The sequence below is a fragment of the Cupressus sempervirens genome, chromosome 5 (assembly GCF_028749045.1).
Source record: "Cupressus sempervirens isolate cs-2001-9-10 chromosome 5, ASM2874904v1, whole genome shotgun sequence".
NCBI classification, from domain to species: Eukaryota; Viridiplantae; Streptophyta; class Pinopsida; order Cupressales; family Cupressaceae; genus Cupressus; species Cupressus sempervirens.
The window spans coordinates 797292681-797413376 of NC_143122.1; the positions used below are offsets into that span (position 1 = coordinate 797292681).

Genomic DNA, 120696 nt, shown 5'->3' on the forward strand with positions numbered 1-120696 from the left:
TATGAGACCTTGAAGGCCTTAGCCATCCCCCACACGCAACATCCCAAACTTCCAACTAGATAGTTGCAGTTGTCTTATGAGAATGTTACTACTAAAGCATAATAAGATCATGAGTAAGGAAATATAACGTGCTAACAAGTAAAGGAATAGATATTCCAAATAATCAAATCACATCATCTAGTCATATGCTAAACATCATAATAAGGGAATGCGGAAAATAAACTAACATTGAATCTAAACATGATATCCTATTAGTGTAAATAATTAATTACTATTTACACTTTACCTAAGTTTACTTAGGTTAATGCACTATTATAGTAGTTGTCATACAAACACCTAAGAGTATGCGTAGTCATATGAGTCGTCTTGTTGACAACACAAAAGTTAGCAATTTATTTAAGCACATGGTGTCTACAACATCTCTTCATGAGATACACCTTGTTATGTTTATCCTCTCATTGTTGTATATACATTCATGCACAATGGAGGATAATCCACTTCTAGTGGATGTGTGCTTAGTTGTTAAGATTATCTCTTTGCTAACTCCTAGTCATTCTAGATGCCTTTATATGCAGGCACTTCTAGTGTGTATTGATCATATTTTAGATATTCATTCTCATATTGTTATTATGGTCATACATTATATGGTCCATATTGTGCTAAGTTCTTGAACTTCTTGATCTTGGTGTCATTTTTCCCTAAAGAAATTTTTTACATGGTATCAGGGCTATAGAAAATTCCTACATATCCAAGAATTCCAATGAAAGCCTAAATCACAAGAAAGCATACTCCAAAACCTAAAGTATCAAATGAATACATCAAGTAATGATCACACTAGAAAAAAAGACTGCCTCTGTATTGGTCCTTAGTAGTGGTAAAGGTAGCTATGCTTCCCATCCATGTGGAACCCATAGGTCCACTCCTACTATGTTGATGGAGATAAAGATCCAACCACAAACACACATAAAATAAACATATATGGCTATCACTCACACTAGATAGTAATGATGACCAAGATAATGCAGGTACTATAGGTCCTAGTCAAACACTCAATGGGTTACTATGTAGGGTCTAACAACATGGAGAGTCGCTTGGAATTGAAAATCCCAAGCTTGGTATCATGTGGCTCAACTCCCCAACAGAAGGCTCTTGCATTGTATCCTTTTTATTATATTAAGTTTTATTACCACCCAATGTTTTATTTAGTTATCAATTACTTGAAATTTCCTTTGCCAACACACTAGGAAATGGTCACCAAGCTACAAGTTAGAAGCCCCCTCTATGGATGCTACCCTACCCTACCCATGATCATCGAATGATGAGTGCCCGCAGGCATGCATATTCTTAACCCAACTCCAAATGATCATAACTCCTGGAAATACCACAAAAGATTGGCCCTCGTAAGTTTCATAATGAATTCATGTGCACATGCTCATGTGTGACACACCACCATCACGAAGATCATATCAAAAGGACTAGATGAGAACACAAGTAGAAAAAATAAGCTCAGGAGGATGGATGTAGCACACAACCCAATGCAACATAAAAGTGTAACAATGGTCTGAATGACATCCTACAGATGATCAAAGTCCATGATCAACATCATGCCAAGAAAAATCAAGAAAACCCAAGAAAACTATGTGGCATGCAAATCGAGATAAAAAATCCAAAACTTGAAAATTTTGAAATTAAAATCCATTTGGTCTTTGGGTGAAAAATTCACAAAAATCCAATCAAATTTAGGTTCGAACACCATATGCAAAAATAACTAGCATAACGGTGCGAAATCCCAAATATTGGGAAAATTTTCATACCCGACTAATCGGGCAAAACTAGCAAACAAAAATAGAGGGGAGCACTAGTTCTTAGCCTCCTAACAAACAACTACTAGAAACATAAGCAAAAATAGAGACAAAAAAAAAAATAGGATAGCCCTAGCTGACAACAAAAGGGGTAGAAACAAAAATCAACCAGATAAAATAAATATCCCACGGAAGTTGCTGAAAAATGTGGCAAAAAAAGGTCTCCTCGAGCTAGATCCAACGAGAGCAATCTCGTCAAGATCACACGCCTATAGCTCTCACAATGAACAAAAATGCAATCCTCTAGAAGAGGATTTTGGAGAAAGCTCTCAAATTTGCAATTTGCAAAAGTGAGAAGTGAAGAATTAATTTCCTTTTTCAATACTTATTCACTTTTCAACTAAATAATCAATTAGGCTAAATAACCAGTTAAACTAGTTAGAACCGGAATCAACCCAAACTAAAATAGGATATTCCAAGTAATTGGAATTCATCCATGGTAAAGTTACCAAAAATTAAAATCAATTAAATAAAGCCTAAAAACACTGAAACCAAAATCATAAAAAACCTTAACAACTTCATGACAATGTGAAACTCTAAATGCACAAATACGTTTATTGGTCTAATCACATAATGCAAATGAGTTAAAATTTATCAAATCACCGAAAGGTTTAATTAATGATTTAAATAAGATACATCAACCATACAAGGATGACATTGGTAAATATGAATAGTTGAATCACTAACTCAATGTGCTACTACCAGGGATATAAATCTTGCACAATAATACACATGATCAAGTGCAATTGCATATAATAACATAGCCAAAGCAATAAATACATTAAATACCTAATTTAATAATTTATTCAAATATACTATAATAATCCATTTACATCACTCACATTTGCATAACGCATATAAAAGAAAGAATGAAGTAAATTACCATAGCATTAAATCCAACACATAAACATAATTAGAAATATGTCCAAATAACGAATAACCATGTATCATCATAAAACATACTATCATCTCAAAATTTCATCAACATGCAAATATGATCAACTACACAGCATAGTAGTATAGCATCTATGATACTAAAATCAAGGTATAACATCTGACTCTCAAGTCATCTCAAATGCAGAAATAATAACATGAGTATTGTCTGTATCTCTCGAATCAAAACATAAAAAGGTACAAATTGTAGACACAAGAGGCACTACACAGTAGTAGATCAAAAATACTGTATTTCCTTAGTATCAGTACTTGATCTAACTAAAAGGTATATTTGAATTCTATGAGGCTATCTTTTGTGTGATTCAACATGATACAGATTTATTGTTCAAAGGATATATAGGAAAGACAAATTCTTTTGTCTAGTAGTATGAAGGTGTTTAATATTTTAAGAGAAGAAGATATATGTCCATTTTGGAAACAAAAGGCGAATATGGAACAAAATATGTAATCAAGCTACAAGGAAGTATAAAGAAAAAAGAAGAGACTCATCCATCATAGTTAGGTAATCAGATTATTTAAAGGATCTTATTCAACAAATCAAGTTGCATTGCAGAGATCATCTTGTTGATTCATCCTAATAGATGCATCAGTCAAATCTTCTAACTAGGTGGACCTAACAGTCTTATGCTAAGTCTCTCATAAAAGCAGATACTTCATTGTATTGTAAAATACTTTTGCAAGGTGGACCTAAAATTCTTGCATACTACTGACAAAGTAGATCAATGGAAGTGATCAATTGTAAGCCTTAACAAGCCAACTTTATTACTCTAGTAGTGGAGCTTGTGGGTGTCATCCTCACCCTACTTTTACTTTCTACTTGGAGGGTTTCTGGGATATACCATATCTTGTGTCAAAGTGTTATGGTGAACTAATTTCTTTATTGCTTTATGTTCGTGTATGGTAGTAGATTAGATAATCTAAAGCAATAATCAAAGTGAGAAAATTTCTATTGGTTCTTGATTCGCCCCCCCCCCCGCCCCCCATCTGAGTCACTTGAGTGTCATTACATTTCCAAGAAAACATATGTATATTTAAAGGTGGAATTTGAAACGGATAAGACACATGACTTAATGGTTATTGGTTTAAGGTCAAGATAACACTAGACACTTTTCCTAGCTAGGTGATGGAAACAAAGGAATAAGGAAATATATCAGAAGCAGATACTTGTTCCAGCTAGGTGTTGGAAGAGGAGAAAAAATATATATCATTGTTAGTTGCTTCATTTTGTGAATTCATATCCACAAAATTTCTCGGGTGTCTAATGCAAGAGAATCTTGCATCATGAAAAAAAGGGGGGTGTGATCAAAATTATTATTTAAAATTATTTTATTTTATTTTTAAAATTGTGGCGGAGAGAGAAAGTGACAAGAAATAGAAGAAAATAAATAAAAATTAAAAAAATAGAAAAAAAAAAGGAGAAAACGAGGAATTTTTATTTTCAAGATGCATAGTGGGCGTAAATAGAAAAATAAGAAAATGGTTGTCATTTCATTTATCGAGGTGTATAGGTGGCATCTTAGAAGTTTGTGGAAAGTTCTTTAAATCTTGCATTTAATATTGGTTGTGATCCACAAAAGAAATGTAATTTTATAATTGGGTCACATGGTGGTGTTTAGTTGTATTTGGGTGGGAATTTAATATTTGTTTTAAGGTAGATGTATTTACCCTTTATCCCATATTGGTTGTGTTTGTAATATCTTGGGTGGTAAGTGCCTCTAGAAGAAGGGCTTCTGAGCATTTGTTGTCAAGCTCTTCAAGTGCAAGCTCTTCAAGTATGGCCTCTTCAAGTGTAAGCTCTTGTAGTGAAGCTCTCATGGTGTGATATCTTGTAAGCAAGCTTGGAGGTGAAAGATCTTAGTGTGTAAGATCTTCAGAGGAAGTTTTTCCTTCGGGAAGCTCTTCTTTGTGGAAGTTCTCCTTGTGGAAGCTCTTGGTGTGAAGAATCTTCTTGTGAAAGCTCTTATTTGGGAGTTCTTTTATGTTGAAGCATTTGTAAACTTCTTTTGGAATCTAAGTCATATCTATGATGTCATATTGTTGATGTTGTAAGAATTTTCAAGTATAATAAAAGCATGCTTTCTGAAGCATTTTTTCATCTCTTTGTCTCCATATTGTTGTGTTTTTGGTTGTGAGTTGGTAAGGGTGTGGTGGCCCTTCGCCATTGTCTTCCACAACTCCTAACAAGGTTGGCACAACTCTTAATAGGATTGGAATCTCCTAACAGGGATTCAAAGTCTCCTAACAGGGACTAATATGTACTGAATGTATTCATAGATTCATAAAAGAATCCACCCTCTAAGAATGAACACTTATATTAGTACATCATCTTGTGGGTACCATCTCCACCAGTGTTTTCCATCTGATCAAGGGTTTTCCTAGTTAACATATCTAGTGTTATTGTGTATGAGTATCTTGTTGTTGTTTCAATTTATATTACTCATATGGTTAAGTTTGTTTAAGGTTAATAATGGTGATAATAGTTGGATAATTGATATGACCTTTGGTTGTTCAATTATTCTTTTCTTTAGATCTGCAATCGTGTGCCTTATGACCATATTTATGATATGCATGATAATAGCCTTCAAATCTCAATGTATCTTGTGTCTTATCAGTCTTATATCTAGATTCATGTGGTTGGTGTCCATGCTTGTTACAATTGAAATGATTACCATTAAACGTAGGCTTAGGATTTGACTTACCAATTTCATTATTGCAAGTGTTTGTTGTATAACCTAGTTTTCCATAGTAATAGCATTTAGGCTTCTTGTTCTTAGCATTCTTTTGTTTTCCATGCTTTGATGAATCTCCTTGCTTAGTAGATGACAAGAACTCAGTATAACCTAGTCCAGTAGTCTCATGAGGTCTGCTTTGTGTTTTTAGTTGTTCATCAAGTTGTCTTGTATCCTCTCTAGATCTATTCATTATTTCCATGATTTCTTTCTTAGCTCTCAATTAAGTTTTCAGTTGATTGATCTCAAGTATTAGATTTGCAATCTTTTCTACTTTCCTAGTTATCTCATGATTAACATTCAATAACTGATTGATTGTATCAAATTAATTGTGAGTCAACATTTGTACCTCATTGATTCTCTCATCAAGACTTGTAGCCATCTGCCTTTTGTCTTCCTCATCCATTATATTATCTTTTTTAGCCTTTTTCTTTTGTTTAGTCACTTCACATAACCTTATGAATTTTATTTTATGTTAGCTTTTCAATATTCTTACTTATTCATTTAGAATGTTGTTCCTTTCTATCCTATCTTCTCGCATAAGTTTCACTGGATCTGCCTTCATCACATAAGTCCTCAATGCTTTCTTCCTTCTATTGGGAAAGTGATTTTGATGAATTTCCATCTCCTTCCTTCTCTTTAGGGATTTATGTAGTTCCTCCTTTTCAACCTTCACTTGCACAAATGCAAGCTACAAATCAATCTTTTGATTCTAAATAACCTTGCCCAACTTATAGGCTTTCATCTCCAAGATCTTTAACTCTCAAGTTGTTAGACTTCTTTCCATAAGAACATCGTTCTAAAACCAATGATTAGAAATCTGATTTAGGGAAAGTAAGATGTTGAGAGGTGGGGGGTGAACCAGGATTTATAAAGTTTTTACTGCTTCAAACATAAACCATGTTCATATAATTCACCACACACATGTCTAGCTTACCCTTGAAATTTTGCATGCACTATCATATGCCAAAATGTTATATCAGTTCTAGAATCTAATAACTTGAATAAAATATATAAATAGTAAATCAACACATAACATAAAGATTGGTAATCTAAAAAATCTCCAAGATGAAGGTAAAACTATGATGGGGACGACACCCACAAAATCTTCACTACTACAACAATAAAGTGTACATGTTAGGGCTACACAAATTTGATCACTTTTGATGATCTACCCTATGATGGGTCTGCCTTGTTAAGAGCTTATAAGACATATTCAGTCTACCTTGATTAGATGATTTTATCTACATAATTAAGTGAGCACTCTTTTAGGAGATTTATAAATGCCTGTTAGGAGTATTCTGTTAAGAGATTTACCCTGAAACACATGTTAAAATGTATCAGTACATTCATCTTTCAGTATGCACTCTAAATGTTGAATACATATCTTCTCTTTACAATATGATATCACTCTCTATGATAGATATACTTTATCTACTCTTTGCACTACTCAGTCACCTCATTACTTCTCAACACTCCACTTCACTGAATTCATCTTCAGTTTCACATCCAAACTTCTAACTTGCAACCAACTATAATTAGGTCTAAAAAGTCACCTTAAATAGTTGTTTGATGAAGATTCTAGATCATGATCAACAATCTCGATTCATCCTTTTTTCTATTTAGTCCTAATTTTTTGATTGGTTATTCACCTCTTATAGGGATCTATGATCCTTAATTATATACATGATTAATTCCTTGATTAACTCTTTGATCTCTAGAACATGTTTACAACTCAATAAAAAGGGTTTAAATCAATGTTTGTTTCATTCCAAACATTTATACAATAAAATGTTAAATGTTACTTAACACTAATAGCTTATTGGTGCTCAGTGCATATTGACTCCTCCTGATGTCCCTTGGCCTTATTTATTTTGCTTGGCCTCCGTATCACTCAACTTATATGTTGCATCCTAAACAACTTGGAAACCTATGGATTACTCGAAGATGCTTGAATTTCTCGACAGTAACTACTGCTCAACAACAATTGATTATGTACTTTTAATAACATCACTCAGCCCATATAGAATCACTCAGTCATAGTATTGACCAAATAACCCTTCCTAGTGAATTACTATGTGTTTTGCACTAATTGACAATACTAGATTGCCTTTAGGGTCAACAGAAAATACATCACCTTCATTGACTGTGAAACCCTTGTGTATTTTACTTGAAAGTACTCCACTAGTTTATAAAGTTGCATGCAATCTTTCAAAAATGTCAATTAGGTGTGGCTCCAAACATTTTCCAAAATGTTCATTTGTAAACCTTCTCTTAAGATATTAAAAATTATTAATATTTAAACCCATTTTCATTATATGCTTCATGAGTAATGGTTCACACATACCCATCTCTTATTAGAATAAATAGAACACTTATCATTCATTGGATCTAGGTGATGCTCATACAAGGAAGCATTGGGACTTTCCAAGAGATCACTCATCCAAGTACAAGTCGAGCTTAAGCGACCTTAACCATAAAGTTTACTCCATGGTTAAAATCAAATCACTCTTCTTATAAATCACATTTGGTGAATTACCTTCAACAAGTGTTTGTTGTACGAACCATTCATTAGAAAGCCCCTTAAGTTCATCAATTAATGATGAGAAGATATTTTTCATAGAAAGCCAAATAATGATATTTCTATTAGGATTTAACTATGTATTTTTTGAGTCAAACTCATTGAGCCATGTTTCATGAGTAGAGATTTACATAAACCCATCTTTCATAAGATAAATGGAATACTTAGCACTAGTCATTGCATCTAGGTGGTGGTCATAGAGGTAAAACACTGATCTTTTTTAACTAATCAATTGAAATACTGTACAAATAATTTGTAAATATTACATATCTAAGTGATTTTTATTTGTTGATTTATTAGTTTACATATTGTCAAATATATATTTCTATTAGCACACCCTTTGCACTATTTTGATGCAAATATTAGTTAATATTTTTAACTATGATTTGCAACCAATTTGATTTCCCTTTTGTGTCACTACTAATACTAAATTAAAAACTATTTAATAATAATTATTTTTTAAATAATACTTTATTTTCTTAAATATTATATTATTTTTTAATTATGATAAAAAATAGAGTTGAAGTAGAAATGGCCTACAAACAAAAAACTATGAAAAATAAATTTCAAACCCATACTATGAAAACATAATTTTTTCTCCAAATAGTGGTTTGCATTCCAATATTTATACTATAATGATTTAAAACATTTCCATTGCATCTAAAAACTATAGATGAGACAACCAACACAATGGTTTTCTAGATCCCATTATTGGGTTTGAATTTAGATACAACTATTGGAAATATAAGAGGAGTAACTGAGAGGAGAGGGGTGAATCAATTACCACAAAAAAAATCTAAGATCTCTTAAGGTGTGAGTACAATTGAAAACCAAACTCTGCTAAAACTAAAATACTATTGTAACTCAGTTAACACAGCAACACTTAGTTAACACTAAGAATTATTATCACTTGGCAAATACTGAAATAATTGCTTATTAAGATGTTTAGTGTGATTAACCTTAATTAACTTGGTTGTCGAATCATAAAGAAAATAACATGAACACAAGAGACACAAATATTTAACATGGAAATCCAATTTGGGAAAGACCACCAATTGCAACTAGTTACTATTTTTAGCTCTTTTGAAATGAGCTCTATTAGGAGCCAACCCTATTAAAGGTTACAAAACACACTATTAGGTGTGACCTTGTTAAAGGATTTAGTTTACCTTGTTAGGAGTGGCCTTGTTATAGGTATTTAAACACTTCAATCTAGAAATGCCACCTTGTTAGAGGATTTGGCAAATAGTTGTTATGCTAACTCTGTTAGGAGATTTGATTCACTACTACAATTATTATAGAGTGACAATGATATGACCTGATTGTTGATGCAACTGTATTTTCTGATTTTAGATCTTTGTTCTTGCTTGAAATCTTGACCCTCCTTGATCAGAATGTTCTTTGTAGCTCGATCAAATCAGATACTCTAATATCCTTCCAATTCGCTTCCTTGATTTATATTTTCAATCACATGCTTCTTCTTCAATTCAATCCTCAACTTGACCTTATATGTTTTACCTTGTCAAGTTGGCTTGAATACAATTTCAAACAAATGAAATTCATCCCATGAGTCAGCTAGAGCTAACCAATGAAACTGATATGGGAAAAATCTTTCATTAGCCAACCTAACCTGGTCAACACTAACTCAGAAATGACTTTCCTTGGTGACCCAGTGATCTTGATTAACACTTGTTCCATGCCAACGTTTCTTTAGTAATCGAGTGAGTTCAGTTAACACTAGCTCAATGAAGACTTTCCTTAAATGACCAAGTGAGCTTGGTAGACACTAACTCTAAACTTGGTTAACGTTGAAACACTTGTCATACACTAGAACTTCCTTTGACTCCCAAGTAAGCTCGACATACACTAATTTCTCGGTATATAATTGATGTGTAACATCAAAGACAACATACAATTGAATGATTTTATCCAACAACAACATGGCCCCTTTGTTTGTTTACTATTTATTCTTCACATTATGAAACTAGCTTTTAGAAATTACATAAACTTTTAGGAGACAAATTTTTGTATGCTCTTTTTTACTTGTGTTGAATTCAATGATATTCTATTAGATACTAATGCATTTTGTATATATTTTTTGGGAATTTTATGACATTGAATCTCTCAAAAAAATCCATGGACAAGATTTTGCAATTGACATAATCAAGATTTTTTTTTGTGATTAAACTTGGTGGATTATATAGCATATTTCAGCAAGTACAAGATACACATCTAAGTGTTTAACAAAATGGGCTACCGAAATGATTTTCTATAGAATGTGATAATCAAAGGTTATGCTTGCAATGGATTGTTTGAGGAAGCAATTGTGTTATATAATCAAATACAAGGGTGGGTAAGTAGAGTAATCCTTTCTCTTTCCCCTACGTGCTCAAGGCCTATGCAAGGTTATCTGCTTGGGATGTGGGTAGGACATTCATAATCAGGTTATCAAGTGCAGACTAAAACCAAATATTAATATTGATAATTCTATAATATACATGTACGTAAAATGCCATAAAATGGATGTTGCATAACAAGTATTTGATAGAATGGCTCAGAGAAAAGTTGTCTCTTGGACTAGAATGATTTTAGGGTATGTTAAAAATGGACACCCAAAAAGGCTTTGAAATATTTTCATCAAATAAAATTGGATGGAATGCCTCCTATTCGAGCAACGATGTTTATTGTTATAACAACATAAATCCTATCATAGTTAGAAGGTACCAAGACTCTAGACCTTAGATCGGATGTGATAAGAGGTGAGCACAACTAAATTTATATGTTAATAAGTGTAGCTAGAGAGATAGCCTAATATTAAATAGTTAATAGAAAGTTATTTAGTAATAATGTTATTTATATTATAATAAGGTATAATATCAATTAAACTTGTAATAAATAAATAAATCATAATCTTATAAAGTGAATTTTCTATCATAAACACATATGAATCTCATAAATGAAAATATGAAAATAAAATGTCTTTCAATTTTTTCCAATCCTTCACAAATACTTCACTTTATAAAAGTATTATAAATTTGTAGATAAATAAACAACAGCTTTGGTATTCTTACATTCTCTCATCTTAATGATGGATCACGGAGTGTGATCCAAAATGTTGATGCTAAATAAACATACATAATCAAATCTAGAAATAGTTCATACAAACCTTTGTCAATGTATCAAAAATAGGGGTGAAAGTTCAAAGTTTTGTCACCTTTCAGGCTGACTTATTAGAATGACTGAATTTGAATATTTATATCTAAAAGTCAATTTTATTCAAACATGTATGATCTAGATAAATTCATTATAGCTAAGTTATATATGGTCTCACACTTTTCCAATTGAAAATATCTATTAGATACGTTTTTTATACTAGTTACTAAAGAAATAAAATTGTTTCAAAAAATTGACGTTTCAATAACTCTTACTATTTTTATGATATTATTTTACTAACATATAAACACCATTTTATAGAACTCGAAGTCAAGAATATTCTCATATAGAGTTTATAGTTTTTAATTAAATATCGTATATTATAAGTAAAAATATCTACAAGTATGTATTTTAACACTCGAAAAGATGTCAATTTTGAGAAACAAAAAAAAATCAAACCATATCAAAAAAAATTAAAAATTATATGACAATCTAGAGGAAAGAGTCCTCTTCTAGAATGTATAATTTTTCTTTTGGGAAGGAAATATTTGTTTTGAAAAATGTGATGGGAGATGAAAACTATTGATTTCAGTTGTGTTGAAATTTGAATCATTATAAAAGAGAAAATATAGGTGTAAAGCCCATTTTTATTTTTGTTTGTTCTAGCTATATATGTTATCTATAACATAGTCTAAGTTCAAATGGAAATAATTTTATTTCCATATAGTTTTGTGGTGGCAACTAAACCCCTAATTTTTAGTATTTTTTAGCATCTAAAAATTATCTATAAAGATTCAGAAAATATATCAATTCTTATTCCAAAAAATTATTAAAATTTATAATCCTAAACTTCATCCATTTGTACACATTTCATTAGTTTACTTCATTTTCAATTTCTAAATAATAATATTAGTTTTATGTCATTGAAGGTGAATAGTTATACTTTGTTAGCCTTTTCCTTCATAAAAGGGTGACATAGGTTTTTGCTTCTACCCATAGACAATGTAAGTTATTTAGTTGAATGAAAAATAATAGCGAGGGACCCAAAATATGTAATTATTTGTCATCGATTTTTTATGGTAAAGAAAACTTCAAGAAGGTAGCTTGCACCACCATGAAGTACAAGGTTTCTTGTTGGATTTGCGAAGATTTCAGGAAGTTTTAGATCTTGTTAGATGCTAAAATCATCATCTATGAATCTATATTAAGTTCTTTTGTAGGACATCGATCTACTCTCAAGTATTTTAAACCCTTGTCTCTAATTTCATAAATCAATACATTATCTCTTCTTTTGTTGGTGTACATATTTATTCTCCATTATGAAAGGTTGTGTATTAATTTATCTCTATTTATTTAATTCAATGTATCATTTTGGATGTGGGTTCCATAGCTTAGTGGTTTCTATGACTTTAATGCTCTGTGCTTATTCATATTTTTAGTATTGTATGTTCTCAAGGGTATCACTATGAAGAAGGTGTGGCTCCAGTTTTCAAATCCATCCCAACCAATCTATGTTATTTTATGTTCAATTATAAAATGCCTTTTAATTTTTGAAGTCATATATATTAATGAGATATATATAAAATAATTAAATACAAATATAACAAAGGTTTTGCATATAGAGTTGCATGTTGAGTGAGTTCAATCACACACTAAAGATGTAGACAAACTTGGATGGGTGATCTTTGAAGAAGTCCCAATGCTTTACCTTCATCAATATAACTAAGTGCTTAGTATTCTAGTCATTTTAATAAGAGATAGGTTCAAAATGAAGTACTACTCATGAAATATGAGTCAATAAATTTGAATAAAATAATTCTGCAACTTAATTCTAAAGCAATATCACAAACAAAATATTAAATATAAGAATATAAATAACATAATTCATATCAATAATAAATATAATTTTACTTTTGAAAAAACAAAATAAATAAAATAATGATTGAATGATAAAATTGAAACTAACCTTAGTGGTAAATAAAATAATGAAACTGAATGATTAAATTTAAACTAACGCAGTACAAGGCAGGACAATCCCCAAAGGAGATGTCCTAGCCCCCAACAAATAACCACTCAGTGGAAACACAACAACAAGGAAATGTAAATGTGAGATCTGATACCAAATCACCACTCTTTATTCATTGATATAACTGATTACATACAATATGCCTAGTTGTAAGGCCTTCCAAGTTAGGGCCAATTACAAATAGCAATTACAATATCAGTTATGTAAGATCCAACAAGATCCAACTTACAATACTGACCCCAATCTCAACTAGTCTAGATTCACAACTAGATAAGAACACAAAGAAGAATCCACACTTGTACCCTCAGGTCCACCAATCTCTCCTCTAATTCTCAAGCCTCAGCTACTAGCTCTTCAAAGTTCGCATCCTCTTCTCCAATACGGATCCTCATAATCCCCTAATCATGCCTAAAGACCCTATAAGACCCCTTACTTATACCCAACTAAGCCACAAGTCGTCCTAGTTCATTAAAAACTAAATTAAATCCCAATCATTAAATATATGTTTAACTACAAGTTAGATACAACAAAAATTAAATACCCATACACAAATTAAATGATAAAAGTTGGCACATAGAGAATTTGGCACCAACAGGAACCAAGACCAAGTTGAGTGTTGGCATTCAAAAAGACATAACCGAGTTCTTACAGTGGATGAGCTAACTCAGGCAGCACTACAAGATCCAGACCAAGTCAAGCACTAGTAATTTCACAAGCATTATTGAGGTCCCAGTGCATGCCGAGCATCATAGACATTGATGAGCTCCTAGATCTTGTCGAGCTCCCAAGAATTGTTGAGCTTCACAATGTATGTCAAGCTCCATTGTATATCTCAAGCTCCCAAAGTATGTCGAGCTCCCAGAGTAAGTCAAGCTCCTTGGCATAAACTATGTCCAATAGTGACTGAGCACCACTCCTTTGATGACTGAGTTCACAACTACAAACCAAAATCCCCCCAATGTGTAGGATTGCAAATAGCCCTAGGATGCTCCTGCATCAAACACCCCAAGTTCGAAAGATGTTCGTAGTAGCTAGAAAAACATATTCTAGGATTCAATACATAAATCCCAAACTGGTTCTTCACATACATATCCTCTAAGTATTCAACTTGTATATTCTTTCCCGTGTTCTTCTTCTACTTCTTCATATCCATCCTCGGTGTGCTACATGTTTTCTTTTCATACTAATATCCAACCTTCTCAGAATCTGTCAACTCAACTTGGCTACCAATAGTTACGTTCCTCCTACTGAGCTCTTCATTCTGCAAAGGACTCAGGGAAAACTTCATGCCACCTTTCTCAACAGCAAACACATTCTTGACACAATCATGCACAACCCTGCAATCATACTACCAAGGTCTACCAAGAAGCACATGACAACTGTTCATGTCCATAATATCACACAATATTTGATCCTTATATAGCCAAATTTGGAAATTAACAAGTTATTTCTCCCTCACTTCCAAAGTATGCTCACCTTGCAACTAGCCAATCCTATAAGGATAAGGATGTCTTACTCTCTCCAAATCAAGTTTCTAAACCATCTCCTCAGCAACAAGGCTATTTGTAGTACCAACATCCACAATCACCTTGCAAACTTTACCACTAGACTTAATTACAACAATTCCTGAACAAACTAGTCGTCTGACAAGAATCTAGTGTCCTTTGACCAACCAATACTTGTCGAGCTAGGAAAATCTCTCCTTGCTCAGGTTGACTGTCTTGGACTGTAACTTCATTCACAACAACACCTATCCTACCATGCAGACATTCAAAATATCTATGCGCTTCTTTCCCACATCTGAAACAATTACCTTTGAGCTCACCTATACCTATCCTCCTTTTCTAATCAACAGGATTTGGTTCACCTACTACACTTGGTTTAGCTTGTGCCGAGCTATCCTACTTCTCCTTCACTCTAGCATTACCTTGACTTTTCCTCTTCAACTTATCTTCTACCTTCAAAGCATACTGATAAGCATCCTCAACTGAAGAAATATTCAGCATACCAACCTCATCCTGAATATTGAATTTCAAACCATTAATGTACTGAGCTACCTTTTCCATTGACAATTCTCTATAACCAGACCTAATAGTCAAATTGTAGAACTCCTCCGTATAATCCTTCAGAATCATATCTTTTTGTTTCAGATTCTGCAACCTTTTAAATAACTCAAGTTCATAATCATCAAGAATGAACTTAGCCTTCAACTTAGTCATCATTAATCTCCATCTAGTGATCTTCATTTTACCTTCTTCTTCTATGTCTCTTTGTAATTCTTTCCACCAAAGAGCAGCATGTCCTTTCAACTTAGTTTGTGCCAACCTCACTTTGAGAAGATCCTCAATATCCTCAAGCTCAAAGTAGTCTTCCAATTCACTAATCCAATCAATCAAGTCTCGAGAGTCAAAGTACCTGAGAAACTAGAAACCTCCATCTTATGTTTCAACTTCAACTGAGATCCAAGTCTAGCAAACTGACCAACCCTAGTTCCAATAGGTCTCCCCACATGATTAGTTCTATCCTCATCACTAGATCTAGTAACTTCAAAGTCTTTAGCAACTTTCTCGTAACTACCTTCAGTACCCACATGCATATGTACACCACCTAAAGCACTCACAATTTCAACAATCATGTCACTCTTCATCAATGCAATCTTAGTTCTGAATTCTGCTCTAATCTTCTTTGAGATCCTTTCCTCCACAACATCACTAAGATCATCAATTTCCCTTGGGTCCAATCTTCTTGGAGGCATCTTCCAAAATTTTGTAAACCCTAAGAAATAGACCCACCAATCTAGAAGATCAATCAGCTCCACAAGATCAACTTTCTTCAACCCAAGATCTTGGTGCAAATTGGCTCAACTTTGGCAATCTCTCAACACACTCAGGAACAACCTTATCTTTGATACCACCTTATGCAGTACAAGGTAGGAGAATCCCCAAAGGAGATGTCCTAGCCCCTGGCAAATAACCACTCAGCGGAAACACAACAAGAAGAAAACACAAATGCAAGACCTAATATCAAATCACAACTCTTTATTCATAGATATAATTGATTACATGCAATACGCCTAGCTATAAGGGCTTCTGGGTTAGGGACAATTACAAATAGAAATTACAATATCAGTTTTGTGAGATCCAACAAGATCCAACTTACAATACAAACCCTAATCTCAGCTAGTCTAGATCCACAACTAGATAAGAATACCAAGAATAATCCACACTTGTACCCTCAAGTCCACCAAGCTATCCTCTAGTTCTCAAGCTACAACTACTAGCTCTTTGAAGTTTGCATCCTCTTCTCCAAGACGGATCCTCATAATTCCCTAATCATGCCTAAAGACTCTACAAGACCTCTTACTTATATCCAACTAAGCCACAATTTGGCCTAGTTCATTACAAACAAAATTAAATCCCAAACATTAAATATATGTTGAGCCACAAGTTGGCTACAACACAAATTAAATACCACTACACAAATTAAATGCTAAAAATTGGCTCATAAACAACTTGGCACCAACAGGAACCGAGACCAAGCCAATTGTTAGCACTCAACCAGACATACCTGAGTTCTTACACTAGTTGAGCTAACTTAGGCATCATTGCAACATGTAGATGAAGCCGAGCACCAGTAATTTCACAAGCACTAGTGAGCTCCTAGTGCATGCCAAGCACCATAGACATTATCGAGCTCCTAGACCTTGTCGAGCTCCTAGACCTTGTTGAGCTACCAAGTATTTCTAAGCTTCACAGAGCATGCCAAGCTCCATAGTATATGTTGAGCTGCCCAAGTATGTGGTGAAGAGACACCTAAAGTAAAATAAAAGTGGAGGTTAAAAATCTTAATGTGAGAGATCTAAATTTATTTGAATCATAATTTTGGTTTACGTTTGGTTTATTCAAAAGTTGTAATGTGAAAATGCATAAAGTGCATAAATGTTGTCAAAGTTGTATAATAATTAAAAGAATGTAAGGAGATGGTTTAAAAGGTGGTTTGGAAGTTATAACCAACCACAAAAACTATAAAATGTATGTATGGTCGAACCAAAGCATTAATTTCAGGAAAGAGATACGTTTTCATCATAAATAAATTTGGTGAAATTGTGAGTTGTTATTTTGATTGGTTTTTCATTTTTAGTGTTAGTTATAGGTCTTGTACAACCATGTACAACTTAGAAACCATATATATATATGGATAATGTAGTGAATAAAATTTCTTCTAGCTTTGGTTTGGATTTATTTCAAGTAGAAATGAAGAAGTTATGAAAGTTTTGGCAAAAGTTGTTATTTTCAGGTTTGATGATGCCTAAATACAATCAGATTGAAACATTTGGTAATGTCACATTTGAATGAATCAAGAACTATACTTATATTAATTGAGAATATATGTGAACTAGGTTTTATTTCCAATTGGTTTGAGTTGTTTTCATTCATATTTGTGTAGGTTATGTTCATTTTTAATGAAGACTGATTTTTATGGATCTCCATTGAAGTTATAGGACACAATTGGTGCTTGTAGAATGATTTATTCTTTCTAATAATTAATGGCTTACGGATTCAAAAACTAGACTATATAAGGTTGAGTGGAAATTGGTTTGGTGTTATTTAAAATTATATTGAGAAAGTTATTTGATGCCCTAGATAGGGTTACTGTTTTGCTCCTGATTTATGATAGAAAATATGGGTCTTGGTTCAGAGCACATAATTTATAATTTTTTCAATAGATTGGCCTTAGCTTTGGATATGTTTTATAAGGGACAATTTGGAACAACTTCTCCAAAGGGTCTTGCAAGAAAATGTCAAGATTGAAATTTATAAGTAATTTACTCATCTATAGAAATCAAATTGTGTGAATGAAGATGTTGCTTTTATTGGTGTATAATGTCAGGGTTCTTTGTTGAAGCCTCTGAGTTGATCATAATTCCTTGAAGGTAAATACAGGGGCTTTGCATCATTATGTCGAGATCCCAAGCATAAACTATGCCCAATAGCAATTGAGCACCACTCCTTTGGTGATCGAGTCTACAACTACAAACCAAAATCACACTAACATGCAAGATTGCAAACAACCCTAGGATGCTCCTGTGTCATAAACTAACCTCGGTGGTCAGGAATTATGAAGGGTCCCTATAGAAAGATATGACTGGTGCCATGTTAATTGGGCTTTCCTATCTATTGTAGCAATTCATGCAAAGGAAGAATTTACCGAGTAATGAGATGAAAATTCAATATGGAAGATGGTAATCTATTTCTGGAACAAGATCCATGTTTGTGCACCCAAAGCTGAAGTATCATGGGCAATACAAGGCTGTGCAATCAACACTATATTGGTGTTGTAATAAATTGGCCAGCTGCAATCATTCTTTAAGACCTCTAACATATTTTGAAACACAATTATTGCAGATATTGATTAGGTTTTGATAGATCACATTGTTCCTTTGGGAACATAGAATACTCAATTGATATGTTAATGAATTTTCTCTTCACCAATAAGTTTTCTGATAAGAATTTTGATATTTTCTTGTTAATCTGATGCAATATTGCAAGTGTCCAATATTATCATTGTATTCTCACCTTTATGGAATGCTTGCAATAGGTGAATGTATGAAACTATAGACTATTGAGACCACGATCAATACTCCGTCTGTAACATCAATTGCCTAAATTCAAAAATTAGAAGAGTCAGTTTCTTGTTGTCGAGTAAGTGTTTGATAAATGCTAATGTGGCATGAGTAAGCATTTCTGAACGTAATAAGCATAGAAGTGTTTGACATATCATCTTTAAGAAATAAATAATAAATTTGGAAATATTTCTATTTTTCCAAATGCCTATAGCAAAGCACTTGGTTAGCAGTTAATATTTGTGGTGCCCTTTTCCAAACTATGCATCTTTGGAACCAGTACAACCAAACTGTATTCTTCTTGGAGAATCCTTTCCATGGTGTACATGTAATTCCACCGATATGCTTTTCATAGAATTAAAAAAATTAAAAATTAGCAATCATGGAAATTAGTTCTGATTTCCTTTGTAAATTAGATCAGAAAATAGAATGTTCACAATCTCAGCTGCAAATTGTATAGTTTTTCTGATGTCCAAAGCAACAATCTTTAGTTTAATACATCTTGCTACTAGAATAGGAAAATAAGGATACAAAGGGTTACCCCAAGAATTAAGATAGAAGAATCAATTCCTTGAAGGCTAATATCTTTGTTGTTGTTAGCCTTTGCAATATTTAGCACTTTAGGATTCCCTCAATCTTTAGTTTGATACATCCTGCTACTAGAATAGGAAAATAAGGATACAAAGGGTTCCCCCAAGAATTAAAATAGAAGAATCAATTCCTTAAAGGCTAATATCTTTGTTGTCCTTGGCCTTTGCAATATTTAGCACTTTAGAATTCCCTTTTAATAGCTTCCATTATTGCTAATTCCCCTGAAGGCATAACTAGAACCTGCAAAAATCAAACAAAAGAAAATGATCTTCAAGAAAAGCTTGTGAAATTTTTAGGTAATTAAATTTATGTACTATGTTATGCAAAGACTCAAATGTCCAAAGAAGCACCTTGATGTTGATTCTAATAACTGCATCATCCAAATTTCCACTGACAACAACTTGACCTAGTGTAGGTGATTATATAACCTCTGATATTGGAAGTTGGGGAGGCTAGTAAGTTTCTCTTGCTGAAAGTGTGAGGTGATCTATAACCTCTAACAAATGTGTGTTAGAATGATTATAATAACTAAGAAGGGGGGTGAATCAGTTATCCTAAGGTCCAGATTTCCTAATTCAACTTTTAACAACTTTAGACCACATATTTAAACTCTCAAATGCATTTGGCCAATATAACAACTCAACTATAAATCAACTTATTCATTTCAGCACTTAGTTTTCTATTTAGTATACGCCAACTAACAAAAATATAAAACAGTAAATAGAATGAAACATGAAACCAACATTCACACATGTATGACATAAAAATTTAACGTGGAAATCCAATTTTAGAAAAATCACCAAATAACATGTTACCACTTTTCACTCCTCTTAAGTGAGCTCCATTAAGAGTCAAACTTGTTAAAGGTTACAAAACACACTATTAGGTGGTGACCCTGTTATAGGATTTAAATAACCCTGTTAGGAATGGCCTTGTTAGAGAACTTTAGATCATTCCATTAGAATTTCACCTTGATTAAAGGATTTTATTTTCCATAATGGTTAGAAAGTAACAACTAGGTTTTAATCTGGTAAAATACAACTCACTTCGCAAATTCAAATCTCCATTCAGCTCATTCTAGCTCATTGACTAGATTTCATATATTCTTCATCTCTAATTTGCTTGACAACTATTCAAGCAATCATACTTTACCACTCTTCTCACTTTTTCTCTGCTACTTTGTTCTTCACAAGTTCTTCACAAATTCACCACAATACAACCAGCCAACAACCATAAAATATCTCATATGCCTCCTTAAATAGGTAGCTTTGATATTTTGCTGCTTAAACATCATCTTAGATCTTAAGGCTTGATTAGATTCAATGAATCTGTCCATTGTTTTGTCCTTCTACTCCTTTTTTGAAACTTTTGGAAACTTCTTGAATTCTTGCCTTTGATCGCTTAACAAACTCAATTTGTGCATTAAATACGTCATCTCATCAATCCTTATCATTTACATGTTTTGACCAATTCGTAAGTTCAACTATGTCGGCATTAAAACTCGATTCTTCCAGAAACTATTATTTTGCTGACACTCAGTAATCACTGTGCTCTTCCGCTCAGTCATCACTAGGTAGCTCAGTGTCTATTATTTTGTCTCGCTCGGTCTTCACTATGCTTGGTTGCTTCTGTTTTTTCCTTCTTCTTCTTGCTCGGTTATAACTAACACTCGACTAATACTGTTATGCTCGGCTTTTACTAAGTTCTGTAATCTTCGGCTTCAACTTCTTCATTAACCTTGTGATTGATACTCGATCAAGCTTTGTGTTTTACTCATTCCTTCCTTATTTCATACAATAATTAAACAACACATTATCTTGTCAAAGACTAATAGATCAAGTGAACATCAATGTATCATCATTTTTGTATTGTTTTATATATTTGAGCTTCAATAGTTCACTTCTTTTGCCTGCCACAAAACACCTCACCTATTTGTTGAAGTTAGAGGACAAATGAAATGTACGTATGTTTACTAAGCAGAATTGCAATATTCTGAATCACAAAATACGCCACCATATGAATTATGCAATGAACCTTCTTACAAGGCTGTCTAATATATCTTATAAATTGTGCAATGATGATATAATGATGTGCTTGATATGTCTATATGCTTGGACAGTCAGAAGGTGCTGCTATGTCTGATAGGACAGTCTATGTATGCAACCAAAGATGGTGATATCATTTAGAGCAATGAGATTGTTGTTTCTGATCTGAATATGTATTCTTGCAACAATAATGGTTCCGTCTCTATTGGATACTTATGTGCCTCCAACCAGATTTGCCAATAAGGAGAGCATACCCGAATAGGATGAAATAAGAATAGTCTGATTGATTATGGAAAGGAGTGTCTTCAATCAATTTACATATCCTCATTATTGAATGGTTGTGTCCTTTTAGACCTCAAATGACACATGCCTTTTCTTTCAAGAGATTGCAGCTCTCCATAATAATAACCAATCTTATTCAGTTCTCCTAATCACTGGTCAACCTGACTCTTCATCTCTAATCTACTTATTATCATCAAGATTTAATTGCATTTCTTAGCCGATCCCATTATTTAATTAATGGATCTCTATAAGATCAATATCTCAAAAATTGACTAATAAATTGCCACTATTCATATTTTAATTTCTTGGACCTATATTGAGACCATAATAATAGCAACATCAAGAAGCCTTGAAATGTGACTTTAGAGCAACCTGATATTGTTTATGCATTCAGTCACAATTCATTGAATGAACAATAGCTTCTTTCTATACAGCTTTGAGACAACTTTGATGCATATTAGTGCATGAATAGGTCAAGCTCAAAATAAAATAAAAGATGTGAAATTCATACCACACATTATAAACAACCATCCTATCAACATTGAGAAACTACTTAGAGCAATCTTCCGTAAAATGTAAGAAATATTTACTCTTTTGCACTAGAAGCCTTGCTAAAATTGCACCTGCAGATGTCTTTATTGCTGTTGCCATGGGATCATAATCATTTCCTCCGCTTATAAAGAATACCAGAAGCTTGTACCAAAGATGTCAAACATAAATACAAATACCATTTAGATACTTGTCAGGTAAATAACATATTAAGCCACATCACAACTAAAATTATAGAAAACAATATTAATATATTCAGTTGGAAATTAATATATTTGCAGCACTCCACCAAGAAAAGAAGGTGCATCTCTAGGAAACAACTGTTCAAAAAAAATCCCATCATGTTAGATACTCAAAGCATATGCATATTTTTACGAGTGAATTTGAATCCTAGAAGAACACAAAGCTGTCGACTAGTATACAATTAGACAAGATAAAATAGATAAATTTCAATGTTTTTTTGATCCAGGAGGACCTGGAACTCTGATCATCTCAAATATAAAAGGGGTATGCTATGAAAAACATTTTGTTTTTCTATTCTGCTTGTAGACTAGGTCTGTTCTCCATTCCATGGAGTTTATTTTTGTAAGAATATGAATACTAATTTCGGGTAAAAGAAGCAAAAGCATAACGAGCAAAAAATAGTCTATTTGTCTCTAAAATCATTTACTTATGCTAGGTTAATAATTTATGGTTCTTTCGGTAGTTTCCTCAAAAGATCATGTGATCCACAAAAGAATGGATGATTGCTTTGAATTGTTGTTTATGCAAACTGGAGATTTTCTGCAATACAGGGCATGGGGTGGGACTGGTTGGTGTTGCATGCGTTTACAACATAATCTTCATAATCTTCTACTTCCCACTTCATCTTAGCAATTTTGCAATTAGATATGCCATCAGTGGAAAGGCTTACAATTTTCCTATTGAGTAAAGAGTGTGTGAACTAAAACAATCCAACTCGTATGCTATTTCTTTTTTTGCAATCAAGTCAGTCGACTGCCTGCGAGAACTAATTTATTCATGGTGTTGTATGTTTCAGGTTTCCTTCACCAGACAACATGATTTTGGAAAAGAGGTCAGACAAATAAAATGGGCCCGTGCTCAAAGGACTTTGCATGGATTGTAGCCTCCAGATACAAAGATATTTGGTGACAAGAACAACTTGAAAGACCTTAATCAGATGGCTGAAGAGGCAAAAAGACATGCTGAGATTGCAAGGTAAGATCTTAAAAGTTAAGAACATGGTCTTTTTGTTCTTTCCATTGATCATTGTTCTTTGCTAAGGCTCATGCTTTTTCCCCATATGCAGCTAAAAGTGCTTCTAGCATTGTTGTCATGGAGCCAGGATTAAGTCTTACTGTTAGTGTTGTATTAATAAGTTGTTCAATCTTAGAATTAGAATGTTTGTAAATAAGGGTATGGTGAAAGCTGAAAAGTAAGTAGACCATGCATTGTTTGTTATTTTGGACTTTGGAAGTTTAACATGTAGATTCAACTATAATGAATCTTTGAATAGACCTTTTCTCATGCTGAGCGATTAAAATGCCCTTCCTAATCTAGGACGATCCCAAGTTAATCGTATAATGTACTAGTGCAAATAAAATTAACAAAACTTTGGACTCATTAATGTATATTTTTTGAATAGCTAGTAAAGTTCAATGACAAAAGTTAACTGTCACTGATGTATACATTTTAAAACAAGGTTGAACATGGACAATATTCATCTACTCAATGGAAGAATTCAAATTTACAAACATACATGGCACTTAGAAAGGGTCAATCCTACGGGTTTCTATGCTATTTAAGTTATAATTATTTGTGATTGTTTATGAATTATCAGTACATACTACAATCTCTAAATACTTATATTCATATTCCCACTGCCAATTAATCAAATATGTTCAATTTTTTTTAATTTCTTAGGATTTGTAATCTATTCTAATTATTAAAATTACAATTAGTATTATTAAATATGAGTGTTTCTGTATTGTACTGTGTAATAATTAGAATTATGATATAATACAATTTAAAACTCTCACTATCACACTCATCATAGATCCATTCACTACTAACATATTGAGCAGCCCCTGGATTTTTTTATTTACTAAAAGTATAGTTATGTGTAATTAAATGTGAGTATTCTTTGAGTGTATTATGTCATAATTAAAATCATCACATATCATATTTCAAAAATGCTTATTTTCATATTTCTATCATTCACTAACATATTTCATGACAATCTTCAATGGAAATCAAAAGAGAAAATTTTCTAGGAGACCTATGGTTTTCAACAAAGCCATGATTTACACCCCGATCAATGAAATCATAACACCCAAGAAAAAATCTCAATGAAAGATTAGTAAAGCACACTCCAGAAAAGGAAAGGAGCGCAATATGATAAACTCCCAAATTGTTGTAGCGAATCCTTTCACCTGGCTACACCCAATGGAAGGCATAGACAGAGGTGCTGGAAGAGATAAAATGGTAAAATTACCTTAAAATCCAGCCAATAAGGCTTATTCTGTCATGAACACAAGGGGGTTAAGGTTTCCTAGACAACCAATGCCCTTTGCAAAGAAAAAATGATAAGATTGTCTTACAAGAAACAACCAGATCTAAAGACTTTAGAAAGACTGGCTTAACAAGACTATTGGGTACAAATAGATACATTATTGTACAAGATGTAAGCTTGCCATTTTCTAGAATCTGCGAAGATATGATTCTTGTTACCATACTTCTTATTAGTTGTTGTCTAAGTATTTCATTTGCTGATTGCTCATATGAATATTAATAAAGACTATTCAGGGTAAATCCTAGAAGTTATATTGTATGACCTCATGGTCATACAAAGCAGGTAGTAACCAAAGTCCTTCACCCTTGCTGTCTAGACCTTTTTGGAGCTCATTCAAAAATGTTGTCCAGTTATTTTCATGGGAAAGGTTATGTTACTACTTGCATAGATAAGAAACATTTGACAACAATTTCAATACAGAAAATTCATCTTCTGGTAACAGATGTCTCTCATCTCAAGACTTGTTCATAAGTTTTAGCTTCTAAATGATATGATTGGTTTGCAACATACTTGCATTTCCAAGGGATAATAATAAATTTCTAAAAAATATTGTGCTTCTATGTTTAATTTTTCAGCAAGTATTATTTAAGTATTTACATTTTCACTGTGCAAAATTTGAATATAATCATGTGTATTTAATATCAAATTTGAGAATAGTAATTATTTTTATGAATTCTAAGCAGTTTGGAGGTGGAGGTTGTGGTGGCACAATGACTCTGAGACCCAGCTATGTTGCTCATGGTATAGAGTCATTCACAATTTGAATTTCTGTGTTGTTTGGTAGAACAATGTAACATGTTGATTTCCTTAGCTGGGTCATGTTGATGTTTGGTAGTTTCAGTCGGATGAGATAAGATAATAATATTAATGTCCAATAATAGACCACAAAAGGGTCTATGGGACTGAGAGCTTACAACACGATAGAAGACAATAACAAGATCACCAAACGGTGTCCAAGAAAAGTAAGAAAGAAATAAGAAACAAGAAGAGAAGAGATGTGCTAAGGCAAGAACTAGGAGTCCTTTGTTGGCCAAAAGAAATCAGCCACAAAAGTATATGACTGCGAGTGAACATGAGCCATTATATGTCCATGAGAGCTAGTAGAGGAATATCGCTGTCATGAAAAACTGTTGTAGGGTCTCACAGACCTGGAGTGACCGATGTTACTGGATGGCCTTTTCACACCCCGTAATGGAGACAAGGGTGAGAAAAATGTAGTAATGAGCTGATCAAAGGTATGTCGATGAGGAAGTAGTGACTGTAAAGTACTATCATGGAGCAGGGTGGCCTTCTGAAGGTAAAGTGTGAAACACCTTTGCTCAATGTAACTGAAGAATGCTGAAAGAGAAAAAACAATCCCTAAAAAGGAAATGAAATTTCCCTATGATTTCATAAAAGATAGGGCAAGGGAAAATAAAGTGAGTCTCTGTCTTGACCTCCGCTAAAGTAAACAACTGATAGATCCAATCTCTGCTATCCATATGATGGTCAATCTGGGCCTAAAAATGGTGAGAACCAACTCTAAAGGAGCCTGGAGAGATACGCAAGGCATGACACCAACGTTGAGATAGGTAGCTAGGATGAACAACAATCCCATCACAGATCTCTAGAAAGTGCTTAGCATAGAAGGCCATCCTCTGACGTAAATCTCCAGGAGGGTTACTCCAAGTAGTGGTAATGTATTGTCTATAAATATCGAGTTTGACATGCTCATTCAACTCCTAACACGAGGGGAGGAGATGAACCAACACATCCAGCAAGAACTAATATGGAGGGAGGCGGTTGATATCAATCCCAATCGAACTCAGCAGAGATGTTTCCTAAGCATACCAACAACAAGATCGAGTGCTAGTATCAGAACTTGTAGTCATAACAGAAGAGCAGTGGGCCAGATAGGAGTATCTATATTGATATCCAGTCAAATCCACAAAACCACAAAGGTGATGAGGGAACCAAATCAAGTTAAAAATGGCCACAAGTCTGAAGGGATAAGCACCAAACTTAGCTATAATAATACTATGAGGGGTAAACTTGTGACATCTAATTATACACCATATAAGTAGAGTTTGTATGCACTTGATCGAGGCCCAATCCGAGACCAGGAGAGAAGGCCTTCAAACCACAAAGCCATAAAGAATAGTCGATTGCACAGGGAGTCCAAGAGGGACAGCTTGGATGAGGTATCCTGAAAATGATGTTTGAAGCACTGCCTCTCAAGCATAGCATGAGATCCCATAACCTTACTAACTCTGGACTGAATCACCAGTCTCATACTAAATCGGGGTCTAGAGAACTTCACTCCGAGGTACATGTTACTTAATTTTAACACATGTTAAAATTCAGTTCTGAGAATTCAAATTTTATTTGCTGGAAACGCTTTCATTTTTTATTTGAAAGAATATAAATGTCCTTGTATCATTCATTTCATGAATATACATTTGATATTTTACACATAATGATGAAATACTGAAGGCAAAGTATCTCACACAAATCGAGAATACAATTTTTATCTTTCATATGTACTAAGAACAAGAAAAATAAAATATATGAGAGAAAGTCAGAGATAACCAGTCATTGCCTTTCAGACTTTGACTGGTTAGATGTTCTTTGTCATTGCATTGTCGCCCGTGGTTCTGTTTTGATCCAGTAAGCTTCTGGTTCTGATTATGCAAAGAGAGAGGCTCTTGTGACAATTTTTGTCCTTGGCAGTTTTCATGCAAAATTTTGTACCTCTTTTGGAGACTAGTAAATACTGGCAATATTTTGGAGCAGTTTTCTATCAGATTCAAGCCTTCTTTCTTCCTGTGTTTGTGTGTCAAGTGCATGATTGATGAGAGATATAAGTGAGTTAATAATTCCTTATTTTCTTTTGTCTCATCTATTACCTTGTTGCAGGAGTGTATGTTGTATGCAGGTTATAATTTGTGTCTAAGTTAAATTTGGTTTTCATGTGAAGAACTCCTCCTCCTTGCTAATCTGTTTAAGGACCTTATTATGAATATTAATGCATATCTATACATAATAGAAGTGTTTCATCTTTAGTTATAAAATTCATATAGTCTTCTTAAGAAAGCCATTATTTTCTCGATATTCCTGTCACATTTGGTGTATCACCTGGTTCTTTAGTTTAAGTTACAAATTATAAGTTCATTTCCAGCATTTCTAACTCTTTTCCCCATAAGTTTAAAGTAGTTTCATATAATAACCAGAGATTATCCAATAGGAACCGGCCTAGAATCCGAAGGTTTCATTTCTAGGTACGCATGTCCCACATACAGAAATGACTCCCATGTTAGGCAAGATTGTTAAACTAGTATAGTTTAATAGGGTGCAAATTCTCAGCCTTAACAGTACATATATGAAGAAGTAATCTCAATCTCTTGTCCTTGAAAGAAGAAGTGAAAACAAGAGGTTTGTAAGCAATTAAAAACCATAACCTGAGTCTTACCCAGGTTAACCACAAGTTGTTTCTAGTCACAAAAGGAAGCTAAACCATCAAGAAGCCTCTGTAAATCCTCTGAAGAAGAAGCTAGAAGAACCACATTGTCTGCAAAAAGAAAAATGGATATCAAGACCTGATGCAAGTAACATCCATCACCGAGGAGCGAGGAGTTCATAAGGAAGTCCTTAAGCTCATTAATGTACAAACCAAACAAAGTGGAGGAGAGAGGGCAGCCCTGCTTAACCCCAATGGTGCTATGAATCAGAACTGAAAATCCTTCAGGAGTCCTGAATCTACCCACCATAGTTTCATACAATCTCATAATAGCAGTTAGCAGCATCTCAAAAATCTCAATCTCACGAAGCTTCTGAAATAGAGCCATCCTAGGGATGGAATCAAAAGCCTTGTGAAAATCAACAAAGCAATAGTCAACTTTCACCGATCTATATCTAGCCTCCTCAACAATAGCCCGTAATGTCAAAATGTGATCCATGGTCTAGTAGTTAGCACAAAAACAGGCATGTCCTTTAGCTCTACACCCTCGCCTGTCAAGCTCTCTAGACATCATAGCATTCAGGGTTGTGGCATAAAGTTTGGCAAACGTGTGCCTGATCATAATAGCCCTGTAGTTTCCAGGGTTAGAGACAGGTCCGGTCTTATGAATTGGATAAACCAGATGCCTATGCCAAGAATCAGGGAAACCAGTATAGACTACCCTATTAAAGAGTATAGTGAGATAGGACTAAGGATCGGGGCACCAAACTTGAAGATTTTGGCCTAGAACCCCTCCTCATCAGTAGCTCTATTGCATCTCATGGATCTAATGGCCTCATAGATGTTGGAGGGGGTGAACAAGTGACAATGAGGAGGCAGAATGAGGTGGGTAGATGGCTGCCCAGGAATGTCATAAAGAGCAATGGTGTGAGAGGTTAGGGAGTGAAACTCAAGGGTGGAGGTGGTGGGCGGAGGGGGGAGGGGAGCAGTAGGGGAAGAAATTGTGCCAGAAGAGCTGGGGATTATGGATAAGCGTGGAGCATAGAGATTTACACTGAGATGCGATAAAGGACTATTTCTTATAGCGAAGAAAATAGAGGTAAGAAGAACATGGGTGAGAAAAGGCGGGGGAGTGGGCCTCAAAAGCGGAACACATAGAGCATGGCTTCGTAGTGATTATTATTAACATTCATGTTAGAGGTGCGAATGAGTGAAACAACAAAAGCGCATGATCGCAAGTCATTTCTTGCTTAAGGGAATTCATGTTGTGATCCTGCAATGAAGGAAAAAGGGTTAGTTTTAAACAGTCATCGTGAGGTCACAAGCCAGAAAGCATTGAATATATTTTAAGTTGTGACCATGCGAACAAAAGGAAACAACTACCAGGGATATCAGTGCAAAATCAAAAAAGGTCAAATAAACTATGAAGACAGGGTTGTGAGGATGTGAAAAGGATGTAGTAGTTAAGAGTTAAGACTAGTGCATCTTCACAAGTGGTTAAAGGAAATCTAAAGTTAACATAACGAGGTTGTGAAATCTTGTAACTGCACCTTCATAGGGTTACTTGTTGACTTAAGAGCTTAAGTTGTGAAATAGTGATAGAAGAAAATAGTCAAGTTAAAACCTTATTGTATGATCGCACGTTTAATCCATGAAGGAGGATTATAAGTTGAAAAACTACAAAAGATATCTAATAGTTAGAAGAAATGCTTGTCACTCTTTTGCAAGGGTTTAAAGCAAAGTGACAAGTTAAGCCGCGATGGTGCAAAATGTAATCATGCAGTTAAGGATTTCGACCATCACAATATTGCTAAGGTTTATGAATGACTTAGAGTCAAAGTTGCAAAGTGGCAAATGTTTTTGATCGAACTGTCATAGGGTTTAGTTGTGTTTACATCTTTGAAGTTGTGGGCTTGCAAAATGAACTCAGAATAGTTAAAGTTGAAAGTCAGTGCAAGATTGTAAAGGGTTTCGAAAACAGTTAAGATCTTTGCTGCGAAGTTACGAAAAGAGGTGGCAGTTAGACAAACTAGAGATCACATCTTTGCACGGCTTCAATTGTTGTTAACATCTTAAGTTGCGAAGTGGCAAAGAGCTATTGGTCACACTTTTGCAAGTTTTCAAAGATAGTTAGATTGTTAAGTTGCAATGTTGTGATGGATGAATTAGCAGTCAAAGAAAATTCTTAGCGCAACATCGCATAGTTAAAGTATAAATCATGACCGGTGGTTGTGATGAAGCGATAAGGTAAAAATGTGAAGCATTGCATCATCGTTGGAAAGAAAGATTTCAAGCCCTAAACTGTGGCAAAGATGTGAAATGGTAAATAAAGAGCTCATCACCAAATCACAATGGTTAGAGATTGAAGTGAAATGAAGTTGCGAAGGGGCGAACAAAGGGAATTGCATCCTCACAAGCCAAACCTAGCAATTAAAGAAAATGGATCCAAGGTTGTGAAACAGTAAGAAAAGCCCTATTTGCATGGTTGTAGCTGGAAACAAAGAAAGAGAAGAAACCATGGCGAAGCAGTGAAAAGATGGTGATCGCATCATTGCAACTCTAAAATTACGAAAGCATAAAATATTTTTCAATGACCATGTCTGAGTTGGATAAAAATGGATGAGTTGGATGTACGGAGTATGAAAAAGTGAAGATCTTGCTAGCTTTTTGAGAAATGATAGGTTTTGAAGTGTGCTGATTTAATTTCCATTAATGCCACGCTCTTGTTGTAGAAAATAGATAAATTCTGAAGGGCACAGAGATTTTTGTTACCAGTTTCATATTTGTTTGAGTTTTTCCAAGCGAATTTTGAGTTGAAGAGAAGATTTTCAATAACTATTCAGCATATATAATACAAAATTGATTGAATTGTTTGAATAAATGGCTCAGAAAGGACAGTTGATTGCACAAGCAGTAATTGAAGAATCAACTTCGCAGACAAATAACCTAGCTCGTTTGTTGAAGAGTGGATACATATTTTTCCTGGTTCTAAAAATACACAAGCTGCAAATGTTCATACTTTTAGAGATCCATATGTGTTTTGTAGAGATGCAAAGGTTCTAGACAGAAATGGATATGAATTGTTCTAGTTCTTCTATAAAAACAGAGTAGAGAAAGTTCCAATCTACAACCCTTGGGTCAGAAACTTGGGCAAGTTGATAATGCATGAAGTGTTTGTGGATGTTGACTTGGTGAAGGCTCTAGTCAATTACTACAATCTAGTGAGCAAGTCATTCCATAGGAGTGATAGAAGCATTTTCTTGGCCCTAGATAAAGAGACATTTATAGAGGCATTTGACCTAGGAGGCCCAATGGCATTGCCTATTGATGTTGATGACCAAACTGAAAATTTCAAGAAACATAAGAACTTTTATATGGGTAGGATAATGACAAGGCATAACCCTTCATTCCATAAAGAGAAGGAAGATATTCCAAAGAAGAAGGAAATAGAAAAGATAATGCCTCTTGAGTTCTTCCAAAGATACTTCAAAATACTGTCTTTGGTCTGAAGAAGATCCTGGGTTCAGATGGAACCATGAATGCCCTTGGAGGACATTATGCTATGGCTTTGAACATCCAAGACCCAAACACCAATGTTAGATATGATTACGTAGCATACATAATTGACAAGATACATGAGGAGATCATTGTTGCTCAACAAGGACAATTGGAGAATTTCAGATTCCCTCATTATTCAATGATTATGCATATGATCCTATTCAAAAATGATGATGCATTTGATCAAAGCTTCTTCGAATCCACACAAGAATGGGAAGAAAGATTACCAGTACAAAGATGGACGAGGGTATGGCAAAGATTCTACCACTATTAAAATGAAATTTCTTTCTATAATGATTTTGTGCATTCTGTTCTTAAAATGATGGGAATAGTGAATGAAAGAATTCCTAGATGTGTTAGAAAGGTTGTTAAACCCAAAATGTGTTTTGATGTTGGTAAAAAATTAACTCATGACTAGGGGAGTGTCTTTTTGTTTGAGTATACCACATTTTGCCCAAATATGTCCCTGAGAGGCTAGGGTTTGTAGAAGTGTTATGGGAATTGATTTCAATGAATAGGGAATAGCTAGGTAAACTTGTCAAGAAGGGAACATTCCTGTGTAGATGCACCAAGGTAGGAGACTTTAAGATAGGCAAGAATGTCATTAAGGAAACTAATGCCTATTTGAGAGGCTATAAATTGCCAATTGGGCCAGCTAGGACCTATGACCCCTATAATGTAATTAGAAATGCCTTAAAGAGTATGAAAGGATATAACCTACCCCTTACAAAACCTATGTGGGAGAAGGATGTTAGTACTGACAAGTTAAATAAAGATGTTTGTAGGGAGAGGATGATTAAATGTAGGGATGTTAGTTTTGAACAGGGGATGAAAAAAATAGATCTATCCTTCAAGGTATTCTATCTCGAAGAAGACTAATGGTCAAAATTGGACAAGTGTATAGAAAATTATGATGAAATAGTAGCACAAGTCCCTGAAGAAATAAGGAAAAAGGTTGATCCTGAATATTCTGATGATGACATAGCCATTGAAGTCATTGATGATGAAGAAGATCAGCTTAAGAGCTCAGAGTTGGTAGAGTAAATAAAAAAAACAAAAGATGGTGGAAGTGCCACAGAAAGCTCAGCAAAAGGCCCTACAGATATTGCCTAGGGGTAGTCAATACTTTGATGATATCAGAAGGAGATATTTGGTATCTCAAGCATCTGAGGATGAACAAAGGGCCAAGAAATTGTAGTTGCAAGCCCAAATGATTGATGAAAGAATCATAGAAGAGACTGAGTTCACGAGTGATGAAAATTTCATCAAGACAGATGAGTTTAAAAGTTTCCTCTTCAAATTGAAGCAAAAGGAGTTGTCTCTGTAGAAGAAGCCAGGTGATTCTAACAAGGCAGCTATTGAACTTGTTCAAAAATTGCAAGAATATGACCCTACCACTTAAATTCTCATTGTGGAAGAAGCAAGAGAATTGGTGGGAAGAAGTGGAATGATTGTCTTCCCAGGATGAAACATAAGCTCTTCTTTCCTACTGGACCAAATAAGAAGACAACACAAGTCTATCTCATTTGAGGATGAAAGTCAACTCGGAGAGCTAAGAGGTTATGGATATAATATTGATGCCCAGACAATGGCAATATGGAGTTAAGCTCCAGAGGACCAGAAGCCAACTCTGATGGAAATCAAGGAATCCCCAAGAGGGAATGTTATCTTTTGGAATGCACACTCCACTTCTAGTAGCCAAATTTATGGGATGCACACCTCAACAGTCAATACTAAATAGTCAGTGTTCGATGTTCAAAATTTTAATATTAATGTTGTAGTGGTAAAGATTTTTGTTGTTAAAATTTTATCTATTAGAATTTAGGATGTTGAATGAAACTTCAATTGAAAAGCTATATAGATATTTTATCATTCCCCTACTATCCTACTGATGTCTATAAAATTTGGAAAATATTTTGACATTTGGAAATTTTGTTCCTATAAGGCGACAAATGTTTGGATGGAGTAGCTAGAATATGAGTGCCTTTATTATCTCTAGTACAATCACCGCATTGGTTTAAAGAAAATTTTGTAATTGCTTTAAAGAATAGAAAATTCGATCAACATTTGATTAGCAATGCATCCATGTGCTAATAATGAGATTTTTTATTGCTGGACATCAGAATTAGGTACCTAATAATTTTCAATTGTATTGATTAGAACATTTGAGTCATTCAGTTGTAAATACAACGATGTCACTTTTATGAGCTTGCCTTGAATCTTATATCAAGGACCATAAGCTTCAAGATTTTATTCATTTTAATGTTAATCTCTTCGGTACGGCCGACAAAATTTTCCCCTTGCAAATCTGTGATAGCACCTCCATATTTTTTTAAGAATGTACAATACAATAATTGCTAGTTTTAAACTGTTAGGAAAACTTTCCCTTCCATAAACATGTGAGTGAATGAACTTTTCTATGATGACTTTTATGTCAACTGTCAAAGCAACCTGATATTGTCTTGTACTTTGGAGTGATCTAGGTATTACTTGTCATGACCTGGACAGCAATGACAATTGTAACATGGCTCTTTACATCAAAACATTCTGAGCATTCACTATCTTTCATTTATAATGTGCCTTAGTTAAAGTATACCTGATTTTTACCCAAAGTAACAATTCAAAAACAAATTTGTTCACATATAGTATTCTAAACTTAAATATATGATAGCTATTGTAAACATAAACTAAATAAACAGTTAAGTTAAAAAAACATTTCAGTATTTTATTGTATTATTTCCAATAATGAACCATCCTAGGGGTTGAAGTGGAGAGCACGTTAGAGTTCCCTGGAATAGTAGCCCCAACTAAGCTCAAGGGCATGATACAACACCTCTTGGCCCACCAAGTAGGAGGGACACGTCCATCAAACATGGGGTAGTCTACTGTAAGGGAAACTCTTTCTACCCTCCCAACTCGCATCTCCTTATTAAGCATATATGCTTCCATGATTTTGGTTCACTTCTACAACCAACCATTGTAGAGATTGGTGAGGAAAGCAAAATAGAGTGTCTCCACAACATTCACCTCAACTAAGCCCAAGGATGTGATACAACATCCCTTTTCCCAAAAGTGGCATGGACACATCCATCCAACATGGGGTGGTCTACATAGAAAGAGAGCCCGTATCTTCCCTCCCTATTTTTATTTCCTTACTAACCTCTACATGATTTTTGTAGGAGAAAAGTAAAATTTAATAAACAAATGAAGAATCTAAATTTTGAAATGGTTGCTATAACGTAAGATGGTTAGTATTTTGAAATACAGATTGCTGGTATACCAACATGATCCAATTCCTGGATAGCCTTTTACCAGAAGAGTTTATGGTTCTTTATAGTCTTAAATTGGTAGTGGACAGTTATGTTCCTTCAATCATAGCCTTTCCAAGTGCGGTGTCTCCTCTTACTCTCCTTTGCCCCTTAAAAACTCATTGATAACACAATCAAATTGCTGACTTAATTATTAATGAGATTCCTGCCTTGATTGCCATCACTCCTTGACAGTAATTACAAGTGCCTTTGTACAGTTTTTTCTGTGTATAAAACAGCCTAAGCATTAGCAGTAGGTCAAATTGCTAACATCCGATGGGATAGAATTATTACCTTCCCTTTTCTTTTTGTCTTGGTCTGATCTGGATTACACAATGTTGTGCAGTATTACAGATAAAACAATTTTCTTGAGCATTGGTGTTCGCTTATTTACCTAAGGATGGTGCAAATATTTGGTACTATGACGGGGGCATGACAGTTTATACGATGCTCTTCATAGTAAGGTTCTTGCACATGCTAAAGCATGCACCACATCAATCTTTGAAGGAAATTGTGAATCTACAATCCCTTTAGCTCATTTGGTCGAATTGCTTTTCATAAAAGGCAACCTGTCTTTGTTTTTAACATTGGAGAATGAGTTTGATACTTTTGGGAAGGGAATTTTAGTTGAGAATCAAAGTTACAATTTCTCAGAATTGTGACTGGCCAATAATAATGGTATTTACTTATTATTGTAGGTTAAACCTAGTCTTTTTTTAAAATATTCAACTATTCGATAGATAATACAAGATTTAAATACATGACAAGACATTGATCTTGTGTGCAAACAGAATTTATACAGACATCAGTAAGACAAATACAAGAAATCCCACCACTTCAAGGCAATGGTATTTATGGTATATCAAAACAATAGTGCTACTACAGGGCTAGCAATGTCGAAACAATCACAACAGGCCCATTTTCTTTTTGGAGCACAAAATGGTTCAGAGATGATCTCTACAGTACTAATGAATTTGCAACTTGGGGTTGGGGCTTTGGTCATCCTCGGGAACTATTATTTCTATCAATGGCTTCTATTAAAGATGAAATCTTAATGGCTTCTATTATCTTTAGAAGTATGAATGGTATTTTTAATGCATTTCATTGCACATTTTAATCTTCTTGGTCGTGATATATATTTAGACAGAAAAGATGGAAATTGTCTTGCACAAACAGGAGTAGCATTCCATGTTGAAGGTGAATTTGACAAAACCAAACTGTTAGAAGCTACAAAATTTGACAAACTTTTGGTGGCAGGAGAAGCATTGCATTTAAAAACATTACAGAAATTATCAAGATTGGGGTTGGGGGGGGGGGTGGTTGTGCGGTGTGAAACTTTCAGCTCCTTTGATTCAATAATTCAAGGTTCATCTTCCATAGTGAACAGTACACCTATCCATCTTGCTGGAACAACTATGTTATAGAGCTCTGTTATTTTCTAAGAAGGTTATGAATTGAATATTTTCTGTAACAAAAACAGGAAGATATGTTTCTTTAAAAAAGTTGTTGGAAGTGATACTTCCTTGATGCAATCCCTGAAATCTGTTGGAAAGGATTTCATGTAAACTATGGTTTATTATTGTGTAAATATGAGTTATTTTGCACTCTAAGATGTTCATTTTTACCTAATTAGTATACTAAACACTGGCCATGTTTTGTATGATTATATGTTCCAACTCACGCTTTTAATTATTTAGCACTTATAAGTCAATTTGCTTGTCTAGGTATGAGTTCTCGTCATTCCCTGCAAAAGAGTATTTAGGGTGACATGAATTCACAAGGCCACAAAAAATTACATTCTTGGTAAGTTGCATGTTCTTCATAAGCTGTTTTAATATACCTTTTCCATACACAAGCTGGGAACAAAGAAATTCATCTCATTACAACGTTGATTTAACAACTTGAGGCAACAGAACAATCAGGGAGACAAAGTTAACAAAAAAGTATTTTTTATGCAAGAATGAATCACGGCTTGTGAACATCTCCGCAGCATTGATTTAACAACTTGAGGCAACAGAACAATTAGGGAGACAGAGTTAACAAAAAAGTATTTTTTATGCAAGAATGAATCATGGCTTGTAAACATGTCCTGCAACTATCATTGGAATCGTTGGTCTCTGTTATTGTGATGCTGCTGAAAGTTCAGAATTGGAGATGAACCTCTTGTATATAAATTATTGTACAAGTAATTTTCTTGGTAAGTCTGTCTCACTGACCACACTAGAACAAATAAAGTTAGGAGATTGTAAAGACAAGTCTACCATGCCTTTGGTCTCCTTCCTAAATTCAAAATTCATATACAAAGTGATCTAAAATCTTTCTTCCTACAGCAGAATAGGTGCCATCTTGTTGGGGCGGTAACTTAGATAAGTAATATGTCCTATTGGAACATCAAGAACTTCTGTTGCTTAAGATACAACTGCTAATAATTGGGCACCCAGAATATTGTCAAAGCTGATTTGCATATCTCTCTTAAAATGTACAAGAGAAACTGTTAAATTACCCCATATAGGTCCTTCATCTGTTAGAGCTTCCTTTAATAAGCTCTAGGGGATTATAAGGGGGTAAAATCTTAGTTACCGAGATATGAATCTGATTCGGGCACGTGAATTGGATTTGTGGATTCATGATTTTTTATTTCTCCCATTAGGATTCTTGAGAATTAATTTGATATATATATATATACATGATATATATTTATTCCAAGTTTGGCCTATGGGTGCTTGGGGATTCATGACGAATTCATGCTGGATTTGTGAGGATCTGCTTTAATTTGTGACGGATTTGTGCAGGATCCTTATTTTGAACTGTGGATTCATATCGATTCGCAGTCCACGGATCCAGATCAGATCCAAATCTGAATTTGTTCTCCTGGGCACGAATCCAATAACTAAGGGTAAAATCATTTGCACCAAGTCTTTTATCTCCTACAAAGGCCCAAGCCTTCTTTGCGAAAATTCTAGGGTCTCAAAAGAAAAGAACGGGAAAAAAGTAAAGCTCTCCAAAGGTTCATTCATTTTTTAAAGGAGATTTCTTTTCATGTATCACTTATTTCAAAATGGTTCTAGTTTAGTTTTGGAGGGAAGGGAGATACATACCCTCATGGCAACCAAGCCCAATCTTGAGAGAGTTAACTCAATGGTTGGCTTAGGAGCCTGGTTACATAGGGCAAAGTAAAAAGCCCAACATGCCCATAAGAATTAAAGAACAACAAATCTCAAACTAGATGCTATGACTTGTTCAGCCAACAATAGCAGTAGTAATAGAAACATCGTCAATCTTGTGCAGAAGCAGCTTTTTGAAAGTGCATTATTCTTTGAATGAAATGAAGATATCCAAGTGTTGAAGTAGACTCTTGATTGATAAAGGTGGCCTTAAGAAAATAAGCAAAGATTGTGCAAGAGTTTGCACTCAACATGAACAAAATTGTAATCAGAGAAGCTGGTTTTTTATTGAGTTACCAACAGATTCACAAGCAGGGGAAACCAAATTTGGGAAGGAAGGTAAGATCTTGATCAATATCCTTTCATACCCTAGCCCATGAGAAGAATTCCTTGAATGCTCCTTGCTTGATTTGATGAGTTTTTAGAAGGGGTTTAGTGCCATGACTTTGTAATGTCCTCGTTCTTGGCAAATCTATGCAGTTGATGGAGTTAACTCATCATAGCGACCTCCATGAGGTGACACGGTGTTTTGGGGGTCCCAGTTATGGACTTACTATTTTTAGTAAGTCTATTTTTGGCAGTTGCTAATTTTGGCAGTGCAGTGGGTGGCTTTGGCAATTGGTTGTCACTTGCAGTAAATAAGGTTAATAATTGCATGCGCTCTTATTTATTTATTAATTATTGTTGGTGTAAATAAGGTTAATCACAGTGAAACCTTCACCAGCGGCAACAAATACCCCCGGCCCGGGCACAAATCCAATCACCGGCATTAACAATATTCGGAACACTTGTTATTTTAAAATTTGCGGGCTTCACTATATTAACAGCGGCAGATCCATACACCCACGCATGTGGGACAAATCGTGTGAATCCGGCAAAGACATTGTCACTCCGGCGATCGCTGCTCACGGCCACGGAAAAACCCGGCAGTAAAAGTTGTTTCCGGCAACCAGTCTGCGTCAGGACACGTGTCGCTCGAGGAACAATAACCTCAGCGCAGGTTCCACGCGAGCGAACACCAACGGACACGTGTCACCCCGCCCAGTCACCACTACCAACGCAGACAGCCACGTCAATAAGCCCTGCATAGTCAGCTGCCGATTCCCTTGCCCAGTCAACAAGACACGTAAGATCCACGTCATCTGAAACGCAGGCCTATTTTCATATAGTCCGTAAAATTTCGTACGGTACAGAATCCCAGTCAGCTGCCACGTCATCCAAGTGGGCGAATTTTCTGTTGACGTCATCATTTCATGAGCCTAAAATTGACGCTCGTCTGGAGGTCATAACAGGCCAAATTTGAACTGCTAAGACGGCCGTATGACCGTCAAATTTAATCCCATCCTATGCTGGTGCAACCCCTCACCAAATTGATTTTGGTTTTCGCAGTCCGACTTCAAGAGGCCATATCTCGCACATCCGGACTCCAAATCAGGTGCAATTTTTTTTGAAATTGGGTGAAATTTTCTAAATTTTTCAGTGGTGCAGCTATTTTCTTGTTTTGGTGTATGTATTGTTCAGAATTTGCATTTTTTGACGACTGTACCTGGATAATCCTGCATTTTGCAACTTCAAACGCTCCGTACGGGCACATCTAGAGTCGAAAATAGGTTCTGTTTTTTTTGAAAGTGCGTGTTTTTTCGTCTACTTTCCAGATCTGGCATCAGATTATAGTGTTGTGTGGACAAAATTGTCACTTTCAGCAATAGGGCCTTTCTTTTCTTTGTAATGCTTCAATATTGTAGCACATTGTAAAGTTTCAGATTTGTACTCCATTGAAAAGTTGTAACAAGCAAAATCAGAAGTCCACGAAGGCCAGAATTGGCCAGTGGCCCATTGTAATCGCACTACTGATAAAGTGCCCAAAGCATCTTTTTTGGGGGGGTTTCTTGATTTAGTGAAAAAGGGGGGTGTTCTTGGTGTTGTGTTCTCTCTTTTCTGCAATTTTCTTTCATTTTCTGCATTATGGGCAACTTTAAGTTTGCTAAATTAACTCCTCGTAACTATGCTACGTGGTCTATCAAAATGTTGTATCACTTAATGCATAATGAAGTTTCACAATATGTAGATGGTACTCTTCCTAAACCAGCAGGTGATCATGTATCAATAAGTGAAATTTCTAATTGGGTAGCCATGGATAGGAAAGCCCTAGGTGATATATGTTTGGGGGTAGATGATAAGATCATGTATCAAATCATAAAATGTACTACATCCAAGGAAGCTTGGGATACCCTCGAAAACCTTTATGGTAAAGTGTCTGAAGAAGATGTGTTCAAAATAGAAGATGAGCTAGTTTCTTTAGATCCTAAGTCGTATGACTCAATACAGGACTTCATCATTAAGGTGAATGAATTAAGGACAAAGCTTACTGATTGTGGGAATTCTCTCAAAGATGACAGACTGATCTATCTCATCCATAACAAGCTGCCATCTGAATATTCCACCTTTGTATCTTCTTTTAACACCTCAAAGACTACCTTAGGGTCTGCCTACAAGAAAGTAACTTTTGATGAATATGCAAAACTATTGGATGATGAAGAAAAGAAGTTGAAAACAATGGGGATTCTCAAATCACCTCAGTCCAAAGCATTGGTGGCAAATGAGGGTTCTCAACATTCAGCTGGGCAATCTTCGAACAAAAGAAACGGTAAGAAGAAGTGGAAGAAAGATAAATCTGAGGATGCAGAAAAGACAACACCACAATCCAATCAACAAGGCAAGTCCTCGAATTCCAACAAGAAAGGGGACAATAATAAGGAGAAGAAGAAGTGTGCTTATTGCAAGAAAACGGGTCATGAAGAGCATGAGTGTTATATCAAAAAGATTGATGAATTAACCAACATCATGAAGAAACATAATGTTCCATTGCCTAATGCTTACAAGGAGAAGGGATCTTCTTCAGATTCAAAGGGCAAAGGGCAAGCACTGATGGCTAATTCAAACTCTTCAAGGGAATGGATATTTGACTCAAGTACCTCATATCATATGGGTTCTTCAAAGGGGAATTTTTCTTCATTGAATCGCTCAAGGGTACCACACATCTTCATGGAGAATGATAGCAAAATGGAAGTTGAAGGAAAAGGAAACGTAGAGATGGACAATGGAGAGTTTCAAGAGGTTCTCTATGTTCCAAACCTAAGTTCAAATCTCCTTTCAATCTACCAAGTCACTCACTTTGGAGATGGACATAGAGTTGAGTTCCTTCCTGACTCAGTAAAAGTGCACAGTCTTAAAGATGATTCCTTGGTTGCAGTAGGGAAAGTGAATGATCACAAGAGGTTGTACTCTTTCTCGCATTTTGTACCCAAGTCTCCTTCAAAGGCCTTGTTATCACAATCCAATTCAAACATGCAATTATGGCATGAGCGGTAGGTCAAATCAACTTTTCTAAAGGTAAATTTTCATCAGATTCAGTGGATATGCACCCAGAGGGGAAGTTACAAAGAGGGAAGTCTTCTAGAGCAACAAGTGTTCTTCAAATGGTTCACATGGTATTAGCAGGTCCTTTTGCATTCAGCCAGGGTCGCTACATACTTACCTTAGTTGATGACTTTTCAAGGTTCGCTTGGGTCTACTTTCTTCATAGTAAGGATGAAGTTTTGGATGCATTTCTAGACATCAAGGCTCATGTAGAACGGAAATCCAGAAAGGCCGTCAAAGTACTCCGCATGGACAATGGAAACATGGATGTGAACAGAAGACTTAAGGACTTTTGCAGACATGAGGGCATTGATCTTCAGACTCCTTCAGCATTCAGTCCACATAAGACAGATGTTGCAGCATTGAGGATTAGAACTCTTAAGTCTATGGCAAGTTGCATGATTCATGCCAAGTCTCTAGATCCATCATTAGAAGTCGAAGCAATCTCCAGTGCCACTCACATTCTTAATCTTTCTCCTCATCCAGCCTTAGATGGCAAAACACCTTTTGAGGCATGGTGTGGCAGAAAACCTATTGTGACACTTCAGAGTCTTCGGTTGTCCTGCATGGGCAAACAGATCTTCTAGGGGATGCAAGGCACAGACATCTCGGCCTTGTACCTTCATTGGTTATGAAGACAGTGTGAAGCCATATAGACTTCTAGATCCTGAGACACATCAGATATTTGTGGAGAAGGATGTACATTTTGAGGAAAGTTCTCCAAGCTTGTCCTCTACTCCTCTTCATAGATCATACAGTGTGGATACTGATAGTGACATCGGCGATAGTGCTTCAACAGATTCAGATACGTGGAGTTCTGTCGACAGATACAGTGAGAGGTCACTTCATCAGTTTAGTCCACATGCATACATCGCCACAGTGATAGGTCCAGAACAGAAGGGTACATCTAGTCTTCCAGATACAAGTTCAGTGACAGATTTGGGGGATAGTATTGATGATCTGCCTCTTCTTCTTGATGCAGAATTACCTTCTTCAGTTGTCACAAGGGTTTCAGACTCTCTTGTTCATTCTCTACATGATCGATCCTTACAGGTTGAAGTGATTGTGGATACTTATGATCAGCAGTTGCAGCAGGGTTCTTCATCAGTTCCAGAGTCAGACAATTCTTTGGGACAGGTTCTTCAGCTAGTTGAGCAAGTTTCAGAGACATCACTTATTCATGGGATTCTTTCCACGCATAGTGGAAGCGTCTCATTTGTACCTTTGGCATTGTTTCTTCCTAAGGGGAGGAACACCATTCTGCAGTCTTGGATCAGCTTCTTCATCGGAGCAGTCACTGTTCGGCATTCTTCTTTGGGGAGAGGAGCCCATCCTGTCTCTCTACCTCTTCTCATCATTCTCTTATGTATATATTGGATGTATGTCATAATGGGGGGGTCTTGATTACTCCATCCATCAATGCATCTTATCTATCTCTCTTTTTGGGGGAGGGTTTTTCCCATGAGGTTTTCTCTCTTTCCCCGCTTTATGGGAGATTGCATATCATTATGTACATGGGTACCTAACATGGCCTAGTAGTCGGGACCCGTATTGCATTTCATCCTAGGCGTAAGCTTAAGGGCATTCCCCTAACTTGCACTTAAGGGGGGGTGTTGGTGTAAATAAGTATTTACTTATTACACTTACTTAAGTTTTACTTAGGTTAATGCATTATTTAATTATTTTGCATTATTTTATTATTATTTTAGGTGAGACACTTAGGAGTTTGTGAACTCTCATTGAGTTACACAACTCTAATTAGGCACATGGTGTCTACAACACAGGAGTATGCATCATTCACTGAGTTGTCATGATGACAACACAATTTTTCGCACTCCTCATTTAGCACATGTTGTCTACTCCATTGATTTGCGTGCTACACCATTGTAGTCTTATCCTCACATCATCGCACTTAATCCCGTGCTTAATGGAGGATAATCCATATCTGGTGGACATGTGCCTGGTTGTATGACATGTCATGGTGCTAACTTCAAGGCATTCTAGAAGCTCTCCTGAGGCCTTTATATTCAGGCACTCCTAGTGTACTCTGATGTTGGCTGTATCCATTATTGAATAAATATCATCATTTTGGTCATACTCTGCCTATTTTGGTCTACTGTGTGCTATTGTTGAGTTCTTTTGTTCTTGGGTGAATTCTGGCCTAAGCCAAATTCTTACAATTATTAAGTTACATTATTATAATAATATTTATATTATTATAATAATGACATTAAGAGATATTTATAAAAAATGTGTTGGAAAGTTTCAAGTGTTGAGTTCTTTTGGGAACTTTCACAATTTCTGAAATGGAGTTTTTTTGGAAACTTTGGCCAACAAAGAATTATAAATAGGTGCTCATTTCATTGGGAAAAGCATGCTTGGATATTTAATTTTCTTTTGATGCCTTTGCGGCTTTCTTGAGTTTTGATATTTTGTGGCCCTCGCTGAAGTATAGGGGTTGAATCTGAGATTCTAAGAAGTTCTTGGCAATTGTGCTAAAGTATACAATTAGCCAACATCTCCTAGTGTATTTTATGTGGCTAAGGAGAATAATCTTGATTAGTATATTTTTCTCATTGATTGTCTCGCCGAAGGTTTTGGTAAAGTTTCGAGGATCACTCTAAGTATTGTTGCTATTTATTGCTAAGGTATAACAAATTGCAAAGTCTCCTAGTGTTCTTATTGTATCTATGGAGAAAGTTGATGCTGGGGGTTTATGTTAGTGAATAAGAAGGGTGAAATAATTCTGAGTTGCATCCAATGTCTAGGAGTTTGTTGGTGGCTTTCTATAGAAATCGATTAGAAGGAATTAGCCTGCACATTACATACCAAATCTTGCATTTGGATGTCCAGTGGCTTCTGCAACTCATACGTGGTACAGACGTCAACAATTGGATGCTGGTGAGTGCATTTTAGGGTGTACGACTCTTATTTAGGGAGCTGTGACTTATTACAGGCCTGCAATTTACTCTACTGCCTTGCGTTTGAGTGTTGGGGGTCTGTAGTGCACTATCAAGCCTTGTTCCTTGCATCATAGGGATCAACGTGGACTATAGGAGGCTCGCAAACACAAACAAGAGCATTGCAGCTGGAGTTTAAGGTGCTCACAGTCTGAATATTTCATCCTGGAGCTGAACAATATGCATATTAATTCTGGAACAGGTTCTTGTATGCAATCTAAATTTGGAATAAATTCATCATAGAATTGTATTTTCTCTATATCAACTAAGTTGGCAGAAATGAAATTGATTAGATTTCCACTATCATTGTTAATTTTCAAAATTCCAAAGATAAATTAATATACAAGCAGAACATTCATTTGCCTTTATCAAAGAAACATTAAATTCTTTTTGCATTATACTGCTGGGGGAGTTTGTTTGCCAAATGTTCGATTAAATGCCAAATTTTTTATTAGTAAAGGAAGATTTGAAGCTATAACCAGGCGAGGTTTTTACCACTGTAATAACCCTGGTCAGTTATAGCTCAGATACATACAATTTTCCTATGAAGAGCAGTTGTTTGACATTTTGTCAAACATTTGGTAAGCAATCCTTACTCGACTGAAATGTTGAATGGTAGTTTTTTTTGGTATGTCAGCTTATTTATATAACCAAATGCTATGCCCTCTCTCGAACTTATTCAAATTTTAATTTCACATACACAACTCACTAAAACAGTTTTGTAAATTTGTTTTTCTGTCCTTTGTATCATTAACTCTTATTTCTTTTGATATAGCTAAGAGTGAGCAGCCAGGCGACAATAGTAAATCCAAAATACCAAAATGAATAAAGCAATGCACTTACTAAACTTTAGCTTGCAATATACTATTCAAAGCTCCTGAATTTGCATATATTCTCTTACAGAGATAAAATGGAATTTTCATTCAGTTGGCTTTAGGCTGGAAAGAACAATAATAATTATAATGAATGAACTTGGCACTCCAACATTCCTAACAACTCCTTCCAATGTCCACGTGAAGCTGCTGTGAGCAGATCGTGGCCTCCAACAGATCAATCATAGGCTCCCAATTCTGATCACAGGCCTGTAATGTCCATTCACAAGTCCCGATTCCACAATAACAAAACCTCCAATATTCTAATGCAGGTCTGCCCAAATCCTAGTGTTGCAGGTTGATTGGTATGGACTGTAAACACCACCCAGATTACTTCAAAATGCAGCTCCAAAAGAAGGAAAAAAGAGGTATGGATTCACAAGGGTAGGTGCACCCAAATTATAGAAGAAATTGCCCAGCTGCAAGTGCAAACAAGACACAATCTGTGTAACATACGGATTTTTACTAACTAATTTCAGTCTTAAACTAACTGATTTCCAATCATTATTCACATGATTAAGATTTTCCACCAGCTATATAATCTGAAATAATTCTATATTAGAATGCTGTATTATCAAGAATACAATTTGAAAACATTTACAACTAATTCAGCTGAAAGTAGATATTTAACTACCTCTAGTTTTAACCGAAATAAATGGCAGATGATCTTGAAAAGAAATTCAGAATGAAATGAACATTTAACTGTCTCAATGTGATAACTATTTTTAAAATAAACAACTTTCGAATAGAAATACTGAACTTACAGGATTAAGAGATCATACAGATTAATTTGTTAAGCTTCCTCAATAGGTTGTCCAAGCTCTGGCTTTGATGAGAGGAGAAGCATTGGCATAGGCTTAACCTCCCAACCGCGGGCCATTACTTATTGTCAACCGACTAGATGGTCCCGGTGGTGTTTTTGTAGCCGACGGAATGATTGTCGTCGATGTTTTTTATTTTGTAGCTGATAGGTAAATAGTTTGTAGCGGACATAATGTTTGTGGCCAACAGACTCCTTCGGGAAGGTTCGGCGGATAGCATTTATATCCCGTGTGGGATCATTGTAAATCATCTTCTATCATTGATCTTATGAAGCATAATGTAATGTTCTGGGATATGCGAATAATTAAAGAATTCTGCTGTTCGTGTTTCCATTATCTGTATGCATTGATTTATTTTACCAGTACGGTAAACATTTGGCACTGTTGCCTTATGAACCTGGAAGGTGGGAGGAATGAAGATTAATGCCAAATCAGCTTAACAAGGATCGGAATAAGGTCAAGGGAAAAGATGGAATCCGTACTGCACAAGAGAATTTAATTCTGGCACAGTAAGCCGAACGCCGATGGATATTTCAGAAGATTGCCGAAAGAAACCGGAGCGCCAAAGAATTGTTGGAAGAGACTCAGTAGTGGGTGGAATTGGTGGAAGAAGCACGGGAGGAGTTTTTGAGTTTGTGTTCGCCGAGGGAAGGGAATCTAAACGGAAGAGCATCGACTCGCACGGCTCGGAGTGCCGACAAAGCAAGAGCGTGGAGTGAACTCTTCATCTGGGATATACTTCCGCAGGGGACAACTTCAGAACACCCTTCTTCACCAAGGTTCGCAGTTGTTGAGTCTGACAGTGTGGGAGAGCAGTCTGCCGGTGTGGGAGTGCAAACTGTCAGTGTGGAAGTGCAGTTCGCCAGTGTGGGAGAGCAGTCCGTCGGTGTGGGAGTGCAGTTCGCCAGTGTGGGAGAGAAATCCGCCGGTGTAGGAGTGTAGTCCGCCAGTGTGGGAGAGCAGTCCGCCAGTGTGGAAGTACAGACCGCCGGCGTGGGAGACTAGTCCGCCGGTGTGGGAGTGCAGACCGCCGGTGTGGGAGACCAGTCCACCGGTGTGGGAGTACAGACTGTCGGTGTGGGAGTGCAGACCGCCAGTGTGGGAGTGAAGAGCGCCAGTGTTGCAGAACTGAACAACGCTTGTTTACAGAAACCAATTGTGATGGCGGGACCAAAAGAGAAACTGTCGAAGTTCAATGGCGATGGTACGGCCGATCTCATTCGACATTGCAAAACATGTGAAACAATCTAGAAGGCAAATGGGATAACTGATGAAGACGACCGGATGAGACAATTTTCGGCCACCTTACGAGGCGTAGCAATTGATTGGTTCACTGATACAGATCCACAAAAGCTAAACAGTTGAGATAACATTAAAAAGGAGTTTCTGGAAGAATTTAAACTGTTGCGAGATGATAATGAAATTGTAGCAGAGATCTTCAATACTAAGTAGGGGAAGAACGAAACTGTCCGCGTTTACGCCAGGAAGTTAAAAGACTTGATAAACAAAATGGAAAGTAAGCCGGTAGACGAACTTCAGAAAAGATGGTTCGTGGAAGGCCTACGCTCGAAGTTGCGGAGGAAAATGAAAATTGTACCACCGTCGTCATACACGGAAGCTTATAACAGAGCATTGGACCTCGAAAGTGAGCAGAAAACAAAGAAGAAGAACACTAGCTCATCTGATTCTGATGACGACGAGGTTGCCGGAGAAGATAGCAGCGATGATGAAGGCAATAGCAAGAAGGTCCGCGCTTTACAGAAGGACATGATCCGCATGATGAAGGAGTTTAAAAACATGCAGAAGGAGCCAAAAGGCAGTGAGCTGTGGTGCACAGAGTGTAAGACCAACAGTCATACTAAAGGATTGTGTCCAAAGAACCAATTCTGTGACATTTGTCAAATCATGGGCCATTCGACAAAAGAGTGCCCCTTTAACATGAAGACAAGAGGATCTCCGCAGGTGCTTCTCACACAGGAGGCTTCCCTATTGGGCAGTAGCAAAAATACGAATAGCGCAAGTACCACATCCGGAGGGTATAGGAATAATAACAGAGGGAAAAATAACAACAATGCGAACAATAACAATAATAATGGGAGCCGAAGTCGAACCCAGTATGATGCAAACGGACGGCCGATCGTTCAATGCCGAGCATGTAATTTGTGGAGTCATTTTGCGCGAGATTGTACAACGGCAAACACACCAAAATTATTATGCAAATGGTGCGGACCCAACGATCACAAAGATTCCAAGTGTCCAAAGTCTGGAGTAAACTTGATCACTGTCGGCACGGATGTAGAGGAGGTTCTGGCAAATACATAGAGGCAAGCGGAGGAAAAGAGAAAATTGGGGGAAGCGCAGGCAAAAATTGCAAAGGCATCGTCGGTGGGGACATCTCAGTTGAAGGACATCAGCGGCACCTTGGCAAGGAACTTCACAGAACAAAACATTGTACGACAGATCTTACAAACGGAGATACCGGTCAAGATAAGTGACCTCCTTCTCACAATGCCCCAGTTACGGACGGCCATTCTGAATCATACACCATTTCCGAAAGCAACGGAGGACATAGGAAGGGACAGTAGGGAAGAGACGACAACAGACCCAATGCTCCTGGCACTCACATCCAGACGGCATCCGGCAGTTGTTGAGATGGGGATTTTGAGAAATGTTCTGACAGACAAAATTGTCGATGGAGGGTCTGGCGTGAATGTGTTGCCGAAGGATACTTGGAAGAAGTTGGGAAAGCCAACGCTGTGGCCACCTACATTCCAGTTGCTCACAGCAGACCAGCATGAGATCAAACCGTTGGGAACATTGAGGGCGCAACCGTTAACTATTGGAACACAACCATTTTTATTGGACTTCATAGTCATTCCATTGAAAAGAAAAGGATATGATGTTATTCTCGGACAGACTTGGTTGGTGCAAGCAAAAGTAAAACATGATTGGAAACGAAATACCCTATCAATGGAGCGCAGAGGCAAAAGATTCATAATTGACCTACACACACAAATGGTAGGTGAGGAGGCAGCATCGTCAAACTCAGAAGGTGAAGGTGACAGTGACAACGAAGGAAATAACGATGAAGGAAAGAAGAGAATGGAACTGGACGAAGGAGGAGTATTGACACTAGAAGGAGGATTGAATGACGACGACCTAGACTCGGTGAATGGCCTTTACCACTGGCAAATAGAAGACTACGAACTCTTTTCGAGTTGTAATATGCTAAGAGTCGATGAAGGTGAGAAGAAAGAGAAAAATGAGTGTTTGAAGGAATACAAAGTAGCAGAAGAAGGAAAGGCAGTTATGCCTGAAGCTGAGGGGAAGAACATACAGTCCAAACCTAGAAAAATGAAAGATCCCACCATTCGATACACGGTGAACGGACCGCACAAGAAAAAAAGAATGCATCACACCTCAAAATTATTTGGAGGGTACCGACAGCAAAGAAATAAGCTAGATGCGCGACGACCGCAGGCACAGTGGGCGACGGAGGTGACACTGAATAGGCATAAGGTGTGGCATGACAAACTCAACAGGTTTCAGCCAGGGCAGTTGGTACTCAAGTACGACGATCGGAATGAAAGCAAATAGGAAAGGTTTAAGGCAAGATGGGTTGGACCATATCAGATCCAGGAGGTCGGCGATAATCGAGTGGTAAAGTTGGGGACGTTGGATGGGCAAGAGGTACCTCACGTAGTCAACGGATCTTACCGTGCCAGGAAGATGCCGTCGCCGTCACCATCACAGAATGATCAGATGATTCCCTTGTCATCGTCATTGCAGAATGGTGACTCCTGGAGGCAAAATTGACGTGCTGTTTTTTATTTATTTTATTTTTGTTCAAAAAAAAATTAAAAAATTGAAAAAAAATAAATAAATAAAATAAAAATTTGAAAAAAAAATAAAAAAATCAACATCTACGGGAGGTGCTCTGCGGGCACCTGTTCGCGGGAGGTGTTCCGCGAGCATCTATCTGTGGGCACCTGTCCGTGGGAGGTGCTCCGCGAGCACCTATCCGCGGGAAGTGTTCTGCGGGGTTGTCAAGCCGCGAATTCTACATCTCCCACGGGTTTCTCTTCGTTGCATTTGGTGGAGGACCTGTTCCCGCAGTGTTATCTGGATGCCGCAGATTTCAATCTAATTGCCACGGGTGAAAAACAATATACCGTCGTTGTTATTATTCCATGCCATCTTCGTTGCAAGAAAACTTCACATGGGGCAACATTTGCAGATTGTTGGATGAAAGTTTTTGTTCCAGTTCAGGAAGGGTTTGTTTGTATGTCAGGAGATCTGAAGCTCAGGTTTCAGCAAAAGATTATTGGAGTTCTGTTTCTCATTTGCGAAGGAGAGATTATTCGAGTTTGTGTGGAAGCTGGGTGTGGGGTTATAAAAAAAAAATTGTCGACAAATCAAGCATGCTCAGAATGAGTAACGGAGGATACCAAAGGGAAGGGGAAGCATCAGCGATTGCCAGAAAGAGTGTAGAATCGGCAGAAAATGACAGAAATGGTGTGTTCCGTATAGTTTTGTGTGGGTTTCGGAGTGTTAATTTCCCCAGGACCCCGCAGGGGCGCTGACCCTCGACCCCGCCGACCCCCAGTCATTGCGGATATCATTCATGGGACGTATGACCAGTTGATGAAGACTTGGAGCTGCTACAGGCATGGAGTGCCTATATACCAGAGGCATTGGAAGTAGGTGTTGGCCAAGAGGCTGTCTTGGTGGATGCATAGAGAGCTCGAGAGGAGTGGGTCATCCAGAAGGCAGTACAGCGACACTTAGCTCAGTGGACCCAATGTTGGAAGCAGAGAAAGCAGTACGGGTGGCTATCAAGGTCAGCTTGAGGAGACAATATTGTGTTAGCAGAGGCTACAGATGTAACTAGATGAATGTGGAAGTGATGTGACAGAAGTAGGTTTTTTGTTGTAGTCACTCTGTTAATGTATTTTGTTTGTTAATTTGTCTCAGATATTTTGTTAGTCGTCAGGAGACGACTTTTCTTTTTGGGGGGGATGGTGTCAGCCGACTGGATGGTCTCGGCAGTGTTTCTGTAGCCGACAGAATGATTGTCGTCGGTGTTTTGTATTTTGTAGCCAACGGGTAAATAGTTAGTAGCGGACATAATGTTTTTGGCCGACAGACTCCTTTGGGAAGGTTCGGCGGATAGTATTTATATCCCGTCTGGGATCATTGTAAATCATCTTCTATCATTCATCTTATGAAGCATAATGTAATGTTCTGGCATATGCGAATAATCAAAGAATTTTGCTGTTCGTGTTTCCATTATTTGTATGCATTGATTTATTTTACCAGTACGGTAAACACTTATCCCCACAGGTTCTAATTAAATAGAACGACTCTCCCTACCCAGAGGTCGGGCTTGGTATGTTCATTGATCCATCCATCAGAGTATCCAGGTGGGTTGAGGTTCCAACAGTTATTCGACGAAATAACCGAAGCGTCTGGACAATAACAAGATCAATTGTTCTGGCAAGTCTGCCTATTTTCACCCTGGCCAAGGATTTCATAATGTGGGTTTACAACCCGATCTCCACCACTCAACTTAACAACTTATTTTAGATGTGGAACTCACATGAGCTAATGCATTAATATTATATATATATATATTGTTGCTGATATCATTCTTGTATTTTTTGTTTACAGGTTCATCTACACCTCCTCACCATAATCAGGCCAACTAGCCAGTGATTCCTTGGTGCCTTCAGATTAACTTTATTTGTATAATTCGCACCTTCTTCACCACCTTTTGGTATTTAGCCGGGTGATCTCAGAACAAAACTTAGAACATCAGAAAAGGCCATAAAGGAAACAAAAGAAAATAAATATCCAAGTGTGCTTTTCCCAATGAAATGAGCTCATATTTATAATATCTTTGTTGACAAAAGTTTCCCAAAGAACTCAACTTTTGAAATTGTGACAGTTTCCCAAAAGAACTCAACTCTTAAAACTTTTCAACTTAACTCTTTTGGCAACATTTAATACTTGGCTTAGGCATAATATTAATGAAATAAATGGCGTCTTCCAATTATGACTCAACCCTCAACTTAAGTGATATTATAAGGTTAAATTGCAACTTTATAATAAGTCATTTAATGATCAAATAATAATTTGGCCACTAAAAATATTATAACTCCCAAAATACTCATCATTTAAATATGTCGTATGAAATAGGCATCACACCTATTATTTCTCCATGTGACCAAATGCACTTTCCAAAAATGGAATGGGTCCATCTCAATCAACACCGAATTTACCACAAATAGCAAGTACACAAAACTAAGCCCAAATGAAGTTCGATCTGAGCCAAACAAAGACCAACCGATAACTTACTAAACTATGGAGAAGATAAGATTCTCTCAAGCCAAGCCACTACCTTAGAAGACCCTCTATCCACAATAATTAGCCTATAAGGATCACAATAATAGGCTAATCGCTCAAACTTGATACTGGCAAAAATGGGGACATTACACCCTCCCTCCCTAAGATTGTTTTTCCCCAAGCAATCCCGGAGCAAAATTAACATCACAAACCACCTGGATCCCAAGGGTAGAACTGCATATTATCCCTATCGTGTACAAGCAACTCCTGTAGCCCTAGTACCCAAATAACTGACATCACCATCATAATCATCTGAAAACTGACCCTAGGCATTGATGAAGGCAATAACTCATCGGAACTCAACCCAACTGAAATACCAACTCTATCCATACCTGAGTAACCATCAAGCTGACACTCACACCTAACTGCACTATGGAGACGGTAAAACCATAGGCACCTGAATCACTATCATCAACTCCAACCACTAATAAAGTGTCATGGGTGTCTGGATTCTGCAAGTGGTCTAACTTGCAACTGTTGATCCCATCAGCAAAAGATGGTACTAACCCATCCCATAATGGATGGTATGAAACTGGAGCCAACCCACACTGATGTGAAACCAAGTCCTCTTCCTGTGGGTCAAAACCCTAGCTCATGAGAAGAATTCATTGAATGCTCCTTGTTTGATTTGATGAGTTTTCCAAAGGAGTTTAGTGCCATGACTTCATGTTGACTGACATTGCATGGTCTTAAAGTCTATTGCTTGTTCCATCAATGATCATGCATTCACTATGTTGAAACATATATTCATTGTTCTTTAGAGGGATCTATGAAATTTGTAAGGTTCTGTGATTGTTTTACCCCACAAGATTGTTGTTTGTTATACACTTCTGGCATCCTTTGCTAGCCTAAAAGAATTATGTTCTTCATGAAATCACCTTATTTCTACAAGGGTGTCACTGTTCTTCAAAAGGTTTTGGTGTTCATTAGGGCTACAAATGAAGTCACTATCATTCAGAGAAGGAATCAATATTGCATTCATCAAAGGAAGAGGATGCATGGTCAATGATAATATCAAATGGTCACAATGATTGTTGTAATCTCAGTTATATGTGGAGGGCAATAAACAAGCCATAAAAGGTTATGTTGTTGCAATAGAACTTTTGAGGTTATTGACAAGTCTTTGTAGAAAAAGATAAATGCACATAAAATGAAGAAAACAGTGTTCACCAACTTGTATGGAAAAACTATAAACCTGGGCCTATCTCTTCTTGCATTGGAAGTAAGATGATCCATTATGCTCAAGGAGGCTCATGAACCGAGTAAATACAATGATCCTTTGCTAAAAGGACTATGAATATGCAATTGAAATGGGAAAACACCAAATGAAAATGGAAATGTAGGGTCGAGGGCTAGGTAGAGAGAGAAAGAAGCCCTTTGTGTACAAAGATACTTATCAATCTGTGCACACAATTCTAATACCAAATTTGAAAATATGAAATAGAAACTGACTTGTGATTCAAATATTAGTCCAAAATGGAAAGAATGGGGCGACTTGAAGGGTACCGAACTTGACTCAGACCAAGGAACGTTCCTTAGTTCCAACAAGTTGTGATGAAACTTATGCCACTTGTAACTCTATCAAATATGCATTTGGCTTTTTTTGTATTTGCACCACCTATCACCTATACACAAATAGGGGGAAATGGTTTGAAAATGGGTTTGCCTAAGACAAACCCTTGATTTGGAATCAACTAGGAAGTCAACATGTAAATGCTTGCAAGTAAATTCTTATTGTAGAATGAAAAGGCTAGATCTAAAAAATTATGATAATAGCTTGATGATCTAAATTATTTTGATATGGAGTCACGAGTGTTGATAGGATAGCATGACTCCACAAAAACCTAATGGGAAATTATAAAAACATGCTAGCATAATGCTTTTTGAAACTTACTACAATGAGATATGGCTGAATGCTTGAATTGCTTGGATTCTTGAGAGAGACCATGACCTAAATGTGACGCAGGCAAAATGATGAATAACTAGGGCCAAAGGCTCACCCAGCTATCCAAACCACCCTGCAAGAGTTAACACAACAGAAGCAAACACAGAGAACAACAACCAAAGGAGGAAGAAGAGTGAAATACTTTTATTGATTCATCAAAATATCTTCATACATGCCTAGCTATAAGGCCTTCTAGGTTATGGCCAATTACAAATACATTCACATTCAAAGATCCAACTGTAAATTCGCACTTTTAGTTCTGCTCTCTAATCTTCTTCCCAAAAAACTACCTAACTCTAAGCCTAAACACTCTATATATACTTGCCAAAATGGCTTACAAATTATTCTAGAACATTACATAAGAGGAAGGCCGACCCAACAACGGTCAGGATGCATCCCAAGAAAATATCTTAACATAAATGTCGCGAACAAATTAAATCACGAAAGTTGGCTCGCAGAAATCACGTCCAAATGCTGACACACGACATACACTGGTTAACTCGACGAATGAAGAGTCACTTGGCGTACACTGGGTAACTCGGCCAATGAAGAGTCACTTGGCGTACACTGGGTAACTCGGTGAATGAAAGGTCACTTGGCGTACACTGGGTAACTCGGCGAATGAAAAGTCACTTGGCGTACACTGGGTAACTCGGCCAATGAAGAGTCACTTGGCGTACACTGGGTAACTCGGCCAATGAAGAGTCACTTGGCGTACACTGGGTAACTCGGCCAATGAAGAGTCACTTGGCATAAACTGGGTAACTTGGCGAATGAAGAATCACGTGGCGTACACTGGGTAACTTGGCGAACAAAGAGTCACTTGGCATACACTGGGGCTACAGTAACTCGGCATCCACATGCAGAATGAACAAAAATGAGCAAGATAACAAGGCAACCCAAGATGCTCCTGCATCAAAATGTTGGCTTGTTCTCCAATTGAATGTTTACCAAAATAAAACGGACAGCCTTGCTTTTATACCCCACTAAGCCATTTTGGAGTTCTAAAGTCAAATTAGGTGACATGGGTTTGTACACCATGCTAAAATCAACATTGTTGCACCGTTGAGATTTCAAACCCATTTTGTTTGCAGGAAATAGGTTGCATCCTAAGGTACTACGTGACCTATCTCAACTCATGCCCTACATGACACCTTGTTCGAGCCAATCAGGGGTCAAATTTCAATCAAGTGTCCAATAGGATATGGGGATGCCCAAAATAGACATAAAATTGAGAACTAATAAATAGAAATGAATAAATTAGGCCATGCGTGATAATAGGGCCTATTTATGCAAATGATCATAAATGATATAAATTATTAAATAGGGTACACCTAAACTTATGGGCCCTTATATAAATTGAATTAAGAGAGCACTTATATTTGAATAGTTATTAATTAAGTGCATAAATAATTTCTATGATGCACACAGAAATAAAGAACACACTAAAATGGGTGCTAATTATGCATCTTATGAAGGTGTTTACAGTTTACAATGGTACAATAAAATACAAAGGTGAGCAAATTCATATTAGATCAGAAGACAAACATAAAGCTGCACCTAGTCATGTGTTGCCCCAAGGTTCATAGAAGACAATGGAAGATAGATCATTCTTAGGGTATAGTGAGAGAGGATATATGCCATGGTCATGGCCTTGACAAGCAAATGATAACCCTACGCAATTAAACTTGTCTAAATTATTATAGGATAGTTTGAGTGATCGACGAGGGCTGATATTCATAGACCTTTTGTGATAGTTTCCCCAATAAATATGGAAAATACAAGAGGACATAATACACAGACCAGCATTAATGAAGCGCTCATGGAGATTAGACTGCATATAAAGGGAGTGCATAGTCCAAGAGTATGGATCATTCTTAGGGTATAGTGAGAGAGGAAATATGTCATGGTCATGGCCTTGACAAGAAAATGACAACCCTATGCAATTAAACTTGTCTAAATTATTATAGGATAGTTTGAGTGATCGACAAGTGCTGATATTCATAGACCTTTTGTGATAGTTTCCCCAATAAGTATGGAAAATACAAGAGGACATAATACACAGACCAGCATTAATGAAGCCCTCATGGAGATTAGACTGCATATAAAGGAAGTGCATAGTCCAAGAGGAAGACAGTCATCATGAATGTAAAGACAGCCTCCATAAAAGTTGTCCAAGTTGTTTATTGCTCACCAAAACTAACATTTTGAGCTGCAATAATCTGTATTTATTGAAAATGGATGGAGGTATTGGGTTGTAGAAGCCGATTTTGGTGTTGGTGAAGCACAAAATTGATGTTTTAGAGAATCGATTATTACATGAATTTATTTTCCTGCATGCATTCTATACAAATACATGAAATGGAATGTGTCTTGAATCAAATTAGAGCAGATTGTTTTGAGATGTCTGAATTTTTTTTAATATTTTTCGGTGACAAGTTTATGTCATGCATTTAGGGTTGTTAAAATGGGAAAATTGACTCGTATTCGATTCTTTTAAGTTTCCATATTAAAGACATAAGTGCAGATTTTATGCCATATATTCTTTACCTTTATGTTTTAAAGTGAGGGAATCAAATCTAAGTTTGAAATAGGATTTAGAAGCTCTATTTTATGAGCATGAAATTGATTCAGAGTTTTCCTTAAAAGCATGGATAAAGGAATGATTTTTGATCTGATTCAACCCAAGATAGAGTATATCCAAGTTATGAAATTATTTCCTTCAATCATATTTATGCTATTGTTTTGGAAGCAATAAAATTTTGGTGTGGATTCCTTTGATTCATGGTTGAAGCCAAAGTTCTGTGATTTCTAATTATGCAGATCCATATGAGATATTCAACACTTAATGTGTTGTGAGAAGTTGACTACCTATTGTTTGACAAAAAAATAGGTTGAATGAAATAGTTTACAATACATTACTCTTCTACAAGTTTTTTAATTAAAAAATGATTATTATTTGTGTCGGCTATTATTAGTATTATATACATTTTTTCAATGGTACAAAACATATCACCTCTATCGGTTTATTGCTGCACATACACAAACGAGCAACTGCTAGTATTAGGAAGTTTGAAAAATCTGCTAACTAGAGGAATGTTTACAAGCTCAAGTCAGTTATCAATAATATCAAGTCAATAGTCATCTACATTAATCAATCTCTCCATTTCCTTAAAATTTCTCAAGCCAAGAGTATTAATACCATAGACATTGACAAAATTAAAGAATTGTGTTCAAATTTTGAAGTCTACTGCAATGAAAATATAGAAATTTATCCTAAGTTCTAAAGGATCTTAGAATGGACATTACAATTATAGTCCTTAAAATCGAAGGACCCCTAACAATACAAAGTAAAGAGAATATTCATAGAAACTGTTCATTAACATATAAGGTGAAGAAATTCACATAATGAAGGATAGATACAATAGCCTTGGACATCATAAATATGACAAGAAAATTGTCATGCTTGTCCAACAACGGGACAACAGAGAAAATATTACACTAAAGCAATCTGCTAGCGTATCATGCAAACAAGCAAAGGTTAAGCAAGGACACAGTTGTGAATTCTAAGAACCAAGTTCTCAACATGACCAATGGATATGCATGCATATGAAGAGCAGTTTCAACCCCTAAAGAGCCTAATTTTGACCAGTTTAAGGACTTTATTTCCATTATTCCTATTTCTTCTGATCCCTAATCAGTTCGATGCTGAAAAAGAGATGTTTTGGAGGTAAATACATGAGTTTTGTCTCAGTTCAAGACCATACATGAGTAGTACATTAGTTAAGAAAGAGTTTGGGAACACCAACAACTAATTTGGAGCCATCACAAAGCCCTTTTTGCATGCACGACCAAGGAAGCAGGCAGCATACAAATTCGGTTCAAAAACAAGAACAAAGACCACAAGTTGTGGTAGAGTTCAGTCCTCCATTCAGCTAAAGGAATTCATACCAAATCCATCTTTTAGTCCGGGAAAGGGATGTACCTCCTAAAAAACACTCATTGTAGTCTTATTTTCTCCAGTTAATTATTTTCGTTTGCAGAACACACAAACAAGAACCAAGACACCTTAACTCAATTATTTTTTCTTTTTGACGATTCTATTCAAGAAACTCCTTCATTTCAATAAAAGTGGTATCTCCTCAAATATCTTTTATTTTCATACTGCAGAGAGCAAAAAAGTCCATAATTAGATTCTAGAGAGAGGTTGTGCTGTCTGATTTCAGTTTTGTAAAAATGTGAAAACATTGGTTTCCTTTAGATGAATGCTCAATCTAAACCTTGCTAATGTTGATGTTTTGGGTAGCAGCAGGAGATGTCAGCTACCTGCGATGGTTGATCTTCTCATCATTGTTGTGGCTGTGTTATTGTTGCCAATTCATTTCATTGTGTCAGTCATTGCAATTTCAGGCATCAAGTGTTTGTGCAAATGAATCCTGACCTTCAGTACCATTACTGTCCCTTCTATTGCCATGGGAGAGCAAGAGTTGGCAGTTTTATATTCAATTGTCATTCCTGTGCTTACGGGAAAAAGGCTTGAGTTGACCAGTCTTCACCTCTTGACGGAATTCACTGTCTTACCAAAGCTTTGAGGATATAGTGATTGCATGGAGATAGATTATCATTGAAAGATATGAAACGACACATTTATGGTAACTTCCTTCAATACATGTGTTGCATTACTTCATTGTGGAGTTGTGCGTAGGCTGTCACCATTCATTGGGTATTGTTTGACTATGAACAATTATTGTTACATGATGATCCTTGTGTATTCATTCTTTGTGACAGGAGCCATATGTTCTGGCAGTCAAGTTGTCTACATCTCACTTTGTGACACACATTTTAGTCAATCGACATTTTTGTGCATAAGTGTGATGCATGTGCTAGGTTTTTGTAGAATTTAAAACTAGAATAGGACAAAAACAGAATAGCAATAAATACTTATATCCAATAACAAACGATATACATAAAATAGAAAACTAACTCTGTTCTAAAACAGGGGAAGCTCTGTTTTTTAGCATAAACACTTGATTTTATTAGAGCAGTTCAATAATAATAACAAAGACTCGTTACATATATAATCACCAAACAAAATGTCAAAGGAAGAAAACTAGAATTTGTTGTACATAACAGTAGTTTGAACACCCATTATTCTATGCAATTACATAAGGGACTTACAGTGGAACAAAGACTACCTAATCTAAACTAAGACTTCTCAAATACATGCAAATCTAAAAATAGCCTATTGCATCCATCAATCATGTTTATTAGAACTAGAGCAAACTAGAAAAAATCAACGGTGGAGTGCTGGAATGGTGGAGTTGAAGTTTTAACTGTATGTAAACAACATCAATACTCAACACTCACCCTTGATGCTGAGACTTGTAGTCTTATCTAATAGAACTCAAATTAATCCAACCACCTCATAGTGTAACTCTTCATTAGAGCTGGAGTTATCAATGACTCAACAACAACATCAATCTTCATACCCTCCCTTGATGCCAAGACTTACCTTTGATCGAAACTCACAGTTTGATCTCCATCTACTCAAACTGATCCATGCAACTCACAATGCAACTTTTTATCATTAAAGTCTTATAGACTCGCATTACACTTCTGATACAAGTCAACCATCTCTTTATTAATTTCTCTCTTTCATGAGAGATCACAAGGTTCAGTCTTCCCCTACTTTCTCTAACATACAACAGACTTCTAACACATCCATGTGCCATTTAGAACAAACAATCATCACCTACTTCATGAATCACATCTCTAAACCTTGATCAACCACTGTTACTTTTAACATGCAAACTTGGAGGTTTGTACAACCTTCTCAACATTTTTGTCACTTTCTGGAAATAGGATCCATCGATCCATCCATAATCAATTTGTATACAACATTTCGAAGATTGTCCACTGTAATCTCTATTCCAACATGACTCTTCACTATGACTCTTCAACCCACAGATGCTACAAGGGCGAAGATCCCAACATTTATCCTCTGTATGTCCATCTTTGCTACAATGTGGACATGAAATACATCCCTTACTCGAACATGATTTGTTCGAACTTGCAGTACTACCAACATTAGATCTATCACTAGCAACATCAGATCTCTCTCTTTTACCAAATCCAAGGCCTTCAAATTTTGACCTCCAAATGGGTTTGATGGGCTCCTTCATGCCTTGCCCATTCTTTCCTAATCCACTTCCTTGAAAATCCATTTTCTCCATAATCTTCAGGCCAACATTATCCTTAAAATAACATTTGTCACTATCCAAACAAATTTCATCCATACTTGTAGACGGTTGCTTACCTTCATCTTCAACTAACAAAACAGGAGAACAAACCAAATCTTGTGTGCTAAAAGTAACATCACAAACATGTGGCTTTGGTTTCAACATTTCTTTTTCTTCTTTCAAAACTTTTAACTTCTTACTCAAATCTTCATTCTCTTTCTTGATTTCGTCAACTAACATTAAATTGTTTTTCAATTCAACATTTTCCATTTTAACATTTTCTAATTCTTTTTCAAGCTTCTCAATTTGACACAGATATTCATCTCTACTTCCCAAATTTTTTAAAATCCTCTAAAAATTCCGAATTACACTTCTCTAACTGTCTCAATTCGTCATTCAAAATATCTTGTTTACAAATAAGACTTTCATTCTCCTTCTTAACCTTCTTACCTGATTTCCCCATTAATTCAAAGAATTTCTTTACACAAATAAGTTACCTGGGAACAACCTTCTCTCTGCTGCAATTTCTTCTTTGGAGCTGCAATCGTAGTTTCTTCAAACAAAATAACCAGTCTCAACTACAGACCTTTAATTGCCTTCTCTCATTACTTCATCTCAATCTTCTATGAACACCTCTTGTAAATTTCTGCAAATTCTTCTGATCTTCAATCAGACTTAAAGTTCAGTTTCTAATGGTAGAGAATGATTCTACAAAATAGTATGTATACTCAGATTGTTTGAAGCAGATATCACTAATCTTTGATGCAAGTTCAAAACCTCTATACTCGATATTAAATGAATAAAAATATCTCTGATTTTCCAATTCGCAGGAAGATGAATACTTAGAAGAACAGACAGTAGTGTTTGTGTGCCTTCTAAACTGTATTCACAACCCTCTAAATATCAAACTAAAGGACGTCACCTTTAAATGACACATCCCTTCACTTGGTCGGTTTTGCATCTCTTCATAAAACTGGCGACTTGTTTAGAAGAATTAACATTAAATAATAACTAACAAGGTGTGTTAGTTTCTTTGCAATATTAATAAATCTAAAATCGCCGCCTAGAGGAGAATATAAATACCAAGCCATACGTTGATAGTTTTAGAGATAGTGCAATCTGCAGTCACAAACCTGGTGATTATCAGGTTATAACATTAACACATCCAAAATCTTATCTATGACTCTGATACCAATTGTAGAATTTGAAACTAGAATGGGACAAAAACATAATAGCATTCCAAATAGTAACAAGAAGCCACAACAAATACTTATATCCAATAACAAACGATATACATAAAATAGAAAACTAACTCTATTCTAAAATAGGGGAAGCTCTATTTTTTAGCATAAACACTTGATTTTATTACAGAAGCTAAACAATAATAACGAAGACTCGTTACATATATAATCACCAAACAAAAAGTCTAAGGAAGAAAACTAGAATTTGCAGTACATAATAGTAGTTTGAACAACCATTATTCTATGCAATTACATAAGGGACTTACGGTGGAACAAAGACTACCTAATCTAAACTAAGACTTCTCAAATACATGCAAATCTAAAAACAGCCTATCGCATCCATCAATCATGTTTATTAGAACTAGAGCAAACTAGAAAAAATCAAAGGTGGAGTGTTGGAATGGTGGAGTTGGAGTTTTAACTGTATGTAAACAACATCAATACTCATCAGTTTTGTAGACGATCAGACAATGTGATTCAGAATCTATTGTATTGATCATCATGATTTGATTCTATTTGCAGGATAGTGCTAGTCTAAATTACATGATTCAGTGGCTTGTCTTGCTATGTGTATTTTGATTGTGTGATCAGTTGTGTGCATGCGGTATGCAAATCAAAAGGAGATGTTCATATTCTAGTGCCTGTTATGTGATAACTATTTTCTAGTGGAAAAGTCATTCTTTTGTCTAAGCTTGTGAAGCTTTGTATTGAATCACTTAATAATTCAATAAAGAATCTACTTTGAGTGTGGTTAGGTTTTCCTTTTAGGCTATAGAGTTTTCTAGGATAAGCATCTGTGCAATTTGTTTTTGTCTAATTATTTGTATTTGTTCTACTTTATGTATTTTCATTCAAATTTTAACATGGTGCCAGAGCGGATTTACTAATGATCAAGAGTCAAATTTAAAAAAATTGGGAATATAAGAGATGGAAGAAATGAGGGAATCTTATGAGAATGTGTAGCTGGAGAAACTTGGAGATTAGAATCTCTGTAGAAGCTTTCATTTTTGACATCAACAAGCAAGATGTTGTCATGCCCATCTATGCAAACACATTTGGCATTCATGTATACGATGTTAGCAAGTGGTTTGTTGTTCGAATTGGCATACTCTACCTACACTATAACTATGTGATGGAGAAAGAACAATTGGTGAATTGTGAGGAAGACTAGATGATCAAGAAATAAGTTTTTTTAAATCCTTGAATATTGATCACGATTTTTTATGAAGTTAATTTTAATTCATGGGAATTGTGTATGTTGTATTCTTTTAGCATTGATCTGTATATTTCTCTTGGGGATAGTTTGCTTCTATGAACTTCTATTAATCTCTCCAAAAATGCTTCTAGGAAGGATCAACAAACAATAGGGTGATGAGAGATCGCATGCAAGGTCATGCAGGTTGTAGAAATGAACATGGGGAAATTGCTTGTAGCTATGAGACTGAATTGGTAACACATAACTTCATTAAAAGAGAAAGACTCTATATAGTTTCTCATTATGATTAGTTTCTTGAAAGTGTAAGAAATGATATTCAGAGGGAGGCCTTTAGCTCTAGAGAATAGACCGGCACAGTCAATCTGAATTTGAAATTGGTAGCTGGTGCAAAAGCACCCATTGGTCAAGGAGAATTAATAAATTTTATTTTCTAATTGAGTCAAGTTTATAAGGTCCTATGGACCATTTGTAAAGATTTTAAACATGTTTGTAAGGCCAAAAGCCCATGAGGTCCTAATAGCCATGCAAAGACCAAATCAATCAAATTCAATCAAACACCCCAAATGTCTAGGCAAGTGGTACATTTGATATTTTTTCATGTTAGGGGTCATGATTGGCATGATAGAATGTTATCTGGGTAAAATAATATGGGTAGGAATCAAATTTGCAAAAAGTTGTAAAGAGTTGTGCAACTTTTAACATTTTGTAAGCCAACTACTCATTAGTTCACATGGCCGGTTGGAATTGGTTAAAAGTAGAGTTCTTAAACCCATACTGAGTCACGTAGGCCAAGCCAAACTTGGTAAGTTTTAATGACTCGGCTAGGTGACTTGATGGGTCATGACCTACTTGGCTCATTGAGCCAACGAGTCATGTAATGATCCCCGTGTCTGTGGGCCATGACCCAGCCAATGGTAGCCATGAGCTGCAGTAAAAAAATACAAAAAACAACACTTTTTGCTTCTTCTTTTTCCCAAATGCCTTCCATTTTGCCCTATAAGCATTTCTAATTGCTTGTTATGAAGAAGAGATGAAAAGTGAGAGGGAGAAAAAAGAGAAGTCATAGGTTTGCAACTTGCAGTGAAGAAGAGCATCAAGGAGACCTCAAATCACAATGGGGAGGTCATAGGTTTGAATTGAGAGCATCAAGGAGGCCATAGCAAGATTTGTCATCTCATTTGAAAGAGGCAAGTGTTAAATTTTGTAAATTTTGTCATTTTTTTGTATGTTTATGAATTTTTCATTTTTCTTAAAAATAAGTTTAATTTTCCAAATCTTGAATGTTTTCAATTAAACAATAAAATTGCATACTTCAATAAAAGAAGTAGAATAATAGCAAACCCATGATTTTTTGAAGAAAAAATGCAATCATGTATTTGTTGATTTCTCTAAAATACGTTCTACAATGCACAAATTTATAATTTTGTCTTATTGCAGCAGCCTTCAAGTTTTGAAAACATTAATTCCTCTCAATGCCTCCAAAGTGTGAATCTTGGAAATATACTGAAGACTCTCCTGGTAGGCAAAAAAAAAGTGTGTTTTGTAAAGAAATTTTTCATGGTGGCATCAATAGGTTTAAATACCATGTTGCCGACATACCTGGGAATGATGTTGATCTATGTTTATTGGCAACTCCCGGGGCAATTCGTTTATGTTATTCCTGGTTAGAAACACATGCACAAGAAAAGAAAACTAAGAAGAGGCAACGGGAAGAGTTTTCTATTGGCTCCCATTCATTCTGAAGTTACAATTACATCTGGATCCACATCTATAGGCTAGGTTGGAGAGGGTACTTCCTCACCTCCTTTTTGTCCTAGTGTTGGTGCTAGTGCTTCTGTTGTTGCTCCTTCTAGTGGTTCTATTGCCCTTGTCCCTAGAGTCCAAATATCAAAGTTGGACATTTACTTTGTGTCATGCACTTCTTCTGGTGCATGACCATCACTTAGACCATAAGTTGGAACAAGTAGGCCAATGATGTACGAAAACAAATGTGCTTGATTTTTGGTACTTTTGCAACATTCTATTTGTTACAACCAAATAATTCTTTTTTATTTGATTTCTTTATAGTTACAATCAAATTTTTTAAAAATTATGTTTGAAGTTGAACTTTACTTTGTCTAATGATTAATCATAATCTATTTGTCACAAGGCATGATGGATTTCGTAACCATTTCTTGGGCAGGTCTTAAAAGGGCTATTGATGTTAAGTGGCCTCCCCTTATTAGAAATGATTAATGCTATGAAACTTGTGCTAAGGGACCAAAAATAGTCCTCGAGTCAACAAGGTTGCACCATCATGATAGTTGGTTTGAATAGGAGACTCCTAAATTTTCTTGTTTCCTGTGAAGGTGATTGATCATTCTACTTCACTAAATGCAGTGAATAATTTAATTTATATTTGATTTATTGATTGATCCATGATAATTAATAATTATTTTTCTTTACTTTCAAGAATGAGGATTCACCATGTTCTTAACATCTATTGATGCTTTGTTACATGTGAAGAATGCTACTTACTTATGTGAGGTTATTGAAGAAGTTATATACGAGGTGGGTGTATAAAATGTGGTGCAGGTGGTGGCGGATAATGAAGCAAGTTGATTAAGAGGCATCTATGAACTTATTTATGATTTTTTTAACGCATAAATTTCTAAATAATTTAAAATTGTTACAGGTAAACTTTTGGAGGCACATAAAAATAAATTGATCTCCATGTGCAACCTATTGCCTTGACCTCATGTTAGAGGATATAGGAAAGCCTAATTTGGTTAAATCATGTGTTGATAAGGCAAAGAACATGTGCAAGTTTATCTACAATCATGCATTGGTTCTTAGCATAACGAAGCAATATATGGAGCAAAAGGAGTTGGCTCGTCCTATTATCACTATATTTGCTTCGAATTTCCTCACACTAAAATCCTTGTTGAATCAAAGCCAGCTTTGAGATGCATGTTCATTGGTGAGGAGTGGACTACCTCGTTGCATGATACGACCACTACAGAGATGGATGTGACAGATTGTACTTTTTATGAGCCAAGTTTTTTAACCCCTTGTGGAGGATTCATGGAGGTAAATATATTTTTGTTCTTTTTACAACTTTGAAAATTTTCTTATTTTAAGTTTTTGATTCGCACTTGTGACTTAACTTTTTTGTTTAACATTATAAGCAGGTCACTGAGCCCCTCGTAATTCTCCTACGAGATGTTGATGGGGAGAATCCCTCTATATGGTCTACATATATGAGGGCATGGATAGGGCCAAGGATGTTATTTAATCCAAGTATGCAGGAGTTGAGGATGAGTATGGCTCCATTTGGGAGATCAATGATAGGAAATGAAAAAACCAAGTTCATAGCCCATTTTCACAGCAACTTATTTCCTCAATGTATCATTGCACTTCCTTGATAACTTCAACTGTGAGGAGGTTCTTAGTGGCCTATGCATAGTGATGCAAAAGATGACCAGCACATCTATAGTGCAAGAGATAGGTGCATATAATAATGAACAAGGTGTGATTTTCATATAATAAAAGAATTGCAACCAATTAGCAATATATGTTAAACTTCAGATTCTTAAATTTGTAACTTTAAGGATTATGCATTTTGATTTTGTAATCTATCCTTAAAGTTGGAAATGAGACTATTTTTTTCCTTTTTCTTATTTCACATAGATTTTGGCAAATGTTTGGGCCTACAACCTCAAACCGTCAAAAAATTGTCATTTGTATTAGAGTTAGCCATGCGACGCTTCTAGATGTGAGCAAAATTGGTCCATATTCAAGCACATCAACTCGAAGAGGCACAATAAACTATCTAAAAAGGGACTGAATGATCTTGTCTTCATCCATTACAACCTCCATCTTAGGACTAGATGGATTTTGAACACTGACTCCTCTTTGATCACTCTAGCAGAGATCAATCTAGAGTTTGACTAGCTCGCTAAGTCTATCGATTATGTCTTTACTGAGGAGGGCCATGAGTGGGTTGACCAAGAAGAAATAGAGACCAAGGTTGTGGATATAGTAAAGAAGGATAAAGCACGATCAAGTATCAATGTAGATGATGTTGATCGGAGTGGTATCTCACAAGTAGAGACTATGGCTTGTCTGTCATCCAAGACCTACCTCAGATGCATTTGCATGAGGTGGACAAATTAATTTGAGGCTAAGGATGAGCTAGAGCCTGAGTCAAAGACTTGTTTTTGTATATAGTTTACGCATGTGTTTGAGAACATTTGATGTCATGGATTTTATATACATTTGACAATATTTATAATTCTGCATATCTATGTTTTATATTTCTTTTAGCTATAATTTGCATTTGTACTTATGTGATAGATGTGTGTTTATGTATGTCATCAAATTATCTTATATTTCATGATGTTATAATGTTTTTAAGCTTTATTCAATAATGGGTGCATGAAACAAGTTTTATCATGAAAAATCTTTATTTTCTCATTGTGTCAAGTCATAGTCAATTTATTTTCAAGTCATGGGTCGAGCTGACCTTGTTGAGGCATAGGTTAGTTTGAGTCATGGAACTATGGTTCAAACAATTGGGAAATGCATATAAGTGCCCCTTTGAGTTGAGGCATATGGTAAAGAAGTTAATTTAATTGCATAATACAAGAGATTGATCTTAATTACACAATTTCTTGTGACTTTTTGTGCATGGTACGGTGTTGTAGGGCTTGATTGGGGTCATTAATGCATATGTTTAGATATGTCTGTGAAGTGAAACATCTTTCATGAGTAATATGTTTGGTAAAAATCCATAAGGTTTGAAGCAAGTTATACACATTTAACCCCAACTTTTCTAATACCAATATGAAGTAGTAGAACTCCTGGTCAGACTTCCACAAACTTTCCATGCCCCACTCCATTTTTAATGGTTCACAAAACAATCTTTCAAAAGGCACTCAACCTCTTCATAAACCTTCTTGATAAAACACAAAACAAGACTCAGTATGGGATCAAAATGTGTTTATAGTGACATGGATTAGATAGACTCAAAAGGAGCCAATTTCCAAAACCCCAAGGTGAGCCTAGCCAGTAGGAGCAGAGTGGAGACTCAAGTTCAAGAGGAGGCTTTGAGGGAAGGAGACCTAATGGAAAGGGTATATTTGGAGGACCAAGTAGAGATCCAAGTGTTTTCACAAGAAGGTGTTACAATTGTAACCAAGTACAACACACTGCAAACAAGTGTCCTTAAAACAAGCCTCATGCTCTCATGGAGGAAAGCGAATGAACCAATTGATCCAAGAAGAAGTTAGCCAAAGTGTCACATGCCCAACTAGAGCTTCAAACTGAAATATAGAAAAAAAAAATGGATGCTGAGGAGAACCTTGTTGAAGGTACCTAGTGGTCAAGAACCACCTCAAAGAAACTCTTTACTCAGGACCACCTACAAAACAAATAGGAAGGTATGCAATGTTATTGTCGATTCTAGTTCAACTGAGAATTTGGTTTCAATAGAAATGGTAGAGATGTAAAGACTAAAGAAATTACCTCATCTTAACCCTTACAAGGTGTCATGGTTAAGAGGCAACAAGTCTTAGTGGATGAAAAGTCATGGGTGAAATTTCAGACAGGGGAGTATAAAGATAGGATTCTTTGTAATGTAATCCTGATGGATGCATGCCATTTTTTGTTGGGGAATCCATTATAGTATTATGTGTAGGCCCTAGACATGGTGCAAAGAAAAACCCCTCTATAATAACCAAAAATGGTGTGAATTGTAGTATGAACCCCCTACCAGATGATAGTAAGGACAAACACATAAGCACTAGTGTTATTTTGGTGGGTGAAAAAAACTTTTGAAGACTTTGAAAGAAGAGGAAAGTTCATGTTTTTCCTTAGTACTAAGATCAAGAGAAGAATCAAATTAGTCAATCAAGAAGAAGAAAGATGTTCCTAAAGAAATGAAGGGTAGATTGGAGAAGCATATATAAGGACATAGTGATGGAGGAAATGCCTACTTCATCACCCCCTTGTTATAGACATAAGCCATCACATTGATTTGATACCATGAGCCACCCTCCCTAATAAAGCTACTTATAACATGACGCCTACATAGAATGAGGAGATTGTTGGGCAAGTGTAGGATTTGTTGCACAAAGATTTGGTGAGTAAAAGCCTAAGTCCATGTGTAGTACCCATTATTTTGGCACTAAAGAAAATTGGTAAATGGAGGTTGTGTACACATTCTAGAGCAATAAATACGATCACTATAAGGTATAGGTTCCCAATGCCTAAAATGGAACACTTGATGGGTTGCACAGGTAGGGCAACATATTTCTCAAAGATTTTCCTAAAGAGTGGTTATCCCCAAATAAGAATAAGGGAGGGGGGTGAATGGAAGAGCACTTTCAAAACTAATGAATGGTTTGTGATGCTCTTTGGGCTATCAAATACTTCTAGTACATTTATGCACCTCATGAGTAAGGTGCTAAAACCTTTCATTGGAGAATTTATTGTTTGTAGTCCCCCCTAATTATTACCTAATTAACATAGATTTGTTATTTATATTCCATGGTAAGGGATATCAAACAATTGAAATTAAAGGAACTATTCATTTATGTAATGAGATTAATTTATTTGTATATTTATTAACACTCATATCCAACCTTAATATTATTCCAGCACAAAAACAGAAGTAGTAGGTGTTATCCAAGTTGCCTAAATACCAACTACAATGGGCTCTCTTAAAGTTTATAGATCTGGACCCTTTATCCTTTGTTGGGATATGCACGCAAGGCACTCGGGGTTGTTGATCCCTACCCTATCTTGGGATAGACAGGTATGCTTATTAAAGGATGCTAGTAACATCGTGATAATTTATGCATTTGACGAATGGGATTTTTTGCAAGTTAGATCTAGAAATATCTTGGAGAGCTTCCTATGATAAAGCACGAGGACTAGTCTCCCACCAACCCATGCAATAGTGACGGGTGTATTGGGCTAGCATCACCAATCATGTTGTAAAGTTTATCCAATAGGATGCAATTTATAAGAGGTGCTAGACCATATTCTTTTAGTTTAAAAGAAGACTGATAGCAATGGACTTTTCTATCCAATTCTTGCAATCTAAACAAAATAAGATTGGCACCAAGGAACTCTTATATCTTCTATGGGAGATGTATTTTTGGAAGTGGGTGTTTTATGTTTTTGGTTTTTCTCATGCTTGAGTATATCCTAAATAAGCTGAACCCCTATAAAAATACAATACCATATTATATTTACGTATATTTCCATTTGGTAAGATTTAATGATCAAAAGAGATTAACATCCTAAGTTAGGCTGAACCCCTATAAAAATACAATACCATATTATATTTATGTTGTGAGTATTCTAATAACGTTGGGCTTATAAAAGAAACATTTGAGCATGCATTCTTTTATGCATTTATAAGCTTCAAGCATCCTTATAATTTTTGGCATTCACTCGAAGCTACGAGTTCATGAATCCATCTAGAGTAATACTTGTTTTATAATTTGAGCTACCCAAGCCATTAGACTTTTAATTGAGTTTTCGACATTATATTTCTATTTAATTAAAAGAATTATTTTGAGTTTATTTAAGCTTTAATCATATAATATTTGGTATTCAAATTTTCTTTAAGCTACATGTTCATGAATCCATCTAGGACAATACTTATATTTTAATTTGCACAACCCAAAGTCACCAATTTTTTAATATCTCATATTTCCTTTAAGATTTTTAATTTCTCACCAGTAATAAATTTTTATTTTATTATATAATGGAAAGTAAAGGTTTTGATTAAGTAGTAATCTTAATCTTTTTAGATCAGAGTATTATGAAAGTCATATTTTGACATCGCTAAAACATATCAAAATTGTTCAAGTAAAATAATAAAACAAAATCACGAACACAACTATGTCTTGTTCTAAATATGTAATCATGAACTCTGCTACATAATTATTACTATCCAAATTTTAAAAAGAGATCCTAGTTTTTAATTAAATACCTGAAAATAAATTTATTCAAACAACAAAGTAGCAAAGATATATTTGATGATTTTTCGTTAAGATACTATGTGGTGCTGGATTTGTATTTATATAAAAGAAAGTTCTCAATCCATTATACTAATATGTGAATCTAGGTATGCAAATCTATGCAGCAAATCACTTTTATTTAAGTAGAAACTAAAATATATTTTTAGTTTACAATGATTGCTGATATTTTTCTGATATTTAATAAATAAAATTTATAAATAAAAAAGAATAGCATGATAATTAAAATTCTTATAATAAAAATTTAAAGATTAAAAAAACCGTCTGTAGTTCCCCCTCTACTTCAAAGTACAAACGAAACATTCCTCAAATTATTCACTTATATGTAATTGTTTAGAATTACAAAATGGGGTTTGGGCTTTTCCACATAATTTGTTACGATATATCTGAGAAGATAAGGACCACATATAGCCCACTCAAACGGAAAATCAATGCAATACATGTCAATGCTGTCAATCCCTTAAAACCAGCACGCACTTCCAACACTGCATGCAAAATAGCTAGAAATACTCCCTGCATAACCAATAATCCTAAACCCACGCTAATTGCACGCCATCTTAATTGAAATGGCACCAACAAATAAAATGCCGCAAAGACACTTGCCATGAAAAGTCCTTCAGAAACAGACAAAAGTACATTTCCGATTAACATAATTCTTTTTATAGGAAGGGCTGGCCCATGTCTCCTTGCATGGATGGTCGGCCCATATCGAATGACTATTCCAATTAGTATTGAAAAAAAGGTAGCCACTCGTAATACCATAAAAGCAATGGGTGCCCTTGCTTTCTTAGAATCTGTCAAAGCCCACATCACACTGAATACGAAGATGATTGATACGATTACCATGCAGCAGGAAAAATGTTCTATCTGTAAAACAGCATTATTGTGTTCCGCTATAAGTGGTTCTCGTTTTCTGCCCTCAATTTCTAAGGCTTCAACACCTTGTTCAACCAGTCCTTGTTCAAGATCTGTTTCACCATCGCTATTGATCAACAATGCCATCTGCAAAATATGTCTTCCATAAAATTGTTTGCACTTACATATGCAAAATATCAGACGAGAAAGGATCAACGGTCTACAACTTTAAATGATATTTTGTATAAATTTTTTTACAAATTTTAATAGTGTAATTAATGAACAGATTTTTATTTTTATTTTTAAATACTAGATGTAAACTTTTTAAGAAACATTTAATAAATTAATTCTGAACGCTGCATCTTCTACAGAAATAAAATTGTATAAAATTACAAAAGATATTTAGATGCACTTTCAAATAACTAGTCAAAACTGAACATTGATTAAAAAATCTACACTTACTACAAAAGTACCATTCACCATATCCAACTAAATAACATAAAGACCCTCAAAACACTTTTCGATATGAAATAAAAAATTATATTTTGAAAACTTAATTGAAAAATGAGGCGAATATAAATTTTATAGTGTGTTTCTTTCAAAGCCAAAACTTTATTTGATAATGGCTACCTAGAATACTTAAGAAAACAAAACATTGTCAATGTTATTCGATGCATACAGCTTTAAAAAAAAATCATTATCGATATGCTACTGTTCGACCCATTTTAAAGCAAATAAAACTGTCTTCAGCCTCGTCAATTCTTCCTGCTATCTCTTCATACTCTGGAGACCTTGAAAACATTTGGATAAACGTAATGTGAATCTAGTTTAGTAAGCTGTTGTAACTAATAACAAAATAGAGATTGCCCTATTTTCCTTGCTGTGCTTTGAGTTTCCTTTCTTTGCAACATCTGTTCTTAGCAACCCAAAATATTTAGTTATGTTTCTAACCATACCAGTTGTTCTATCAGCATCTTCAACAAGTCATTACTGTTATTGTTCTAATTATAAGTCTTCTATTAATGGTCGTAGTGGTGTTACATGAACAAGTATCAGTCAGCCCTAAGTGAAATCATTTTTCTAAAGATAAAACTATCATCCTCATTTGCTTTTTGCAGTGGGCCCCAAGCTATATCTGGATCAAAGATCGTTTACTTCAAAAGAACATTGAGTGCATCTGCATGTGCCAGCCATATACCACAACTTTAAGAAACATTTGTTCGTTAAAGCAATAATTATATGGTGGTTGTAGGCTTATAGAGATATTGTGGAATGGGAAGAAGTGATAATGTTTACAGAATATTGGTATTTTGAATGGTAATAGATTGTGTAGAGAAAGTTCTTCTGTGGTATAGTTGAAGACCCATTCATTTCCAAGGCAATTTTTCCATGAATTAGCAACATTAACTAATATGTTGTCCTAGCTTCCTAGCAACTTAGCTATCCTGTATTGTTCTTGGGTAGTGTATTGAGCTGAGGCAGTCATTAGAAATTCTCAAATAGAATGGCTAGGATAGTTGACGGGAGATTTGCATCAATGGCCAAACTTCAAAGTATTGAAGGGTTTTAACTTTTGCCCAGAACCCAGCAGAACTATCATAGTCATTCAAAGAATCAAATGTAGTGTTAGTTGATTCTTTTCATTCAAACTTAAATTTAAAAATTTGTTTATCCAGATTTTCCTTCGTATTCCACATGTAATTGATATTAATTAAACTTGGAAAGCCATTCTAGAATGGTGTTTATAAGTGTACTCGATATCTATAGCATTACATTTGTCATGGTGTACCAGTGAATTCAGACATCAGTGATGAGTAGTAGTAAAGTGACATTGACACAGCAATTATTGATATAAGGAATCAGAACGCTATAGTACATCAATTGATGCAAATAAGTGGAGCAGATATAAACTTTGTGAATGTCACAAGCTTCATAAGTTACCTTTCAGATGAAGACAAGAAAGAACAGGGAGTTGTAACAGAAAATAAAAACAAAAGATGATGACAAATATCTAAGGTTCGAGAGCAATTTTCTGCATGTCAATGTTCTCCCTAATTGAATTACATTACTGTACTTTTGGAAAAGTATGGGGCAAGAACATATGTGCTAAAAATAGTTTGGTTACATTGAGGATGTATTCTTTTAGTCACTAAATGGATCACCATCTTCAAATAAAGGAGCATCTTCAAATGAGTTTAATAAGCTAGATAACACGGCCTAAGTTTCTGCTCATGAGCTAGATAGCAACACTTATAAACTGCATTCTATTGGATAAACTTTTCAACATGACCGGTGATGCTAGCACAACACGTCCTCCACTACTGCATGGGTTGGCGGGAGACTACACATCGTGCTTTATTATAGGAAGCTCTCTCAGATATTTTCTAGATCTAACTTGCAAAACATCCCATTCTTCAAATGCATAAATTATAATGGTGTTACTATAATCCTCTAACATGTATCAAAGACCATAAGCTTCAAGATTTTATTCATTTGAATGTTAAATCTGTTCAGTATGGCCAACAAAATTTCCCCCTTGCAAATCTATGATAGCACCTCCTATAATAGCTTGACCTATGCAAGACTAATGGATATTTTTTTAGAATGTAAAATACACTGATTGCTAGTTTTAAACTCTTGGAAAAACTTCCACTTGCATAAACATGTGAAACAATGAACATGTCCATGCTGAACTAGGCCCGGACTGGTTTCCTGCATCCCATGAACAAAATAAGGAATTACTGAAGAAAATCTCTAAAGATGAGGTGCCAAGTGCTCTCAACCAATTAAATCCTAAAAAAGCACTAGGCCCGGACTGGTTTCCTGCCCTCTTTTATCAGAAATATTGGCACTTCTTAGGTCATGAAATTGTGGAAGTTTTGGAGAACATTAGGAACTCTGGCAGACTGCTAAGAGAATTAAACCATATGTTTTTAGCTATAATTCCTAAAAAAACAAAATGCATTCTCTTTAGATGATTATAGACCCATAGATCTCTGCAACACTATCTGCAAACTCTTGACAAAAGTCCTTGTTAATAAGCTCAAATATGTCCTTCCATTTATTATCTCAAAAGAACAGACTGGTTTTGTCCCGGTAAGATCCATTTAAACGGGGTTATTATAGTCAAAGAAGCTATTCACTTTGTCCATTATGATAAAGAAAAATCTTTTCTTATAAAATTAAATATTAAAAAATCTTATGATAAAGTTAGCTGGTCTTTTTTATGTAAATGTTTCAAGGCTTTTGGTTTCACTAAGCAATGGATTAACCTAGTTTTTCAATGTATTTTGACCCCCAAAATCTCAATTCTAGTCAATGGAACACCAAAAGGTTTCTTTGATATCTCTTGGGATCTTTGTCAAGGGGATCCCTGTCGTCATTTCTCTTCATCATTATGGCAGGAGCTTTGGGTAGATCCTGAATCATTCAAGAATCAAAGAAAGTATTAAAGGCATTAGGATTACTTCGCATATTGAACCTACCACTTACCAACAGTTTGTTAAAGATACAATGTTGTATGGAGAGGCTTCAATTGAGGAAGCAAGGAGTTTCGATAGTATTTTAGTAAAGTATGCTTAGGTTTTGGGCCAATTAATAAATAAAGAGACAACGGTAGTCATCTTGTTAATTGCCCCATTCCCCCTAGAACAGGAAATCCTAGATGTCTTGGGGTTTACTAGATAACAATTTCCGAATAAATATCTAGGCATCCCCTTACCTCTATTTCTAGGCAAGGGAGTGTTTGGGAGGGGACTATCAAGAAGATTACTTCATGGAAGTATAAGTGGCTATCCTTAGCAGGTCAAGCTACTATGCTTAAATCAGTCTTGATGACCATCCCGATTTTTAAGATGGCTTGTCTAGATCTTCATGGTGACCCCTTGATCCAGCTCAGTAAACAGTTTAGAACCTTCTTTTGGAAAGGGTCTGATGACAAGAGAAAAGTGGTTGTATTTTCTTGGGATAAGCTACACAAATCTAAGGAAGACGGGGGTGCTAGAATCAAGAGATTAGAAGAACGGAATAAGGCATTAGAAGCTAAGTTGGTTTGGAAGATGATTACGGAACCCAATCTAAAACTAAGACATAAGTACCTTGATGGGAGGAATCCTTTTAGTATTTTTAGGCATGTTGCCCCTCCCAATGGTTCCTCCCTTTGGAACTTTATGAAAAAGTGTAGGCCCTTGATTATTTAAAAGCTGACATGGAGCCTAAGGATGGGTGAACATGCTCTCTTTTTGGATGATTCATGGGAAGGATACCTGATCCTTTCTAACTATTTTTAGGATAAAAGGCCTATTTAGATCTTGAAAGATAGCTTATTTGATTATTTCTGAGCCTAACCCGCTTGGCTTCATTTGGAAATTAGATTAGAATTTTGACATACTTAGAGAATTTCATAAATAGACTTAGAGAAATTCTAGACTCTAGAAGGGTAGTTCTTAATCAAAGACAGGACAAGATGATTTGGAATGGGTCCCCATCAGGTATATATTCCACAAAGTTCGGGTATGAGATTCTATATAGATCCAATGAATTTCCTAGATTCAACATCCCCTTGGATCCATATTGAGGGAAATGTTGTCTCCCTAAAGTAGGAATGTTCTCTTAGCTAGCCTTTCACCATAAAATTCTAACTAAATGCTGTCTCCCTAAAGTAGGAATGTTCTCTTAGCTAGCCTTTCACCATAAAATTCTAACTGTGGAGAATTTTGGCAAGATGGCCTATCATGGACCATCTAGATGCATTATGTGCAAAAAGGACTCGAAGACAATTGATCATATCATTCTTAATTGTGAGTTCTCCAATCATTGTTAGAACTCGCTTATGAATAAGTTGGGTTGGCATTCCGCCCTTCCTAACAACCTGGTGGACCTCTTCCTAAGATGGCCCAAGCCACAACTTAAGGATTCTTATGGATGCGTTTGGTTTTCTTCCCCTTCTCTCCTTATATGGAAGATCTAGAAAGAAAGAAATGATGAATTTCCAAAGAAAAATCAATGGAGTTATCTCAATTCTTGATCAAACTAGAGCTAGGGATTGTTGAAATAGTAAATAGACTCCTAAGGATTCAAAATGGTTCATATCAATTCACCCCTTGGGATGATAGAATGTGAAAAAAATGGGAAGGCTTTATATTACCCAATTTAAAAGAAAAAGTCAAATCTGCAAAAATAGAGGACAGAAAGAAGTGTGTGGAAGACTCCACGGGTAGGATGGTTTAAACTCAATTTTGATGGGGCCTCTAGAGATAACCCAGGCCCGATGGTATAGGATGTTGTTTTCACAATTGAGAAGGAACTAGGACTTCTTCCATTGCAAAACTGATTAGGGTCATAACTAATAATGTTGTGGAATTCCAAGTAATTTTGGAAGGTTTGAAAGAATGTAACAGGCTTATGACTGAGAACTTAGAAATAAAACCAGATTCCTCCTTAGTTATTAATGCCATCAGGAAAGGTTCCACTCTCAATTGGAAACTGGACAATCTTTTGCACCAATCAATTTTTTCCTACGCAACTTTAGACATTTTCTGGCTAATCACATTTTCACAGAGGGTAATAGCATGGTTGATCACTTGGCTAATTAAGGGTTAGAAGGGAACAGGATGGGTATTGGCTAAAATTAGAATGAGGGGCATACTTATAGGACCTTAGTCTCCTTTTTCCCCCTTTAGGCTAAATTTAGGATGGGTATTGGCTAAAATTAGGATAAAGGGCATAATTATAACTAAACTTTGAATCAACAAGACGGTGAGGGATAGCTACAACTTGATTCATAGGGCCATCCTAATAGTGGTTGGGGAAGAATTTTCCAATTTGATGGATAGGCAGTAGCATAATTCTGATATTTTTGTTATGTTCATAGCAACGATCCTCCATGTAGATAGGGATAAGGCTGCAATTACAGACTTTTGTAGAGCTGTGTTATAGGGGCCTATTATTAAGGAAGCTGAGGCAGTTTTGGAGAACATAGATGATTATCTCTGCATTCTGAAGCAGAGCGAGTACGGGATATTTGATCACCCACTGAGGGTTTACCCAATTCTGGATAACAAGAATCTTAAGAAGTTCCCTGAAAGGAAGGAGGAAATTAAGAGAAACTGAATGTTCCTTTTAGTTGTGATGAACACTTGCTTCTATGCGGAATGGAAAGGCATGGATTGGTATCTGCGTAATGAGGGTCTTCTGTAATGGGTCAAGCTCTATAAAGGAGAGTTTTTTGACCATGTTTTTGTAACTATATGTATGACATTATAATTATAGTTATGTCAAATTCAAAGATTACAGGTATAATATCAGTATAAATAGTTCATAGTTAAAGGTGTGGTGCTCAACCATATACTGGACTTCGGTCCCTTCTGATCTTAAGGGTATCCCTCATAAAGGTGAAGAAAATGTAAATATCTGAATCTAATATTAAAATGACTTTTATGACATACGCATATGACATCTTTCTCTGGTTTAAATTTTCAAAATGAATCTGAGTTGAATATCATAATATGTTCTCAAGATCTCATTTGAAATATTATTCGTAATGTACGAAATTTATCTGTGAGTGGTATTACACGATGGCTTATGGCTTCAGAATTCACTTTTCATAAATGACATCTTCCCATTCTTTACAGTTTCAATGCTTTTATAATGTGCCCCTGGCTTGGTATTTTTAGTTTTTGACTCACATTTTGAAGCATGTAGGCCAGATTAGGAGGGCCTTTTTCTCACCCTACTTGGTATGGGATCATTTTAATTGATGGGTATCGTCTCTGGTTCGTACGATAAATATTGAGATGTTTTAGGCATTTTCTTCATAAGGTATGGATTGCCTCAAACAGGGCAAACATTCAGAATAAGGCTCTCTTTCTATATTTGACCTATTTCCCCTAAAGTTAGGATGGTAAGAAGATGTTATTGATTTAGGAATTAAGACTCGAATCTATTTTGAGTCCTTATGCTCCATCCTCAGTTCAACCTGTATTTTTTTGTTATGTGCACCACAGTTTATCTTCTGATAAGAGGGATGTATCTTAAAAGCTTAATGTGAGCTGCAATGAGCAATTTATCCTATAGTTAGCATCTCCAGCTGGAACTGTCATTGATGTGTCTCTGTTACATCAGAGCCTGGTTTCTACCCTCCCGGTTAAGCTAGGAGTAAATGTTTTATAAGAAATTGGCAGAGATTCCAAACTCCCGCAGTGGTGTAGGTTTTAATTTTACTCCTTAAGATACGCTGCTTTGTTCATTTTATTTATCCCAGCTTATTAGGACTCTGGCTTGTTTAGATTTTTATCCCTCACTCACTCACATGGTGGTTTGACATGTGTTAGAAAAGATCTCTGGTGTTCTAATTTTTGTTTCAGCATGGTTTATTAGATATTTTTATATTTATATAGAAATGTAATTTCCCGATTCTTCTGCATATTACAAACTAACTTGTCTATTTCCTTGTCTTGTTCTTTGCTTTCGTTTATTTCCTCATATCGAGGATGCTTTCTCTTTATATATATATATGGATGTGAATATATATTTGATCTTATATGTGTACACACACACACACATATATATATATTGAAATTTTTATTTATATATATTATTATCGTTAATAGTATTTATGTTCTTATTTATATATGCACATATTCTCTTTCCATTTACTTATTGATAGACACTAATATTATATTTATCGTTGGAGGATCATTTTTTCTCATTTTCCTTCTAGATACCTTTGTCATTGCTCTTAATTTAATACATGTTTGGCACGTAGTGAAGTATTCTCAATGATTATGTATGTTATAGCCGAGTGTTTATTGATCTCATTAGAGAAGGATCATTTATAATATCCCAACTAAGGTTCATTGATTTATATTTTTGGAACAAGCTAACTGGGTTCTTCATCAAGATTTGCAGGTTACACTAGGAATCTCTTTTAGTAAGGCTATGGAAATGTTAGGTAACATGGATACTTTTCATATTTGGAATGTTCCCTGGAAAGGAGCTCTTCTCCTATTCTTATTATGTATCATTAATGGGGAAATGCCCCATTCACTATTGTTTGAAAACTGAGGTATGCCCCATTTATCTTTGTATCCATGTATAGGACTTATGTCCCGCACTAGACTGAAGATTTTCTTCTCCGTTCTTATCCTACTAGTGCCTGTTTGAACAGAGACTATTACTTTTATTTTTTGAAATCTTTATGGCCTCAGCTTTTACCGATCTTTAAAAAAGTGCCTTAGGAAATAACTAAATAAGCTTAATTGCGTAATCAGATTTAGGTGTTTACAATCAGCACATACAAAAATTTCTTCTGAAGTTGCATACTTCAACACTCCCTCTTAGCAAAGAAGAAATTTCCAAGATACATTAGTCAAGGAAAGGATAGACATGCGAAGAGAGTCAAAACCAATATAACCCAAATTCACCAGCATATATCATAGAAGTTTGCTGCATATTATCGAGTATGAAAGAGCTCTATTGCAGCTAACTCATCTTTTAACACTCCTTAGCAAGAGAGTGATCATTCACATGACATGGCGTGTCTTACCCTGACAAACACAAAGTAGCTACAACTAAAGAGTGGCAATATCAAAATCTCATCACAGATTTTCTCAACATAATATTATCAAATTCAGTATGACATTCACCATGGCTACTCCTAGAGGATGAATAAATAAAAGTGCTACATTATGGAATTTCTTACATGACATCCACCATGCCTACTCTTAGAGGCTTGATCCACCATAGCTACACGCAAAGGGTGGAACAAGATCTTTCACCTTAGACTTCTCCTAGAGAAGAATGTATAGAATTTTATATTTTGGTCATATAGAGTGGACTGCTTTCTGCATATCACAAAACTGAGAAGCATCCTAATTGTATGTGAAAGATTGGGAGTTGATGAGATTTTAGTAGGTAACAATTTTTAGGCCCATTCAACACTAAAAATACAATCAACATTTGAATATCCAATCAGTCATAAACATCTATAATACAGTCAGGTACTAACATTCTATCAGCAAATACATATCATACATGGAGCAGGGAATCAGTGTGGATTATAAAATAAAACATCAGGGATAAAATACTGTCAGTGCCAAATACAGGAATAAACGTTTAAGGAGTGGGATTTGTATACACAATCCTATATCATCGAAAAGACAATCAAAGTTTAGCGATACCAACATATACAGAAAAACATAGAAAGGTAGGAAAAGAATCCTCCAATCAGTAATAAAAGATGTTGAACACATCAGAATTAATATTTACAGTCACCAACATTTATCCAAGTCAAACTGGGAAGGGGAAAATCAAAGGTGAGGATAAAAGACAGGTCACCTACTTGCAAGTTACGTTAGGAGGGAAAGTAATATATAGAAAGTGCATGTCAAATTAACCAGCAAAGGAATTCCTCTTCGTATAAAAGGATATATGCATAGATATATGACAGCGAACTTGACAGAAGACACTCAGATCATAAGACACAGCTTATGCATCTCTGAGACTGGTATGAACAGTATTAAACTCACATACTCAAGACTAGTTATTATTTTAAGTTGGGAAGAGGAGCAAAAATGCAATAAGGAAGAGGCATGTGTAAACACAGCCAATTGGTCATTCCCAAGACAGGGTAAGGATCAGCGACTCCGAGTGCCTTGCAAACATGTCCAAGAGAGGCTTAAGGGCTTGGATCTGTAACACCTTGAGGAAAACCATTGAGGTTGGTGTCTAAGCAACCTATGATATCTCAGCATGCTCATAGACTGGAATAATAACCAAGATAGCATGGTCTTCTTAATTCACATATAGTTTATTACTAATTTACTAATAGGGTAGTCTGAAGAGAGAGAACAGAAGTGTATTCAGGGAGAGGCTAGTGTAAATCCAGTCAGCAGGTTGTTCCCAATATAGGTTAGAGATCAGCATCATTAAGTGCCTTGCAGATACGTCCAAGAAAGGTTTAACGGCTTGGATCCATTAAATCTTCAAGGAACTCATTCAGTGTGGTGCCTAAGCAATTTGTTTACATCCTAAGAGTTCTTCTTGACTAAGAACAATAATAAGAGCATAGAGCAAGACAAAACAAGCATCCCGCTAAGTAGGCCACCAAGACTCATCATTTAGTTCTGTCAAATTATATCATGAGGAAATTTCACTGCATCATTTTGAGAATGGAAGCCAAAACAAGTCTCACTTATAAGTTATTTGTGGCTGTAGAAAATTTCACTTTCTCACATCTCAAAGGTATATGTGCAAAAAAAATCCTCTTAAATGCTTGTTTCATAGAATTAGTTAATATTCCTCAGATAAATTTGAAAATGACTACTTCTAAGGAGAAAGAAACCAATATTTATCAATTTTTTAAAGTTGCTAAGATACTCCCAGTCAAGGCTTAACGATGGACTTCCAACCACCAAAACATTTTTCCCTTGTGTAATATTCCCCCATGTTTCGAGTGCACTAACCTCCACCAAATCTAAGCAAGCTCAATCAAGAAAATAACCGTCGCAAACAACTCGGATATGTACATCATTCAGAAGGCCAAACTAAACCCTAATCACAAAATATTATTGAGAAAACACCCATTCCAATTCTCTCAAACAGGTTTCCCTGTACGTGGAGTTATAAAGATGTTTTATCTCCCTCCAATCTTCAATAACCTACAATATTAAGCAATCTTTTTGTTCCTTGGTGAGGCTTTAGGTATTGGCAAGTCGTGTAACACCACCAACAAGCTGGTCATCCAACTATAAATTTACTCTGCAAAAGCTATGTTCGCACTGTCTGTTTGTTCCAATAGGTATTTGTCTGAGGGATTTATATCTTATGGTGGGAGGATTCCTGCTTTAAGCCGTCATATGCTTTTTCAATTCAATATTTGTGGCCCGTTCTGTGCCTGAAACAAAAAGTGGGCTCCAGAGGAAATTAAGGTATCGTTTACCTGAGCTTAATTAGGAGTAAAATGTTACATATCACTTCTACATATGCCTGAAATCATTCGGTATCATATAGACACTATGATGTCTGAAGGAACGTAATCACAATCTACAGGGTGTCATATATACGCATGCAAAAGATAACAGAAACATATGTAAGCTTTAGAAAAAGAGTTTTGAGACGGCGCTTGAATACCTGAATAGCAAGTCAATCAGATGTGAATGTATGGTAATGTTTAAGACTCGGCAAACGTCCGTACATTCACCCAATCTCCCAATCTCAGCTTTAAGTAAATCTCCGCGCACCGCACAGCATGTGCCAAACACTGTTTAAGCTTGAAGAAAGATTCACCCTAAAAACGGAAGCTATATTCAGCCAACTCTCCGCAATGTGTCAATGGAACACTGCATTTTTATATTAGCAATGTTAAATATAACTAGCACTTGCACAGAGAGAGAAAGAGGTGAAGGGGCAGGCCGATTGGTTTTTTAAAGAAACGAAAAATTGAAGAGGTATAAAAGTAAAGGTAAGATTTAAAATAGAATAGAGGTTATATACATATGATTAACTTCTTGAGAGGTTTAGACATTGTAGAATTTTAATAATTGTTTCTTTTGTTATCTATAAATTTGATTAATCTTGATTTCAAATTCTGTGAGTCCAATATTTTCCTAGTTTAGAATTAATTTTCCAGAGTATGTTTAGTCATTAATATTCTAGAATATTAGCTAACCATAAAATCTAACCAATAAATTTTTCATTTTTTAAAAATAATTCAAGACGCAATGCATAAAAGCCAAGTAACATTGTTACATATTTGTAATAGTAGTAAGAAGTATTAAAAGAATGAATCTATCTTGCTAATCAATTCAAAGGCATTTAGCAAGTTAAGTAAATAAATATCTACGTAGTTAGTACAATTTATTTATTATTAATTTATTTGTACTATAATATTTGAATTGTAATGTTTTCATTATATTATTATGTTTATATTGTATATTATAAAAGTTTCAATTTAAGAACATATCTATGATTTCTTCTGAATAAGTAAATATATAATTTTAAAAATATAAATATATATTTATTTCATGATTATAAATTTTTAGTATAGTAATAAAATAAATTCTCTTAAATTTGGATAAGTACAAAACATTAAATATGTTTTGAAGGATGAAATAAAAAGAAATCAATTACACATAATAATTAATTAGAAAAAACTTGGTTTAATATAATTACAGTCTAAATATATATAACTAATTAATTATTAATAGTTTTTACAATTTAAATAATATTGATAAATGGTGTTTCTCAAATCGAGTATGTGAAAATTTCTAGTAATAGTGTCAACCAAACCTGTCAACTCTCCTTTTAAATTAATAAATAGGTACACAAAAAAGAGAAGGTCAAGTGAAATCTTATCAGAGATCGACCATAATCTCTGAATTCAAGTTTAAACATAAATGATGAAAGATTTAGTTAAAACTAAATCTTTCTTCAAACCATTCTAGGGGCACTAGAATTCGAATTAAACACAATAACAAGTTTTAATGTAAATGATGAAAGATTTAGTTAAGACTAACTCTTTATTCAAATCATTCTACAGGCATTAGAATTTGGATTGAACATGATAACAATCATGATGACATATTATGGTTAAAAAAAATCTACTTTTAATCAATCAACCCAATTAAGATTACATAGCTTGAAACCATTTATGCATGAGTCAAAAACCATTTACCAGTAGTCATTTTCCAGCGTGAGTCAAATTTTGGTTGCAAGCAACCTCATAGGAAAAGCCTATCGGCTAATTATGTTTGACTTTATTTTTTAGACCTACTGATTGTTTAGCCAAATGGGCTTCTAGTCATGATCCGGGTTGGAATGTTAGGGATAGGGGGCAACTGTCCTTTGAGATGGTGCAAGAATTTGATGATCTTGTTGCTCAGGATCGAGCTCCTTGTTGAGCTCTCCTTGTTGTATTCCTTTCTGTCTTAATAAATTTTTACCCCTCTTTTTGCTATGAAGTATATTTTGTTTAATACAAAATTAAAATTAGAATATTCTTATTTTATATATTTGAAAGAATGATGAAATGAAATGAAAGATTTTAATGATGTTCACTAGATCAAATAGTGTAAAGGATCAAAGGATTGTAGCGCTAAGAAATTATCATATTCCTTTTCATTTCTAATCTTAATAAAAAAAACATCAGTTTGGTTGATCTTATCTACTTCAAATAAATTATGCATATGAATCGAAAACAAAGACCCAAAGACCCCAACTCTGAAGACATTTAAAGAGTTGTGAAAGAACGAAGGAAAGCCAAATAAATGTATTTGAGTTAAAGAATACTTCCTTGCTTGTTTTCATCCCTCGTTCTTTGTTTCCTCCATCCCTACTTCTATCTTTGCTTCTCTATTTTATAGAATTATAATAACTAACACTTGCACCAAAAAAAGGTGCAAGGTGCACACTGATAGGTTTTTTATTTGGAAGTAGAACTAAAGATCTATATAATACAAGAAATCATATAAAGTGAAATTTTATGAACATACGGAATTGTATAATTATAAAATGTACATAGTAGCAACTTTTAAGGAAGACCTTAAATGACAATAGTAAAATATTGTATTTTATGTAAGACATCTTCTGCTAGTTGATTATCTGGGAGGTGAGTTAAATGGGAGTATATTTCTTCAAAAGTGGTTGGTATATTGTCTTCAACTTTTCATTTAATGAAAATGGATGCAAGCGATTGGCTAGATGACTCATCATAAGGTTCAAAAGAAAATATCTAAATCATGGATGTTGGCCAAATTTGTCATCATGGAAATATATAAGATGCAATGCATATTCATGAAGTTGTACTTCTTGGAAATGTAAGAAGAGTAACTGAGAGGGGAGGGGTGAATCAATTACTGCAAAAAAAAAATCCAAGTTCCTTAAGATGGCAACACAATAGAAAACCAAAACCTTGTTGAAACTGAATATACTGTTGAAACTCAGTTAACACAAGATCACTCGGTTAGCACTAAGTAATTACTGTCACTCAATTAACACTAAGTATTTTATTGTAACTCAGTTAACACTAAATAGTTGCATCTTAAGTTTTTTAATGTGATTAACCATAAATAATCTTAGTTGAAAAAACATAAAGAAAATAACATGAACAAAAGAGACACCAAGATTTAACGTAGAAACCCAATTTGGGAAAACCACCAATTGCAACTAGTTACCATTTTTCACACTTCTAAAGTAAGCCATGTTAGGAGCCAACCCTATTAAAGGTTAAAAACACACTGTTAGGTGTGACCTTGTTAGAGGATTTGATTCACTCTATTAGTAGTGGCTTTGTTAGAGGTCTTCAGACACTTCGATCTAGAAATGCCACCTTGTTAGAGGATTTGCAAAATGGTTGTTAGGCTAACTCTGTTAAGAGATTTGATTCACTACTACATTTATTAGCTCGAGTAACAATGACTTGACCTAATTGTTGATGCAATTGACTTTGTTGATTCAGATCTTAGTTATGGCTTGATTACTTGATCCTCCTTGATTAGAATGTTCTTTGTAGCTCAGTCAACTCGGATACTCTGATATCCTTCGAAATTTGCTTACTCAAATCATCTTCTTTAAATTCACTTGTTCACTCTTTCAATCCTCAACTTGACCTTATATTTATATGATTTACCTTGTCAAGTCAACTTGAATACATTTTCAAACAATCAAATATTATCCCTTAAGTTGGCTATAATTAACCTATAAATCTATCAAACTCAATATGCTGATAGTCGGCTAATATTAAATTGAGTACTTGGTCAACGTAGGAAAATCCTTCGTTAACTGACCCAACTCGGTCAATACTAACTTTGAGTTGACTTCCCTTTGGCAACCAAGTGAACTCAATTGACACTTGTTCTGAGTTGTCTTTCCTTTGGTAATCGAGTGAACTCGATTGACACTGGATATGCTTCACTAACCAATTGAACTCGGTTAATACTAACACTAAACTTGATCATAATTGAATTGCTTGACATACACAAGAAATTGTCTTCAATGCCCAAGTGAGCTCAGCTATCATTGATTGTTCGGTGAAGACTTGACATTTTGTGTAACATCAAGACAACATACAATTGAATAATTGTATTCAACAATACTTTTCTAGCTCAAGAATGCATGGGTATTACAACTCTATTTGAGAAGAGAGTGGTAAATACCATGTTAAACAGACCCTCAATAGTGTACTTGTTAATGGTGGTTTAACTTATCCTTGGCCATACAACCATCTCATCAATGTCCTTTCCTATTTGTAAAGATTCTTTAATGATTTGTTGTTCATGGCATTTGTTTGGTGGGCAGTTTTTAATAATTTTCAATTGGGAGGAATTTAATATCATGAAGTTTACCCAAATAGAGTTCTATTTCTTGAAGAGAAGAACACAAATTTGAAATAGTTATGCTATGAAAATAAATTGTAGAGGTTAAATAGATGTTCCCTCTTTTTTCAATATAGAAATGTAGAGGTGAAGGGAGAAGAGAAATGAGAAATTGTTGAAAATATAAATAATGCATATTGTATTTTAAATATAACATACAAACTAAACTTGTATCAACATTCAGTGCACCTTAAGAGCAATGATCAAGGCTACTCACTAGTTGCAAGAGATCCAAAACTCCAAAAATGTCTATTTTTGCAAAAGTAGTATTAGAAAAGCCATTGATAAACAACAATGGGGCGCCACACAAGTAGAGCATGTACTATGTAAAATTAGATAGACTTAGAATGGACAACAAATGTTTGGAGCATTTTGTTCTTCATAATATTCATCTGCTTACATTTCCTTGGAGTAAGTAAAAAAGCTAAAAAAATCAAATATTCTGCATTTATTTCATTCAAAATTTCTTCCATTGTGACAATTTTGAAATCTTTAGTATTCTATATCTCTGTTTCATCTCAAATTTATAAGGAAACATAATTCATTGATTAATAATCTCTCACCTCCTTCTACCACTTGTCAGGAGACTATAATGCACATGTGTATGCAAACCAATCCTAGTCATTGATAGTATCATCCAATTCTAGATTTAAGAAAGCCTATGAAAACTACATGTGGATCCATCACTAATCATAATTAGATGATATAAGATTTAGTAACATCAAAGTAAAGATCATATGCATCCCAATACTTCAACTATTGGATCTCATTACAATGATCTAATGGAGGTATGATTCCCTTATTTGATATTATATGTATTTATATTATGCTTAGATTCTTTCTCTAAATTGAGTGCGTAAGCACTATTTGAGTTTGAGTAATATTTTTTAATTGTATAATTAACTCTCATAACTCAAATTTGACATTATTAAATTAAAAATCCATCTAATAGAATTTTTAAAAGCTGAATATAACATAAATTCTACCACAATTGAGGGGGGTTCAAAAGTGGCACCCACACTAGACATACCTTATGAGGTTTTGCAATAAGGATGAGAGAATAGGTTTGAGGCTCGAAAAAGAGCATTCTCTCCTCAAGCTCATAAATTCCATGAGACCAAATTATTGTCATGTCTAAAGAAGAAAATACAAATGTATAAAAAAGTCATTAGTATAAGAAAAATGCTCAATTTCACCTATTTTAAGAGTAAATGAAGAAATTACAACCCAAAAATGAAGATCCAATAGAGGTAAATGACCAAAAAGTCTACCCACCAAAGTTGTATTACAACATAATATTTATTCTCCACCACATTTTGATGAAAGACCACCATAGGAGGGGTTACAATGAAGGAGAGGATAAGAGGAGGAATCTAGAAGGCCCTAGAACATGTGGAAAACTTTGGGCACCCATACGCCCTGCAAAAGAGAAAATAATCCCTTTAGAGACATCCACCAAGAGAAGGTCATTGATAAAAAAAACATCTAAACCCAAGATAGGGGATGAAGGAACTACTTTCTAATTGCTACAAGAGAGTTGAAATATTGGGTTGAAGGAAAAGCAATAACAATATAGGCCCCAACAAATATTGTGGAAACATCTATTAATGCCCACAAACTGCCATCATTGCACTAAGAGAGACATTAGATAGAATAGGGATTGAACTAGACTAGAACATAGGGAAAAAACCATGTGAGTCCATCTAACAATCCACTAACAGCCATGAGGGCTGCAAAAGATGCGTAAAATGGAGGTGGAAAACATAATAGAACCACAATAAGATTCACCAATAGTGAAAGACGAGGAGACCTTCAATATACATGGATGTATAAAGGATCTTCTTGTTTGATTAAGGTCTACTTGGCCTTTATGAGAGAGGAGTTGTTAAAATGGAGAAGATTGGCTTTAAAGGGTGTCTTGTATGCTTGAAATGTTTCTTGAGAATGCTTAAGATGTGAAATTGTAGGAGAAATTGAATTTGAACTTCATTATTGTCTAAATGAGGAGAGGTGTTTTTTTTTTATATTTCTCACAATATTTTGGAGCTAAAAAATCAAAGAAAGTCAACGAGATTTAAAATTTCCCACTTATCATTAAGGTAGGCTCTTGATTTCAATTTTGCAAAAAGCTTAGAGAATATATCCATTAGGTTGACCTATTAGCATGAATGGGTTGGCCAAGACAACCTATTCCCCCCAAAATGCACTAAAATTCAGACTCATTTTCTTTATTAAATCAAAAGTGGTTGTATTAAAAAATTAGTCGCATCTCTCATTAAAGGGGAGATGAATTTGGATTCATTTGCAGTGAACTCCAAAAATGTCGCAAGACTTAATGAATTACATTCTTCCTTCTAAGTATCTTGGTATATCATTGAAAAATCAGTTCTAGTGACTTGTAAGAAAGCCCAAATATTCAAAAGCTCCTAAAATAGCTCTAACTGTATATTTATTATAGTAACCCCAAGATTGATTCCGTTCAAACTTTTATAGATTTTAGAAAAGAAAAGAAAAATCTCAAGTTGAAACATTTGTATAAAATCTTTTAAAAATCAATGAAGAATTACCCAAAGATATTGACATAAGCCTTCTTGTTGTAGCTTCTTCGAAGTTGATTCTAATAGGGTTTTGAAATGATTAAGAACATTTCATTTCTAATTAAGTATTTCAAAATTTTGTAGCCTAGATACTAACTAGTCTTTATGTATGATGATATTCTATAGTGAGACCCATAACCCAAACTCTAAGGGTTCATTTGGTAGTGGGAATACAAGTCGAATGGGCATATGTAAATTCTTAAAATTTTGAATTCTCTATTTGGGCATGCACCAAATCAGAATTGGAATAGGAATAAAATAGGAATATGTATTCCAATTTTGGCCCAAAAATGAGCATTTGCAATTCCACCTAAATAGGTGGAATTGGAATACGTTATCCCAAGCCAATTATATTTATTTTTAATGCCCACAAAATGTCATCCCTACACTGAGAGAGACATTAGATAGAATACTAGACTAGAACATAGGGAAATATTGGGTTGAAGAAAAAGCAATGACAATATAGGCACAAAAAAATATTGTGGAAACATCTAGTAATGCCCACAAAATGTCATCCCTACACTAAGAGACTAGAACATAAGGAAAAAAACCATTCGAGTCCATCCAAATACTAATAGCCACGAGGGCTACAAAAGATGCCTAAAATGGAGGTGGAAAACATAATAGAGCTACAATAAGACTCACCAATAGTGCAAGATGAGGAGACCTTCAATGGACATGGATGTATAAAGGATCTTCTTGTTTGATTAAGGTGTACTCGGCCTTTATAAGAGAGGAGTTGTTATAATGGAGAAGATTGGCTTTAAAGGGTGTCTTATATGCTTGAAATATTTCTTGAGAATGATTAAGATGTGAATTTTTAGGAGAAATTGAATTTGAACTTCATGATTGTCTAAATGAGGAGAGGTGTGTTGTTTTTATATCTCTCACAATATTTTAGAGCTTAAAAATCAAAGAAAGTCAATGAGATTTAAAATTTCCCTCTTATCATTAAGGTAGGCTCTTGATTCGAATTTTGCAAAAAGCTTAGAGAATACATCCATGAGGTCAACCTATTAGCATGAATTGGTTGGCCAAGCCAACCTGTTTCCCAAAAAATGCATTGAAATTCAGACTCATTTTCTTTATTAAATCACAAGTGGTTGTATTAAAAAATTAGTGGCATCTCTCTTTATAGGGGAGATGAATTTGGATTTGTTTGAAGTGAACTCCAAAAATGTTGCAAGACTTAATGAATTACATTCTTCGTTCTAAGTATCTTGGTATATCATTGAAAAATCAGTTCTAGTGACTTGTAAGAAAGACCAAAGATTCAAAAGCTCCTAAACTAGCTATAACTATATATTTACTACACTAACCCCAAGATTGATTTCCTTCAAACTTTTATAGATTTTTGAAGAAAACAAAATCTCTTTGAAATAATTTGTATAAAATGTTTTAAAAATCAATGAAAAATTACCTAAAGATATTGACATAAACCTTCTTGTTGTAGCTTCTTCGAAGATTATTTTGATAGGATTGTGAAATGGTTAAGAAAATTTCATTTCTAATTAAGTATTTCAAGATTTTGTAGCCTAGATACCAACTAGTCTTTATGTATGATGATATTCTGCAGTGAGACCCACAAGAAAGGTAACTCAACATCTAAGGGTTCATTTGGTTGTAGGAATACAAGTCGAATAGGCATATGTAAATTCTTAAAATGTTGAATTCTCTATTTGGATATGTTGGTGTAAATAAGTATTTACTATTTACACTTTACTTAAGTTTAATTAGGTTAATGCATCATTTAATTATTTATTAGTTAGTCACCTAGGAGTATGCATACTCTTGAGAGTTGTCATGTTGACAACACAAGAGTGACCACTCTAATTATGCACCTGGTGTCTACAACATAGGAGTTAGAACTTTATTTGAGCGCATGGTGTCTACAACATCTCTACATGTCAGACACCTCATCATGCTTATCCTCTCATTGATGCACATATTTTCAATTTCCTTGGATCTGCTAGTGGAATCTGGCATTTCTACAATTTTATTAGCCCAGGGTCCTAAGAAATGAGTCAAGCATGGCTAACCCTAAACTGAGCTATAAAGGTGTGTTGGTGGGTTGAATAAACTCTAGTTGCACACCTGATGTTATCCCAGCTGTCATGTATGGGGACTCTAGTCTGAATATTTCCTTGCTAAACATGGTTGTAGAAAATGTTTCCAAAGGTTTCTCTCTAAGCCTTGTTGGAAGGTACTTATCCTATAGACACACCATCAAGATGGTTAGCAAATAAGTCTCTAACAAGTAGAAATTGAAAGGATTAGTTATAGTTGCGGTCATGGTGGAGGCAATGTTTTTATTTAAATTTACAAATGAAGAAGATAGAAACTAGATTTTGACGGGCTCCTGGAGACTAGGGTGACACAATCTAGTTATGGTTAAATTGAAACTTGGATTTAATCCTAGAGTGGATCTACAGAGAATGACCCCGGTTTGGGTTTGTCTTCTAGGCCTGTTACTAAAATTATGGGTGAAAAAATATTTAAATGGGTCGGGGAATCCTTTGGTAATTTCATTAAAGTGGATGTTGTTACCCAAAATAAGTCCTAGTTAGGTTTTGCCAAGCATTACATCAATTTGGCTGTCAATAATACTCTCCCAAGAAGTATTGTCTTGAACTTGTAATGGGGAACATGAAGGCAAGCTATTAGTTATGAGAATGCTAACTTATACTGCCAAAAATGTAGGCAGTATGGTCATGTGATTTCTAAATGCAAAATGGGCCTCAAAAAAAATGATGGTGGTAAAGAAAAAGAAGCCATGAAGGAGATGGGTGCCCCAAATTTGGGTCATGGGGAGTCCTCAGAGATAAACTAGGATCAGCCCCTATTGAAGGGAGATAAGGTGGGGCAGGTCAATTAGGAGGCATATAAGGATCCAATAGATAATATTATATCTATGGTGGTTAACAAGGTAGCATGTGATCTATTGGAGGAAGGATAATTTTAGATGGAGATTATTGAAGAAAGGGTGACCCAAGTTGCTAAGGAAAGGTTGACATAGGTTCAACAGAGGAGGAGCGAGTCAAGATGGGTGACAAAGATGGGTCATGTTGCTCCTCGCTACATGGAACACTCATCGTTAACATTCCTTGTATCAAGTTTCAACTTTCGGTTGAGTTGGGCTCTTCGACCTTAGTTCTAGATAATCATTTGGGGATGGATGGGGGTGGCAAGAACCAAAAAGGAAGGGGTGTTACCAACCTAACGCTAATGTGGGATCTAAGACAAGAACTGAAAAGCCTCCAACAATGGTTGCAAGAGCCAAGGTGACCACTAAAGACATCACCAATGGGTCACATCAGACATTGGAGGATACCCAAGGAGGTAAGAAATAAAATTAATTCCATGGAACATTAGGGGCTTCAATAGTTCGAGAAAACAATTCATTTTGAAATCTATGATCAAAGATAATAAGGTAGATATAGTTCTCATTTGAGAAGTTAAGATGAGTAAACAAAATTTTGAAAAAATTGGCCCACTATTTATGGAAAGGCCAAAATATGTCTATGGTGAATCCATTGGTGTGTCTAATGGGATTGCTACTATGTGGAACCCTAAAAATCTCAACAGTGTGGAGATCCACTATCAACCCCACTTCATTGCAATTTCTTTTAATGAGGAGGCAAATAAATGGGTGTTATTAAACTTCGACACTTGGAACATGAGGGGAGGGCACTTCCACCTCTCAAAAGAAGCCTTTAGATGCTTGAAGAACTAGAAAGATGTATGCGTCATGTGTGTGGGAGATTTTAATACCCCTTAGAAAAGAAGAGCAGTCAGGATGATGTTTTAGAGAGCACACAAGATCTGGATGGATTCATAAGGGGAAATGACCTAATGGATGTTGAGCTATAGGGAGTCGAATTCACTTGATCCAATAATTGCATGGGATACAACCTTATCCAAGTAAGGCTTTATAGAGTGCTAATTTTAGTGAAATAGGATATTTTGTCATTCCCATAGTTTTAACCTACTTTGAGAATCCTGCCAATTATCACTCAATCTCCTTGCAAGCAATGTAATGCCTACATTTTCTATCCTAAAATTTGAGACATTTGTATTGTTGTTTTAGAGCTCCTCCTTTGCAGATATTACATTGATGCATTGGTTCAGTGTGAAGCAATGGAGTTGCTACAACAACCATAGCTTTGTGTCATTTGAAAGCCACCTATAAGAAGAGTTAGCCACAACTTAAAAACTCACCATAAAAAATTAAGGAGTTTCACTAATGGATACTGTTATCTATAAATTACATTTATGTTTGTTTATTTCCATGTTTTGAACTATGATGAATCCTTGGGAATTACCTTCATTACTTTCATGAAATAAGTATGATTATGTTTGTAGATTATTAATTGGCTTATTTTTTATAGAAAAAAGTCACTACTCAAGTTGATTGAACGTGTACATAATATCAGATAAAACAATATTGTTAACTTGCTGCCCAAACATGTTGTGATGTAGGACTACTATAACATTTGACTTTATTGAACACATGGATCTGTATAGTACTTATACTAAAGAAAGATACACCTCCATCCTCAAACAACAAGTGTTGGCACAAAGGCATTTGATTATATATCGACTGCCACTACAATGCAGTTTAGACAATATGTTTACAGACCCAAGTAAATATTTCAAAATTTCTTACCTGTAGTACCTATAATCTAATCAACATGCATTACCTACCAAGTGAGATATGGTTTCAATCATCATGCATCATCATGCATAGAAAGTGAATTAGCGTATGGTTATTTACTGGCTAGAATTGGCAAAATATGGATAGAACAGATGTTGTAGAGACCCCAAATCAATACTTTGGGATTAAGTAGTTTGCACTACCATGGTGAGATATTTAGGCTGAAATTTGGCTCTACTTCGAACACAATGTGGAATGAACAAGTACTGCAAAGGTGGGGCGCACAAGGAGTCTACTTAGTCCTAATAATAAAAGAGAGCACAAGAACAATCACCATAGAGAAAATACCAACATGGACATAGAGAAATTGTCTCTTCTCCCAAATATTGCATCCTACATTGGGCACCTTGGGTCTAAAACGTCACAAATTTGAGCATGTTTATTAGTTTGGTGAAATATACACAATGTCCAGAGAATTTGTACAACCCCAAGTTGACCACCATGCCAACTACTCCAACCTTGTGTTGTAGATTGATCAACTTAATACGTTCTAGACATCCTAAATACACTCATTTCTTCCATATGCTAGGCTCAACTTATAAATTAATTGTCTTTGTAATACAATTTGCTAAAGAAGAAGCTACCTATGTAGTTATTGTAATATTTTGTGACAATGTAATGTTTGTAATTATTCCACTACATTATGCTTGTTGTAAGATGATGTTTACACAACTACTCTACTACTCAAACATCCAATGTTAATGTAACTATACAATCACTCTGTTGTAATAACCTAACTATTGTTCTACTTTGTCATAAGATAATGTCTATATAAGTGAGAGCTAATCTGCTCAGGTTACATTAATACATGTTTCTATTGAATTACTAAAATTGTAGGTGTCATAGTAATATATAGTCTTGAAGCTAAAATTAAAGCACATACAACTTTCTGTATTTTCACACTCCAACTATTGAACAAATAATACTCACGATATATGAATCGAATATACTTACTATTGTCAAATAGGCAATTTTATCTATCTTTCCTAACAAGGTTCACTATTAACTTAACCTCAACTATATTATTGCTACAAATTATCATGCTTGCTTATAATTATGTATGTTGAAATTGAACAGTACCTTTACTGCTATAGTAATAATGTTTCATCCAAAAAAAGTGCGTGCAATTGACATAATGGATCCACAAGAAAACGTTGAGCTCAAGAGACAACAATGCAGAGTAAAGTGTAGAGAATACTATGCACAACATAAAGAAGACATATGTGCATGTAAAAAACTCAAACAAGAACAAAGGAAAATGCATCAATATGGCCCCCAAAGTGCACAAAGCCCATCAAACATCTTTACCGATAATCCTAAGTTTAAAGATGTACTACAAAGATTCTGACATTGAATAGATGCTTTGGGTACCTTAAAAACCTGCACCATTTGCAAAGAATCATACCCAGGTATGGCTATCCACTCCAAAAACTCAACAGTCGCATGCAAAAGATGCTAAAGCGAACGTGGTACACATCAATTTACACAGCTAAATAACATGGATCCAGGAGAGAAGCCAGTTGTTTTAGCAAGGTTGACCCAAGTAGAATAAATTCTCATTGCTAGGGTCAACCCAATCTTGTAGGTTACACAATATGCTATTGAAGGGGAAGATAAGCACCATGGTCATACGATAAGTTTCCCCCAAGATATCAGCAACATAGAAAAAGAGCTCCCCCACAAAATCCAAGATTTAGATGTCCTCATAGTTCATATGTTCGATCGAAAAGGGCACCCCTATGAGTGTTATGTAAGCAGGATTCATGTCCAAGAAGCATTGGAATAAAAAATAAAAAATAATCCACTCTACCGAGATATAATTATCAATACTGACCACCTAGCACAACTTCCTGAGAGAATAACCAATGTCTCAAATGCCCTTCATATGATCATTAGAAACTAATTAAAATGCAATTTTTTTTAGTACTATAGGGTATGTTTGAGAGCTAGTCACAATTGACTAAATATCTAGAATATAAGATATGAAAAGATCAACTAAATTAACAATCTAAGAGGGCTCAATTTAGCATTGTTGTCCTTAATTCAACATTGTTGTCCTTAAGTATTTATATTTAAAATTAATATATCATACAAGAAAAAATGGAGGCAACATAAACACACAAGATAATGAACTATTATAATAAAAATAATATGAATAAAATGATCATAACGATTGCACAATGAAACAAATCATATCCATTGCAAATGCACAAACTAGAGCAAGTAAAATTTGAATAGTAAATAAGTTGTAAAAAGCTTCTTAAATTACATTTCATCGGATGGAACGTAAGGGAATGGCACATGACTGCTACAACATATTTTCTCTGTAGCCGGTTGAGAGCTCTTGAGTGGGTTATAGACTTAAGTTTATCAAAATAGTGTATGTTAGATTTAGGGTTAGACTTAGAGTTAGGGGTAGGTTTGGACTTAGGGTTGGGTTTAGAGTGTTACTTAGATTTAGAATTAGAGTTAGACATATCATTACAAATTTGGTTAGGGCTATAGTTAGGGTAAAGTTTATCAGAAGAATATATGGTTAGAATTAGGGTTAGAGTTTGACTGAGGGTAAGGTTATAGTTAGGGTTAGGGTTAGAGTTATACTATGACTGAGGATTAGATTAGAATTATCATTATGAATATGGTTAGGGTTATATATAGAGTTATGTTTATTGAAAGATTAGATGGTTAGAATTAGTGTTAGAGTTGGACTTAGGATTACAGTTATAGCAAAAGTTATGTTTACAAAAAGGAAGAATAATTTGAAATAATTTTAGAATTAGATTTAGCATTATGAATAGGTTTAGTGTTATAATTAGCTCATCAATTTAATGGGAAAAATATGAGTAATATTTATCATGTAAAGGGTTTAACATTAGATCCACAAAGTACAAGGTTAAATGTTGAAAAAAATTGAAAGTATAGTTGAAATAAATAGGAACTATTGTTGTGAAATTGGATGTTATTATTGTCATACATAAATTAAAGGAGAATTATTTCTCACAGTATAATTATTTAGATAAAATAAAATGATAAAATTGGAAGATATTAATTCGCTACATGGAAAACATTTCTCCATAACGATGTAACTACATCACATATTCTTCAGAGATAAAATTTGTATTGAGACCTTCCTTTGTTAAATGATCATTGTACACTTCTTTCATCATGGATGGAAACACATCTACTTTTGCAGATGCATTACAGACAAATCTTGCAACATCTTCGATGTCAATTATCTCAACTTCTTGTACATCATCAATTGCCAGAGCTGCATTCTCAAGAGCTAAGAGCATAGTTATACAACACTATTTATTTATCCACTTGCACATATCAAACTCTGTCTCAACAAAATGATTTGAGCCCGTGGAAGATGTTGGGCTCATGTTAATGATCCTTGATTCTTTGTCTGAAGCTGCCATAGCTGAAACAAAACATGACATAAATTTAAAATTAGAATTATGAAAATGATACTTAATTGGAGGGATATAAATTTGAAATTATTTCTTTACCATAACATAATACATGAAGTAACATTATGAAGTGTAGATTATATCAATTTAAAAACCATATTGCATTGAAAATTGCAATGAAATTTTGCGTATGGAAACATGGCATTATAATGATCATTCATAGACATTAAAGAATAACAAAACATAATTTTGTAACATCTAGTACCAGTGCATTGTTTGAAACTAATAAAGCAAAAATTTGACACAAAATAGAAGAATAATTAATTATGCATTTTCACAAAAGTAATTCATTATTACATCATTGATGTTCAAGGCTTCTCAATCTCATTTCCTCTACCTTCCTATTTGAAAGTTGCTTCCCACTTTTCATTTTTTCATAGTAGTCATATGTAAATGGTGGCATTATTCTTAATCCTTCTATAGACTTTACATGAGAAATAGCCACAAGTGTTAATCCAACACTTTCCTTTGGACCTATATCAATTGTTTCTTTTTGGAAGAGTTAGTCCCTATGATTTGTGAATTGTTAATGCCCATGCCAATCTTAATGGTAGTTGGAAGGTTCTTCTCCTCTGTAATGGAGCTAGAGGAACTACTTTTGGATGGTAGTCTTCAAATGGTATTCCGAAATAATTATCAAATTCAACAGTGACATAGGCTAGTGGTTCAGGAGGACTAGTTCCTAGTCTATAAACAATACTCTGAATATATCTGAAAGCTCCACTGACAAGGCTAGCTTCTATCCAAAGATTTGTAGTCAACATCACCTTGTAATCTTTACTAATTAATAACTCTAGATCAAGTTCATCAGTTGAACCATCTTGAACTATGTCAGCATTCCATGTCTTAGTTGCAAGACTATGTGCAACAAGATGCCCCAAAGAGTGCAACATTCTCCTATTATGATTGTGGACATTCTCATTGGTTGAGAAAAAATATACTTCTTTGTTAAAGTCATCATTCATTGGAGCATCAAGCCGTACAAAGATCCTCATCATAAGAAGTTTCTAGTAATCTATCTTAGGATTCACATATCTCAAATTGTTAGAAGCTCACAGAATCTTTCTTGATCTTTGTTCTGACCATCTCGCCTAAATATTTTATCTAATGAAAATATTATTTTGAATTATTTCCACAATAATTTAGCTCTCCTTCAGCTAGCATATGTTGGTTTATCATTGACTAGAGGTAATTGACCAAGATCACCAACCAAAATAATAGATTGACTAGAAAGAAAGAAAATAAAGGTTGAAAAAAGTATTAACAATATTACATATGGGTTGTAATATGTATAAATATTAGTTCACAATAATATACTTAACCAGAATAAAAGCTTTACCTGCATAACTTCTGTCAACATTTTTTGGGAATTCTTGTCTGAGATGGGAATCTATATTTTCCAGCAAGTTTTGACCAATGAAACTCATTTTATCAATCAAAATATATCTAATGTGAGCCATTTTTTCTTGAAAACTTGTAAAGTCATGTCCTCTCTAGTTGAGTAAAATCTTTTAATGGTATTCATAGTTTTGAATGAATTGTTGAAGCTCCTATTTTGAAAGCTACTACTACTCTAGTCAGTGCAAGTAATAGAAGTGGAGAAGGATTTGGCATTGTAGCCATACGAAGAGATTGACTGATGGCACCAATTATATAAGATTTTCCTGTTCCTACAGTTCCTTGAATTATCATACATAGAGGGTTCCCCACCTGATTGCTATGGTAACGTGTCATAATAATGTCAATGGCCTTTTTTTGCTTTCCACTAAGAGTTGAAATGTTGATGCATTGTGGAATGTCATCATACATGAGGCATTCATGCTTCTTCATTTCATCAATGAAGTTGATAGCTGCAATAGTATTATCTTTACATTGATATTCAATACACCAGTTTGTATTCCTATCAATATCCCTTCTTGCCAATATGTCTATTTCAGAAACTTGCATATGTTGACTACGATGCAATCTGGATATGATTTCCCATTCATGCTTTGTAGTATTCTCTTGAGCACGTACAATATCTTCTATATCTGAGTCACTTCCAACTTCATCATTTTCTATTGGTTTTGCTCATTGAACATGCCCCAAAGTATAATGGAGTGACTCCCAGTTGGCCACTATAGCAACATCACTATCACCAATGTCCCTTTCAATGCCATGAAAAGGTTTGTAGAGCAACAATTCAAATGAACAAAATTCAACTCATTTGTTGGAGTCTCGTGGAGGAATCAATATAAACCTTGGGAAAACTCTAACTATAGCTACTATTTCTCTTGTCCCCCATTTGTTATCTCCTCTTTTTTTTAGGATTGTAAATCCAAGATCTTGTTGCATCAATTAATGTTATACCTTCCATACAAAGGGGTCTTGATTTATAACCCTATATAAAATATTTTGTATGATCTTCCTCATTATTCTCTATATTAATTGTTATAGGCTTGAAAACTTCACGTGAAACATTTAAATTAACAAACTTTCTGCTACACTCAACCAATGGAAGCTCTAACAACATATGACATGTTTCCTGAGCTCCAATGTCTCTTTCTATAATTATTTCTGCGAGAAGCTTTCTGTATGCCCTTGTTGCAAGATCATCAATATTTTCCAAGTTTGATAAATGCATCAACATTTGATGATATGTTTTAGAACTTCTTTCGGCTTTTGAAGCATACTTTACAATATAATTGATAACTACATGTCTAGAAAGTATGGGTTGCCAATCAACATTAGCTCTCTAGAGTTGTAAGATGTGTCGATTATGTGTGTTAACTCTATCATCACTTCTTTCTAGCTCAATTTTTTTTTTCACTAGTTTCTACATCCTCATATAATCTAGACCCACCCAAATTGACCAACCAAGGAGCATTATACCTGGGAGGAATAAAATTATAAGTTTTTATTGATGCACCTAAATAGTTTATGTATTATATGGACACAAATCTTTAAATTCACACAACAATTACCTACAAACCATTCTTCCCCTCTTTTTATGTAAGCATGCACCCTCCTTATAGAGAATGTGTCTTTCGACACAGTTAAATATCTCTTCATAGTCTTGATCAATATCCTTCTGTGCTAGTTGTGCAATATTTTTGAGACATGGATGTTGACCAAGATGTTGAAAAAACTAAAAATAGTTGTAGACATTATAGTTAGTTATTAATAAAATTTGTGGTTAAATAATTTTTTAAGAATCATAACATAGTGAGATATGGGATCATATAATTCAAAACATACTTGTATATTTCTTTGGTGTGTATCATGTCTAGGATTCCATGCATGAATAATAGAATGAAAATATCTTTCAACACTTTTCCTCTCTTCCTCATTTTCCCAATCGATATTGTCCATGTTTAGTGCTCCTTCCAACCATAGGAATCCATGCACATGAGGTGAACCTTGGTGTTTCCACTCATATCTACACCAAAATTCTTTGACTTTCATATCCTTTTGAAGTATTTATTTTCTAAACATTGTATATCTAGGATGCATGTAATGTGCAACAATATGAGAATATTCAATGACATTTTGTCTTCTCCATTTTTTAGTCTCCTGTGGATCACTTGGCTGTGTCCCAAGCATTAATGCATGTAAATCAGGCCACTGCATGTTTGCTACACTTAATGCAAAAAAAATTGTAGGAGTTCCTACTTGGTGAAGCAAGTCTATCAATTCACCTTTGCATTTAGGTCAATACAACCTTGTGCCTCATAGAGTCGTTCAAAATCTCATCAATCTATCAGCCAAATTACTATGTGGCATACTTTCCATATGTTCATGTAACTTATTGATTGTAATTGGTAAATCTTGTAAATACCTTTTAGAAATACATTTGATGAACTTTGCGGATGATGTCATATTATCATGTTTGTCATAAAATATTTGAACCTTGGATGTTTACCAAAACAATGATCCCTATACCAAATCAAATGCTTAGTGAATTCATGAAGATAAACTTGTTTTATTCTTGGTTCTAACTAGTCACATTTTCCATCAGGAAACAATGTTGGAAAAGCCATATCTAACAATCCCAATGTAACTTATTCATTGATAGGAGATGCACCTATAGCTGGTCATTCAATTAATTGAGATGAAATTGAATCCAGATTGTTCACCCATGCATGAATTAATTCCATTTCCCTTTGAGCATTGGGTGGTCAAGAGGCCATAGATGTAGTATGGTCAAGTATATTACCTTCATCTGCCTCCATGAGTGGACCAATAAAACTTACCTCATTTGCATCAGAATCAAACTCCATATGCACTATCTTCAACCTATTAAAATTATTATCATCACAATTTTGGGTCAACTCATTAAGAGCACCTTCATCGATTGTAATATCTACATAAATGGATCATTTTCTACTTTGTACCTTAATGCTCTGTACACATGCTCCATATTTATAGTAAAGTTATAATAGGTGCCACGTTGATCTTGTCTATAGACAATAATTATGGGCAACTTGACAATTGAATGTGGCAAAACTTTGGATACTTCTTCTACATGTTGGGGAAAATATATAGTGTGTCCCTTGTACTTGTATTGATCAATAGTTGCATGTGTAACTTGAAGTATGGAACTAACATGTGCAATCAAAATCTCTTCAACTTGGGTCAAATTTGCAAGCACTTATGGCTATGACCCAGGATCCATACAGTTTAGAGAAGAAAATCTATGGATACCTCTCTCTTGTCGACACCTGTTACATATAGGACCTTAAAAAGTATGATTAACTTTCATAAAAGGATATGATTCTCGAAAATGATGACACATATTTGGAGTCTTCAAACTATCTATTTGATGCCTAAGCTCCATCTGAAATCTTCTAAATTCACTATCAAGAAGACCACTTGGGTTTGCAACATTTTCCATAATTCCTTTAACACCATCATTCATTCTCAAAAAAAATTCATGCTCTGGGGTTGCAGAAACTCGTTGTACTAAGCTGTAATTTCTATGTTCAATGTCTAACTGAATATTTCCATTACATTGTCGGTTGTGCCTTTTAGTTGCTTGGGCATCATTTACTTGACGCTCATGTTCTGCTTTATTTTGAAGGAGGTTTTGTGGAATATTTTGACGTTGTCTATCTCTTTCTACATTTCTTCCATCTTTATGTTGGATTTCTAATTCTTCCACTATTTCTTGAGCCCTTCCCCTAACACGTCTCTCTCTATCAACTTGGTTATGCTATGTCCTTTGTTCATCTATTTGAGCTTCTATCACTTGTTATCTTTGATTTCTACAATAGTCTCTTTGGTATTGTTTATTACATTCTCTTTGGTATTTTATTCTCTCTTCCTCTGATTGAAAGTTCAATTGTAGCCCCACCATAGCTAATTATATTAAACAATAGAGTGATGTCAGCAAAATAAATGAAAGATGTGGTTTTTTTGCGAACTAATGCATTACAATCTCAAGTAAATAATTATGTTAAATAAATGTATGTATGTAGGTGGTGTTCATATTTAAACATGGACTTAAATAATATAAATGAAATATGGAGTTAAATGCGATCCTTATATGTATATTTCTTTGTTGAAGATAACACAAATTTATACAAAAATTAATAAGAATTAGATGAATAAAATTTAGAAACTAACCCACAATGTACAATAAAAAGAGCTTTGCAATTTTGCAATAATATGAGAAACACCTCATATTTGTAGACAACAATTACATAGTGGTAAAATCCAAAAAAACCTTCTCTCTTTTACAAAACAAAATTAACAATACCAATGAATGATATCATCATCTATAAGATTATAGAATGGAAAGTAGAAAGGTTAAACAACAAATCAGTTCCATTGTCGAGGCCTCCATTCGCCATCTACCCAATCCAACCCTAGACACAAGTTTGACCGTGAATATAGTTTCAAAGTTAGTGTCTGGAAAATAAACTTCATAGAATTCTTCATGGCTTAGTGGGGTTTGAAATGTAGCCTGGACAATCCCTTGCCACCAATTAGATGAATAAAATTTAGAAACTAACTCACTTCAATAGAGTCCCCCACATGTATATGTCTTGATAACAGAATGGCAGGTGGTAGGGTTCTAATACAATGTATAGTAACTTGCTCCACAAGTGGTTATTTAGTCCACTCATCTATAACAAAATGATCGTGCTGAAAATAAAAAAGTTGTATCATCTCTAAAATGCACAATTCCTATTATTATGCGCTTAAACCATTCAACCTGACACCCTTCTTCAGAAGAGCACATTTCAACCTTCATGCCAATTAGATTGTCCATTATATCTTCCTTAAATATGATTACAACAAAATTGATATTTCAATAAATAATTTTAAGATATTTGTAATACAAATTTTACAACAATATAAAATGACTAATGGTTTATCTAACATTAATTATTTAGTAATAAAAAAAATAACACAACTTAGTATAACATTAATTATCCAACCCTAGTTCTATATTCATGAGCATGACGTACCCTGTCACATGCACAGTTCCTTTATATGTGCCTAATGAATCTTGAGAGATTTTTACCACTAAGATGTGCTCCGATGAGTGTTGGTTTATCATGAGGGTTGGGGTGTGAAATTGCATGTCTTCAAATACTCACCACTTGGTGAGATAGTTGGGTATGTATGGGTAAAGATGTGGAGTGGCCTTTGTTGCAAGAACTAGCACAAAGTGGTTGGGATGACTACATACATGAGGTTGTTACTTAATAAGATCAAACTAAATAAAATATGGTTACTTACTCAACACAATATATTTGGGATGTTCGGATCATCATTTGGTGTGTTGCAATGCCTAGGGAGGTTCGAAGCTTCATTTGGCATGTTACGTGCCCACACTCCACTACAGCCCCATCATAGTATCTTAGAGGCTTTGACTAGGACCCGATCTATGCATTGTCTTAGATTGTCTTCAATACTTGTTACTGCTTGGCATGTGTGTAAGCCATATGTGACTATTCTCTACTTGGTCGGATCTCTATCCATCCAACACACAGTTATCTTCATTACAACATTGGACCGATGCACAAGTTTTTTTTGGTGTTGTTCGTTCACTTGACACCTTGTGTTTAGGCATTGTGAGTTCTCTTGTGATTATTGCTTATCTACTTGGTTGCATGTGGTTTCTTGCTTGGTAGATGTTGCTTGTTCTATGTGATGCACCACTTGAGAGGTGTGTCGTAGGAGTATGTTTCATTATGATGTATGTTACATCGTAGTGATATTGTACACACATTTTCATAGATGCTTTTGTGTTATTGTAGTATATTAGACCTGTAGAGTTCTTTTGATCACTACATTTGAACAATGAGAATTCCAACTTAGGGCCACATATTAGGTGGTATGGAATATCTTGTGCGTTGGGGCCGGCTGAGGATGTGATGTCTTATGAAGCTATGACTGTGTTGGGTAGAAATGTGCACTTCGATAGGTTGTGTGGATTGCCTGTTAGTTCATGTTATATATCATTGCAATGTTATTTCAGTATGGTTGCTTATGCTCTTATTGGTTTATAAATGTACATATGTAGATGCTGAGATTAGATGTTTTACTTCAGTGATTTAGTCATGTTAGTTATATCTTGGATGCATTTATGCTTACGAGTGTCTTAGCCTTATCATTATTATTCTGGTACTCCCTAGTGTGAAGGTTGATGTTTCAGTATTCCTTTATGCTCATAATGAAGTTCATTCTTTCGTCATTTTAGCATGTGTAGGAATTAATTTTGTGCTTTTTAAATGAATCTTGTAATCTAATGTTAGACATGAAACAAACATTGCAAGTTAAGCACACTTAGATAGTTTATGTTTCGTTAATTGAGCGTGTTTGTTAGTTATGATGCTTGGGGTTCTTGGAATAATTTTATGTTGTTAGTCTTCCATTGCTTATGTTGTCGCATATTGATGTTATTGTACTTTACTTTAACAAAAGAAAAGGTTGGACTTGTTTAATCCTTTTTTTCCAAGGATCGTCGAGTGGGGCATTACATCTAGTATCAGAGCCCATGTTCAAACATTGGGATCTTTGTGTATATGTTGCCCATATGGTTGATGTTGTGATTGTGTGAGTGAGTTTCTCTGTGAGAGCTCATTGCTTAGGTATCTACTTGGGTTGGACTTGCTTGTCCAATAGATGCAACTTGAGCAGTTTGAGGAGAAGTGAGTCTTTCCTTGTTTGTAGATGGAATTGATGTGCCTTAGTATGGTTGGTTACTTGTGTGATCCTATTGGATAGAGCCACTAATTGGTGTCCATGTGTTGGGTTTGAGTGCCTCTTTTTGTTTCTTCTTGTGCAGTAAGCTACATTATTTTCCTTGTTTTCTCCTTTTTGTAAGTAAATAAGTGAATATTATCTGTGACTCTCTGTTGTGTCAATATAGTAATGAAATGTTTTCTTTCATTAAGAAATAAGTTTTTATTGCGAATCATTGCAAAGTAGTAGGTTTTCTATTAAAATCCTTTGGGTGAATGACTTGTCCCCAAACTGATTGCTTCTTAAGCTTATAAAAATTGTATTAAAAATTGATGGGTATTTAATTGTTGCATTGGATGGAAAATAGTTAAGGAAATTATTGTAGTCTGCATATGCATGAAGTTATTGAAGGTATATTGCTTGATGTGTGTGAGTGTGTTCCTAGCATTGCTAGGATAATATATTCCTTATCATTGTGTGGTGATGATCCCTCTTGTGAGACTGTTCTCGATCATCACATGTAATGTGATGTGATTGATGCCTTATTTTCTTTGGCTGGAGGTACTTTCCTCATGTTGTTGGGCTAGCATTTGTTTTTAGTATTTTTCTTTTCTTGGACTAGTCATCAAAATTTCTCTATTATTCTCTTTGTGGCTATTGTCACACTTGACTTATTCTTGAAATGAGCTCTTTCGTGATTTACTATTGAAATTGATAACTTCCCCATTTGGGTTTTTTTATTTTGGTTTCATGGTGACTATTCTACATGTGTTTAATTGCTGCCCAAGTCTTGCGTTGTGACTCTATCACGTTCATTTCGAACCTCTGGTAGTATGTACAAGGGATAATATCACAGAGAACATACTGTGTGTTTGTGATAGATGTGAAGTTGTTAATATAATTGGATGGTTTAAATGATGATTAATTGTAATGTTATTCTAGAAAGAAATTTGAAAATATATGTACTTGTTTATGGTGACTCTTAAACCCTTGCTCAAAAATCTTTCAAGTTCATTGTGTATTAATGCTTGTGTTATGTTTAACTAATGAAATAATGAAAGAGAAGTAATATTGGTTTCAATGGGTGAATTATCTTTCATCTCATGCTTTATGTTGATTTGGGGCATGTGTGCTCCTTGGATGTTTTGGACGTTGTGTTCGTTGCTTGTCTTGGTAACCAAACTGTCTGAGTTCGCCTTTGATGTTTTATCTTGATAGGTGACTCAACTCAAGGTCTTAGGACTTAGGACTCTCTAAACTCCATCCTGTTATAGGCCTCATTGATATTTTTTTGACGCATTTCAAATGGAGTCAATCAGAGTTCAGGCATGATAGTTTGGCCTCCAAAGTGACGGTAATTTTTGTGTTGATGTGGACTTTCATGTGAGTAAACATATTGGCATGCATCTGCTCACCTCGGACTTTGCATTATCTCGCTTGGTTATGTGAGAAACCTCGCACGAGAGTGTGCTAATGCAAATGTAATCTAGGGAACAACATGCACTCTTTCGCACTTCAGAAGATGCAAATTGATGTTCCAAGTACCCTTTATTGAGTAGAGGCCAATTCAATCATGGCATATCTTATTTATGGTCATTGGAGAAGTTTAACCCTTCATGTTAATTCTTAAAAGGGAAGTTAACAATCATCTTAATCTTCTAGGTTCTTAGTTGGGATTCGTGCTTGGGTTTGTGTGTTTGCAATAACACCAATCCACTGTTGTGAGGTGAAGCGTAGACTGTGAGTGTTCCTTGCTTGAGGTTGATGTTGCCCTTGTCATTTGGGAATGACTCGGTTCTATTGGTGAGTCTAGATTCTCCTTTTGGATGTTGGCTTTAGCGCATCTCTGTATCCTTGCCTCTCTTGAGAAAGTAGGTTGGGATGGTTATGCCATCAACTCAATTAGTGTTGGTTGAGTATGTTGATGGTTAGTGGAATTGTGAGTTTCCCTAATGCGTCTTGGGCTGATTTAGAGAAGAGGTTGAGAGAGTCTCCCTCTCAGTCCCAATACTCTGTAGTTTCTTTCTCCCTAATGTGGTAACTTCAAAAGGATTGTCTCAGTCAAGTTGTTCGTTTACATTGACTTGAGGCTAGAGATTGAGTTTAGTAGTAGGTTGGGTGTAGTTTTCCCAACATGTTGTGGGAGGGACATGGCATCGTTGGACACATGCTACCATCTTGTGAGTTGGTATGAAGTTATTACATGATTTTGTCCATGGATGAAATTATTTGCAACCTTGTGGAAAGGAGATATCTTGTTTGTTTGGGTTAAGTAACCCTAGTTCCTAGCGATAGTTGAGATTTTTGTATCATAGAGATTAAGTGCTCCTACACTTGGTGGTTAGTTGTGGAAGGTAGCCTTTGGAGTGTGCAATTTTTTTTAGTAAATTGTCATCCTCTATGATCAAAAGGGTGAGTTTACATGGTTTCAAGGATGCTCATGGGTAGTATGATAGTATTCTTGGGAATTTGGGATGGTTATTCCCCATGATTCCAACTTTTGTTGTAAGAGTGTAGTGTGTTAACCTTGTTTTGTGGTCACTTGGTAGGTGCATGTTGTAGTTGGGCAACTGTTGATGAGGTAAAGTGGATTTTTCCTTGCCTTGTAGTGATTGACTCTATGGCTAGATAGATTTTCCTAGTGCATTGGTAGTTTCTTGTAGAAGGACCTTGTGTCAGTGTGACACCTTTTCTCTTGTGGTTAACCCATTTGGGGGTGGACAGTATGGTTTTTGAATGTTGGAGGAGTGATTTGAGTTTGACTTGTGGAGTGGTTGTTGAGTCATTCCTTTTGCTTGGTTTTGATTTTTCTCTTGGTATGTTTGATTTCTATTCTTAGATTGTAGGCTTCCAAGAGTAAGCCTAGTCTTTGGGGGGGATGATGTAGTGCCTCTCCCATTTGATTTTTGTAAGTCATCTTGATGTATGTAACCTTGTTGATCTTTCTTTGTGAAGAGATTGGGTTTGGGACCATGAATGGTCTACACCCTTGAGGTGATTAGATTTCTATAACTGTATCAGTTGCTTTGATTATGCTTATGGATGAATTATGAGTTTATGATGTGTTAGATGGTTTCACTGAGGTTTATGCCAATGGTTACCAGGATTGATGTGGTATCATGATATTGTTCCATGATCACCCTGAAATGTGTACAAAGATTGCACTATGTATTATTATCTTGCTACACTGGACTAGGTTTCTGTAGCACTAGTTAGTAATGTGTTTGACCATATTAACTTATTCATTTTAAGTGCCTTTAGTAGTGCCTCTCATGTTGTCATTCTACTATAGTAGTCCATTTTGTTCTTAGAGATACCTGAGATACTCTACTGATGACCATTATGTTATTATTTCATATGGATGACATTTGCTTTATAGTTCAGTATCTGAATATTGCTATATGATAGTTTATGTGTTATGTACCTTATTTCATGTTATGTATCTGGTGGATTATGTTGTTTAGATATCTGGATTCATCTTGGAAATATGTTGTGGTACATTAGATGCATTTTGATATGTTGTGTACTATTTTACCTACCTAATGTGAGTGTTGTGGCATTTGAGATATCGTGTTATAGAGTTTATGCATAGGTGGTTTAGTAGATATGTTCTACATGGATATCTATGCTGATTATACATGTTGCTTAGGCTTTGATATTTGTACCATTACACTTGACGGGCTGTGAAAGTGTGCAAGATTTCTAGCTTCGACAATGACATTGGGGATAGTGATTTGACCATTCCCTTGAACCAGAATTGCCTCCGGTATGGGCAATGTATCTTTCTTGTTATATATTAGATTATCTTCTAGTTCTTAGAGATAACTCAATTTTCCTTGTGTTTAGACCAACTGTCTAGATTACATTTGTGTTTCTAGATTTGCTTAGGATCTCTACGTTTATGTCTCTGTAGGATTTTTGCTTGATTTAACCTTTTTGGTTTTCAACCAGTTGGATGTGGATGGATTTTCCAAATCTTTTGGATCATTCAGATTTTTGGGTCTTAATTAAATATTATTTTTAATTAATTCTTTTTAAAGAGGGGTAAACACTTTTGACCTGGAGCTATGAACCAGTGAGGCCACAAATGGGGGACCTCATCCCCATTAGATTCGAACCTTGATGGCAAGGATAACAACTCAACAACTTAACCATCACAACATGCCACTATTGGAAATTATTTTAAATTAATTAATTTTTTATTTTATTTTAGTGAGTAGATGATTTATTCATGTGAGCAGTTCTAATGGCGAGATCCAATTCATCTATCTTCAATCACTTAAGTCTGTTTTGACGAACTTAAGCGATGGATTTTAATAAAGTTTTTAATTTTTAGAAATTATATTAAATTCTCCCAATTTTATCCTTTTGGGCAAATTTTCTCTATAAAGCAAAATTTTGCCTTTCTATATTTCATTATGCATACTTGGTGAATTTTATTTTTGGAGAGCAAGTTTGGAGATTTTTGAAACCCTCTTCCCAAGGATTACTATTTTGCTAGATCTGGGAGTTCTATCCGATAGAATTCAACAAGGTTTGTTGCAAAGTATTGGCAGTAGGTAGGCCATTGTTTACCGAGCTTCTTGGTAGATTTGGCAGCATCTTTGCTTTTATTCCTCTCTCATTCAGTTTCTTGGATGCTCATTTGTTTGTGAGGTAGGGTTTGCATTTAAAATTCTGTTATGAAAGTTTTAGTTTCAATTCTTGCTTGATTAGGCTAAGAGCTTTTTTTTGTTCAATGGGTTATTCTGGTTGGGATTCCACGTGCATTTTCCTATTTTTGGAGGGTTTTAAATGCAAGTTGATGAACAAAAATGCTGGCCATTTATATGAGCTTTTTTGAAAGTTATTTTTTATTGGATATCTGCTTGTTTGAGCATTTTTGCTCAATGGGTTTTTAATCTTACAGTTTTTTGTTATACTTTTCTTTTGGGTGGAAATTTACTTCGCTGAAATTTTTTAGTGTTGTCTAGATTTTGGACGTTTAAAGTATGGAATGGAGTTGGAGTTGGTTAATTGTTTGATTACCCAATCCAATCTCTTTTTTCTTTATATTTCACCATTAAGTCTTTGTTTTCTCATCCAACCCTAGTTCTATATTCGTGAGCATGGCATGCCCTATCATGTGCATGGTTTTTTTATATGTGCCTACCGAATCTTGAGAGACTCTTACCACCGAGAGGTGCTCTGGTGAGTGTTGGTTTATCATGAGGGTTGAGGTGGGAAATTGCATGTCTTCGGACACTCATCACTTAGTGAGATAGTTGGGTATGTATGGGTAAAGATGTGGAGTAGCATTTGCTGCAGGAACCAGCACAAAGCGACTGGGACGACTACATACATGAGGTTGTTACTTAATACAATCAAACTAAATAAAATATGGTTACTTAATCAACACACAATATATTTGGGATATTGGCATGTTACCATGCCTAGGGAGGTTCAGAGCGTCGTTTGGCATGTTAGGTGCCCACACTCCACTATAGTAGGAACTAGCACAAAGCGGTTAGGATGACTACATACATGAGGTTGTTACTGTTACTAAAATTTTGCACACTTTTAAAATTTTAGTATGAAGGCAAAATGCATAAGTGTTATTCATTGTGTGCCAAGATGAATATAAAAATGCTGGAAATGAAAATCTCACACAAGCCGTGAGTCTGACTACTGCTTCTATACATATTAAAAATAAGAAGAACATAGCACAATGAAGTAGAGTCAGAGGTAACTAGTCATTGCCTTTCAAGCTTTGACTAGTTATGTGATCTTTATTGCCGCTCTTGGTCCAACTCTCGATCTGATAGCTCTGTGATGTTCATTCTATTGCATGGGAAAAATGGGGTTAAATCTTAAAAGATCTAAGCAATGACTGGTTATTACCAACTATGTACCCACACATGCTATATATTTCCTATTCTGAATACATATAAAAACAACAGAATGAATTCTAAGTGCTTTAATGCAAAAAATCAGAAAATATAATGTTAAAGGGACATATTATTCCTGATATGAAACCTTTCATTATAATCAAGCGTAAGCATATTGATCTCAAAAACAATACTCTAAATGTTCAGATGCAAATCACAGAAAGATAGTTTATGAGTGTCACGAGCCCGTGCTCAAACCTCATGATATACTAGTTCAAATATCACAAAAATGGAAGATAATACAACAGTAACAAAAGAAAAACCATAAGTGGAAGAGAGGATGGTTCAAGCAGTAAAGCTACTGACCACACAAAATTTAGAAGATGCATCAAATTCATTGTGTTTGGTAAATGAGTTTCTTTTAACCAGTTCACATTTTGAAAAGTTGTTTGAATTGAAGGCCCAGGCTCTTTTATCACAATGCAAATGTGAGAATGAAGATTTTTAAGGAGTGCTTTTCATGAAAATATCCGGGGGAGGCTTTGCACATATTAGTGATGTAAATATTGAGTTGGCTCAACTTTGCTGAACCCGTACCAGTATAATGATGGTTGCTGCTTTGGAGAATTTCTTCAATCAGGTCTATGGTTTCCCTATGATGTAGTTATACATGTCACAAACATTAATACATCAAAAATCCTGCCTGTCTACACTTCCATTTCTTTGAAGCAAAACATAGAAAGCAACATAGAAAGAAAAGCTAGTATAGATGAAGCTATTTTGTTTAAAGTAGTTATTCCAAGCACGTATTCCTAAAGCATTGCACTGTGGGGACAGGAAAAAATGAGAATTAATTTTGTATCTATAAAGGATAATTTGACAAGTGAGGATTGCATGTGCCTTCTTGAGTCCTACTGGAGATATCCAGACACAGAATATGCTTTGGGGTTGTGGAGACTTATGGATGAGGAACGTGAAGCGGAAGAACGCAGAAAAGAAGAAGTATCACAAGCACAAAAGGCAAAAGAAGAAGAAGCTACAAATGTAGAATTTGAGAGATGGAAAGATGCCTTCTCAGTTGATACAGAAGGCACAACAAAAGAGGAAATGCAACATGGTGGTCAAGGTCTTCTCTTTGATTTTGTTGAATATTCAAGAAGCACAAATGTGTCCTTTTAGAAGATCTTGCTGCTGAGTTCAAGCTCCGTACACAGGACTACATCAACCGGATCTTTGCCTTGGAAAAAAATGGGTCAGCTCTATGGAGTTATGGATGATAGAGGCAAATACATATATATTTATTTGGAGGAAATGAAGGCTATTGTAGACTACATGAAATGAAAGAAAGGGGAAAAACAATTAACAAACCCTCTTTTTGTTTTAAGTAGTGATCAACATCTTTAAAATCCTGAACCAACTAGCAAGCTCATTCATGGTGGTAAAAAACCAGTAAAAACTCGTATGACAACATTGCAAAACGGAAATGCATATGTTATGAACAGTCAACAGGTTTTGCATTAATAGTGAATAATCTTTCATGGCGACATGTATAAAGGACCCAACAAATCATCAATACAGTAAATCTCTCTCACAATGATGACTTCATCTTCAAACTTTCAGCGAATATGATAAGAACAACAAGTTCGAAAATGGTAAGTTCTTCAAATGCATGCAAACAATTTAATGGAGATCATTACTGAAAGAGCAAACAGCGAGGGTCATGAAATCCAGTAAAAAAAAATCAAATAGATTACCTCTTGCTTTAGGAAGCGCAGAAGAGGCGTCCATGGCTCCAGATGTTTATGAAGAATGCAGAAAACGTCAAGAGTCCAAAGTCTTCAACAACATCAAGCAAAGAATTGCAGCTTAAACAAAGATGCACCCAACAAATGCAGAGAAAAGGGATGGAAAAAATGCATAGGAGGGCTCTGGTTTTCCTCTCAAAACCCTCATTTTCCTCCATGGCGGCTAGAGCTCTTTTTTTTTTGCATTTTGCATAGTATGGAATGAAGGCGATTGATGTGGTTTAGGGTATTCATGATACCTCTAGAACTTTCTTATTCCCATCATTTTTGTAGGGATTTTTCATATTTCTGAGAGTCCCCTTTTTCTATACGTGGGCCTTCTCGCATTTGCATATGACTTTGCTAAGATTTAGTAAAAAATATCCCAAGTCCCTTCCTTAGTTTTATTTTAAGGTAAAATAAATATTTATTTTTTAAATTTTAAATATTTATTATAAACTTTATAATTTATAATTCAATAAATATCAATCGGATTAATAATGTTAAGTGATTTAACTTATAATTTAATAACATTATTAATACAATTAATACTTATTGAAATATAAATTATAAATGTTATAATAAATATTATTAATTTAAAATATTAAACAATTTATGATTTATTTATCTAATTGATGTTAATAAATATTGACTAGATAATTAAATCACAAAATATTTAATATTAATGATAAGAATAAGATATTTATTTTACTTTTAAAATAATTAGAAGGATCTTAGGATATTTTTGCAAAGTTGTAACATGAGTCATGTGTTGACAAGACTTGAAGGCCAGAGAGTTATTGCATTTTGGAGACTTTTGGGAGTCTGCTCGGAGATAATGACTGCATTTATGAGGGGCAATTATGATGATATTATCAGGCCATGCCTTTTGGGGCATTTGGTACAGCTTTTGAAGTCTTTCAAAGGCTCAAGTTTAGCCTTAAGGGCTGAATCCGACCCAACATTTATGGCTTTCAAAATGCAGTTGGATGGAGAGTGTATAAGTATGAGTTGAAGGCTCATTTTGGGTAGGTTCTTTTCTCTGCTTTGCTATTTTTGTAAGTTTTTCAGACTTCTTGACAGGAGCAGAGACCTTTTTGTAACCCATTATTCAGAGATATATATAGATTTACAACACTTTTGGACAAGAATTTCAGCTTGTGCCTTCTCTTTTTCTGTGTTTGTGTGTCATGTCGATGCCTTCTACAGGATTGTTTCAGTCTTTTACAGGTTGAAAGTTGTGTTATAGAGCAGTTTTGGATTGTGAGTAATTTATCCTCCTTTTAGAAACTGTTATCTTAGCCTTCTTATCAGTTATTGATGCAAGGATTCTGATTATTGAGTTGTGCAAAGGAGCTTCCTTGTTACTATTTTTATTATGTGCTGGTTATCTGTTAGATCTTAGAAATAATTTTTTGGTGCATCACCCTTAGGATTTAGATTTTTATTTTCTGTTATCCTTCTACCCTTTTTCCTCCATAAAAAAGAATTAGTTTTAGGTAGTATAGAGTGATTTCCTAGATAGGAAGCCGGCCTAGAACCCGAAGATTCATTCCAGCCACAGTTTACCCACAATCTTGGAATGTTTCTATGTTACTCCAAAAGGTTAAGTTTTCTGCAAATTAAACAGGGTGCAATTTTGGTAGATAACAATCACTTAATAAGATCAAACTAAATAAAATATGGTTACTTAATCAACACACAATATATTTGGGATGTTGGCATGTTAGGTGCCCACACTCCACTACAACCCCATCATAGTATCTTAGAGGCTTTGACTAGGCCCTGATTTATGCATTGTCTCAGATTGTGTTTAGTCCTTGTTACTGCTTGGCGTGTGTGTAAGCCATATGTGACTGTTGTCTACTTGGTCAGATCTCTATCCCTTCGACATGCATTTATCTTCATTACTGCATTGGACTGATGCGCAGGTTTTCTTTAGTATTTTTTGTTCACTTGACACCTTGTGTTTAGGCACTGTGAGTTCTCTTGTGATTATTGCTTATCTACTTGGTTGCATGTGGTTTCTTGCTTGGTAGATGTTGCTTGTTCTACGTGATGCACCACTTGAGAGGTGTGCCATAGGAGTATGTTTGATTATGAAGTATGTTACATGGTAGTAATATTGTACACACACTTTCATAGATGCTTTTGTATTATTGTAGTATATTAGACTTGTAGGGTTCTTTTGATCACTACATTAATACAATTAGAATTCTAGCTTAGGGCCATAGATTGGGTGGTATGAAATATCTTGTGCGCAAGGGCTGGCTGAGGACCTAATGTCTTATGAAGTTGTGACTATGTTGGGTGGAAATGTGCACGTAGATAGGTTGGGTGGATTTCCTATTAGTTCATGTTATATATCATTGCAATGTTATTTTAGTGTTGTTGCTTATGCTCTTATTGGTTTATAAATGTACATATGTAGATGCTGAGATTAGATGTTTTACTTCAGTGATTTAGTCAGTTAGTTATATCTTGGATGCATTTATTCTTACGAGTGTCTTAGCCTCATCATTATTATTCCGGTACTCCCTAGTGTGAAGGTTAATGTTTCAGTATTCCTTTATGCTTATAATGAAGTTTAGTCTTTCATCATTTTAGCATGTGTAGGAATTAATTTTGTGCTTTTTAAATGAATCTCATAATTTGATGTTAGAGATGAAATGAACATTGCAGGTTAAGCACACTTAGATAGTTTATGTTTTGGTAATTGAGCATGTTTGTTTGTTATGACGCTTGGGGTTCTTGGTATGATTTTATGTCGTTAGTCTTTCATTGCTTATGTTGTCGCAATTGATGTTATTGTACTTTACTTTAACAAAAATAAAATCTTGGTCTTGTTTAATCCTTGTTTTTCCAAGGATCGTCAGGCAGGGCATTACAGAAAACTCACATCAACACACCCTCATTTCAACCTTTGTTAAATAAGTTTTAATTTTTATTATTTATTTTTATTTGAAAAGAAAAATATTTGAGAACTTGAAACATTCATTTGTCATGATCATTGATAAAATGATAACAAGAATCTCTGCCTTCATGGTCATATTTTGTGGTTCACCTAATTTGGATCTCAGTTTTCAACGGTCAATACTAAATAGTCAGTGTTCGATGTTCAAAATTTTAATATTAATGTTGTAGTGGTAAAGATTTCTGTTGTTAGAAATTTATCTATTAGAATATAGAATGTTGAATGAAACTTCAATTGAAAAGCTATATAGATAATTTATCATTCCCCTATTGTCCTACCGATGTCTATAAAATTTGGAAAATATTTTGACATTTGGAAATTTTGTTCCTATAAGGCGACAAATGTTTGGATGGAGTAGCTAGAATATGAGTGCCTTTATTATCACTAGTACAATCACCTCATTGGTTTAAAGAAAATTTTGTAATTGCTTTAAAGAATAGAAAATTCGATCAACATTTGATTAGCAATGTCATCCATGTGCTAATAATGAGATTTTTTATTGCTGGACATCAGAATTAGGTACCTAATACTTTTCAATTGTATTGATTAGAACATTTGAGTCATTCAATTGTAAATACGACGATGTCACTTTTATGAGCTTGCCTTGAATCTTATATCAAGGACCATAAGCTTCAAGATTTTATTGATTTTAATGTTAATCTGTTCGGTACAACCAACAAAATTTTCCCCTTGCAAATCTGTGATAGCACCTCCATATTTTTTTAAGAATGTACAATACACTAATTGCTAGTTTTAAACTGTTAGGAAAACTTTCCCTTCCATAAAAATGTGAGTGAATGAACTTTTCTATGATGACTTTTATGTCAACTATCAAAGCAACCTGATATTGTCTTGTACTTTGGAGTGATCTAGGTATTACTTGTCATGACCTGGACAGCAATGACAATTGTAACATGGCTCTTTACATCAAAACATTCTGAGCATTCACTATCTTTCATTTATAATGTGCCTTAGTTAAAGTATACTTGATTTTTACCCAAAGTAACAATTCCAAAATAAATTTGTTCACATATAGTATTCTAAACTTAAATATATGATAGCTATTGTAAACATAAACTAAATAAGCAGTTAAGTTAAAAAAACATTTCAGTATTTTATTGTATTATTTCCAATAATGAACCATCCTAGGGGTTGAAGTGGAGAGCACGTTAGAGTTCCCTGGAACAGTAGCCCCAACTAAGCTCAAGGGCATGATACAACACCTCTTGGCCCACCAAGTAGGAGGGACACGTCCATCAAACATGGGGTAGTCTACTGTAAGGGAAACTCTTTCTACCCTCCCAACTCGCATCTCCTTAGTAAGCATATATGATTGCTTCCATGATTTTGGTTCACTTCTACAACCAACCATTGTAGAGATTGGTGAGGAAAGCACAATAGAGTGTCTCCACAACATTCACCTCAACTAAGCCCAAGGATGTGATACAACATCCCTTTTCCCAAAAGTGGCATGAACACATCCATCCAACATGGGGTGGTCTACATAGAAAGAGAGCCCGTATCTTCCCTCCCTATTTTTATTTCCTTACTAACCTCTACATGATTTTTGTAGGAGAAAAGTAAAATTTAATAAACAAATGAAGAATCTAAATTTTGAAATGGTTGATATAACGTACGATGGTTAGTATTTTGAAATACAGATTGCTGATATACCAACATGATCCAATTCCTGGATAGCCTTTTACCAGAAGAGTTTATGGTTCTTTATAGTCTTAAATTGGTAGTGGACAGTTATGTTCCTTCAATCATAGCCTTTCCAAGTGCGGTGTCTCCTCTTACTCTCCTTTGCCCCTTAAAAACTCATTGATAACACAATCAAATTGCTGACTTAATTATTAATGAGATTCCTGCCTTGATTGCCATCACTCTTTGACAGTAATTACAAGTGCCTTTGTACAGTTTTTGCTATGTATAAAATAGCCTAAGCATTAGCAGTAGGTCAAATTGCTAACATCTAATGGGATAGAATTATTACCTTCCCTTTTCTTTTTGTCTTGGTTTGATTTGGATTACACAATGTTGTGCAGTATTACAGATAAAACAATTTTCTTGAGCATTGGTGTTCACTTATTTACCTAAGGATGGTGCAAATATTTGGTGCTATGACAGGGGCATGACAGTTTATACGATGCTCTTCATAGTATGGTTCTTGCACATGCTAAAGCATGCACCACATCAATCTTTGAAGGAAATTGTGAATCTACAATCCCTTTAGCTCATTTGGTCGAATTGTCTTTCATAAAAGGTAACCTGTCTTTGTTTTTAACATTGGAGAATGAGTTTGATACTTTTGGGAAGGGAATTTTAGTTAAGAATCAAAGTTATAATTTCTCAGAATTGTGACTGGCCAATAATAATGGTATTTACTTATTATTGTAGGTTAAACCTAGTCTTTTTTAAAAATATTCAACTATTCGATAGATAATACAAGATTTAAATACAGATTTTTACTAACTAATTTCAGTCTTAAACTAACTAATTTCCAATCCTTATTCACATGATTAAGATTTTCCAACAGCTATATAATCTGAAATAATTCTATATTAGAATGTTGTATTATCAAGAATACAATTTGAAAACATTTACAACTAATTCAGCTGAAAGTAGATATCTAACTACCTCTAGTTTTAACCGAAATAAATGGCAAATGATCTTGAACAGAAATTCAGAATGAAATGAACATTTAACTATCTCAACGTGATAACTATTTTTAAAATAAACAACTTTCGAATAGAAATACTGAACTTATAGGATTAAGAGATCATATAGATTAATTTGTGAAGCTTCCTCAATAGGTTGTCCAAGCTCTGGCTTTGATGAGAGGAGAAGCATTGGCATAGGCTTAACTTCATAGCCACAGACCATTACTTATCCCCATAGGTTCTAATTAAATAGAACGACTCTTCCTACCTCGAGGTCGGGCCTGGTATGTTCATTGATCCATCCATCAGAGTATCCAGGTGCGTTGAGGTCCCATTAGTTATTCGACAAAATAATTGAAGTGTCTGGACAATAACAAGATCAATTATTTTGGCAAGTCTGCCTATTTTCACCCTAGCCAAGGATTTCATAATGTGGGTTTACAACCCGATCTCCACCACTCAGCTTGACAACTTATTTCAGATGTGGAACTCACATGAGCTAATGCATTAATATAATAAATAAATAGATAAATAAAATATATATATATATATATATATCTATATATATATATATATATCTATATATATATATATATATATATATATATATATATATATATATATATATATATATATATATATAT

The 120696-nt window shown here is 35.1% G+C and overlaps 1 protein-coding gene and 1 long non-coding RNA gene across 5 annotated transcripts; both read right to left on the reverse strand.

Annotated features, from left to right (window-relative positions):
- Window positions 1-19317: 19317 nt before the first annotated feature.
- Window positions 19318-83894, reverse strand: LOC149558337 (uncharacterized). Of its 4 annotated transcripts, XM_089832600.1 has the most exons (4): window positions 83568-83881; window positions 72342-72584; window positions 22470-22539; window positions 19318-19759 (listed from the first exon to the last, which is right to left on the reverse strand). In XM_089832600.1, exons 2-4 carry the CDS (start codon window positions 72582-72584, stop codon window positions 19713-19715), a joined length of 360 nt encoding a protein of 119 aa, XP_089688726.1. In that variant the 5' UTR covers window positions 83568-83881; the 3' UTR covers window positions 19318-19712. The 4 variants fall into 4 exon arrangements, with proteins under 4 accessions (XP_089688726.1, XP_089688727.1, XP_089688724.1 ...); XM_089832601.1 differs by lacking the exon at window positions 22470-22539 and having other exon boundaries at window positions 83568-83879; XM_089832598.1 differs by lacking the exons at window positions 19318-19759; window positions 22470-22539 and having other exon boundaries at window positions 71872-72584; window positions 83568-83894.
- Window positions 83895-112329: 28435 nt separating this feature from the next.
- Window positions 112330-114759, reverse strand: LOC149558338 (uncharacterized). The gene is made up of 2 exons (XR_016365016.1): window positions 114386-114759; window positions 112330-112584 (listed from the first exon to the last, which is right to left on the reverse strand). It is a non-coding gene; the product is annotated as an uncharacterized LOC149558338 (long non-coding RNA).
- Between the last annotated feature and the right edge of the window lie 5937 nt (window positions 114760-120696).

Excerpts from the sequence above, each read along its gene's own strand:
- LOC149558337 (XM_089832598.1), bottom strand. The coding sequence starts at position 72,584 with ATGGCATTGTTGATCAATAGCGATGGTGAAACAGATCTTGAACAAGGA.